Source organism: Mya arenaria, chromosome 17, assembly GCF_026914265.1.
Source record: "Mya arenaria isolate MELC-2E11 chromosome 17, ASM2691426v1".
Taxonomy (NCBI): Eukaryota; Metazoa; Mollusca; class Bivalvia; order Myida; family Myidae; genus Mya; species Mya arenaria.
In genome coordinates this window covers 27953387-28097565 of record NC_069138.1, presented here as the reverse complement: position 1 = coordinate 28097565, position 144179 = coordinate 27953387, and the positions used below count along the sequence as shown (strand labels likewise).

General features: G+C 34.7%; 6 protein-coding genes across 10 annotated transcripts; 2 read left to right on the top strand and 4 right to left on the bottom strand.

Moving 5' to 3' along the window:
- The first annotated feature begins 13629 nt into the window (after positions 1 to 13629).
- Positions 13630 to 67106, top strand: LOC128223140 (hemicentin-2-like). 2 transcript variants are annotated; one of them, XM_052932422.1, is made up of 17 exons: positions 13630 to 13740; positions 27270 to 27321; positions 32957 to 33250; positions 49859 to 50152; positions 53982 to 54269; positions 54514 to 54804; positions 57124 to 57414; positions 58696 to 58977; positions 60360 to 60647; positions 60992 to 61312; positions 62002 to 62391; positions 63566 to 63679; positions 64168 to 64183; positions 64396 to 64484; positions 65071 to 65086; positions 65534 to 65616; positions 65942 to 67106. In XM_052932422.1, the coding sequence occupies exons 1-17, from the start codon at positions 13717 to 13719 to the stop codon at positions 65971 to 65973; spliced, it is 3165 nt and encodes a 1054-aa protein (XP_052788382.1). In that variant the 5' UTR covers positions 13630 to 13716; the 3' UTR covers positions 65974 to 67106. The 2 variants fall into 2 exon arrangements, with proteins under 2 accessions (XP_052788382.1, XP_052788383.1); XM_052932423.1 differs by lacking the exon at positions 32957 to 33250.
- An 8303-nt stretch (positions 67107 to 75409) lies between these two features.
- On the bottom strand, positions 75410 to 84974 carry LOC128223339 (uncharacterized). Its single transcript, XM_052932617.1, has 9 exons — positions 84899 to 84974; positions 84651 to 84692; positions 84145 to 84239; positions 83456 to 83527; positions 82875 to 82983; positions 82540 to 82640; positions 76170 to 76244; positions 75776 to 75914; positions 75410 to 75471 (listed from the first exon to the last, which is right to left on the bottom strand). The coding sequence occupies exons 1-9, from the start codon at positions 84912 to 84914 to the stop codon at positions 75410 to 75412; spliced, it is 711 nt and encodes a 236-aa protein (XP_052788577.1). The 5' UTR covers positions 84915 to 84974.
- Positions 84975 to 87503: 2529 nt separating this feature from the next.
- Positions 87504 to 93579, bottom strand: LOC128224923 (uncharacterized). Its single transcript, XM_052935026.1, has 9 exons — positions 93500 to 93579; positions 91955 to 91996; positions 90837 to 90931; positions 90051 to 90122; positions 89453 to 89561; positions 89160 to 89266; positions 88239 to 88313; positions 87927 to 88065; positions 87504 to 87626 (listed from the first exon to the last, which is right to left on the bottom strand). The coding sequence occupies exons 1-9, from the start codon at positions 93513 to 93515 to the stop codon at positions 87565 to 87567; spliced, it is 717 nt and encodes a 238-aa protein (XP_052790986.1). The 5' UTR covers positions 93516 to 93579; the 3' UTR covers positions 87504 to 87564.
- Positions 93580 to 95305: 1726 nt separating this feature from the next.
- LOC128224907 (zeta-crystallin-like) lies at positions 95306 to 102594 on the bottom strand. 3 transcript variants are annotated; one of them, XM_052934997.1, is made up of 9 exons: positions 102473 to 102594; positions 101482 to 101589; positions 101129 to 101281; positions 100695 to 100864; positions 99536 to 99593; positions 99121 to 99270; positions 98274 to 98375; positions 97597 to 97692; positions 95306 to 96678 (listed from the first exon to the last, which is right to left on the bottom strand). In XM_052934997.1, the coding sequence occupies exons 2-9, from the start codon at positions 101587 to 101589 to the stop codon at positions 96517 to 96519; spliced, it is 999 nt and encodes a 332-aa protein (XP_052790957.1). In that variant the 5' UTR covers positions 102473 to 102594; the 3' UTR covers positions 95306 to 96516. The 3 variants fall into 3 exon arrangements, with proteins under 3 accessions (XP_052790957.1, XP_052790958.1, XP_052790959.1); XM_052934998.1 differs by lacking the exon at positions 100695 to 100864 and adding an exon at positions 100058 to 100221; XM_052934999.1 differs by having other exon boundaries at positions 96540 to 96678; positions 97566 to 97692.
- A 1028-nt stretch (positions 102595 to 103622) lies between these two features.
- On the bottom strand, positions 103623 to 106917 carry LOC128224657 (uncharacterized). Its single transcript, XM_052934591.1, has 4 exons — positions 106425 to 106917; positions 105830 to 105956; positions 105116 to 105469; positions 103623 to 104485 (listed from the first exon to the last, which is right to left on the bottom strand). Exons 1-4 carry the CDS (start codon positions 106689 to 106691, stop codon positions 103776 to 103778), a joined length of 1458 nt encoding a protein of 485 aa, XP_052790551.1. The 5' UTR covers positions 106692 to 106917; the 3' UTR covers positions 103623 to 103775.
- Positions 106918 to 108612: 1695 nt separating this feature from the next.
- Positions 108613 to 127365, top strand: LOC128224485 (beta-lactamase domain-containing protein 2-like). 2 transcript variants are annotated; one of them, XM_052934330.1, is made up of 8 exons: positions 108613 to 108781; positions 112159 to 112350; positions 114324 to 114423; positions 114733 to 114838; positions 116145 to 116267; positions 117244 to 117416; positions 118432 to 118680; positions 126008 to 127365. In XM_052934330.1, exons 1-8 carry the CDS (start codon positions 108639 to 108641, stop codon positions 126200 to 126202), a joined length of 1281 nt encoding a protein of 426 aa, XP_052790290.1. In that variant the 5' UTR covers positions 108613 to 108638; the 3' UTR covers positions 126203 to 127365. The 2 variants fall into 2 exon arrangements, with proteins under 2 accessions (XP_052790290.1, XP_052790289.1); XM_052934329.1 differs by having other exon boundaries at positions 117244 to 117434.
- The last annotated feature ends 16814 nt before the right edge of the window (positions 127366 to 144179 follow it).

The window sequence follows — 144179 nt, the reverse complement described above, 5'->3', positions numbered from 1 at the left end:
TGTACCAATAACTGGAACAGCGAAGTACCGCCCCTTTTGGAACCGTTTCACACAAATGCAATGTTATCATTACGCAGAAAAAAGTTATTTTACTTTTTCTTGTTTTCCCGAACCAAATGTATTTTTAGGCCAAACCTATAATGTGCCTCTAATACAATTAATTGCACTGAAGTCTACATTACCATAATTAAACTTCCATCTACGACTTTCAACTTTTCATTTTTTCCCAGGAAATTGCAGACCCAGATTCAACAGTTATACTAAAGGCTCCATCGGCATTTTTGCACTCACATGATATTACCATTACAGTGGAGGTCACGAGCAACAACCCAACCGGGTAAATTCTATCTTGCTTGGTTTAAATATATTTCAAGTACTCTGTCATTATACTTTTTCGAGCTTGATTTTTAAAACAAAGTTATTTCCTGAGATTTCAACAACGGTCAATCTCGCTAGAGTCTGCTCCCTTGGCAAAACACATATGAAGTACAAGTATCAACTTGAAAGGCAAATACATTTGTGTTAAATGTATGTGTTCTCTCCGCTAGAGTTCATTATAATTTTGATGTATGAGCACCGCATAGATGCCGTGTACAAATTATTTCATTTAGAAAAATGTATGCCAAAGAAATTGTAAGGATGTCGTAATATGTACAACGACTTTGAATATAAGACTTTAATCACGTTTTTGTCCGAATAATATAGATGTAAAGTTATTAAATATATATATATATATATATATATATATATATATATTGCTATAACAGTCATTGATTATATTTGTTTTGAAAAATTGTCTGCAAATATAGGTCCTTGACATGTTTATGTTTTCGAGTTATTGTGCTTGTAAGACTATAGAAGAATGATGTAACAATCAAACTCCGGGCCTCGATTTTATTTTCGCAGGTCCCTGGCAGTTCAAGCCAACGGGGTTTGGCTGTACTTGCATTCATTATCATTGCTACCTTTCAGATTCAACATAGAACAAATATGCTTGGCTAATAGCACGTCTTTGACCAATTTAACGTTTGGAGCCGTGAATAGCGATAAAACGTTTTCAGTATCCGACGGCAATGGTGCAAAACAAACAATATCTATTTCCAGAAACACAACTATGAATGTAAGTGTTAAAATTGAGGCAATTAATACCTATGAATGATACTAAGTGGAAAACGATTGACACAGTTCATATTGTATGTAATATAATGATAAAGTAGGTCACACTATATCAAATATGATTAATATATGTCATACTGTGTAGGTCACACTAGTGTGGAATACGATTGAAATTTGTCACACCGTGTGGGATATGATTGATATAGGTCACACCAGTGTGGAATATGATTGACATGGATCACACTTTGTGGAATATGATTGACATATGTCGCACTGTTTGGAATATGATTGACATATGTCGCACTGTTTGGAATATGATTGACATATGTCGCACTGTTTGGAATATGATTGACATAAATCACATTATGTGGGATACGATTGATATAGGTCACAATATTTGGAATATTATTGACATATGTCACATGATATTGGATATGATTGACATCGGTCACACTGTGTGGAATATGATTGACATAGGTCACACTGCGTGGAATATGATTGACATAGGTCACACTTCGTTGTATAAATTTGACATAGGTCAATTCGAACTTTGTGGAATATAAGTGACCTAGTTCACACTGTGTGGGATATGATTGATAAGGTCACACTTTGAGGAATATAATTGACATAGGTCACACTATGTGGAATATGATGGACATAGGTCACACTTTGTTGTATGATAGACCTAGGTCACACTATGTGGTATGATAGACATAAGTCACACTTTGTGGTATGATAGACATAGGTCACACTATGTGGTATGATAGACATAGGTCACACTATTCGGAATACGATTAACAAATGTCACTGTTGATGGAATATGCTCGGCATAGGTCACATTACGTGAAATATGATTCAAAAAGGTTACACAATAACACATATGATTGACATAGGCCACACTAAGTGGAATATGCTTGAAATAGGTCACACTATGTGGAATATATTTGACATATGTTATATGACGTGAAATATGATCGACATACGTCACATCATACGGAATTGGATTGGCACCTGTGTGTACCACTCAATACTTACACTTTGCCGACTGTTTAGTTAACATTTTACTAGAAGTATTAATATGATTTTTTATGACTTTTAGATGAGCTTAAATTATATGATTTGCATTTTTAAAACTAACATTTTAATTACGCAACTACAAAGATATTGTGCTAAATATTAAAATTATTTGCTAATATGAAAAATTCTAGTTCAGGTATGTCATTGTTAATCCGTGAAAGCAATAAAATTCCGCGATTATTAGCAAGGTTTCGACTGGGCCGTGACTGCTTACTGGTACCTTCCTATCGGACTTGTTGTCACACCAGCAGATGCGCTTGATTTGTGACAGTGACATAATTGATTATCGTGCAGGCTGCATGGGCACCGTTTACGTCATTTTAAGGAAATATTTACAACAAAAAAATCATTGTCGCCATAAATTCGCCAAATTTGAAAAGTTGTCGCCATTGGCGACAATGGCGATTGCCAGCGGGAACACTGAATTAAAGCAAAATAGATTACTTCGCTTTAAAAAAGTCACGTGATATGAACTTTTCGTAATGATGTTGTGCATGCTAAATTTAGATTACTTTGTACGGTTTTATTGCATGTTTGTTATTGCGATAATTGCATATTTTTTTATAAAAATGGGAATTAACAAATGTCAAAAAGGTTAAGACAAGTCATTTGGAAATACATACTGGTACGTGCGTGCGCGTGTGTGTGTGTGTTTGTCATGACTAATCTCTTTGTGGCGCATTTGTTGACAAATATAGTATCTTTAGTATTTCATGTATCGACTGCAGCCAATGTTTTCAAATGTTATTTTCATGTTTGTATATTTTTAGATCAATGTTATTTGGAAGATTCTTACTCCGCTTTTAAATTTATCATTGGCTTTTCAGGTGTTCGTAAATGGAAGCAAAGTGGCCGACGACCTAGAGAGTGTATGTGGACCAGACTTTGTGGTACTTTCAGTCCAGAAAAACGATTTGGGAGTTCTTGTTCATAGTTTCAGTTTTGAAATTTTTGAGAAAAAGTAATATAATTGATATTATAAGATATACGAACGCTTACACGGAAACTGTTATGTCAACGTCACGATTTTGGCTACGTTTTTGCACGATAAAAAGGTGGCGATACAGGATCCTGTGAATCCTTATTATCTTGAATATTTTCGATAAACAGCTATGTCACATTTTTCATTCTGGAAATGGCTCTTAAACTTTGAACTGGCTCTTGGGCATTTTCGATCCAATCTTAACTAAACTAAATACCGAAGTTTATAGACGTAATGTAATATATAGTGCAAGATTGACTTAAAACTATGTCTTGAGCATTTCTCCTCCAATCTTTACCAAACTAAGTAGCAATGTTTATAGACGTAATATATAGTTCATGTTTGAAAGCTTTCATCGCTGCAACATTTTCTTTGGATAAGTAGTCTTGAATTTTCAAATATGACCGTCTCGACAAATATTTCATATTTTTTACCAAACATAAAAAATGTTAAATCCTAATCCATTTCAACATGTTCGCGCTACAAGCACGCTACAGTCGAACACCAGGGACCGGTGTAAATTTTGGCTCGAACTCGCTTGGCTCGAATTCCTTGTTCGCTCGACCTAAATGTAAAAGACCGAATTATTTTTAATGAAAGAAAGCCTTCCCGCTTGGCTCGATTTTTTCAAGATTCGAAGTAATTTCATCGTGACCTGCGAGCAAACGGGTTTCGACTGTACCGGAGTCCAATTTATGATTTTAGAGTTTAAACTGAAGTACACATGCATAGTTTGTGATCTAAAAAACTATGCAGGAGAGATGTTTATTAACAAAATGCATAAAATAAATATTGATAGCACATATTAAATTTTTCATGTAATTGTTTTTCAAGCTAGTTACCACATTCGGATCCCTCAGCATATTAATTATTTCATTTTTTCTTGGTTGTTCAACATAAAATCACCCTGATACCAATTTAGGTCAATTTTGTTGTTGTCGTTGTTGTTGTTATTATTATTATTATTGTCGTAGATTGTGAGTATTGTTTATTCTATTGTATCTATGGCTTCATAAATAAAGCCTTCTGATCAGCTGAAAAGATATAGTATGATTGTATTATAGATTGTTTCCATACTTAAAGCTGAAAAATCAGATCGCATAATATTGTATTTAAGTTTAAAAATTAATGTTTTATGCATTTTTCTTAAACCGTTAGTAACGGTTTGGGCTATAAAACATTAATTTTCGAACGGAAATATGCAAATCTGCGATCTGATCTTTTGTCAGCAATCTTTTATCACTGGTTTGCAGATATTTACGCAAACATTTTCTCATTCCAAGACAAAAAAAAGTTGTAAAAACGGAAAATCTGTGAGAGTTCAGCTTTAAGCAAAATTTATTCTAATGGGTATTGTAATTGTTTCATTCGTACAATCCAATGTAAGACTTGATCCTTTACAAAAATATAAAGAATGAATAATCCAATATTAAGTAATTTGACGAAAACTCAAACTGGCTGTTATCACTCATGCTTGTATCGTGTTTATTTGCATAGACTCATTTCAAGCTGCGCTCTCACTGATTGACCGTTTTAACAACTTTTTTTACTTGGAATGAGCCAAATTTTGCGTAAATGTCTGGAAATCGGTGATATAAGACAACTGATAAAAGCTCAATTTGTAGTCAAAATATTCACGCTCGAAAAGTGATATTGTATGGCTAAAAGCGTTACAATCGCCTTAAGAATAATGAAAAGTTCGGCACTTTCTAAACAATGGAGATCTGTTCTATTGTGGGTTATCAATTATGACTGAATTGAATACATTGATGCCCAAATTTGCTGATTCTTAACTAAAAAATGAAAAAGTCGTCAACTCGGTCAATCTGTGAGAGTGCAGCTTTAAGGGTCAAAGTCATCACATTGTTGCATTATGTAATTGAACCTTTTTAGTTTACATTACTAGCAAACATCTATGTTTTGTTTTAAAGAATTAGATGAAATTGTAAAACCGTCTGGTACGGACAAACTTAGAAATATGCGGTTTTGATCCCCCGAGAACTTATTTTATTGAGAATGTTGTTGTTGTGCTTGTTGTGGTTGGTGTTGTTGATACAGAAATATTGTGTTTCACATTGTTTTGATATGTATGACATGATTGTTTTCTTATTCTAATGATTAATTGACCGATTGTTCAGAACTTTGTTAAAGTTAACAACGTTGTAAACGTCATCAGGTTAACAGGTTTATTTTGTAACTTTCAAAGGCGAAATATTGTATGATGAGTTCATATATTTCATTTAACAGCTTAAAGAGTTGTCTCACTTTTCGTAAGACTTTCAGCTGATCACGTGTGTGTCCGTTAGTCTCTCAAAGTATGTTTCGTAAGCTTTCAACAATGAGCTAAGTGACACATTTTTCAAAAACATGTATAACAAACATAAACCTTTTACTACTTACTAAATAATTCATTTGTGGAAAATACTTATAACGGATAACAAGATTGTAACCGTGTATGCAATAACTGAAAACGCACTGATATTAAATGACTGGTGGGTCCTTAAACATTTAAGGTGATCAACTTTTGTCTCATAATGTAGAAATACCGTGTTTGCTGCACTTTTCTTTCATAAAAACACGGTATCCGTCATAAGAACCATTGTTTTCGATGGATGAACATTTTTATTGATTGTGATACATCTTAGTAAAAATTATGAATGCTTCTTTAACAGCATTCTGAACAACTGACCCATTGTTATTATTGCATTAATACAATTCAATGTTCGAATTGACCCTTCACGAGCCGATGAAGATTGAATAATCCATTACAGTCGAACCCCGTTGGCTCGAACTCGTTTGGCTTGAATTCCTCGCTGGCTCGAACTCGTTTGGTTTGAACTACTCGTTGGCTCGAACTGGATGTAACTGACATTTTTTTTAAACTGAAAGTAAGCATTTCCGTTTGGCTCGATTTTTCCTAGGCTCGAGGTAATTTTGTCGGACCATGGGAGTTCGAGCCAACGGGGTTCGACGGTATTAAGTACATTGAGGAAAACCAAAACACTGGTTTCATTCACTCACGTTTTAATCATGTTTATTCGTACGTATTCGTTTCAGTGCCCTAATCATCACTTGGTTGCAATTTGTCATTTAGCCATTTCAATGCATTCGGAACACCTCGGCCCTTTTCCATCGAAAACAACTGATGTATGCCAGTACATCGGAAGAAGTTGTAAAATTTCAAATAATATTATTACTTAAATGTAGTGAGGTGACATGTATTTTGTATTACTTTTTTAATTTATTGCCTGTGAAGTGCATTATTGCATAAATAATTTAGATTCCCAAGAGTAATGTCGTTAAGCTTATCTGCAAAACTCCTATTACAATGTGTTCAATATGCAGCGAAGTTAAATGGAACGTTTTCTGACATTGTAAACCATCCATATACATCCGCGGTATTTTTCGATGGAAAATGGCCGAGGCGTACCGAATGATTTAAATGTTGTTGAACATAGCAAAAATTGTGTGTATTCTTTAAATAAATAGAAATGTTAACATAGTCCGGTACGGACACACTGGGTATGCTGCAGTATTGATCACTTGCATCTTACTATAAGGAGAATATAATTAGAATTAACCTAAATGGCTTATATCACGTCAATCCAGCTATAGGACTGGTAGTAAGTGCTGCTCAGGCGAGTGTCGGGGTGAGCGATAGTAACATCTTTATGAACAACATCTAAAATAAAGTTAACACTCACTTTTGTTTTCATGTTCTACCCAAGCTATAACACAGTCAATAAACATTTGTTTTGGCGTTGGCCTTCTCGTATCTTTAGTGTCTTTTGTTACTTCCTAACCAGTGTGTGAAGTTGTCATAACAGCAGGATAGCCTCACAGCCGAACATGTTCCGGGCAGAGCAATTTGTTTTCTGACCGGACAAGTATTTATTCACGGGCGGTTGTTTCCTTGAATAACCGGTTGTTTTCTTACATTAAATGGATTAGTTACCGGGTGTCTAGCTGTTTATGGTACTCACTGAAATGAAAAGACTCGCACAGTTGGTGCCGAGATGAGTACGAAATCTGAATTCCGGCAATTTCTGGTACTCACTGGAATAAAAACAACTCGCAAAGCTGGTGCCGAGATAAGTACGAACCCTAAATTCCGGCAGTTTATGGTACTCACAGAAATAATTTCAAATAAAAAAGAACCCGCAAAACTGGTGCCGAGACGAGTACGAAACTCGAATTCCGGCACTTTCTGGTACTTATTATGGTGAATTAGGCGGAGAACAAGCTAGCAGTTGTAATTCAGGACACGTATATCAACCTAGGAAGACTCGCTAAGTACTTTTCCTAATTGGTCCTGAAATGTATGAAAATGACTGTAGTCTAAGTCTGGTACTCACTAGGATCAGGTCGGCGGAGAACAACATACCAGGTGCCATAGAGGACTCGTACATGGGTATCTGGAAGAAATAGGCTACCCGTTTGATTCACTTTAAAGCTGCACTCTCACAGATTAACCGTTTTTATAACTTTTTAATTTTTTGTCTTGGAAAGTGCAAATTTTGGCGTAAACATCTGCAAACCAATGTTATAAAATTGCTTACAAAAATCAGATCGTAGATTTTCACATTTCCGTTCGAAAATTGGTTTAAGAAAAATGCATAAAACATTTTTTTTTACTTAAATACAAAAATCTGCTATCTAACTTTTTGTCAGCAGTCTTTATTAACTAGGTCAAAACGTTCAATCTGTGAGAGTGCAGCTTTAAACTTGGCCGATAATTGTACAAAACCCGAATACTGTCCACATCTGGTATTCAATACTGTTAAACAGTGAAATAGTCCGAGTGTAAGTGATCACGTACATCTCCCACCATATAAAACCACCACTTTAAGCAATATTGTGTACTCGATTTATACACAGCAAAGTTGGGCATATTATACGAGACCCGAATTCATGCTGTGTCCGGTACATAGTATTTAGATTTATGTATCAGCTCACAAGTACCATAGATGATACGCCAGTCTCTCTTCCCTTTCCTTCTAATAACAGTTACACATATTCGGCATTGTTAGATTTTTATCTTGAAATATTTCCTGGAGAGTTAGTTTTAAATGATAAAGATATTCGAACTCGAAGCCATTTGGGAGTGCCCATCAACACAATTAAATAATACAATGTAACGCACCATAGTAAATACAGCTATTTGAATCTTCATAAATGCAATATGTGCTTTAGAATAGTAAAATATAACTGTAAATCAATTATTCCTTTGACTTCTTGCATGAAATATCGTTGTGTACTCGGATAAAAGAAACATTACTTGATCAAGGGAAAAAATAGAATCATGATCGATGCCTTGTGAAATAGATAAATAATAAATATGCGATCTCCTTGTTAACAAAAGAAAACAAACCATAATAAACCCTTTACCATCGTCACCCAATTTGCTAAGGATTGGAAAAGAAATGCTCAAGTTTGCGCAAACAATTAAATATCATAAATTTGATCAAAATTTGAAATTAAAGGGCCGTAACTCTAGAGTGAAGTCTGATTAGGCTGTTGATCATCCTGTTTTGAGATATTTTGCCCTTCAGCATGTTGATCTCTTGTAGAACATAATGTATAACAAATGACAAAGTGAACAAAGGTATATGTTTTAAATAAAGGGCCATAATTCCAGAATTAATAATGTGATCTGACTATTGATGAATATCAGTCGTGATAATTTGTCCATAAACATTGTAGCTTTAGAAACGATTAGATTATAAATGTTTTTGGTAAGAGAGCGGAAACATATGAAACACTTTTGGAAAATAAAGGACCATTACCTTGGAATATGAAGTTCGAGCTCGCTGTTGATCAAACTCGGTCGAGATATTATGCAAGTGAATATTGTGATAAGATTCGATAAAAAATTGGTTGCAAATGAAAAAGAGCGGAGGATTACGCAAATGACTATGAAGACGCCGCCGCTGGACAACATGATTTCTACATGTTTGTCATGATACGCAGGTGAAATAAATAACGGCGTGATACCCGACAAAACACTACACTAGGTATAAAAGTACATACAATGTTTTCTGCTCGTCATACTGCAGAATGTAAACGACAGCTGATCCATGATCGCACTACAGTATGTCAACGACAGCTGATCCATGATCGCACTACAGTATGTCAACGACAGCTGATCCATGATCGCACTACAGTATGTCAACGACAGCTGATCCATTATCGCACTACAGTATGTCAACGACAGCTGATCCATTATCGCACTACAGTATGTCAACGACAGCTGATCCATGATCGCACTACAGTATGTCAACGACAGCTGATCCATGATCGCACTACAGTAGATCAACGACAGCTGATCCATGATCGCACTACAGTATGTCAACGACAGCTGATCCATGATCGCACTACAGTATGTCAACGACAGCTGATCCATGATCGCACTACAGTTTGTCAACGACAGCTGATCCATGATCGCACTTCAGTAGGTCAACGACAGCTGATCCATGATGCACTACAGTAGATCAACGGCAGATGATCCATGATCGCACTACAGTATGTCAACGACAGCTGATCCATGATCGCACTACAGTAGATCAACGACAGCTGATCCATGATCGCACTACAGTAGATCAACGACAGCTGATCCATGATCGCACTACAGTAGATCAACGACAGCTGATCTATGATCGCACTACAGTATGTCAACGACAGCTGATCCATGATCGCACTACAGTATGGCAAAGAGAATTGAGCCAACATTGCACTACATAATTCCAAAAACGAGAAATGAGCCGAAATCGTACGAGCAATGACCTATGATCGCATTGCAGTATATCTGTGAGAGTGAGCCGATATTGTACTACCTAAATCAACGTGGAGTAAGCCATAATAGTTTCACAGCATGACAACGAGAAGTTAACCTTGGTGGTACTACATTATATATATTGTTAGCTTTCGATTTTATTGTACAGTCGAACCCCGTTGGCTCTAACTTCTAGGGACCGGCGAAAATACCTCGAGCTTCGGAAGATTCGGGCCAAGCGGTAAGGCTTACTTTCAGTCTAAATAAATCGGTCCTTTACATCATGTTCGAGTCATCGAGGAAATCGAGCCAAACGAGTTCGAGCCAACAGGGTTTGACTGTATTGTAAATATAAACCATGTTTTAAAATAATTTTGATACAATTTAGGATATAACATTATTATAAAGCAAATCATAGTGGTTTGTTATAAATTTCGGATGTTTGGTTTCGTGTATTTATATCATTATCTCTAGAATGCATGAGCTTACCACATATAAATTCAAGGTGATCTTGCATGGCAAGAAAACGTCAGGATATTGGTCTCACTATACGCAGTGTGTGTATATCACGTGATAAATTGCGTCATAAATGCTATGTCGGAAGGTAATATTTTGCTTTGAATGAAGACTTCAAACAAAGATAACTTCACTATTTCTTCACCATTTTAAATGACACAAAGCGCACTCTTCGCCGCATAGGAGCCCCGCCTTCGGTCTTTTTCCAGATTTTGATTGAGAGTTTAGTTTCTTTAAACACTTTAACAAACCTTTTCACAATACAGCCGTCTGACGGAGCACTGTCAAAACATTATTTTGGAAACAGGTTTGTCAAAATGTTTGATCAAACTAATCACCTGATCAAACGTCGGTAATAAAACGAAGGCGGAGCTCTTTAAGCGGCATAAACTGCCCTTTGTTTTATTTAAAATGGTGTAGTTAAAGAAAAGTTATCTTTGAATTTAGTCTTCATTTTAAGCAAAATGTTACCTTCCCACGTAGCATATATGACGTAATTTATCACGTGGTATACACACACTGATACGGTCACGACTTAGACGCCCTAACTAGGATGTTTTGTTGAAACATGAACCTTTGAGAACGAGTACAATTTAAATAATACTTTTAAAAATCAAAAAACATCACACTACATCGCTATAATTTAATAGCCTATTTCATAGAATCATAAGCTGGAACATGGAAAAATTAATTTCCTCATCCTCTTCATATACGACAAATTTCCAAGATAATAGAGGAAAGCCCACTTCACTTCTCTTATCAAAAAATTAGTTTTGTCATGGGTTACAAATATCGGCGCTATGTTATTTCAATATAAGTGTATTTTATAGTTTAAAAGCAAAATAGTGCTTAAATTAAATTGTGTAGCGATTTTAAAATGTTAGTCTTTTGATTGAAAACATGGGATATTTCAAAACATTATTTCATAAGAAAACTCAATTAAAGACATAGACTGAAATTATATTTTGTACATTACCAAAGCCTCATTAGACTTATAGTAAATAGTATATTATTTCAAGCTCCCTCCCGTGTCCCTCACATATAAGTATTGCATTAAGAAAACTGTTAAGTCTTCTTATGGTTGGTAAGAAACACAGAAGGACTGATATACATATCATATTTATTTTATTTATTTATAATCCTTTTAATTCATATACATGCGGAAAACTAACTGATATACACATCTTATTTATTTTATTTCTTTATATCCATTTTTGTTCATATACATGCGGTAAACTAAATGCTGCAAGGCTATGTACAGCCTCATTAGACTTATAGTAAATAGTTAAAAGTTAAATATTCCTTAGAACTATGAGTTTATACAGAAACCGTTGTCTAAAACCTTTTGAACCGACCCCTACAAAAGTAGTCTGTTCACTAAATTAAAATTCATTTCCTTATCCATATACGTTTTTGAATAATTTACCCGTTTCTGGCATTGCAAAGCATAGAGGAAAGGAATTTCACATGAAACAACCCATGAAAACATTAAAATCAATGACATACATTTTAGCTCAGGTATTGTTCTATATACATGTATGAGACCGCAAAACGTTGTTAAACCACCAAAGCATGACCAGTGTCTAGTCTAAAATAATAGACGTGTTATACGGGATTCTTCCAATCCCTAACGTCTAAACGGGAATGTGCAAAAAACGGGGGTGTTTTAAAAATATTGAAATTGTTTTAAGTGAAGTATTTTATGGTTGAAATTGATCATAAAGAGTTATATTCATATTTTACCATGTAAGTGAAATGTTATTTTGCACAGAACAAGCATTTAATGCATTAAAACAAGTTGTTTACCTTTCCAATAAAACGAAAGTTGACTGACACAGACAACAATTATGCGAAGGGGTACAACTCGATACGATCGTAATAACTCGGCCTCCTCCGACAAAGCTTCGAGATAGACCTCGTTATATAATCGTAACAACTCGGCCAATGGTCGAAATGTTCCGAGCGATTTAAAACTGTGCCCTAAAGCCTTGCAGGTGCCCTTCATGTATATATCGTTATGTTTTGACAGAATGAAAAGAAGAAAAGCCGTCAAACTCATTATTATAAGTTGGATATTTAATTTTTGTGTACAAAACTAATATAAAATAACATTATCTGGTAATATTTCTTGTTTTTATGTTATTTTATAGACGCTATATGCTTTAACCCGGAATCCTGATCGGAACAACTACCCACTTTTGATACTAAACAATTTGTACGTGAAGGATTTGCCATATCAAAAATCTAAAAAAATCTGTCAACGTACAATTATTTGGACTAGACCAGTGTCTTTTTCCGCCATGCTTGTGTATTGACACTCTTAAATAAGCTAGATAATTATGGTATTGTCAAATTAGATATATAATATATTCAGTAAAACGGCAAGTTAAAAGTAGATCCAAGTATTGTTGTAAATAGACAGCTCACAGTTTTTTATATGGGGTCACCTTGTGACCAGTCCTGGACCAACGGCGTTGTGTCATTTATTTTGGAGGCGTGATATATGTCTTTATCTCACCTCATACATGAAAGACCTTATTTTTCCATATTGGGTCACCAAAATATCGTACCGAAATAGCGTCTATTTTTCCGATTCCGATGAATATTCCGACGAATAAATGAAGCATTTAAACATGTAAACAGGTTGTCGACGTCATATATACGTTACGGATATGGTTTCCTTTACCCCATATATCCTATATCGAGTCACCTAAGAAGCCCGTATCTTATAATGTCCAACATGTAGAAAAAAACGCACACTTAGAATAACGATAGCCATAGCATCATGGAGATCAAAGTGCTATATAGAAATAGTATATAATTATCTTCAGGCAAAGGGAGTCAATATATATACTTGGAGGTATATATACTAGGCGTGCCAGTAATCATATGTAAAATAATGTCTGGGGGTCATTTTTTCTTTATAAAATATGACCCCTCCCAAGGTCATTATTCATTGGGGGGTCATTCTTTTTTATTATATCGGATTGGTTTTCCGAACGTCTGTAATATATCCCTAGTAATAATATAGTTATAGCAATGTAATTTTTTCTAACTGTGGTTTTGATTTCTGTCCGGTATGAAGGTTTTGAAATGGGAAACTGACGGCAAACACAAAATCAATATGGTACGGCCTTAGTAGTACACTCGATACGAACGATACTTAAAAGTTAGAAAATTGTACGCCGTTTACAAACACTGTTCATTGCTTTCTTGATGCTTAAGTACATCGCTATGATTAATTAGAAAAGCTATGCGGGATGATATTTCTATGAAGGTACTTTTTTGACTTATTGATCTGATTATTGTCATAGCATGTTAAAATATAGAAGATTCAGAATATCTGACAAATGTAAATGAACTTAATAATCATTATTTACACACAGATTTACGAATGTTTTATAATGTTACATTTGTATGATTTGGTGTTTAAAGCTGCACTCTCACAGATTGACCATTTTAACAACATTTTTTTTTATTTTTTGTCTTTGAAAGTGCAAATGTTTGCGTAAATATTTGCAAACCAATGATAAAAGATTGCTGACAAAAGATCAGACCGCAGATTTCATGTTTCCGCTCCTAAATTGATGTTTTGTGCATTTTTCTTAAACCGTTAGTAACGGTTTAAGCCATAAAACATTCGGAATGAAAATATGAAAAGCTGCGATCTTATCTTTTGCCAACAGTATTTAGTCACTGGTTTGCAGATAGTTACGCAACAATTTGCTAATTCCAAGACAAAAAATAAAAGAGTTGGAAAAACGGTAAATCTGTGAGAGTGCAGCGTTAAGAAAAATTCTTATTTTTGTAAAAAATCTGTGTGACTATATGCATTTAAATACTTATGAAACTTTAACATCTCATATTCTGACATTCCCATGTTGAATAACAATAAATCAATACTTTTTTCAAAGTTTTTATTATCCAGACATGGTAATGTACAGAAATTATGCCGAGTTTGTTTGGGGTTTTTTGCGCAAAGTTTCCGTTTTGACAATTTTATGATAACAAGATAAAACAAATATTCGTGAAAATTCGACCTGTTATAATAATGGTTTAAGATGACTTTTATGTACGGCTGTACTTTTTGATTGTTTTGTTTCATATTTATGTTTACTGAAAGTGAAATTGCGATTACATTTTTATCCCCCGGTGAATTGATTAACTGAAATTTTCATGTCAAAATGATATAAAAACAAATCCATAAAGTACACAAAAATGCACGACGTTAGACTGAATTTGAAGCCAATTTGAAGCCAATTTTATAAACAACTGTTTATATTTAGAGCATATTTCTTAGTTTCTGTACAAGAGGCGCACGCCTTAAAAAGCTCCCCTGAGGCCTATGAGGTCTATGAGATATGAACTATTACGTATTCTTACACGATAATGTACTTATTAAGGTTTGTAATTATGTAATGATACACAACAATAGAGGTAAGATTGAATGATATTTCATTAACGAAACAGTTATTGAATAAACAGATAAAACTCTTTGTATAAATATTCAATATTTTAAGGATAAAATTATATTATAATGTCAACAAGCTGAAATTAAGCTAGGATTTGTTTTTATACATGATCATTTACTTGCAAGTCTTTGTACCCCTGTCATTGAGATTGGGCACTACAAAATTCATTATTCTGGTTGAACATCTTTGTCAGTTACTTAATTGCATTATCTGAGGAGTAAGATATATTGCGAAAAAAGAGTTGTTTGTTTCTTAAAAACTAACCTACCTGCTAAAGGCCGTCGACCTTTTTTTCCATTTCCGTGCTAATAATAATAATAATAATAATAATAATAATAATAATAATATCTTTATTTTAAGAAGGTGACATATTAAGATCATGTACAAAACTACAGAATCTTATTTTCGATATGGCCCTCTGAAACAGAATGAAAATATGGCAAATAATCATAAGACAAACATGAAGACGATGCTAACAACGATGACGATGATGATGATGATTATAAGTATGCTGTTGATGCTGACGATAATGATGCATATGATGACATGATGATGATGTTGAATCAATATTAGACAGATACTCTCAGTTAAATATAATTATGAATAAAACATCACAATTTGTATAATCACAAGTTTCCTATGAGGTACTGTTTGACCTTTATTTTATACGTATTAAAGTTTTTTGATTCTCGTATTTCCAAAGGTATATTATTCCAAACAATTCTGCTGTAATATGTAAACGATGCTTTCATATAATTAGTACGAGGTCTAGTTTGTAAAACAATATCTTTTTGTGCCATTGATCTTAGCATGTATACATTATTGTCTGAAACTGTTACTAATTCTGACATATATGATGGAGCCATGCTATTCAACGTCTTGTAAACTAATACTGCTGCGTGGTATTTACATCTATCCGAGAAGTTTAGCCATTTTAGTTCTTTAAATAGATTTGTTGATGAATCTCGTTTAGATTTACCAAGTATGATTTTTGCAATTCGTTTTTGTAAGTTATTTATTTTATTCACATATGAATTGGTTCCCTTGCCCCAGACCAAGCAGCCGTAATCAAAATTTGGCAGAATATATGCATTGTAAAACATTCGTTTTGTATCAGGTGTGAGGAAATATATTATATTTTTTAGAAGTGCAATTTTCTTATTCAGATTTTTACAAACATACTCGATTTGCACATGCCAGTTTAGTGTATTATCTATATACAACCCTAATAACTTTTGCACAACAACATTAACTATTTGAACATCATTAATACAAAGTTCAAGATTCCCAGTGTTTTTTAATTTATTTGCAGACCCTATTAACATGCATTTAGTCTTGGAAGGATGCAATGACATATTATTTAGTTTACACCACTTATTAACATAATTTAAATGATGTTGTAATTTATTTTGAATATCCGTCAACTGATATCCAGATTCATAAAGTGTTGAGTCATCTGCATATAGATCTATATTTAATGTTGGATGCATAACTGCAATATCATTTATGTATAAAATAAAAAGCAAGGGTACCAGTATGGAACCCTGGGGTACCCCAGATGTAACAGTGAGTTTTTGCGATTTAATTTTGCCAATCTTTACAGTTTGGTTTCTATTTTCAAGATATGATTTAAACAAATTCAATGCTATTTCAGAAAAATGATACAGTTTCAATTTATAAAGAAGAATTTCATGATCAACTAAATCGAAAGCTTTTCTCAAATCCAAAAATATCGCACCAACTAGTTTACCACTGTCAACATCTTTAAGCCAAGTATCTATAAGTCTTATTAGAGCAGTGTTACATGAATGGTGTTTTCTAAATCCAGATTGTGTTTTTTGTATGACATCGGTTTTCTCAAAGTACAACTGTACCTGTGTCGCTATATGCCTTTCAAAGATTTTTGATATAGTTGGGAGTATTGAATTGTTGAAATGGGGCGGTAATTATTGGGGTCCTCTTTGTTGCCCGACTTGAAAATTGGTATTACTCGTGCTTCTTTCAGTTTATCAGGGAAAACTCCATGCGCTATACTACTGTTGATAATTGATGCTATACAAGGTGTAATAGTATCACCACATTGCTTCAAAATTTTGGGGCCTACTCCATCTATGCCTGTGGCCTTTCCAACATTTAATTTATCAATAATAGTATGGACTTCATAAGGGGTAATATGTTTAATCTCAAACCTATTTGTACCTAGTTTTGTATCTAGAATATGTTTTAAGTTTCTAAAATTTGTATTCAAAAACTTTGTTTTATTTATAATGTTTGAAATGCTTACAAAATGACTGTTTAATTCGTTTACAATATTTGACGGATCTTCAACCGGAAATTCATTAAATGTCATTTTATGAGGTAATGCTGTCACAGTTGATTGATTCAAATGTGAAATATCTTTTAGATTTTTCCATAAATATGTCGGATTTTTATTGTCTTTTATTGCATTGTTGAAAAAATTCTTTTTACTTTTCTTTATCATAGAAGTTACTTTATTTCTAAGTATTTTATACTGGTCTATGTTGCCAGTTTTTCGGCATTTATCCCTGTGATTTATTATAGATATAATTTCCTCAGTAAACCAATCAGGCTGATTCTCGCGTTTCACACGTTTATCTTTGACTGGTGCATGTTTAGATAAAATGCCATTTAGAATTTCATAAAATCTTTTCAGTGCATCATTGGAATTTGACAATGAGTCTATTTCATCCAGTCCTGAAAACATCAATTCTGCCTGAAAAGCTTCTTTTTCAAATTTCTTAAAAGATCTATATTGTATAACTGTATGGCTATTAGGGGCCAATTTTGGTAATTTGTCTGTAATAGAATGTGTGAAACAAACGGGAAAGTGGTCACTTAGTGATAAGTGAGACACACACCATTCAGTTACATGATTACTCATATTCGTATATAAATGATCTATTATAGTAGAGTTATTTTTTGAAATTCTTGTTGGTGATTTGATTAATTGTTCCAAGCCATACTTCGTGGTAAGATCTGCCCATTTAGTGTTGTTATATTTGCCACTTTCCGGCTAAAATCTCCAATTAAATGAAACCCAATATTAGAACTATCAGCTATTTCTAACTGCTTATCATATAAGTCAATCCATTTTTGTTGGGAGTTCGGAGGTCGATAAATGAAATTGATTAAGAACGATTTGCAATATAGACCATTAATTTCAAGCCAAATCGATTCAATGTCATTTACCTCGAGATCTAGACGTCTACGGTACTGTATATTATTGTTCACGTAAACAAGAATACCCCCTCCCTTTTTATGTTCTCGGTCTTTCCTTTCAAACGTGTAATTCTTAACTTGCAGCATATTGTCATTGATATCTGCGTGTAAAAAAGTTTCACATAAACCTAATATATTTGGCGAATACGATTGACAAAGGGGGTATTTAATTTCCTCAAGTTTCGGAAGCAAATGACATACGTTTAAGTGTGCACACCGAACACCCTTCTTATCAAACATGAACACAGTGTCACCTTGAGAAGAGGCTGCTGGAGTATATGTGTTTCCATTTGTTTCCATATTTGTATTAATACACTGCGAATTATGACTACCGCCCAACACACTCGTGCAATTTAGTTGACAGCATTTTTGGCTTATTATGGTGCTTACGTTGTTATCGGTATCGGTAATAATTTTGTCAGATTTAATATCGGTTCTTAGCGAGTTGACGTGACCGTATAACGCAACATTATTTTCGATACAATTTGTGCTAGATCTATTCTCATTTTGCCAGACGTCGTATGTTAACTCAGAATGTATACTTTCGATGTTTTTACACGTTTCAATTTGGTCAACACACATAACTTGCCTAAAAAACTGCATGAACATATGATACAAATAATAATTGTATTCGTAAGCGAAATATGGGATTAACACAGAGTGGCCTTTCAATAAAATGGAAAAGATATGGCATTCAAATACCAGAAAAGATTTCAGCGGACTTTTTTTACTAAAATAACAATTTATTAAATTAAATTACATGGGCTAATATCTAATTATGATTGCTCAAATTTAAATAACATCTGTCGAACACATACAACTACTTGTGTTTTTCTTTCGGCAAGTATTTTGTTTAGGTGTAACGACTTTATTTTTTTCAATTAACATTCTTTTACAGTGATAGGTGTAATATCAAAATAACATGATACATATCATACCTCCTCTATGCAATACTTTTAAAGGATTTTTCCTATCATGCTAGATGAATTATAAGTTATTTTACAAACTACACATCGATGTACAAAGCTGTTATTCCCTTGTATATTTTGCTACTTACAATTTAACTGCTTCAATGTGATTACCCTTTAAGCTATACTTATGAAACAACTAACCATTTTACAGTGATATATACCAGCTAGTGGAACCGTGCGCGTGTGGACTGGCCCTACAGCCGGGAAAACATTTTGGTGTTATCACTGTTCTCGATGCTCTAATCCAATGTTCCTAATTGTATTTGTATGCATGCTCCAATATGTGTTCAAAGTAACATATATACTTTTATTTCCAGGTCACAAGCTCATTGTTATTTTTATATGATATGTTATGTATGTCTGTTATTCATGTTGGAAAATAGCTCATTGAGCTAATGTTTCTTGTTAACACATACCCAACTTTAAATAAAGACTCTTGTATCTTGTATCTTGTAACATCAAAAATGCATAGTCGATACAGACTGATCAAAACGATCGTTTTAAAGGCTTAGCTAATTTGCTGTGGAGATACATGCGTTTAGTCGACATCGCACGTTCAGAATCGGATGCTATGATATTTGGACATGGCTAGTCACATTTAAAAAAAAATGCGTCGATATTAAATTGCCATGTCATTAATACTTATTTTTTATCATGCTTTTCGTAGAAATATGGAGTTTTATAAGTGAAACAACAACAGTGATAAAAGTTCACTGCTAACAAGGAAGTGGAATAACAACAGTGATAAAAGTTCACTGCTAACAAGGAAGTGAAATAACAACAGTGATAAAAGAATGCTAACAAGGAAGTGAAATAACAACAGTGATAAAAGTTCACTCCTAACAAGGAAGTGAAATAACAAATTGAAGAACTACTTTAAAAATTGATTGTAATTACTTTCCTTTGAAATAACCAATTATATCCAAACAATAGTTTGATTATAATAGAAAGATCGGAGATATGTATGTTTTAATTAAATAATTGTGGAAATGAACATAATATCTTACCGTAAGGCCACACCAAATTAATAATTTGTTCATCGGATTTCCCGCACCTATTTCTTCAGAAAAATAGTTTTATTTTTTTATCACTTGCGCCCGCACCATTTTTTAAAAAAAATGTTATTTTTTACGAGCGCTAATTTGTTTAGTAGAATGTAGCCTTTTCCCTTATAACCGCGTTTTTCGAGCGTGACAATTATCAAAGCACCGGCTAGTCTCAATCATGCAGCCGCTCTTATTAGAGTCAAGGAACGATATCGGCCCGGACACAATCGTCTCTAGAGATGATCGAGACTAAATTGGCAGCATGAAAACATTTATTTCACTTCCTGATTCTTGAAAAGTACGTCAACAAATGACAATTCTACCACTATTTAAAGTTTGATTAAATTTTGGACAAATGTGTTTGTTTTAATTTGGCTCCCGCTTAAAGTAAACGTATATATACTGGGCAAGAAGTGCTGAATTTTATCGTGAATGACAGTGATTATCCAAAGTTCGAATTTGGTTCGGACATGTTTGACAGGAATTTGGATGACCGTTACAGTGAAAAGACAGTTTCCAATCGGTCATCTATACCTTCTACACCTGTCCAGGTAAAAACTTCTGGTGTGTATTTTAACTTCTTTGTTGTTTTACTGTTGATATAGCAAATATGATGTATTTTTTTGTATTATTTGTTTCCTTCAAAAATATTCATTTAATGATTTATGCATGTTTGTTTTTATTTTGCTACAGATCAGAGTATAGTGTTTATTTAATTCATATGCAATGCATGTACAGTAATAGTAAAATAAAGTTTGGGCAAGAAATGAGCACCACCTTTCTTGTGTTATCATCAAACTGTTTCTGTAATGCATACTACTTTATACTACAATGAACATTTATGTATAATATTGCTTGTTAAAATTTCAGATTCCTCCGACGCAGCGGATCATGAAATTCCTGTCCCCATGAGGCAACGAGGGCGTGCTTGTGGTGGAGGCCTTGGTCGCCGATGAGTCTATTTTCGTGGTCAGTAGGATGACGCTAAAATTTAACCTGACTGACATTCATATTTGCTTCACGCAATCCCATGAGTTTTACCATTCACACAAAAACATCAAACAAGCCGGATTGCGTATATTTTGTAAATATTGGTCAAAAAGGATTAAAAAAAAATGGTGTCGGACTGTGTGATTGGAAAAAGGTATTAATCACACTTTGTGTTGCGAATAAATGTTTGTAGATTTTTTAGATGTTCATGTGTATATTAAAACTATATATGGAAATCATTCAAATGTTAAATATTTATGCTTATTGGTTTTTGTCTATGAAACAATATTGCATATTCTTGTATTTTCTTGAAGTATTTTTTTGCTTTATATGTAAATTGACACAATCAGTATTTGCAGTACAAAAGACGTAAAAGTGTCTTTTGTATATATATTTATGTTTTCTATTACTTGTCTTTATTTGAACAAGATATCTAAAAAATTAAGGATAATCTGCAAATTTAAAAAAGATAGGCGTTAAATTCTGAGAAAGCTTAAAATCAATCTGGCGCTGGCTGGAATTTTCTGTGACATAGTTTTAAGAAATACATTTGCTTGATCTCAAATAGCATTTGTTTGATCTCAAAACTTATATTTGTATGGAATTATCTTTTAGTGTTATCACTCTTTCACTGGATGTTATCCTTGTACTGTTTACAAAATCATCTTTTAGTTAATAAGTGAATAAAATTTGAACAAAAGTGAGTTAAATGACTATATATATTTGTTCGCTCTTCGCTCGCTCATCTTTTTTTGCTAAATGCAAAACAAATATTTTTTTTATTATTTTGCTCGCTCGCCCCATTATTTTTTGGAAAAAATCCGATGAACACGTTATCTATTTGGTGTGGCCTTAAGAATAAAGTGAAATGGTTATTCATTTTTAGCTCACCTTAGCCGTAGGCTGAGGGTGAGCTATTAGTATCGGTGAATATCCGTCCTCCGTCATCTGTCGTCTGTCGTCCATCGTCCGTCCACATTAAGTTTGTTAACAATCTAGTGGTCACATTTTGCCTCAATTGTCACGAAACTTGGCGCGGATGTTTGTCCCAGTAATTACTCGGACGAGTTCGAATATGGGTCATTTGGGGTCAAAAACTAGGTCACAGAGCCTAAATATAGAAAAACCTTGTAAACAGTCTAGAGGTCCAAATATCCAGGAAATTTGTCAGAAAGGTTGTTTCGATGATTTCTAGAACAAGTTCGAATATGGGTCATTTTGGATCAAAAACTAGGTCACAGAGCCCAAATATAGAAAAACCTTCTTAAAACTATAAAGGTAACATTTTCTGCCCAAATATCCTGGAAATTTGTCAGAAAGGTAGTTTCAATGATTTCTAGCTCAAGTTCTAATATTGGTCATCTGGGGTACAAAACTCGGTCACAGAGCCCAAATATGGAAACACGTTGTTAACACTCCAGAGATAACATATTCAGCCCAAATATCCTGGAAATTTGTCAGAAATGTTGTTACGTTGATTTCTAGATCAAGTTCGAATATGAATCATCTGGGGTCAAAAACTAGGTTACAGAGCCCAATATAGAAAAACGTTTTGAAAACTCCAGAGGTACCATTTGCAGCATGGAAATTGTCAGAAAGGTTGTTTCGATGATTTCTAGCTCAAGTTCGAATGTGGACATCTGGGATCAAACACTAGGCTAGAGTGCCCAAATATGTAAAAACCTTGTTAACACTCAAGAGGTAACATTTTCAGTCAAAATATCCAGGAAATTTGTCAGAAAGGTTGTTTCGTTGATTTCTAACTCAAGTTCGAATATGGGTCATCTGGGATTAAACACTAGGTCACAGAGCCCAAATATAGAAAAACCTTGAATACATTCTAGAGGTAACATTTTCAGCCCAAATATCCTTGAAATTTGTAAGAAAGGTAGTTTCGATGATTTCTAGATCATATTCTAATATGGGTCATCTGGGGACAAAAACTAGGTCACAGAGCCAAAATATGGAAAAACCTAGGTCACAAAGCCCAAATATAGAAAAACTTTGATGACACCCTAGAGGTAAAATTGTCAGAAATGTTGTTTCTTTGATATCTAGCTCAAGTACGAATATGATTCATCTGGGGTCAAATATTAGGTCACAGAGCCTAAATATAGAAAAAAAAACTTGTTAACACTCTAAAGGTAACATTTTCAGCCCAAATATCCTGGAAATTTGTCAGAAAGGTAGTTCCGATGATTTCTAGCTCAAGTTGGAATATGAGTCATCTTTGGTCAAACACTAGGTTACAGAGCTCAAATATGGAAAAACCTTGTTAAAACTCAAATCCTGAACCTTGTGTCAAATTTATCCCTGCCCAACAGTTTAGCCGGTTTACAGGTGAGCGATCTAGGGCCATCATGGCCCTCTTTTTTACACGTGATCTAGAAGCTGACTGCTCGAATGTTTCCTTTCGTACAAAGTCACTACGACCGAAAACAGAAGCTCGAACATAAATTCGATGTTATATATTTATTATCAGTCTGACTTTGTATTACGATCTTCCTCTAAATACACAAAATTCCTACACCAACTTACTTATTAACGAACAAGAGAGAAGAAAAAGTTCGAATACACAAATAAAAATACCACAGTGGGTAAAAAGTCAACAACAAAGCTTTGTCCCCACCAATCAGCAGGAAGAACACACGTCTTAGCGAGACAGACTGATCTCTGACGCGAGATTGATTGAATACTTTGAAAAACTCGAACACTTGGAAAACCGTTTTAAATCCACTATTCATCCACACCTTTTATGCTTTTGAATTGTCAAATTTTTCTTTCAGTAAATGGCGAAAAATGTAATTAAGAAATACTATAATTACGCTTATTTAGTAAGTTCTGTACATTAACTTATACGATTATATGGAACTTTAAATCGTAAATAAAAGTTTATTACTCACTCAAATCGTGAGTAAAACAATTATTTCCTAATCAAAATAGTCAAATATACCAGACATCGTAAACTACATAGAATTAATCTGTAGATTAATAAAAAACAACAAAAAGTAGGAGTATAGGCTTGTTATTGGCAGCAAATATCGAACATTTCAATTTCAACGTAGGTGTATAGTAGATTATTCTGGATGGTAGTCAACGCCTCCGTCCCAGGTAGTTGTCATAATCCAGGAAACTTTCAAGGAAACGTTCATTCGAAAGACGTCACGTAACTCGGTAACACTGAGATGAGACAGGAACACCAAAGGCTTCTAACTGAAACGAAACTTTACACTAGTATAAGAATTCTTGTAATGTAAGACCAGAAATATCATTTTCCTACTTCAACAGAATTTAAGATCAACTTTCTGTGAGGAAAAACAACTCTAAACTATTTTTGATAATAATTGACCTAAAAAACAAAACATATAAGGGGCGGGGGGGGGAGGGGCTACGACATTCTAAAAAACCCGTCTCTTGCTGCCAAAGACAAATCCTCGAATGGCGCAAACACGCCGACGACACCTTATATACTACCCCTGCACGAGGACCCCGTACCTTCCCGCCAATATTAATACGCCAATCGACAACTAACTCACAAGCAGACGACAATTCGCCAATTTTGAAACGGAAATAATTATATTTAATAAATGTTTATACAAAGCGTTATGTGCTTTTTTTTTATCACTCGTGACCATAGCACTATATATCAACTCCTGGCTTCGCCAGACAATTTTCCAATGTCTGTTATCAGAGAAAAAGTAAGCTAAGTGATACCATCATGGTGGCCATTTTCAACACGGCCGCCAACTGCATTTTAATGTCAGCATATCAAAGGCATAGTGTGGTTAAAATTTATATTGGAAATGTAAAAGGAAAATATCCAGATCATAGATGTATGTTCTGCATTTCCTATCATCCAAAATAGCCAATATTATGAAAGTGGTCGCCAAAATATGGCACTTATTTAAAATGACGTTTTAGACTGAAGGCAACTGCTCCCTCCCTACAGGAGAGGGGTTTTTTTGCAATATGATTTTCTGAAAATACATTTCAATACATACCCCTACTCTTTCCTGCCAATTTCACGGTTGGGGTTGGACAGAATAACTTGCTGTTATGCATATTTTTTTAGTATCTGGTATCATGTGCATATATCAATCTTGAAATAGATCTATGTTTCCAGCTATGAACAGAATATCAAATAATGTAATATATTTTGACCTACTACGTGTTTATTTCATTTATAGTGTTAATCTTTTTCCATTGGTTGGTGAATTATTCTAATTATAAACATTAACAAATTGTCTATTAATATTCTTTCAATAATAATAATAAAAGCCAGTTTCCCGTATGCCTTTTTGCTTATAAACGTCCATAAAGATACTGTCTCGCTGACTGTTAAAATGCAGTTACTCCAACAATTGCTAATAATGATGTACATGTGTAGGCATTCTGTCTGTGCTGTTTTCAAACGTGTTTTGTATCTCGTTTAGTGTCTGTTCTTCCTTGACATTGTGCCTGTAACAGCGCAATCGCCATGATTTTGCTACTAGGCTTGTCCCTGTAATTTGGATTGTATTATTTCCTATATCCCGGAACAACCTGTTTTCGACCGCCTAAGGATTATTTACATTTCAATCATAAATAAGTGATAATAAAAGATAATGGTTTGTGTGTATCATTTAAAGCAATCATTCATCTTTGAAAAAAAATATGTTTCAATCGTCTGTTGTTTACATTTTGAATCCAAAATGGCGTCTGTCTCATGTTGTATTTGACCTAGATACAACCTGTTTTCGACCATGAACTTTAACTATACTTCACAACAAAAGTGTTTGCACAATATTTTTCATTTAATTTGTATAACTTGTTTTAACTGTTGGAGTATTTTTTTAAGTTATTAAATGTTTATATATTTGCCATACAGTCACTTTATAGTTGATAATATAATATTAGCAATATACCATATTTTGATGCACTTTTAATGTTGTGCACTATACTTAGAAAACGATAGGGTATAGGTTTTTGACTTTGGTAGATATGTAAAATCTGGCAAACAAAAACAACATGCTTTTAAAGAAGTATTTTACATGTGAAATCATTCTAAATGAAGGGTTTAATTTGGCATTAATTAAAAATGCCTAATTGGTGTTGTTTCAAGTAAAACTGAAGTTTTTTTAACACTAGCATTCCTATTCTTTTTCAAATGAAGTTTTCTGACAGTCTACTGTTATTTTCAAAAATTGGAGCTTATTTTTACCGGAAGTGACGCAAAAAAGAAGTGTTTTACCTATTTTCAGGGGTTGGTCGAAAATAGGTTGTGGTCGAAAATGTGTTGTTCTGGATGTGCTAATTGTAGTTGATAGAAAACTGATCTGGCTGGTATAGACATTATTTGTAGTTATAAGTCATAATTGTACTTGCAGTACGACACCGGAGTTTATGTGTATTTGCTGTGGGTGTGCTTCAATCAGGAATGAAGTAACAATACTATTGATATTTCCTGCATTGAAATTATTAAACAGTTCATGAAAACTGGCTATAGATGGACATGGCCATTATCGCAAATTGATAATGGGACGCTTGATGGGCTAAGTTGAAACCATATCTGGAGACATTGGACAATTAATGACCCTTGGAAATGAACAGCTGGTCATTGTTTCCCCTTGTCCAAAGTATAGTCAGAAGCGGGTAACTTTGATTCGATGTACTCATAACAGCTATTCTAGTGAATTATTTAGCACTTGATAGGCTAAGGAATTACAATAGTTTCATAATCGTGTTATATGCGTCAAACTGACATGAAAGCTGTATTGTTATGGGGGTTTTGCAGACAAAGTTCGGCTTTAAAATTTGTGACTCAAAGTGTTTGATACAAACAGCTAAGTTCAAGACAAAACATATGCATTGAAGAAAAAAAAGACTTCCATAAAGATACCAAGGCAAAGACTCATAAAATGTTCAATGAGACACGAAACTTATATGCTTAATGTAATAAACATTTTTTCACAGAAGTCGTTTCATTATATCACTAAAAAGTGTCTTGCATGAAATCTGTGAAATGGTCCCATTACAACAATATATGTTCTCTCTCGGTATATAATCTAAGCCCCGCTTTAATTTAAAGTATTTCAATTATCATTTTAGGTCGTCGGATGGAACGTCCTTCACTTACTGCTGACGATTGCCGGTACGCAAGGTAATATCATATGTTTTGACTGTATTCTTCTTTACATTTATTTATGTATGGTACAACTATATGAACGACAATCATAAATGAACCACACTCATTAATGAACCACACTCATTTATAAACCACACTCATTTATGAACCACACTCATTTATGAACCACATTCATTTAACTTATATTCTTTAAGAAAATGTAAAGATCACTGAGGGCCTTCATGCATTATAGTGACTGACTTGAAGGTACATAAACATAATTGTTTTATTCGGTTTAACTTTCATTAAATTCTTTCTCAATCTCTTACAAAAACTAGAGTTACTATTATGATAAGTCAGACCCACATGTGAAGATAGTATAATGTTTATTGTTTGTACGCATCTCGCGTCGATGCCAACGCTGAAAGTAAAATCTAATTTTCGTCCGTGCTGTATTTCAATTATGTCTTGTGATTTTCATATAATTTACCTAAAAGTATTTATTACATGAATATAATTTACAAACAGCTACACATATAGATATGATAAAATGACAAGAAATGGAAAAAAGGTTCTCAAAAGAAACATTTCTATTTGGTTTCGGTGTAGGTCTTTAAATATATATTCCTGATTTATAAATGTATTCCGTATCACCCCAGGTTTCCGTTATTTAAAACATTAAATGATTAAAATAATATCGCGTAATAACGCGATGTTCGTATATTCTCTGAAGGGAGTGCATATAGTTGCCGCTTTGTCCGTCCCTCCGTCCGTCTGTTGTCCTTCCGTCCTTTCGTCCGTCCGTCGCACCCTTGTTCGGAGAGTAACTTCAAAACTACTGATGCGATTGAAAATGTGGCAGATAGATTTATGACAATGAGAGGAAGTGCTGTGCACAGGAACCATAATCCTTGTGCATAATATGAGTCATAAGCAAAAGGAAGCGCACGGCGGCTGACATTCCGTCCCTAAACGAGATAGTGGCTAAAGTGGCGCCGGTCGTCACCGAATCGGTAGTTATGTCGCTTCTTGAGAAGGGCGTCATCAAGCCTCCGGGAACGACAACTACACACTTCCCAGTGCCCATGGATCCCGACAATCTACATCCGATACATCCGGTACATCCATCCGAACTTCAGCCGGTTTCACTGCTACTGCTTGCAATCCAGACAATACGTCATTTGATTCAACAAGCTCCATTCCCGCTCCAAATGCCCTCTCAACTTCATCGGATGCACAAGGTATTTCTATAAATGCGATTGTGCATTCCAAGTTGAAGGCCAATATCTGGGGCAAGCAGTTCATGTTTTTCGGGGAACTAATTTTCTCAAAGGTAACGAATCTGGCCACCTTTCGATGCGCCAGCGATGGAACCATCTCCTTCCATAAAGCCGAACAAGAGGAGATACATGTACAATCTATTGGTGGGCAAAAGGCCATCACCATTTTTGTGGGTGTTTATACTGAGAAGAACACTGGTTAAACAGCTTCCTCGATGAAGTACGCTTCTACCATACAAGACCTGGCCAAACAGGTTGGCCCTTATGCTGTTTTACAATATGATGTAAGCTTTAGGAAAGCTCGTGAAGACAACCGTCTTCGCCATTCATGGGACCTTCCAAAAGCGGAACTTTACAATAAGGCATTAGCTGCAGGTCTTTGTAATCGTTTCCGCTCCCCATCATCCAAAGGCACCTTTCATGACCGAGGGGGCAGACAATGTTACCAGTTCAACAATGCCACTTGCAGTAGCTTACGAAACCGGAACGCACAAAACTGGTAGGTCTGGGGACCACGTCCTTAACGCATGTGTGTTAACAAAGAAAAAACAGAAGCCGCCAGTTCACAACCAGTACCAATTTCAAAGCCATCTGGCTTCAAACAAACCGACCAAAACCAACATTCCACAAATAAAGATATCGTTACCTCCTTCTTACCACCATTCGCTTCAACCGTCTACGATATTGGCTGAAAGGCTATGCTGCACAACTATCAGATATTCTTAAAACAGGCTTTTCGAAATGCTTCATCATCCCGTTCATTGGAGTACTCAAAAAGCAGCCTGTGAGTAATTTACTATCAGCTTCGAAAACAAATGCCATGTCAGACAAACACTCCAGGAAGAATTAGAGGCTGGTAGAATTGCTGGCCAATTTACATCTAAACCTATAGCACATTTATATGTTTCTTTTACCGTAGTAGAGCCTTAACATCTGGACGATATAGATTCATTCACCACCTTTCCTTTCCAGACGGAGCTTCGGTCAAAAATGGTATTCCTAGGGACAAATTTGCCGTCTACTACAATTCCTTTGATAATGCGGAAGCTCTAGTGAAACACTTTGGACAGGGCTGTTACATGACTTAAACTGACACAGAAAATAATATTTAGACTCGTACCTATCCATCCGTCTTCTCGATACTGCTTGGTATTTTATTTGAAGGGAGTTTTTATGTTGACAAAACTCTTTCAATGGGCCTTAGTCTCTCATGTTACATCTTCGAACGTTTTCGTCAGCTTTTGAATGGATAGCCACGAAAACACTTGGTACTTCCGGTTGAACTCACATTTAAGATGACTTCCTCTTTGTTTCCAAACCTTCATACAACCACTGCTTTTTCCAACTGAATTCATTCTTTTAACTTGCGTCAGATATGGGAGTTCCAATAAAGTTGGAAAAACCTTATTTACCTGATACGACAATGCCATTCGTTGGAATCGCACTCAAATATATTGCTATGGTTAAAAGACAATGGAAAAGGTAAAAACTAGCCGTATTTGTCTCTCTCACATGAAACGCAAGAAGAAAGCTACAGTACGGGAATTTCAAAGTCTAATAGGTCTTTTGAATTTCGCGTTTGAGCTAGTAGTACCCGGTAGAGCATTTTTAAACTTAAGTGACATTCATAATTTAAGTATCTCTTAAGTCATATGAAACAAAATCTAGAATCTCCAAAATACATTTCATTGACTTTATTGAAAACACATGTTTATATGTAAAACACCAATGATACATTTTTTTCGATTTGACTATTTGAAAATCGATTTAAGTTAGGGGAATGACTTAAAGCTGCGCTCTCACAGATTGAACGTTTTGACAACTTTTTTTTATTTTTTGTCTGGGAACGAGCCAATTTTTGCGAAAATCCATAAGAACCAGTTATTTTAGAGCGCTGACAAAAAATAGATGGCAGATTTTTATATTTAAGTTCAAAAATGATGTTTTATGCATTTTTCTTAAAACGGTTTAAGCCATAAAACATTAATTTTCGAACGGAAATATGAAAATCTACGATCTGAGTTTTTGTCAGCAATCTTATATCACTGGTTTGCAGATATTTACGCAAAAAGTGCTGTTTCCAAGACAAAAAAATAAAAAAAGTTGTAAAAATAGTAAATCTGTGAGAGTGCAACTTTAAGATGCTTTATGAATACGGCCCCAGGTACACTTTAGAGCTGTCAGGTCAACGACCCTGTACTGGAACCGATCTCTTTAACAACTTGATTATTTGATTGCCGTTGCAGACGTGTTGGTCAACAATGCATTGGCAACTTCTTCTACAAAAACATACAACAGAGCGTTGGCTACCTACAAGAACTTACTATCAAAACACACTCCAGATCTGCCTCAAACATATCCTTCACCTCACGAAGTTAGCTGCATCTACGACCTTAACGTATTTGTCAGCAATTGCAATATGGAATATTGCATTGTTAGGAAACCTAAATGGAATTCAAAGAACAAAAAGAAGGATTTAAAAGTGATGGAATGAAACCATACAAAAAGGGAATTTGCAAATCGACGTCCACATCCTGAATACAAAATTGACCTTGATTTGAATTGTTGATTTCGTTTACCAAGTGAGACAAGTCGTACAAACACATACTTGTCTGGTTGTATGTGTTTGTTGGGGTTCCAGAGGAAAAAATGACGCAAAATTCCCAGAAACGCATAAAATGGAATAGTGTTTTTTTTTATATTTCAACAAGGAAATCGATATATTTTTTTATTGAAATCGGCCTTTATGTGGTATATTCCTTCGCTATCAAAATATAAAATTTCCATCATAACACACTTTATTCTTCCCATTTTTACCAGGAATGAGCGTATTTGTGCTCATTTCTGTAAGCATTCAATTCAGAATGACACAAACACATTTAGTGGGTTTTATTCAGGAAATGCCGGGTACTGCTTCTCACTACGCTTAAATTAGGCCTTATTGATTGCCCCCTTTGGCACCCCAATTTGGCGCAACAATTTTAATAATAAACAATCGAACGACATTGACTCCTAGTTTGTGTAACTACATGTATTATTTCCGTCAACAGCTTTTCTAATGACAAAATCTTTAAACACCTGTCAAAACTCCCCGGACACTGTTCTCCACCAAGTTTTCAATAATAACGCTCAACATTGTCACGTCTTCATTGCAATCTACCTTAAATAAGTGTCTGTATTTCAGAACAAATTACTAAGGGAAATGTCTAGCCGAAGGATCATAAATGCACAAGAAGTCGAGATAATTCATTTGGCCTTGAGTTTTACGACCATTTCGACCAATCAACTAAGGCGTTACAGAGTTTGGGTTCTACGACCCATCAACTTAGGCGTTACAGAGTTTGAGTTCCGTATTCAAATATTTTTGTTAATTAGAATAAACTCTGTGAGAATGAACGCGAACTGGGGTTAGTTAAAGATTTACCCACAAATCCTGTGGAGAAACAAGTGTTACTGAACAGGAAATACCAAAAATGTCCAATCTTTGCAATGCTAATATACATTTTTTAACAAAGTTTTAGGCCTTCATTACCTGTAATTGTTAACTTTGTACTTTTGATTTCTACATAAATTGATTGCCTGAATAATGCCAATTACACATATGTTACATTTAAAATTCTTATCAACATACTTCACAATATCCAATTTGTTTACGGGTCTTGGAAGTTTAACATGGGTCTTTTACCAACTAAATAACTGTAAACAAGTTTAAGTTTAGTAACTTCTAAAGTCTTCTTCAAACTTTGTTGAATATCTATTTCTCAAACAAATAACTTTTGTTCTGTATATTTGACTGACACAAAGGTAGTAACAATAAAATATTTTTGGTATGATGAGTTGAGACTGTCAGACAATGTGTGTATACCACGTGAAAAAATACGTCATATATGCTACTTCGGAGACAACATTTTGCTTAAAATGAAAACTTAAACAAAAGATAACTCTTCGTGTATTACACCATTTTAAATGAAACAAAGAGCAGTATATGCCGCTTAAAGGGCCCGCCTTCGTTTTATTTCCGGAGTTTGATAATGTGATTAGTTTTTTCAAACACTTCGACAAACCAGTTTTCAAAATAATGTTTTTGTAAAAAGGTTTGTCTAAGTGTTTGAAGAAACTAAACTCTCAATCAAACTCTAGTAAAAGACGGAATGCGTGCCTCTGTAAGCGGCATAGACTGCGCTACGTTTCATTTAAAATGGTGAAGAAAAAGTGAAGTTATCTTTGTTTAAAGTCTTCAATAGAAGCAAAATATTGCCTTCCGACGTAGCATTTATGACGCAATTTATCACATGGTCTAAACAAACTGACTAAGCTTAACACAAATCTAGGACTTGATATTGATTGCATAGATATGTGTCGATACTCTGAAACGTTCTATTCGAATTCAGGTGCGTTGATGATGACGTCCGACAAACCGTATGCACAACTTCAAGGTGAAATAACGTTAACCTGCAACACGAGTGAGAATGATGTTTTGATTGTGTTTAATAAAAACAACAACTATGTGGGACAATGCAACCAAATTTATTGTATTACATCGAATTCAAACAAGTTTGTTGTGAACATAAATACAGCGCCTGTTGGATACAACATATTCACCTTAACGGTGAAAAGATTTGAGGTGAACGACGAAGGCTATTATTCTTGCCTTCACTCGCAGAAAATACGAATCACATACGCAGGTAACTTTATATGTATTTCTATGCCCCGTTAAGCAATTCTATAAGTAACCAACTTCTTAATAAATGGTATTTTATTGATAAAGTAGCTTAAGATAAAGAAGATTCTATCACATGAAAATATCATTCTTTGACAAATAAAACAGTAGAGGATGTGTTGCATGCACAGTTGTTTAACTGAACATTTTGAATAATGTTAATATTGTTATTGAAAATTGTAAGTTTTAATATGTGCGTGAAGTTAGCACCGCAGCATCGCAACACCGCAGCACCGCCCAAAATCGCAGTTCAGTGACCTATGCCATGACCAAGAGCAACTCCTATGCTACACTATAATATCACTTATAAATATGCTTTGGTAAGATTCCGGTGATTCAGTGCTAGCACCGTGGCTGCGGTGATATCACTACGGTGCTGCGGTGTTGCGATGCTGCGCTGCCAACTTCACGCACAAAGTTTTAATTATGTCGATATTCAAATATAATCATGTTTAAAATAACCGATTCAGGCATCAATTTGAATATTTACACTATGAACATATCTATCAGATAATGAAAATACACGTTAACGAAAGTTAAACGAACGTTAACGAAAGTACATTCAAACTCATTATGGTATGCAATGCGTTCTAAAATGGTTTAATTAAACTTAAAAAAGATTAAACAAAAGAACAATGTGACGGGACATTTTCTTCGAAAGTAGAAGTGAACACATTAACGGTAAGAAACAGTGTCTTTGTATGTATCATATACAATTGATCAATGAAAAACATAACTTCAATATGTAAGTTCATGTACACTCGAGTTCAAGTTAATGCATACTTTGATAAGATTTACATTTTGCGTTTTATCTTTATTAAGAATTGTTGGGATAAGAGTGAGGTTTGTGCACATAAACTGGTTAAAACCCCCAATAAATTTACATTTTACTGACCGTTCCAAGGCGGTACCTAACAATTCTTTATAAACATACCAATTATTTATATATATATATAGTATTTATGCACTGTGCTGTTAGTAGATTTTTGTGCTGTTCTATGTTTCTTGTTTGTGATTTTGTGTTCTATGTCTTTGGCGTTTGCCCATTGCCACTAAACCGGGTTTATGTTTTTGCTACTGTGCATGTTTCTGTAGCTTTTCGCATATATATTCATTGCGAGTGTGCTCTGGTGTATTGCTATGTTATGCTTAAAAGACGTCCGGGTAACAAACAATTTAAAGGTGTATCCAATTAAACAACAATGTCTTAATAATGAGTTTTAATTTACTTTTCTTTGTATAATATGGAAACGCATACAGGCCTCCAAACTGATCGCATATTGTGCTGACAGTCGAGGTTTGTATATCTATAAATCGCGCTAGTTGTGTCAATGCGTAGTTGGCACAAAATTATAGGGACAAGCAATATAATAATGAATTATTGCATAATACTATTTCAAAATAACCTTATAGGTTTTCCGTTCGGCGTTGTCAAACAATGATGCAACAATTGGGCGCAAGCGATCTTCTCCCGTACGGTTACATCATACTAAGTTCAGAAGCTCGTGTTTAGGGTTTTAAACGATTTGTAATTTACATATTGCTCTATTAAAACCCATTTGTTTGTCTTCTTTGGGTACACACAACGTTTGTTGTCATATTAGTGTCGCTGATATAAAGACATAAAATGGTGTTTTAATAAAACCTTGGGTTACATTAATTGGTGCGCTTACATGTTAAAGTGTTAACGATTGCTTCATTAAAATGTGTTAACTTCAAAGAGGTAGTTGATATGATAATGTCTTACGAACGAGTCTTTACACTATCATTGGTTGACGCAGCCGTACTTTAGTCCGTTACAGTAAGTAAAATCAAGTCAATTCAATACTTTTATCAGCTCAAATGTATGTACAACATGAAAACATTGAGGTGCATAATGAAGACAATGCAATATATAGGCTCAAATCAGTTATAAGTTTATAACATAAATATATATTGGTGATAGCGTTTTACCTTCATTGGTAGATAAGTTGGTGAGACTAATCTAGCTGTATAGGTTTCAATCCTCTCGACCCAGAGATTGTGGTTTCGATCCTCACTAAGGATGCTTTCTCATGGCCCCTCAAAATGGATGTTAGTTCGGTTTCTACCCAGGAAACGATCTCCAGAGTGGTTCTATCACCTTTTGTCACAATACAGCTAAACGAAATTTGTTTAAAATAGGAAAATCAAACATTCTCTCTATTAGCCGTGTTGAACTTATATAAATTGTGTTGTACGCTTCCGTAATTAGGAACCTTATATATTGTGTTATACGCTTCCGTAATTAGGAACCTTATATAGTGTCTTGTACGCTTCCGTAAAGCAACCTTATATAGTGTGCTATACGCTTCCGTAATTAGGAACCTTATATATTGTGTTGTACACTTCCGTAATTAGGAATCTTATATATTGTGTTGTACGCTTCCGTAATTAGGAACCTTATATATTGTGTTGTACGCTTCCGTAAAGCAAACTAATATATTGTGTTGTACGCTTCCGTAATTAGGAACCTTATATATTGTGTTGTACGCTTCCGTAAAGCAAACAAATATATTGTGTTGTACGCTTCCGTAATTAGGAATCTTATATATTGTGTTGTACACTTCCGTAATTAGGAACCTTATATATTGTGTTATACGCTTCCGTAATTAGGAACCTTATATATTGTGTTGTACGCTTCCGTAATTAGGAACTTTATATATTGTGTTATACGCTTCCCTAAAGCAACCTACTGTATTATGTTGTACGCTTCTGTAAAGCAAACTAATATATTGTGTTATACGCTTCCGTAATTAGGAACCTTATATATTGTGTTGTACGCTTCCGTAATTAGGAACCTTATATATTGTGTTGTACGCTTCCCTAAAGCAACCTACTGTATTATGTTGTACGCTTCTGTAAAGCAAACTAATATATTGTGTTATACGTTTCCGTAATTAGGAATCTTATATATTGTGTTGTACACTTCCGTAATTAGGAACCTTACATATTGTGTTATAAGCTTCCCTAAAGCAACCTACTGTATTATGTTGTACGTTTCTGTAAAGCAAACTAATATATTGTGTTATACGCTTCCGTAATTAGGAATCTTATATATTGTGTTGTACACTTCCGTAATTAGGAACCTTATATATAGTGTTGTACGCTTCCGTAAAGCAAACTAATATATTGTGTTGAACGTTTCCGTAATTAGGAACCTTATATATTGTGTTGTACGCTTCCCTAAAGCAACCTACTGTATTATGTTGTACGTTTCTGTAAAGCAAACTAATATATTGTGTTATACGCTTCCGTAATTAGGAATCTTATATATTGTGTTGTACACTTCCGTAATTAGGAACCTTATATATAGTGTTGTACGCTTCCGTAAAGCAAACTAATATATTGTGTTGAACGTTTCCGTAATTAGGAACCTTATATATTGTGTTGTACGCTTCCCTAAAGCAACCTACTGTATTATGTTGTACGTTTCTGTAAAGCAAACTAATATATTGTGTTATACGCTTCCGTAATTAGGAATCTTATATATTGTGTTGTACACTTCCGTAATTAGGAACCTTATATATAGTGTTGTACGCTTCCGTAAAGCAAACTAATATATTGTGTTGAACGTTTCCGTAATTAGGAACCTTATATATTGTGTTGTACGCTTCCCTAAAGCAACCTACTGTATTATGTTGTACGCTTCTGTAAAGCAAACTAATATATTGTGTTATACGCTTCCGTAATTAGGAATCTTATATATTGTGTTGTACACTTCCGTAATTAGGAACCTTATATATAGTGTTGTACGCTTCCGTAAAGCAAACTAATATATTGTGTTGAACGTTTCCTTAATTAGGAACCATATTTATTGTGTTGTACGCTTCTGTAAAGCAAACAAATATATTGTGTTGTACGCTTCAGTAATAAGGAACCTTATATATTGTGTTGTACGCTTCCGTAAAGCAAACTAATATATTGTGATGAACGCTTCCGTAGTTAGGAACTTTATTTATTGTGTTGTACGGTCCCGTAAAGAAAACTAATATATTGTGTTATACGCTTCCGTAAAGCAAACTCATATATTGTGTTTTACGCTTCCGTAATTAGGAACCTTATATATTGTGTTATACGCTTCTGTAAAGCAAACTAATATATTGTGTTGTACGCTTCCGTAATTAGGAACCTTATATATTGTGTTGTACGCTTCCGTAAAGCAAACTAATATATTGTGATGAACGCTTCCGTAATTAGGAACCTTATATATTGTGTTGTACGCTCCCGTAAAGCAAACTAATATATTGTGTTATACGCTTTCGTAAAGCAAACTAATATATTGTGTTATACGATTCCGAAAAGCAAACTAATATATTGTGTTATACGCTTCCGTAAAGCAAACTAATATATTGGGTTATACGCTTCCGTAAAGCAAACTAATATATTGTGTTTTTACGCTTCCGTAATTAGGAACCTTATATATTGTGTTATACGCTTCCGTAAAGCAAACTTATATATTGTGTTTTACGCTTCCGTAAAGCAACCTTATATATTGTATTTTACGATTCCGTAAAGCAAACTAATATATTGTGTTATACGCTTCCGTAAAGCAAACTAATATATTGTGTTATACGATTCCGTAAAGCAAACTAATATATTGTGTTATACGATTCCGTACGCTTCCGTAATTAGGAACCTTATATATTGTGTTGTACGCTTCCGTAATTAGGAACCTTATATATTGTGTTGTACGCTTCCCTAAAGCAACCTACTGTATTATGTTGTACGCTTCTGTAAAGCAAACTAATATATTGTGTTATACGCTTCCGTAATTAGGAATCTTATATATTGTGTTGTACACTTCCGTAATTAGGAACCTTATATATTGTGTTATACGCTTCCCTAAAGCAACCTACTGTATTATGTTGTACGCTTCTGTAAAGCAAACTAATATATTGTGTTATACGCTTCCGTAATTAGGAATCTTATATATTGTGTTGTACACTTCCGTAATTAGGAACCTTATATATTGTGTTGTACGCTACCGTAAAGCAAACTAATATATTGTGCTGAACGTTTCCGTAATTAGGGACCTTATATATTGTGTTGTACGCTTCTATAAAGCAAACAAATATAATGTGTTGTACGCTTCAGTAATAAGGAACCTTATATATTGTGTTGTACGCTTCCGTAAAGCAAACTAATATATTGTGATGAACGCTTCCGTAATTAGGAACTTTATTTATTGTGTTGTACGCTCCCGTAAAGAAAACTAATATATTGTGTTATACGCTTCCGTAAAGCAAACTAATATATTGTGTTTTACGCTTCCATAATTAGGAACCTTATATATTGTGTTATACGCTTCTGTAAAGCAAACTAATATATTGTGTTGTACGCTTCCGTAATTAGGAACCTTATATATTGTGTTGTACGCTTCCGTAAAGCAAACTAATATATTGTGATGAACGCTTCCGTAATTAGGAACCTTATATATTGTGTTGTACGCTCCCGTAAAGCAAACTAATATATTGTGTTATACGCTTTCGTAAAGCAAACTAATATATTGTGTTATACGCTTCCGTAAAGCAAACTAATATATTGTGTTATACGCTTCCGTAAAGCAAACTAATATATTGGGTTATACGCTTCCGTAAAGCAAACTAATATATTGTGTTTTTACACTTCCGTAATTAGGAACCTTATATATTGTGTTATACGCTTCCGTAAAGCAAACTTATATATTGTGTTTTACGCTTCCGTAAAGCAACCTTATATATTGTGTTTTACGATTCCGTAAAGCAAACTAATATATTGTGTTATACGCTTCCGTAAGGCAAACTAATATATTGTGTTATACGATTCCGTAAAGCAAACTAATATATTGTGTTATTCGATTCCGTAAATCAAACTAATATATTGTGTTATACGATTCCGTAAAGCAAACATATATATTGTGTTATACGTTTCCGTAAAGCAAACTAATATATTTTGTTATACGCTTTTGTAAAGCAAACTAATATATTGTGTTATACGCTTTCGTAAAGCAAACTAATATATTGTGTTATACGCTTTCGTAAAGCAAACTAATATATTGTGTTATACGCTTTCGTAAAGCAAACTAATATGTTGTGTCATACGCTTTCGTAAAGCAAACTAATATATTGTGTTATACGCTTTCGTAAAGCAAACTTATATATTGTGTTATACGATTTCGTAAAGCAAACTAATATATTGTGTTATACGCTTCCGTAATTAGGAACCTTATATATTGTGTTATACGCTTCCCTAAAGCAAACTAATATATTGTGTTATACGCTTCCGTAATTAGGAACCTTATATATTGTGTTATACGCTCCGTAATTAGGAACCTTATGTATTGTTTTTTACGCTTCCGAAATTAGGAACCTTATATATTGTGTTATACGCTTCCCTAAAGCAACCTACTGTATTATGTTGTACACTTCTGTAAAGCAAACTAATATATAGTGTTTTACGCTTCTGTAATTACGGACCTTATATATTGTAATGCACGCTTCCGTAAAGCAACCTACTATATTATGTTGTACGCTTCTGTAAAGCAAACTAATATATTTTGTTATACGCTTCCGTAATTAGGAACCTTATATATTGTGTTATACGCTTCCGTAATTAGGAACCTTATATATTGTGGTGTACGCTTCCGTAATTAGGAACCTTTTATATTGTGTTATACGCTTCCATAAATCAACCTAATATATTGTGTTTTACGCTTCCGTAAAGCAAACTAATATATTGTGTTGAACGCTTCCGTAATTAGGAACCTGATATATTGCGTTATACGCTTCCATAAATCAACCTAATATATTGTGTTTTACGCTTCCGTAAAGCAACCTTATATATTGTGTTATACGCTTCCCTAAAGCAACCTACTGTATTATGTTGTGTGCTTCTGTAAAGCAAAATAATATATTGTGATTTACGCTTCCGTAATTAGGGACCTTATATATTGTAATGTACGCTTCCTTAAAGCAACCTACTGTATTATGTTGTACGCTTCTGTAAAGCAAGCTAATATATTGTGTTATACGCTTCCGTAATTAGGAACCTTATATATTGTGTTATACTCTTCCGTAATTAGGAACCTTATATATTGTGGTGTACGCTTCCGTAATTAGGAACCTTTTATATTGTGTTATACGCTTCCCTAAAGCAAACTAATATATTGTGTTATACGCTTCCGTAATTAGGAACCTTATATATTGTGTTGAACGCTTCCGTAATTAGGAACCTTATATATTGTGTTATACGCTTCCCTAAAGCAAACTAATATATTGTGTTTATACGCTTCCGTAATAAGGGACCATATATATTGTGTTGTACGCTTCCGTAATTAGGAACCTTATATATTGTGTTATACGCTTCCCTAAAGCAAACTAATATATTGTGTTACGTACGCTTCTGTAATTAGGAACCTTATATATTGTGTTATACGCTTCCCTAAAGCAAACTAATATATTGTGTTATACGATTACGTAATTACGAACCTTATATATTGTGTTATACGCTTTCCTAAAGCAAACTAATATATTGTGTTATACGCTTCCGTAATTAGGAACCGTATATATTGTGTTATACGCTTCCTTAATTAGTAACCTTATATATTGAGTTATACGCTTCCCTAATGCAAACTAATATATTGTGTTATACACTTCCATAATTAGGAACCTTATATATTGTGTTATACGCTTTCCTAAAGCAAACTAATATATTGTGTTATACGCTTCCGTAATTAGGAACCTTGTATATTGCGTTGAACGCTTCCGTAATTAGGAACCTTATATATTGTGTTACGTACGCTTCCGTAATTAGGAACCTTATATATTGTGTTATACGCTCCGTAATTAGGAAACTTATATATTGTTTTGTACGCTTCCGTAATTAGAAACCTTATATATTGTGTTATACGCTTTCGTAAAGCAAACTAATATATTGTGTTGTACGCTTCCGTAATTAGGAACCTTATATATTGTGTTGTACGCTTCCGTAAAGCAAACAAATATATTGTGTTGTACGCTTCCGTAATTAGGAATCTTATATATTGTGTTGTACACTTCCGTAATTAGGAACCTTATATATTGTGTTATACGCTTCCGTAATTAGGAACCTTATATATTGTGTTGTACGCTTCCGTAATTAGGAACTTTATATATTGTGTTATACGCTTCCCTAAAGCAACCTACTGTATTATGTTGTACGCTTCTGTAAAGCAAACTAATATATTGTGTTATACGCTTCCGTAATTAGGAACCTTATATATTGTGTTGTACGCTTCCGTAATTAGGAACCTTATATATTGTGTTGTACGCTTCCCTAAAGCAACCTACTGTATTATGTTGTACGCTCTGTAAAGCAAACTAATATATTGTGTTATACGCTTCCGTAATTAGGAATCTTATATATTGTGTTGTACACCTCCGTAATTAGTAACCTTATATATTGTGTTATAAGCTTCCCTAAAGCAACCTACTGTATTATGTTGTACGTTTCTGTAAAGCAAACTAATATATTGTGTTATACGCTTCCGTAATTAGGAATCTTATATATTGTGTTGTACACTTCCGTAATTAGGAACCTTATATATAGTGTTGTACGCTTCCGTAAAGCAAACTAATATATTGTGTTGAACGTTTCCGTAATTAGGAACCTTATATATTGTGTTGTACGCTTCCCTAAAGCAACCTACTGTATTATGTTGTACGTTTCTGTAAAGCAAACTAATATATTGTGTTATACGCTTCCGTAATTAGGAATCTTATATATTGTGTAGTACACTTCCGTAATTAGGAACCTTATATATAGTGTTGTACGCTTCCGTAAAGCAAACTAATATATTGTGTTGAACGTTTCCGTAATTAGGAACCTTATATATTGTGTTGTACGCTTCCCTAAAGCAACCTACTGTATTATGTTGTACGCTTCTGTAAAGCAAACTAATAAATTGTGTTATACGCTTCCGTAATTAGGAATCTTATATATTGTGTTGTACACTTCCGTAATTAGGAACCTTATATATTGTGTTGTACGCTTCTGTAAAGCAAACAAATATATTGTGTTGTACGCTTCAGTAATAAGGAACCTTATATATTGTGTTGTACGCTTCCGTAAAGCAAACTTATATATTGTGATGAACGCTTCCGTAATTAGGAACTTTATTTATTGTGTTGTACGCTCCCGTAAAGAAAACTAATATATTGTGTTATACACTTCCGTAATTAGGAACCTTATATATAGTGTTGTACGCTTCCGTAAAGCAAACTAATATATTGTGTTGAACGTTTCCGTAATTAGGAACCTTATATATTGTGTTGTACGCTTCCCTAAAGCAACCTACTGTATTATGTTGTACGCTTCTGTAAAGCAAACTAATATATTGTGTTATACGCTTCCGTAATTAGGAATCTTCTATATTGTGTTGTACACTTCCGTAATTAGGAACCTTATATATTGTGTTATACGCTTCCGTAATTAGGAACCTTATATATTGTGTTGTACGCTTCCGTAAAGCAAACAAATATATTGTGTTGTACGCTTCCGTAATTAGGAATCTTATATATTGTGTTGTACACTTCCGTAATTAGGAACCTTATATATTGTGTTATACGCTTCCGTAATTAGGAACCTTATATATTGTGTTGTACGCTTCCGTAATTAGGAACTTTATATATTGTGTTATACGCTTCCCTAAAGCAACCTACTGTATTATGTTGTACGCTTCTGTAAAGCAAACTAATATATTGTGTTATACGCTTCCGTAATTAGGAACCTTATATATTGTGTTGTACGCTTCCGTAATTAGGAACCTTATATATTGTGTTGTACGCTTCCCTAAAGCAACCTACTGTATTATGTTGTACGCTTCTGTAAAGCAAACTAATATATTGTGTTATACGCTTCCGTAATTAGGAATCTTATATATTGTGTTGTACACCTCCGTAATTAGGAACCTTATATATTGTGCTATAAGCTTCCCTAAAGCAACCTACTGTATTATGTTGTACGTTTCTGTAAAGCAAACTAATATATTGTGTTATACGTTTCCGTAATTAGGAATCTTATATATTGTGTTGTACACTTCCGTAATTAGGAACCTTATATATAGTGTTGTACGCTTCCGTAAAGCAAACTAATATATTGTGTTGAACGTTTCCGTAATTAGGAACCTTATATATTGTGTTGTACGCTTCCCTAAAGCAACCTACTGTATTATGTTGTACGTTTCTGTAAAGCAAACTAATATATTGTGTTATACGCTTCCGTAATTAGGAATCTTATATATTGTGTAGTACACTTCCGTAATTAGGAACCTTATATATAGTGTTGTACGCTTCCGTAAAGCAAACTAATATATTGTGTTGAACGTTTCCTTAATTAGGAACCTTATATATTGTGTTGTACGCTTCCCTAAAGCAACCTACTGTATTATGTTGTACGCTTCTGTAAAGCAAACTAATAAATTGTGTTATACGCTTCCGTAATTAGGAATCTTATATATTGTGTTGTACACTTCCGTAATTAGGAACCTTATATATTGTGTTGTACGCTTCTGTAAAGCAAACAAATATATTGTGTTGTACGCTTCAGTAATAAGGAACCTTATATATTGTGTTGTACGCTTCCGTAAAGCAAACTTATATATTGTGATGAACGCTTCCGTAATTAGGAACTTTATTTATTGTGTTGTACGCTCCCGTAAAGAAAACTAATATATTGTGTTATACACTTCCGTAATTAGGAACCTTATAAATAGTGTTGTACGCTTCCGTAAAGCAAACTAATATATTGTGTTGAACGTTTCCGTAATTAGGAACCTTATATATTGTGTTGTACGCTTCCCTAAAGCAACCTACTGTATTATGTTGTACGCTTCTGTAAAGCAAACTAATATATTGTGTTATACGCTTCCGTAATTAGGAATCTTCTATATTGTGTTGTACACTTCCGTAATTAGGAACCTTATTTATTGTGTTGTATGCTTCTGTAAAGCAAACAAATATATTGTGTTGTACGCTTCAGTAATAAGGAACCTTATATATTGTGTTGTACGCTTCCGTAAAGCAAACTAATATATTGTGATGAACGCTTCCGTAATTAGGAACTTTATTTATTGTGTTGTACGCTCCCGTAAAGAAAACTAATATATTGTGTTATACGCTTCCGTAAAGCAAACTAATATATTGTGTTTTACGCTTCCGTAATTAGGAACCTTATATATTGTGTTATACGCTTCTGTAAAGCAAACTAATATATTGTGTTGTACGCTTCCGTAATTAGGAACCTTATATATTGTGTTGTACGCTTCCGTAAAGCAAACTAATATATTGTGATGAACGCTTCCGTAATTAGGAACCTTATATATTGTGTTGTACGCTCCCGTAAAGCAAACTAATATATTGTGTTATACGCTTTCGTAAAGCAAACTAATATATTGTGTTATACGATTCCGTAAAGCAAACTAATATATTGTGTTATACGCTTCCGTAAAGCAAACTAATATATTGGGTTATACGCTTCCGTAAAGCAAACTAATATATTGTGTTTTTTACGCTTCCGTAATTAGGAACCTTATATATTGTGTTATACGCTTCCGTAAAGCAAACTTATATATTGTGTTTTACGCTTCCGTAAAGCAACCTTATATATTGTATTTTACGATTCCGTAAAGCAAACTAATATATTGTGTTTTACGCTTCCGTAAAGCAAACTAATATATTGTGTTATACGATTCCGTAAAGCAAACTAATATATTGTGTTATACGATTCCGTACGCTTCCGTAATTAGGAACCTTACATATTGTGTTGTACGCTTCCCTAAAGCAACCTACTGTATTATGTTGTACGCTTCTGTAAAGCAAACTAATATATTGTGTTATACGCTTCCGTAATTAGGAATCTTATATATTGTGTTGTACACTTCCGTAATTAGGAACCTTATATATTGTGTTGTACGCTACCGTAAAGCAAACTAATATATTGTGCTGAACGTTTCCGTAATTAGGGACCTTATATATTGTGTTGTACGCTTCTATAAAGCAAACAAATATAATGTGTTGTACGCTTCAGTAATAAGGAACCTTATATATTGTGTTGTACGCTTCCGTAAAGCAAACTAATATATTGTGATGAACGCTTCCGTAATTAGGAACTTTATTTATTGTGTTGTACGCTCCCGTAAAGAAATCTAATATATTGTGTTATTCGCTTCCGTAAAGCAAACTAATATATTGTGTTTTACGTTTCCATAATTAGGAACCTTATATATTGTGTTATACGCTTCTGTAAAGCAAACTAATATATTGTGTTGTACGCTTCCGTAATTAGGAACCTTATATATTGTGTTGTACGCTTCCGTAAAGCAAACTAATATATTGTGATGAACGCTTCCGTAATTAGGAACCTTATATATTGTGTTGTACGCTCCCGTAAAGCAAACTAATATATTGTGTTATACGCTTTCGTAAAGCAAACTAATATATTGTGTTATACGCTTCCGTAAAGCAAACTAATATATTGTGTTATACGCTTCCGTAAAGCAAACTAATATATTGTGTTATACGCTTCCGTAAAGCAAACTAATATATTGTGTTTTTACGCTTCCGTAATTAGGAACCTTATATATTGTGTTATACGCTTCCGTAAAGCAAACTTATATATTGTGTTTTACGCTTCCGTAAAGCAACCTTATATATTGTGTTTTACGATTCCGTAAAGCAAACTCATATATTGTGTTATACGCTTCCGTAAAGCAAACTAATATATTGTGTTATACGATTCCGTAAAGCAAACTAATATATTGTGTTATTCGATTCCGTAAAGCAAACTAATATATTGTGTTATACGATTCCGTAAAGCAAACTAATATATTGTGTTATACGTTTCCGTAAAGCAAACTAATATATTTTGTTATACACTTTTGTAAAGCAAACTAATATATTGTGTTATACGCTTTCGTAAAGCAAACTAATATATTGTGTTATACGCTTTCGTAAAGCAAACTAATATATTGTGTTATACGCTTTCGTAAAGCAAACTAATATGTTGTGTCATACGCTTTCGTAAAGCAAACTAATATATTGTGTTATACGCTTTCGTAAAGCAAACTTATATATTGTGTTATACGATTTCGTAATTAGGAACCTTATATATTGTGTTATACGCTTTCCTAAAGCAAACAAATATATTGTGTTATACGCTTCCGTAATTAGGAACCGTATATATTGTGTTATACGCTTCCTTAATTAGTAACCTTATATATTGAGTTATACGCTTCCCTAATGCAAACTAATATATTGTGTTATACGCTTCCATAATTAGGAACCTTATATATTGTGTTATACGCTTTCCTAAAGCAAACTAATATATTGTTTTATACGCTTCCGTAATTAGGAACCTTGTATATTGCGTTGAACGCTTCCGTAATTAGGAACCTTATATATTGTGTTACGTACGCTTCCGTAATTAGGAACCTTATATATTGTGTTATACGCTCCGTAATTAGGAAACTTATATATTGTTTTGTACGCTTCCGTAATTAGAAACCTTATATATTGTGTTATACGCTTCCCTAAAGCAACCTACTGTATTATGTTGTACGCTTCTGTAAAGCAAACTAATATATTGTGTTTTACGCTTCCGTAATTAGGGACCTTATTGATGTGATGTACGCTTCCGTAAAGCAACCTACTGTATTATGTTGTACGCTTCTGTAAAGCAAACTAATATATTGTGTTTTACACTTCCGTAATAAGGAACCTTATATATTGTTTTGTACGCTTCCGTAAAGCAAACTAATATATTGTGTTGTACGCTTCCGTAATTAGGAACCTTATATATTGTGGTGTACGCTTCCGTAATTAGGAACCTTATATATTGTGTTGAACGCATCCGTAAAGCAAACTAATATATTGTTTTGTACGCTTCCGTAATTAGGAACCTTATATATTGTGTTATACGCTTCCATAAATCAACCTTATATATTGTGTTGTGCACTTCCGTAAAGCAAACTAATATATTGTGTTTTATGCTTCCGTAAAGCAAACTAATATATTGTGTTGAACGCTTCCGTAATTAGGAACCTGATATATTGTGTTATACGCTTCCATAAATCAACCTAATATATTGTGTTTACGCTTCCGTAAAGCAACCTTATATATTGTGTTGTACTCTTCCGTAATTAGGAACCTTATATATTGTGTTGTACGCTTCCGTAATTAGGAACCTTATATATTGTGTTATACGCTTCCGTAAATCAACCTAATGTATTGTGTTGTACGCTTCCGTAAAGCAACCTTTTATGTAATGTTGTACGCTTCCGTAATTAGGAACCTTATATATTGTGTTATACGCTTCCGTAAATCAAAATAATGTATTGTGTTGTACGCTTCCGTAAAGCAACCTTTTATGTAATGTTGTACATTTCCGTAATTAGGAACCTTATATATTGTGTTATACGCTTCAGTAATAAGAAACCTTATATATTATGTTGTACGTTTCCGTAATTAGGAACCTTATATATTGTGTTATACGCTTCCGTAAATCAACCTAATGTATTGTGTTTTACGCTTCCGTAAAGCAACCTTTTATGTAATGTTGTACGCTTCCATAATTAGGAACCTGATATATTGTGTTATACGCTTCGGTAAATCAACCTAATGTTTTATGTTTTACGCTTCCGAAAAGCAACCTGTTACGTAATGTTGTACGCTTCCGTAATTAGGAACCTTATATATTGTGTTGTACGCTTCCGTAAAGCAACCTAATGTATTGTGTTTTACGCTTCCGTAAAGCAACGTTTTATGTAATGTTATACGCTTCCATAATTATGAACCTGATATATTGTGTTATACGCTTCCGTAAATCAACCTAATGTATGATGTTTTACGCTTCCGAAAAGCAACATGTTATGTAATGTTGTACGCTTCCGTAATTAGGAACCTTATATATTGTGTTGTACGCTTCCGTAAAGCAACCTTTTATGTAATGTTGTTCGCTTCCGTAATAAGGAACCTTATATATTGTGTTGTACGCTTCCGTAATTAGGAACGTTATATATTGTGTTGTACGCTTCCGTAATTAGGAACCTTATATATTGTGTTATACGCTTCCGTAAATCAACCTAATGTATTGTGTTTTACGCTTCCGTAACGCAACCTTTTATGTAATGTTGTACGCTTCCGTAAAGCAAACTAATATATTGTGTTGTACGCCTCCGTAAAGCAAACTAATATATTGTGTTGTTCGCTTCCGTAAAGCAACCTAATATATTGTGTTGTACGCCTCCGTAAAGCAAACTAATATATTGTGTTGTTCGCTTCCGTAAAGCAACCTAATATATTGTGTTGTACGCTTCCGTAAAGCAAACTAATATATTGTGTTGTACGCTTCCGTAAAGCAAACTAATATATTGTGTTGTTCGCTTCCGTAAAGTAAACTAATATATTGTGTTGTACGCTTCCGTAAAGCAAACTAATATATTGTGTTGTACGCTTCCGTAAAGCAAACTAATATATTGTGTTGTACGCTTCCGTAAAGCAACCTAATATATTGTGTTGTACGCTTCCGTAAAGCAATCTAATATATTGTGTTGTACGCTTCCGTAAAGCAACCTACTGTATTATGCTGTACGCTTCCGTAAAGCAAACTAATATATTGTGTTGTACGCTTCCGTAAAGCAAACTAATATATTGTTTTGTACGCTTCCGTAAAGCAACCTACTGGATTATGCTGTACGCTTCCGTAAAGCAACCTAATATATTGTGTTTTATGCTTCCGTAAAGCATCCTAATATATAATGTAGGAATACTGTTTCTTAATTTTATCACCAAGAATTAACCAGAAATGAATTTACAGTTTTAAACAAGACGTGTTAACAACTCAAAAACTACTAGTTGCCACTGTTGCCACTGTTGCACTGTTGCACTCCACCCTCAACAAATCCTCATTCTCCATTTCTTGAGGAGTGTTTAATAGTTGTGTTAAACTTTCACTGTTATATTTGATATACAGTCGAAACCCGTTGGCTCTCACGGACCGGTGAAAATACCTAGAGCCAAGGAAAATTCTGTATATGCTTAAAATACCGACTGTGTTCGAAAAAGTAAATGGGGAGACACATCAAAGAGTGACCTAGTTGTATTGATAGAACATCAGTAAGAATTGTGTAAGGTATATTTTATGCACAAGTCAATTGTAACCCCCCCCCCCCCTCCCAAGGTCCAAGGGAAAACCGGGGATAGCGGGGGAAACGGGCCGTGATTTTACCTTCCAGGTTGCAGTGCCGAGTGACTGCGGTGGTTTTGTTTTTGCGCCGAATTTATCGGTGAATGGGCCTAACGTGGGATGCCCCTGGGGTGCGGGGGCTTTTGGCAGGGATTTACCAGCAGTAAGTCCCCACAGTGCAAGACTTTTACCAGGGGTTGGCTGGACGGAAAGTCAAAGTCCCCGCTATTCCCCGGACCTGGGTGGGCCGTGGTTACAATTGACTGGTGCATTAGCACTTTTGAAAAGTGAGGCTTAGACAGGCATGAATACATAATCCATTTAGATGTTAGTCTAATGGTGTTGTTTTCTTTAGTTGATATCATATCAGTGACGCTTACTCCAAAGACGGACCCTATATCGGTGATTGAAAATGTCCCACAACGTTTCCGCTGTGTGACATCATTGTGTCGTCCGGCTGCATCAATACTGTGGTTTCTTGGCTCCACTCCGCTTACTGCTGGAACTGAGTCCAACACCTCAAATGATGTCACTACCAGTACACTTGAATACATCCCGCAGAAAAACCATCAGAACATGCAAATCTTCTGTCGTGGAGAAAATGGTGGTCAACTACGCACATCTGACCAACCCAGGCTAAACGTTCTTTGTAAGTTCATATTTACATTACCCATTGATTTACGTCGAAATATTGGATATTTTTTATTCGTATGAGCTTGCTCAGAAATGATCACTTGCGTTTCTTGCATTTTTCCTATATGCAATTCTTTTTGTACTGAATTTGGATGACTTTTTTAACTATTCCATTTAAATTAAACAAGGGTTTTATGTCGCTTAAAGAGTCCGGCCTTCGTTTTATTACCGGATTTTGATTAGGTGATCAGTTTCATCAAACACTTTGACAACCCTGTTTCCAAAATTATGTCTTGACAGTGCTCCGTCAGACGGTCGTATTGTGAAAAGGTTTGTCGAAGTGTTTTAAGAAATATAAACTCTCAGTCAAACTCTAGTAAACCCGAAGGCGGGCTCCTTAAGCGACGTAGACTGCGCTATGTTTTATTAAAAATGGATAAGAAAAAGGTAAGTTATCTTCAATCGAAGCAAAATGTTCCCCGTCGACGTAGCATTTATGACGCAATTTATCACGTGGTATACACACACTGTTCGTAAGAGTTATTTCTTCAAGTATATCGGCTGATCAAAAGCGGCATCCATTGTGCTTTCTTTCTCCAAAGTTACTACTGTTTGGGCATATTAACTTGATGCAATATTATACAAAACTTTTCTTATTCCTGTCAAGTACAGCTATTTAAAGTTGCATGAACCCAATTACTTGCTGAATGTAAAGTCATAGTTCATACAATATATCAATATAGGGAGGATTAAAGTGACACTCTTATTCAAAATCAATACATACACATGTATAATAAACATAAATTTTGAGTGATAAACCTTAAAGTACTGACTAAATAATGCATTTAAGGAAAATATATAATACTAATAACTAGATTGTAACCGTGTTTTCATAGCTGAAAAAGCAAATATATTAAATGATTAGTGAATGCTAAAAGATTAACTGCGATCTACTATTGTCTCATAAGGTAGAAATACTGTTTTCTGCACATTTCGTTTAAATTATACTCGGAATCCTTTATAAGAACTATTGTTTTCGACATTAATTCATCCTTTCTGGTACAGTATATCTAAACAATTGTATATACTGTGGTTAATCTTATTTGGGATTAATAGTACATTTTGGAATTTAAAAGCGTTTGAAACTAACTGGTCGTAAAACACCTACGCCTGGACATAAACTATTCCAAAAAAATGTGCGTTGAGGCATCGTATTCAAAGAACAAACTGCCGTAGGTTTTGTCAAGCGTGCTACATCGTGGTTATACCATTTTGAAATTTTCTCACGTTATTCTGTTTTAAATAATAAATCCTGCTGAAGAATGTTGAATACAATTGAAAGTTAAAAACTTTGCTACAATAAATGTATGTGATTTTTATATAAATTGTAATGATCAATTCTTGGGTTTGTATACAAAGTACACCTTTTTGATATCGCAGTTTGAGTTTAAAAATGTATAGCAACTTTGTCTGTATTTCGATTTTAACATATCGGTGACCTTTAATAAGAAAAACGAAAACCTGGTTTACCATCATTTTCGAAAGAATATCTTACCTCATCTTATAAACAGGCATACTAAAACATTTAAGATCTAGAGTTTTTGTTACATCTTAGCAGCAAAATAAAACAAGAATATCAATGGAAGCAATTGATGCTCCCCATACGCTTATTTTCTATGAAAAGGCAGAAATGGTAATACAAGTCAAGTCCAGTCAAGAATTTATTTTGTAAATAAAGACCTCCGGCCCAAAATACATTTCAAAATAGTAAACATCATACGTAATGCTTAAAGTTATGTCAAAGTACATTTATACATCAGATGAAAGTACAAAAAGTATAGTTATTCTTATTCCTTGATAAAATTCATTAAATAAAATATGTACACTGTTAATTTTCTTATTGTGTTAAAGTCATTTGTGGGTAATAGGGCATACAAAATATTCAGATCATCACCAGGTTCATACCAATTTAACAAATATTGATTCCTTATATGTGTATATTTTTACAACGAAAAAAGGCATGATATTCACATTCAATTTTAGATATATTATAGTTCCGTAGACAGAACTTACATAAACGATCATGCAGTGCAATGCTTAAGTGCCTTCCAAGTTCAATATGCAAATCATGATTAGAACATCTAAAATTAGCATATGCAATTTTATGTTTTAGAGGCATCTCTATCAACAAATATCGTTCGATGTTAAGTAAAATCGTAAAGTGGCTGTAGTGGTAACATCGGATGGCATTACTCACATTATCGTGCCATGTTTGTGTAAAACAGTCAATTATCCTGTCTCTAAACATTTTAACAAATAAATTACCATCACCAATATCTTGTGATATCCAAGCATATCCAAAGCCATAAGTAAAAAGAAGACTTTTGTAGCTCAACAGATGCTTCCCGCATCATCTAGGAACTTAAACATTATGTAACATTGCCTTGTAAACCCTCCAGACGGCATAGATTATAAATGACACCAATACCTTATACATTTTGTAAAATATGTTATACATAATTGTAATCTTCCACAGTCCCCTAAAACCATACAAGTATTAGTAGTTTTTCTTACATGTAAAAATTGTCTACAACATTTATTTTGAATCATGTGCTGGTAGAAGGTAAAAAGTTGTAGCATTATAATACACAAGTTGGAAAAATTCATAACATGGAAAGATATGGGCAGGTTTGAGAATTAAATTTTCATTTTTCAAGTAAAATTAAAGAAATTAAATAAACAAGCAACAACTGAAATGCACAAATATCAAAGATATGGCCCGGACAAACTCCGACTTTCAAAACCCATCAGATAAGTGGAGTTTCAGGGGATATAACTAAAATAACGCAGAATAATAGTAATTGGATAATGCACCTCCCTTCTTGCATCTACATTTCAAGTTTTATTTCAATCAATTTAGTATTTTTCAAGATATGCCCATTACAAGGGACAAGTACCCATTTTAAAAAAATATCAGGTAAAGGGAAGATAACTAAAATATGCAGGGTAGGATTATAGTTCTTGTGAACTGCACTTTCTCCCATTGCCATCTATCTATACTTGAAGTTTCATTTCAATGCCTCTAGTATTTTCAAAGATGTGGCGCGGGCAAACATCAATCACGAAAAATGGTTACGGGAAGATAACTTAATTAATATGCATGATAGGATTATGGTTCTTGTGCACTGCACTTTTTCTCATTGCCATCTATCTATATACCAAGTTTTAGTTTAATCCCATCAGTAGGTTTGAAGTCATAGCCCGGACAAAAACTAATTAAGAAAAAAAATGGTTAAGATAAGATAACTTAAAACATATGCATAACAGGATTATGGTTATTAAGCATTGCACTTCCTTTTATTGTCATCTATCTATATATCAAGTGTTATTTCAACCCCATTAATAGTTTTGAAGTTATGGTTCGGACAAGCACCAAATATGAACAAAATATTAAGGTTAATGCATGATAGGATTATTGTTTTTATTCACGGCACTTCCTCTTATTGCTATCCATCTATATACCAAGTTCAATTTCATTCCTATCGGTTATTTTCCGGACAAGGGTGTGACGAATGGTAGGACGGGCGGACGGACGGACGGACTGCAGGGCAGAGCGGCAATTATATGCTATATTTATTGTTTGTATTCTTGCCCATGACGATTATAGAAGAAGTAAAAAAAAATAGAAACAAAAAATACAATGTATATTGACATACTTGTATTGGATACGGTGGTTCGTTTTCTATAATCGTTAAAGTTTAGCAATGTAATAGCATATGCATCGCTCTTATCAAATTAACTCCAGTAAGACTGTTGTTAAACCTTATTTATCAAAAACTTTACAGATGCGCCAAGTGAACCAGTTTGTAAACTAGGTGGATTAGCTTTGTCCTCTGCTGTAGCAGTAAGGGAATTCGGGGAGTTTCGCCTAGACTGCAGCAGCGACGGAAATCCGTCACCGAGTTATTCCTGGACGCACCCTGGGGATGGACCATCTACCCCTCTCGTCATGAGCAGCATTCATAGAACACACGATGGAATATTTAGGATAATAGCAAGCAGCCACTTAATTCCATCAAATCAACAGGCAGTTAATCTCACAAAGAAAACCAATGTCAACGTCGATGTTCAATGTACGGGTTTTCTCTTTTCTGGCGTATTTATGTATTTATTTACTATGACTCTTTTTACCATAAATAAATGTAGAGAACATGTTTTGGACATCTTATATCTGTACAAATTAGTTAATTATCAGTATAAACACGATTTTATATTTTTTTTGGAATAAACAACATTTACAGCCACATTATTAAACTGAAAACAAAATACCAGGAAAGTTTGGTTAGTATTGTAAGTTGGGTATAATGTTTATCTTAGATCCACCGGATCCACCGAGCTGCAAGGTTCGTAGGACTACCATATTATCAAACATCGTATCCGCAATAAGGGGACATACTATTACAATCAGCTGTTCCTGTGATAGCAACCCACCATCTAGATACTCGTGGTCTGTTACCGGAGTTTCCGCTTCAACTTCTGGACAAAGGCTTCACCTGCTCGTGCAGAACGCGACTACGATAACGTTTACCATGGAAAACAGCATGATGTTTACAAACGGGAGTACTGAACAGGGGAGACGTAATTCGTCATTCGACGTCAATGTTCTTTGTAAGTAGCTTTACATAATTCATAAAATAAAAGCACATCTTTAAATGGGTACACTTTTCAGCCGAACTAAATCTTTAAGATAAAATATCGGACTGAAAAAATTACTACCTTGCTTTATTAAACAAAAGAACTAGACACCAGATGGTACATTTGCAAGCAAACAAACTTACATAAAATTGTTATTGCTGTGTGTACAACGCATTGAATTTTACTTACTGATGTATCACATCGCTAACGACACATGCATCTTTCGCAGTTTTAGGATATTTTTCCAATTCGAAATTTACCGGGGTTGTCTACCACGTAAATCACAGTCAATTTAAAAATGGCGTCGGTATATGTATCTGTACTAATTACGTGACATTCACATGCTAAATATACACATTTTAAACTTGGAAACCATTATGCGCTAATCTTAAACGGGTTAACTCAGCTGAGACAGCGACACATTTTCTTTTAATCATGTAAAATAGTTTATTATATGCCTATCAATTTACTTTTACATATCCAACACTTAAAATGCCGCACGCTGTATTGAAAAATCCGTATCACTGTCGTTTTCTGATTCCGTATCATGCTAGTACGGTATGTAGTCTAGGAACTACTTTCGCGTCGCTTAAATAGCGTGGGAAATATACCTGGTAAAACCTGTCAAATCTTTGATACATAGCATAGCCTTATTTTACTGACGCCACCAGTAGAATGTTAATATTCAGGAACATGATATTCAAAGAAACATGAGGATAAGCTTGAAGCAGAGAACACTTCAGATCTATCTAGACAACTAGTTGTTTGCCAATTCGAAGATCATAAATTGTAACATTATCATATACATGAGCAGCTCGCCAATACAAAAAATACATATATATCTGTATGATTGATTTAACTACTTTGACTACTTTATTGTCATGTTTATCCTTTCGTTGAGACATATACACATGTATATTTGCTATAAGAATAAAGTGCTAAACTTTCGAAACAAATTTAATTAATTTCACTCCTATTTCAGCTGATACTTGGAAGTTATCAACTATAAACTCATACATACATTCTTCCAATATTTCCTTTGAAAGGCTCATGTATTTCTTTAGTAGCATTAAGAAATTACAGAAGCATAATATTGCTAAGTAAATATTTATTAAATGCGTATAATTATTTCTATAATATGTGAGAAATAATAACTCCACCATTAAGTTAAATGTGCTTTCAACACAAACGTTTGGCATTTTATTCCAAATATCTGAGAATTAAATTTTCATTTTTCAAGTAAATTTTAAGAAATTAAATAAACAAGTAAGAATTGAAATTCACAAATATCTAAGATATGGCCCGGACAAACTCCGATTTTCAAAAAACCATCATATAAGTGGAGTTTCAGGGGATATAACTAAAATAACGCACGGCAGAATGATAGTAATTGGATAATGCATCTCCTCTTCTGGCATCTACATTTCAAGTTTTATTTCAATCAATTTAGTATTTTTCAAGATATGCCCATTACAAGGGACAAGTACCCATTTTAAAAAATATCAGGTAAAGGGAAGATAACTAAAATATGCAGGGTAGGATTATTGTTATTGTGAACTGCACTTTCTCCCATTGCCATCTATCTATACTTGAAGTTTCATTTCAATGCCTCTAGTATTTTCAAAGATGTGGCGCGGGCAAACATCAATCACGAAAAATGGTTACGGAAAGATAACTTAATTAATATGCATGATAGGATTATGGTTCTTGTGCACTGCACTTTTTCTCATTGCCATCTATCTATATACCAAGTTTTAGTTTAATCCCATCAGTAGGTTTGAAGTCATAGCCCGGACAAAAACTAATTAAGAAAAAATAATGGTTAAAATAAGATAACTTAAAACATATGCACAACAGGATTATGGTTATTAAGCACTGCACTTCCTTTTATTGTCATATATCTATATATCAAGTGTTATTTCAACCCCATTAATAGTTTTGAAGTTATGGCTCGGACAAGCACCAAATATGAATAAAATATTAAGGTTAATGCATGATAGGATTATTGTTTTTATTCACGGCACTTCATCTTATTGCTATCCATCTATATACCAAGTTTAATTTCATTCCTATCGGTTATTTTCCGGACAAGGGTGTGACGAATGGTAGGACGGGCGGACGGACGGACGGACTGCAGGGCAGAGCGGCAATTATATGCTATATTTATTGTTTGTATTCTTGCCCATGACGATTATAGAAGAAGAAATGAAAATAGAAACAAAAAATACAATGTATATTGACATACTTGTCAATTTGGTTAGTATTGTAAGTTGAGTATACTGTTTATTTTAGATCCACCGGATCCACCGAGCTGCAAGTTTGGTAGGACTGCCATATCATCAAACATCGTATCTGCAATAAGGGGACATACTATTTCAATTAACTGTTCCTGTGATAGCAACCCGCCATCCAGATACTCGTGGTCTGTTACCGGAGTTTCCACTCCAACTTCTGGACAAAGTCTTCACCTGCTCGTGCAGAACGCGACTACGATAACGTTTACCATGGAAAACAGCATGATGTATACAAACGGAAGTACTGAACAGGGGAGACGTCATTCGTCATTCGACGTCAATGTTCTTTGTAAGTAGCTTTTACATAATTCATAAAATAAAAGCACATCTTTAAATGGGTACACTTTTCAGCCAAACTAAATCTTTAAGATAAAATATCGGACTGAAAAAAATACTACCTTGCTTTATTAAACAAAAGAACTAGACACCAGATGGTACATTTGCAAGCAAACAAACTAACATAAAATTGTTATTGCTGTGTACAACGCATTGAATCTTACTTACTGATGTACCACACATCGCTAACGACACATGCATTTTTCGCAGTATAAGGATATTTTTCCAATTCGAAATTTACCGGGGTTGTCTTCCACGTAAATCACAGTCAATTTAAAAATGGCGTCGGTATATGTATCTGTACTAATTACGTGACATTAACATGCTAAATATACACATTTTAAACTTGGAAACCATTATGCGCTAATCTTAAACGGGTTAACTCAGCTGAGACAGCGACACATTTTCTTTTAATCATGTAAAATAGTTTATTATATGCCTATCAATTTACTTTTACATATCCAACACTTAAAATGCCGTACGCTGTATTGAAAAATCCGTGTCACTGTCGTTTTCTGATTCCGTATCATGCTAGTACGGTATGTAGTCTAGGAACTACTTTCGCGTCGCTTAAATAGCGTGGGAAATATACCTGGTAAAACCTGTCAAATCTTTGATACATAGCACAGCCTTATTTTACTGACGCCACCAGTAGAATGTTAATATTCAGGAACAAGATATTCAAAGAAACATGAGGATAAGCTTGAAGCAGAGAACACTTCAGATCTATCTAGACAACTAGTTGTTTGCCAATTCGAAGATCATAAATATATATCATAATATATATATGTATTAAACCTGCTTGATGATACACGTGCCAATCCTTATTTCCTTTTATTCTACAGTTTAATTAATTAGGAATGAAATAACTCATTACTCAAGCCGTTTAAATCATGTGGTACTATGAACACCTTGAAGATAATTTTTGAAGTTATTTATTTATTTTTTTAAATCAATACCAAATCTCCTTTAAAAATAAAACATGGCTTGGGCACTTTTTTAAATGGCGTAACGCTCGCATTGAATTTGGCAAACATTCTTTTACTGTATGTTTCAAACGATTATGCAAAAAATATCAGACACATGACTTGAAATTGCTATTTGAAAACATATTTCAGAATTGGAATGAACGCGAATATATTTAATTTAATTTTATTTGTTTCCGTTACGACGTAGTATCATGTGAGTCAATTACGTGTTAGTAATGACTAGCTAATTTCATATACTATTTTAGTTCCTCCCGTGGTTAAGCCTCTGACAAACGTCATGGTACTTGAACGAGGCAGTGTTTCTGTGGCTTGTCATGTCACTGCCGGGGTTCCGAACAAGACAGAGTTTAAATGGGTGAGAATGTCTGATATGACCCCTATCTCCATGGAGCAGACACTTAACATCGCCAATATTGATCGAAAACAGGCTGGTAACTACACGTGTATAGCTTCAAACCTCATGCGACCTACAGGATGTGACGCAACCGTTGGAAACAGTAGCAACACAATCAACATTGATGTACAATGTTAGTAGTAATTATATTGAATCAATATATTCGCCCTTTTTTTAAATCACAAACTCGGGATTGGTTTGTAAGGTAAACTTTCAGGTCCATATTCAAAACAGTTTGATTTCAAAATTGATTTGTTCTAATAAATATAAATATCTTGGCATGAAGTCAAAATAGACGAGTGAACAGAAAATCCCTTTAATTTAAAATTAACAAGATATTTAGGTTACACTTATGCATTGTATTTTTCTGAGCTTCTCGGATGGCGTGCATATTGTTACTGTTTTAGTTTTAGTCATATGTCTGTTTGTCCGGGGAAATTATAGGTGTGGAGGCATTTAACGAATGAAAATAATTTGGGGGGCATTTATCAGCAATATCTAAAGAAATTATACAAATTTTGAAGAAAACTTTGTCGTCAGTATATTGCCATTAATAAATATTTGATGATATAACCAGCTTTAACTGTTTGTGCTTTTCGATGAAAAAAGGAAGTCTTCAGCAAAATATTGACTAATCATTAGGGTATTCCCTTAGGATTTGAATTAAATACAACTGACCATAGTAACTGGCATTTCACTTTAATTTATCAGTAAAACATGAATCTTTTGTATCGTCAATGTCCTTTCGACGTACATATTCCAAAGGAGTACATGCATGCATTCCCCTTAACTGAATTAAAGCATGTACGTACCGTAAGTACCATTATCACATCTTTCCAAGAGTCTTTAAAGTGACACTTTATTCAAAATCAATACATATATATATATACATGTATAACAAACATCAGTTTTGACTGATAAATCTTCAACTTCTTACTAAATAATGCATATATGGAAAATATAAATTACTTTTAACAATATTATAACAGTGCATTTAATCGCTGAAAATGCAAAAATATTAAATGATTGGTGAATGCTAAAATATTTACTGCAATATACTATGGTCTCATAAGGTGGCTATACCATGCTTTCTGCACATTCTTTTAAATCAAACTCCGTCGGTATCCTTCATGAGAACCATTTTTTCCGACATTTATCCATCCTTATTGGAATATAAAAACAATATTATTAATTGTGGTTAATCTTATTTGGGAGTAAAAGTGCATCTTTAAGCATTAAGCAGGCAGTCGTTCCATCGGTCAAAATAAACAAACAATACACTCATCATGGGCTCTTCGGGAGTGACGTGATTGCTAAGCTCATCTGGTTTATTTCTCGTAGAATGAATACGCATAACGTCACATTACCAAGGGAGTACAACGGGACGGCTATACAGTATTGCTGCCTAAGTAAAAGCCAGGAGTGAAACAGCATGCATGTACACATTAACTATGAATAAACAGCAATTCTAATCTACAATGTATATGAGTTGTATGGATCTTTATTGCGTTTCAGATGAGGCAGAAGTGACGGATTTTACATTATCGAATTTTAATCACTGGCAAAACCTTGAAGTGGATGAAAACACACAAGTCACTTTTTATTGCAAAGCTCAGGGTAATCCCTTATCAAATATATCGATGTTTAAAGAACACCAAGATATAAGGACTACCAGCAACACAAGTGATTTGGAATTCACGATCAGCAAAAGTGTTTGTGAGGACGAAGGCACCTACCAGTGTACAGCACAAAATACACACAATACTCAAGCTGATATCAGGTCCTTGACGCTATTTGTAAGATGTGAGTACTATGATCTTTGAAACTGCATAGAACATTCAACAGTCTTAGCAAACTTACTTCTTATATTATTTATTGCAAAGACCCATATTATAGAACACCAATAATGTGCTAAAACGGTTAAAAAGAGCCTTACTTTCGTGCTGTTTTCCCTATGGGAAAACAATAATTATATTTCGTGGGTCGGAGTATACCAATCCGATAACAGTTATATAAAGAGAGAGTGGTTTACGCAGATTCCCAAAATATCCAAATCAATGATTATCATACATATATTTGCACGACGCAAAGGGTAGATACAATTCCAAAACTGGTTTTAAGGAAACGAAATATATACTTTTTCTCAGGTGCGCCTCGTGCATCGACATTGGCCCCAAGACACCAGAACATTACAAGCGCTATCGGAGAGCCGGCAGTATTAACTCTAAGGCTAGTAGCTTTTCCACGACCACGAGTGGCGGACTTTACTTGGGAAAACGATGTTTCAGCTCATGATACGTGGGTAATCGTTCGTAATGACGCAAACATCGACATACTTATTTCTGAAGACGGACTTCAAACTCAATTATCCTTTAGTTCCGTAAAGCAAGACGATTTCGGGTATTACCGCGTCCATGTCAACAACGAACTTGGAAATTACACTGAAACGTTTAGACTGCAGGCGCAAGGTTATTTGCGAACACTTTTTACTTTTAAAAGTTGTCATTTTATATTTAACTCTTCCCCATAAATATATTCTTTTTATTTCGATAATCGTTTGATTACGTACGCTTTCAACATTTTAACTAGTTCAATATTTCATTTAAAGCTGCATTTTCACAATTTTACCGTTATGACAACTCTTTTTATTTTTTGTCTTGGAATGAGTCAATTTCTTCGTAAATATCAGAAAATCAGTGCTATGAGACTGCTGACAAAAGATCAGATACCAGTTGTTCATATTTACGTTCAAAAATAAATTATTTAAGGCTTAAACTGTTACTAATGCTTTAAGAATCTAGGCTCGTCCCAAGACAAAAATTGATAAAAGTTGTCCAAACGTTCAACCTGTTAGAGTTCAGCTTTAAGAAGATTTAACTGAAAGACAAACCGTAAATAATAATGAGTACCAAAACAACATGCTGAAAACGAATGCAAAACTCAACGCTAAAAATCTACAGCTCTAAGACCAGGCCCAACTATCACGAAAATACTCAAGTCAAATCTCAATCTGAGTCTCAACTCATTTTTATCAAATATCTTATAATATATATATTACATAACACGCAATATTTATTATTACTGTCTGTTAGAAATGCTTGTGATAGAATAAAAAGAACAGGAATTTGTTTTACGATGTTTTCGTACCATTTAACAGTTATGACTGAGTTTACCATCTCCGGTAATGGCACGGGGACTGACGGGGCATCGGTGCGTCAGGGTGAAAACTTAAAGCTGATTTGCTCCTCGTCAAGAAACGATATTGGTTTTGTAGACTGGTACAAAACTCGACGCGGTTATAGTGACAACTCAACGCCACCTTCAGTGTCAATTAAAATGGATTCAGGAGGAACATGTCGCTTTAACCAGATTTACCCAGTTCCTGCCAACATGCACTGTGGCTGTGTAAGCATATCCCAGTACATGTGTACTCTCATCAGTGTGGAGGCGGACATGAGAGGAGAGATGTGGTGGTGTAGATTTGCATACGGTACTGAATTGTCGTCTACGTTTTCTTCAACTAATAAGCTGACTATTGATGTGACAGGTGAGTATTAATATATTAAAACGTATATATATATATATATATATATATATATATATATATATATATATATATATATATATATATATATATATATATATATATATATATATATATATATATATATCTTTAACTTAATTGTCCAACAAAAAGATCAACTGCATGCGGCGTTAAGTCAAATATAGCATAATGTATTTGTATTTATACATGATACTACTATGTAAAGTACAACAATAAAAACAATAGCAAAATACCATGAAACAAAAAACACTTTAAGTAGCACAGTGGCTACGAACCACACACACGCACGCACACACGCACACACGCACACACGCACGCACACGCACGCACACACACCTTAGATGACACACAAACACACACACACACACTCTTAGACCATGGCATTTTATGTCACAAAAATAGGGACATGTTAGGAGTAAGAGGCATCGTTAGGTACGAAAATACACATTCCAAGAATGCTTTTCATGTTGAAGAATTACGCTTCCAACGAAAAACGCTCTTCTCCAACAATAAATGAACGATATGTTCATAACATTGAAGCATATACCTGGTAGGTTCCTATTTTCAAATTTCTAGAAATTAACTAGATGGTAATACATGTTGTAACCTTTGCATTTAGTACAAATGGCCCGATTTACTGCGAATGGGCAGTTCTGATAACGAAACAAAAATACTAATAATATAACATAAAAGGCTTTTTCAAATTAATGTTATATTAAATTTTCAACATTTAGGATCATATGATATGTTTGGTCATATTAAAAGATAAAATATTATACATGCAATATTGGTAAGCTATGCCCTCTATATAAATGTTCCAAACTGAATTATATATACTATTATTCAATTATTCAAATACATTCAAGGTCGTCTATACACCAAAGTTCCTTATTCTCAAAAGTATTATATAACTGCACATATGTTTAATAGTCTTGGTGGGCCTTGCATTGAGATTTCGAGGTATACATTAGTTAATATTGAAATCGCAAGACTTACAACAACTTGCCCTCTATCGCTATTTCATAATCTGTTCATTCTTTCTTAATTGCATATAATGTTTAAATAGTATACATACGTTGTATTACTCACTTTAGTGAAAATATACTTCATGGCGTGAAATTATTTGTTTTAATCTCGGATTCACAAAATCTTTAAGGCGAACAGGCAGAATCTCAGGGTGCAGTAATTGGTGGATCCATCGGTGGTGGAATTACTGCAGTTTTACTTATCATTGGAGTGGTTTTCATTGTGAAAAGGTTCAGAACATCAGGTAAACGATAATGATAAATGCTTAACTGTTGAGTGATTATGGCTGTCATGTGTATATAGGTAAATTTATGTCAAATGTATGTTAACAAAACATTTTCCAAACATGATCAGATTTTGTTTTAACTTTATTTATTTTACACCAATTGTAGAGAATGTTATATATACTTATGCTCAGTTACTCTCGGTGGCACGATGTTGCGCGAGAGTCTGGTCTTGTGTTGTGGGGGAAACCGAAGAACGCGGAGGAAACCCACTTGTACGGCTTGGTGACCACCATCCAAACGCGCATGCGCCCAGACCGGGAATCGAAACCGTGTCGCCTTAGTGAAAATTGAGTGCGTTAACCACCTCGCTAACCGAACAACCGATGATAAGATTTGATAAGGTATCTAAAAATGCACATTCATGTATAGTTTGAATTTTCAACTATATGTTTACAATGATATCCATGTATGACGGTTTTAATTGCTTATATTACATGATTTTCAGGACAAGGAAATAATAGGTAAGTTAGCAGCATGAAATTGATGCCTTGATTGAATTTTGATTGGTAAATAGTCAGTATTAAATAAATACTTACCAATGATTAAGAAGTAAAAATGCAGGTGTATCCATATCAAGTATACAGCGCAAAGAGGGAGCTACTTTCTTTCTTTATAAAACAAATAACCTTCAAAAGTGGTAAAACTATGTAAATGTATCTTTGTCATTTTAAAGATCTGGAACAGACGTAACCGGATGTAATGCAGCACAGACGTACGATGAGTTGTCAATGAGGACAGAAACATCGGTTTATGATGCGCTTAGTTAGTATTACAATTCATTTGATAATGTAATATTATTTCAAGATTTAATGAATGCATTCCATACGATAGATTCTGTCTTGAACGGGATTTGTACTAGTACCACATCGCTCGTAACGTAGCGCCAGAAGCATCTTACAAATATTTTATGTCTGACCGTTATAATATTGTTGTATTTCATTATTGTTAATGTGTATTTAACTATTAGTCACATTTGTGTTAATAAAACATACTCCATTCACTTTTTGTATTGACATGGTATTTTAAAATGCCATATATATATATATATATATGTTTAAATGGTTCATTTATGCATCGGAATATTTATCGGAATAGGAAAATAGACGTCATTTTGGTACGATATCAATTTGGTGACTCAATATGGAAAAATATGAGGTCTATATTCCGATTCCGATAAATATTCCGATGCATAAATGAACCATTTAAACATGTACACAGGTTGTCGACGTAATAGAAACGTTACAGGGTTAGTCACCTACTTACACCGTAACTTATAATATCGAACTTGCAATATACACTGATATACACGATGGCGATTTTAATTGCTTATTCTGGAATTAATTTTCAGGAAATGGAGACAATGGGTAAGATAAAAGCATGAAAAATGCATGGCAAATATCAGAGTAATAACGTCCACCTATCAGCTATTATAATACATATATATCTGTGATGAGTATGCAACCTAATGTGTATGCTGTTTAGAAACTAAGGTGTTCATCATTCAACGCAAATGAGTGAAAAACTATAAATAACTATTCATAACTTTCACACCAAGCGCTTTATAAATGTAATATCGTGCATGAGTAGCATTCAGTTACAGAACAACATCGTGCATGTTTCAGCTTATGCAGTGAAGAACAGCTCAAAGATACTCCATCTATAAATGAATTGTATGTGTCCCGGGTACCTTGATAATTGTTTGTGTCTTTGTTAATGCTAGTACACACTTTATTTTATTTTGTTAACCCGAAGCATGCACACACATCCATCGTATTGTCGGTGGGTACAATGTAGTTAAAGTTATTTTTCAGACCCGAGAATTCTCCGGTGTACTCGCAGTTGGATGAGTCAAAATCATCACAGTCGGACGTGTACTACAAAAATGTCCAGAAAGGTATAAACTTTGTATATATTAAGACAGTAGGGGATGAATTCAAGTAGATTTTAATGATCTGTCGCTTGTGTAAAACGATCAAGATATGCTAAAATATCAAACCTATATAAGGATTATGATAATATTAAAACAAGTTTACTACGGATATAATGAAGACAAACTATTAATCTCACAATTCTCTGTATCTACTCAAACGTAACTTAAACTAAATTTTATCGGGGGGGTGGGGTCAAATCCTGATTTCAATGTATACCAAAAACGTGTGACAATTGGTTGAGTAGCAGTTTTACCTCGTTGTTTTTTATTCCTTTCCCTGTGTTTGCAGAGAATCCCGTTTACAGCAATACTATGCTGTAGAACCCGGGGACCAACAGTGCTTTAAATGGATAATTGGATAATTGAAAGTCTCAGATAGTTAGACGATGTGATGATTTGCCTTTTTACAATATCATTTTCATTTGGCCTGGCTTATGTTAGAGTGGTTGCCTGTAGGTAAGGATCGACCCAATCATATGAGCGACCATGTCTTTACTGTGTCTGATATTGTCAAAAAATATATTACTACTCAAAATAACAGGATAAATCAAGTTCCCTCTCCTGGCAATACTTTCCCAAAGACTATTTCTAGCAAGCTTTAGTGAAAAAAATAAACAATAACATTTTTACCAAGTACACATTGCTATACCTTGCTGTAATTCCCATGTTCAATTGTATGCCAACTAGCGGAACCCTGTGCATGTAGACTGGCGTATAATATACAGCCGGGACTATTTGATGATTTCAATGTAAACAGTGCTCTAATCCATCTTAATTTTTGTAATTGCATGAATATAAACGGCTTTATAAATACTTTTCCCATGTGTTACCTATTTTGTTTTGTATGTTTATTTTTCATTTGTTTTTGTTATCATGTACCCGACTTTAAATAAAGATTGTTGTATCTTGTGTTGGCGGATTCCCCCGTGTTCCCCAGTATTCAGTGTTTGTAGAGATCAAAAGCCAGCGTTATAATCATAAAAAATAACTGTTATGTTTACTGATACATCGTAATAGTACTCTAAATAACAGGATAATTTGAGTTCCTCCTCTTAGCAATACATTCCAAAGACTTTTTCTAGCAAGCTTTAATTAAAAAATAAAAAAAAATCATTTTTACCAACTCCACATTGCTATACCCCGCTGTTATTCCCATGTTCAGTTGTAGGTCAACTAGCGGAACCGTGTGCATGTAGACTGGCCGTACAGCCGGGACTATTTGATGTTATCAATGTAAATAGTGCTTTATTCCATCTTACTTTTTGTAATTGCATGAATATAAACGGCTTTGTAAATACTGTTTCACATGTGTTTCCTATTAAGATCTATATGCTTTTATTTCCAGGTCACCAGCTCACTTTGTTTTGTATTTATATGTTATATGCTTGTTTATTTTTTATGTCTGTAAATAACTCATTTAGCTTGTTTTTTTGTTATCATATACCCGACTTTAAATAAAGACTCTTGTATATTGTATCTTGTATTGGCAAAATCCCCAGTATTCAGTGCTTGTAGAGGTCAAAACCCAGCGTTATAATCAAAAATACAACTGTTGTATTGTACCGGCTGTATGTTCAATCGGTATCGTAGAGCCTTTATGGATCGCTCTTATATAAATTTTCCTCAGGCTACCTTGCCTTATGATTAAAACAAATGATTCGAAAAATGATTGGTGAGTTAAAACATAATCAACCAAATAATCAGGGTTCAAAGATTATGCATCGGTTTATATAAAGTTCAGTCACTTGATGAATGGCTTTCTCTTACGGGAGCTTGTTTATTGGCGATGCAAAATACCTTAACCTTTGTCAGCGCGCAGATCGCAATGCTCTGTGGCCAACGCAGATGTCAGGTATAAGGCTTACTAGAGTTTCTAGCCACCAGCTCCGTTCACCAGACTAGATCGCAATGCTCTATGTATCTGGCTACTTGAACTGGAACGCTAGATAACCCTATAGCTGTCAAGTTCCTGGTGCCTTTTTATCCCACAGATCGCAATGCCCTGTGTTCAATTATAAACAGCCAGAAGGTCAAGACTCTAATTATTTGCTTTCAAAAGACTATTTCCGGTTTACTGTTTGAAGTTACCTCGACGGCGGTCAAACACAGAATGAATCTTTTAGCTGAGCGACGCGCTTATATACTCACCGGGCGGACGAGTTCATTATTAAGATGGGTAAAACGGGTATATTCCACTTTGCGAAAACATGAAGGGAGACAGCTTTAAATTTACTAATACTCTTTATAAAAACAACTCCCGATTAATAAATAACGTTTAACATAATTCATTTAATTATTACTGTCGCTAATAAAACATTTGTATGGAATAAATAAGTCTAAAATATAAAACTAATCTTTGAAAAACACCGCGTGGCATTTAACTTTGTTAACGCCAATGGCCAATTTATAACAAAGGGCGGTAATCGTGCAAATATGCGGTTACGCTACACTGTTATGTATACTAATCCATCGTAAATGCTTGAATGAGAAAAATCAAATAATATCATTGTCGGTTTTAGGTGCGCTTTAATTGTGTTTATGTACATGTATAGTGTTCAACATGTACTGTGCAATAATCAATATTTACATCCGTACTTGATTTTCTGAACGATAAAAATTGATTTCATTTGGCATGAACCGGTCGACCTTTCGTGACCTTTGTAGGCGGGTTTTGCAACAATGCAACGCTCTGATTGGGCGTAGTGATCTTACCACGATCTACTTTATTGCTAAATATAGCATGGCACATGTTCTGTTGAATGCCGGCTTGTTTACATGTTTCTTTTGATGTTTTACGAAGAATTTAAATGAAAGACATTATTTTCTAGAAATATAATTTTGAAAATGTTTTTTTTTTGTGTTTTTTTTTTTTGCATTTGATAACCAAACAACACGCATTGAACAAATAATAAAGACAAATTAAAATTGACACGGTGTTTACTACGGTTCGTCTGTAACAACTGTCAAAACAACTATGGCTGGTGATAATAAGTTCGGCGATTTCTTTCGAGGACAAATGTATTTGTTCGAACAAACGTCTAAATATTGACAATTCGATAGGACTAGCACATCACAACACTTCAATATCTTTGCGAATGTTAAAGAAAACAACAAAAAGTGAAATTATGATGCTATAATTACCTTGAACTGGACGTTTTCCATGAAATCACCATTAGCATTTTTTATGCCCACTCACATGGGTCATGCATATGAAAAGCATGAGTTAAAATGTATCGAAAGTTCTCTTGATTAAAATGAACATATTACAACAAAAATTATTATTACCTCCACATATTTTACAGAAACTACCAAATGATTAAAATAAATCTTTGATTATTTGTTTTTTCCTGCAAATTACTTATGGACTATTTATTATGCGGAGGATAAAAAGAACGTCCAGCTAAAACACCAAGGGCGACAAGTGATCTTACCATTTACATTTGCTCTTCACGTTTTGTTCCCCTTTGTTGTAATTAAAGGCTTATTCTCAATTACTATTAGGTCGAAAAAAATAACAAATAAGACGGGAAAATGTAAATATAAGTATTAATCCTTATTTTGTGTGCGTTCATGCAGTTTGAACACTCGGCCGCGATTTTGCATACATTTGTATTTTGCAAAAACCGCTAGCGAGGTTTATGCATATGCGAAATCGCAGCCGAGCGTTACTACTGCATGAACGCACAAAAATAATAATCAATTCTTAATTATCAGTTTGGTAATTGATTACAGGCCTGTCAAAAATTCAAAGTTAAACAGACGACGGGCCGATTGTTCAGAACCTAGTTAAAGTTAACAACGCGATTAACGACATCGTTGTTAAAGTTTCAACCTAAACTATTTCATGATGTGTTCATATATTCGAATAAAACATGTTCATCTAAAACAGTCATCCCAAACGTTGTTAAGAACACTGCATATCACAGGTGTATCCATTAAACTTCCAGAGCAGTAACGATTTGAAAGTTAACAACGATGTCGTTAATCACGTTGTTAAGTTTAACATATGTAACCGCCTTGAAAATTCTCTATTTTCATGTATTTCCAATTTTGGTAGTTGTTAACCTTTGGTTTGGCAAGAGTTATAAATTGGCTCCCTTTGACCATAAGTTTTATAATTTTTGTTTAAATGAAATCAGGCCTGAAATCATTTTCCGCATTTTCGTGGTTTTAATACTTTAATTGGTCATGTGACATTGTGCAGTTTTACATAAGTTTTGGAGAAAGCCGACATCATTCTTTGTCCGTTCATGAAATCCATGTATTATTTTAATGTGTGGATGATGAGGTTAGTTTTGTATCTATTTATCTTTTGCATTTGAAGTGTGTAGCAAATGAGCATTGATGTGTTTGTTTACGTTTTGGTAATAGTTTGTGTACATGACTGTGTACATGTGTATTTCAACATGACGGCATATTTCTAGTTCTCTAGTTATGTTTTGCATGAAGTATATAATAAGAGTCACAATCTCTATCTATTTCACTATTATTAATGTTGCAGTAGAAGTTTACCCACACGTACAGAGTGATAGAGACAGAAGGGGCTAGTGAAAGCCAACCTGATCCACAATTGGTAGGTTCTGTGTAAAATTGTGAAGTGGTTGTCTTGCTTTATATGTGTTTTATATGTCCTTATATGTCTATTCTTGTCATGTGATTGTATTGTTATTTGTTATCCGTGTTTGTTAGGATCGGCCACTAGATACATGTAATACTAATTGTGACGTAATTATTTATGTATTTCAGGGCTTGTTTATACTGGCGTTTGGAATAAACATGTTATAAGAACCCTATCGTTATCCCTCAATGTAACCACCTGTTACACATAGTTCTGAACAATCGAGTCAACATGTATTTTTTATTTTCCATCACCCTCTATAAAGAATACTAAGGTAGTGTTTTATATAGAAAGGGTGACCATGGGAGGCAAAGGAAATACACGTTCGGGCCGAGCATGATCTTTCTGACCTTTATTTGTTCATTGGTCGAATGCTGTGGCCTCTACAGTGAAAAAATCAAATATATATTACTATTGATCATTTCAGGTTTTTTTTTTTTTAATTCTAAAATTTCATTTGTATTCAGGCATTGACAGAGCGTACTATTTTTGACCGTTTCACCGTATAGCGATTTGTAGTAAGGATCTGATATGCCTACTTTGAATGTTGGCCCTGAAGGGCCACCGTTCAAAAACTGTTGACGATAGGCAATAACCTTTATAGTCTACTATGAACATGCCGTGCTCCATGGGATAAAACCAGTAGGCACAAATGTTAAAAAACAATACGTATAAAGTATGTTGAAAATTTTGCTCTTTCTTTATGAATCACACTTAAATTCACAAATCTACCGTCGAGACGTTAAAATAAAATGCAATTTCAATTATATCTTACACCGATATGATTTATTATTATGTCTTCATCAGCATTTGATGATATAAGTAGAAAACTGTTTGAACACCTGAGCACTGAAACTTCCTTCACTGAAAAACTGGTAAAATGTTCGAGCGCTCAAACAAAATGCCTTTACTGAAGAAGTGTTAGAGCGGCCAAACAAATTGCTTTCACTGAAAAATGTTCGAGCGCTCAAACAAAATTATTTATATGAAAGTGTTAGGGCGCCTGAACAAACTGCTTTTACAGGTATTAAATAAATGTTTGAGCGCTCAAACAAAATGTTTTATATGAACGTGTAAGGGCGCCCAAACAAACTGCTTTTACGGGTATTAAAAAAATGTTTGAGCGCTCAAACAAAATGCTTTATATGAAAGTGTTAGGGCGCCCAAACAAACTGCTTTTACGGGTATTAAAAAAATGTTTGAGCGCTCAAACAAAATGCTTTATATGAAAGTGTTAGGGCGCCCAAACAAACTGCTTTTACGGGTATTAAAAAATGTTTGAGCGCTCAAATAAAATGCATTGAGTGAAAAGTGCTAGGGCGCCCAAACAAAACATGTTTCACAAGCAAATATTTGACCACTCAAACAAACTTCCAACACTGACTAATATAATCGCTTGAACCAATCATTCGCTGTACCTTCACATCATTTTGTTTGAGCGCTCAAACAATTTTCCCACTACATTTCTCTGTGTGAAGATTCTGTATGTTCGAGCGCTCAAACAAGTTTGATTTAACAATGACCTAAGAAATTGAAATTGGAAATGGGTCTTGGAAAATGTTTGAGCGCTCAAACAAACTGCCACCCCTTATAAATCGCTTGTACCAACCACTCGCATCCAAACCGGCCATCTTCACCGTGTTTGGGCGCTCAAACAATTCAACCTGTTCAGTCCCATGATATGAGTCTCTCTGGATCAGGTTTTTCAATGTTCGAGCGCTCAAACAAGTAAAATTTCCAAATTGCTAAGAAAATGAAATTTGAAGCTGATTCTTAATGTGATTCATTAAAACTGAAGTGTTGAATTTAAGGCCTACAAAAGGTACTAGAAAGACAAATCCCATTTGATTATATATTCGCTTACATACTGATCACAGTACGAGTTTATGCCGCTTACAATATACATGTACAGTCGAACCACATTGGCTCCAACACGTTTGGCTCGATTTCCTCGTTGGTTCCAACTGGATGTTTAGGACCCATTTGTTTATACTGAACGTAAGACTTCCCGCTTGGCTCGAATTTTCCGAGCCTCGAGGTATTTTTGTCGATCCCTAAGAGTTCGAGCCAACGGGGTTCGACTGTAAATGTATATTGTAAGCGACATAAATATTCTTAGTGAGCGTTAAACATCATATAGTGACTAAGCCATGTTTTCGTCTGCTCTGCATCTTGAGCAGTTCCAATTTGATATTGCATTTTACAAATGTTAACCATAGAAAAAACAATGTACCGCATACACATACATCGGTCGGGTTGCTTAAAATAACAATAGCTTAAAGTAACAAAATGTAAACATCACAATAGAACAAGGTCATAATAGCTAAATGGGGCACAATGTTAAGGCCGTAAAGGTCAAGGTCAAACTATGTCATATATTCGTAATGACATGTGGTACTCGTGTTTCTCAAAGTCTCAATAGGTAAAGTCCACATTTGGCAAAAAATCCTTAAAAATGACATGTACAGTTTCAAAATAGTTCAAGTTTGGTCTATTATTTTTAAGTGTCAAATGCAGACCGGGATTAAGGTTTATCACTCAAAATGGATGTTTTTATACATATGTATGTATTGATTTTGAATATCAGTGTCACTTTAACAGACTAGCGAGCTCTTGTCGTTATTTATCAGCGTAATTTAGGTGCTCATTAAAACAGGATCAAGAAATTATTTCCAATTTACTCATTTGAATGATCTGGTCCAGAAGACTGATGACGAACGAAAGTTTTGATTCTCGCAGGAAGAAATTGCTTTAACAACGTATCAAAGATTGTTATATTAGAGCACTTGGTGAGCAGGGATGAGCATTATGAATTATTGAAAGTCATTCATCAGCTGCTTGTTGTCCGAATTCGCTAATTTCCAAGATATAGTACCATATTAATAGCTGCCTAAACCCGAAATATCGCTTTTTATCGCGGTTTGAGAAATGAATAATATAACCTGATTTGTTCTGCCCGAGGTTGAAAAAAAGTTTGCCTATTTTTAACGGAGCCGCATTGGAGGCATGGCACGTGTATATTATTTTCTATATATATCAAACGGTGTAAATTAATAATATGCTTAAAACCATATTCTCAATATAAATTGATCCACTCCCTGAATGAGGTTCTGAGAACAACCACAATTTGAACACCCTGGCTATTTTCCATTATAACATCGGATGTATGCCGGCTCGGTTCTGTATTCGAAGCAGTTTGTAAAAAAATAATATCTTTTAATTGTAATTGCAGTGTTTTAACGTGTAATTTGTATTACTCAGTTCAAAATGATTCCCAGTGTATGATTGCATCAATAGGTTTAACTGCTTAATTGAAGTTACTGCGTGATCTACTAGCAGCGTAGTTAAATATAAAGTATTCTAATATTGTTAACCGTCCATTTACATCCGACATTCTTTTTGATGGCAAATGGCCGAAGTGCTCCAATTTAGGACGCCGCATGTCATGTAATCCTCAAACGCCCTTTTTGTCGCAGTAGCGCAGGCGCGTAGCCAAGCATAATCCCACACTCCCTAAAGTACTTCGATTTTGAAAAATAAAACATTTACACGGCCTAGACATGATGGTAAATTCTAAGCCTGTGGAGGTACAGGCCAAATATGAAAAAATACACAAAAAGTGTTCTCGGAAAGTGTAATCTAGAACTACAATCCGTTAAACCCGAAAAATGATCTTATCCGTTATAAGACGAGGGAGAGTACTGGCGTATCTTCAAGATGTAAAATAAAGTACTGGTTGCTTCCCATCTTTACCACAACTGATACGTCATGTAAACCGAAAGTTTTATAGCGGGATTTACAAATTTAAAATGGCGGCTTTTCACAATATCTGGGATTGCTTATCACGATCGTTTTCTAGAAGACGGAACTTGCGCTCGTTCTTTAGTTGCATATGACAACGAGTTTAAATGCAATATGCTTTCGAAAACTTGGGATGACACTCCCAATTTAATGTTTTCAATAAGGTAAGATACGAAGACCTACATTACACTTGTGGATTAAAAATATGTTTATTCCCGACTCATAACAGCTTTTTTAACATTGACATTTGTGTTTTCATAATTTTATGCAAGGACAAATATTCACAAATAAAAACGTACACAGAGCCTGCGTATCATGAAGCAATGACTATAAAGTTAATAATAATAATAATTAATATTAGTGACGGTTCCGAAGTGCATTGGTAAACATCGTAAACGTCAAAACTGTAGATTGCGAGTTCGTGACCGTCAGAAACCAAACTTTTTTCATATTCAAACACATGTTTTAAATAAAAAATGTGCATTCTTGAATGATGAACTTGCTCCATGTAGGTCGAAGGAATTCAATTTCCTATGGTCCCGAGTTGAGTATACGTAAATAAGAACTGTCCATTCTGCTTATTTTTATAATATATGATTTATTTTCAGGTATGCCCAATGAAGGCTTCGCAAACTTGAACGGAAACACTAAAGTGTCGTACGCCTGATTACGCTATTCATTTGCCTCTGATGGTGTTAAGTGCGCCAAACGCCACCTGTTTAACGGACCTGACACCCCCGTTAAGACATTGGTCAGGAATTTACTCCGAGATTGGAGTAACATTTCCAAAATCGTTCTCAGCCATACGAGGTCAGAGTCTCAACTCGCCAGTTGTGATGAACATTGTACATACCATCACATTTATCAATCTTGTATGTTCAATATGTGGTTTAATGTTTATTAGAATTACTTAAAATGTGAATGTATGACAAATATGTTACTTATTGCTCTTCATTCTTACTCGTTTTGAATAACGAATAATTCTTAATTTATACATAATCTTTAAGTGGTCATAGTGTGCTTGGTAATGTAGTTTGGTCATTTTTTAGAAATAGCGATAAGTGAGAAAAACTCTTGTCCTTTGGTAAAATAAAATATTGTAGATCGATACTGTTAGAGTTAAAAATGTCTAAAATTCACATCAAAATAATGTTTACATATGACGTATAAACCACTTGCTATGTACATCGTGTTCAAGAAATGCCATACATCTAAGCAAAACAATTTGAGTGGAATACTTGGGCTAAAGTATGCCTTATTTAACACTCTTACATAATTTGTAAAGTGTTAATCAAACAGAATCTGAAAGGAGATATTTTATTTATTTATTTCCAAAAGTTATATTTCTTTCAACGTCGTCATATTAAAGGCATCGTTCTCGATCAGGTTGACAATTCGACCTGAAATGTGAAAAAATAGAATGCATTTCAAAAACGATATGGATATCTACAGTTTATTTTCAAGCTAAAATACATATACTAAACACAACGTAACAGATAAGATGTACAGTAATAATGATACCAAAAAACAAAATGGTATACAAAACGAATAGATATACAGTCAAACTGATGGGAAAATACGTCCGCTTCATTCAAAAAAGTGGAACCGTTGAAATTTAAAAAAGTACAAAATCCTATATTGAGCGTTTAAATAAAATACTTTGAGACCATTCTTAAAATCTGCGACAACATTTTTAACACTTACGTTTAATGGATGGGCATGAATATTCATTGCACAGTTCGTCGTTACAACATATCGCACATATGTTGGTATTCCTCTTGCCTAGTAGCACGTCAGTTGCGTGGTACGCATCCTTTACACCATTAACAAGACTCTGGCACGTCTGTATGAACAGATTTCAATATTAATATTTCAATATTAAATCATAAATAGCTTTCAATAAGGTGATTGATAGAAGGGGCGTAGTTTGGCTTAAAGTGATGAGTATGTTATTTTCTATTTATGTTCGGGAGAACGTCCTGGATTCTTCTCATGTACAGCGCGAATATCCCTAGATTTATTTTAGCTAGTTATTGCTGGCAAGAATTTTGCGACAATGTTTAATTACTTTCTGCGAACAAAAAAGCCTTGTGCCTACCCTGAGATCTAAGCAGCTAGTATAGTGCTCAATGGCCGAGTCACTATTTACAGCTGTCGTCCGCGCGAAACAGGCCTGGGTTGAGAATATAGATGCACATTTAGGTCAGTCAACGATAGTGTTGTTAAGAGATGATAAATCAACTCTGTACATGACTTTTAGCATACAGTTCTTGACAAATCAACATTTTATTTTTATGAATATGCGTTGATGGTCAAAATTCAACATATAGCAAATAAATATGACCATTCGTTCACACTTTACATATCCATTGACGCATTGACATTACCTGGAATACAGTTCTGCAAAGAAATATTGTTTTTTGGGGGTTTTTTTATTCTTTAGTTTAAACATATTTATTATGCAGAAAAACAACAATACAGCATTTGTTACAAACATATAAAATAAAGGATTGGAACGGTAGAATTAACTAATAAAGTTCCTTTCCTTGAATGGTTATTTGCAATAGTATTAAATACAGGTTTTGCTAAATAAAGGATTAATATGATAGCTCTCAGAGTAGTAAGATGATTTAGATAGAACGGTGGTAAAATTTCAAATTTAAAGGAATTTAATATCAGATATTGAAAAAAAAATGCAAAAGAAGATAATGATAAGCTATGTTGAGATAGGAGAAGGAAAGAAGGAAGGCAGAGTAAAAGTCATAGGATGGATTTAAACTGGAGTCGATTAATCAAATCTTTTTGCTAAGTGAATATATTGGTGGACTGCATCAAACAGTTTGAAATTCTGTTCTTCAGTCAGAGTGTCAGCACCATACAATAGTGAACGAAGAGTTACTTCAGTCAGTGCTTCCACTGAGTCGATCAGAGAAAGTCTATGATCGGAGTAGAGTGGACATAAAAGAAGAAAACGATATGTTGTTTCTTGGCCTCCGCAAATACAGAGTGGAGAAGATACGATGTTTTTCGAATAAAGGTGATGGTTTAATGAGCTGCATTCCGTTCGTAAACGAGTATGTAGGACTTGAAGCTTACAATCCCCATAATAGAATAACTTGCTAGATTTAAAAGTAACTGACTTGAGATACTCTTTGAAACCAGACACGGTATCTAAAGAAGATGCCTCAGCTGGAAAACTATTCCAGGAAGAGATGGCCGAAGGAAGGAAAGAGTTCATATACAATGATGTGCGAGTTCTAGGAATGGAGATTTTAGATGAATTTCTGAGAGATCTTGTTGATACTTGCCCTACTGTTGGGGGGACCAAGTTTGAAAGATAATCAGGAGTGAACCCATTTTTCATTTTAAAGAAAAGGAGAAGTTTGTGCTTTTCGCACCTAGTTTGTAAACTTTCCCAGCCAGTTTCAACTTCGAGAAGACGTAAGGAAACCAAACGTGTACAACCAGTTACAATTCTGGCACACTCGGTCTGGATTTTATCTAATTCATTATTTTCATGTTGGGTGCAATTACTCCAAATAACGTCTGCATATTCAAGGATTGGTCTGACAAAAGATAAATAAATAACTTCTAAAGATCGCCTGTCTAATTGAATTCATGCCAACTACAATCTTCAGATATATGTATTTCGAGATGTTTATGGGATTCAACAGAGGGTATCACTGTATCAAACATTTGCAAAGGAGGATGAAGGGGCTTTAACCTTTTTTTGGTTAGCACCATAGATTCGGATTTAGATGGATTAAATTTCACAAGCCACTTGTCAGCCCAATGAGACAACTTGTTGATATCGGACTGTAGTTGCTCAGCTGCAACTTGGGGTGTTTCGACTATGACAAATAGACTAGTATCATCAGCAAATAAATTGATGTTAGAATTGACATCATTTACAATATCATTAATGTATATAAGAAACAAAAGGGGGCCTAAAATAGAGCCTTGGGGTACAACAGCCTTAATCTCAGAAAATGATAAAGAGGCTCCTGGAATAACCACTCTTTGTCGACGATATTCCAAGTAATTTGAAAACCAAGAAAGAAGTGAACCACATATGCCTGCATGTTCGAGTTTGTACAAAAGGCCACGGTGCAAAACCTTGTCAAAGGCTTTACTTATATCAAAGAAAACAACTCTTATTTCAAAACCTTCGTCAAGGGCATGGCAGAACTTATTATAGATATATGTTAGTTGATTAACGGTAGAGTCACCGGGCATGAAACCATTCTCTATTCTTTGTTGTTTGAATTTTATTGATACTTGTTAACAACCAGAATGAAGATGCATTTTTGTGTTTAGTCAACAGATAATGATTACAATGCACCTCTCGTATACTTACTATATCACATATTTCAATCTTAACGTATACTTTTCAACTTCATATAGTTTCGTCATCTATAAAATACTGGCAACTTAAAAGGTATTATGTATTTATAAATGTCCCCTCCACATATAGACACAGTTTTGGTATGGCAATGTTTTTTCTCAATCATTTTCATTTTCTTCATATGTTTGTTCCGTCACACACACACACTGTCATCGATCATCATTTAACTGTTGGTGCGATGTTGTTGGTTAATCAGACGCCCCTCCAATTTCAGCTGGCGACAAATTGTGATTTTACGACTAACTTTCTAGATGCTAATCTCAAATAGTATTTCTTATTTTACTCGCCAACTTGTAGCATCCCTTGCTTCATTAATGTACTTTGTTCTTGTTTTCTTGTACATCGTCACACTACTTATCAGCAGATCGGGCGATATTGAGCTTAGTCCTGGTCCTTCGACAAAGTCTGATAGCTTGAACTCCTCATTCGATGCATATGCAGCAGTAACCAATAGTGGTCTGAGCATCATGAATCTGAACATACAAAGTCTGAAACCAAAACTTGACATTCTAACAGTAGAAGCCTAACCGTACGATATTCTTGTCCTTACTGAAACATGGCTGTCATATAATATATCAGACGATGATGTCGAACTCCCAAACTTTAAAAAACAACATTTCTTTATGACAAAACAAGGTCGTCTTTGTGGTGGTGTCGCAATATATGTCCGAGATACTTTGTAAGCAATTCAACGAAATGATCTTGAAGTTAATGGTGGCGAAGCGGTTTGGGTTGAAATATGTATGCCAGCGCATATTACTTGTGGGCGGATCTAACGGCCGCCTAACTCAAACAACACACAGTGGCTTAACATGGAACCACTCGACCAAGCATTCAACCAGCATGTTTGTAGCAGATGATTTTCATCAACATCACCATCAGCTTGAATTCGTCAAATAAAATGTGTAGATAGACTCCCTAAATTCTGAACAGCTCATTAACTCACCAACTCACTTCACCGAGCACTCTAGTTCACTTATTGACCTCATGTTCATAAACACTCCAATCATGTTCTTTTAAGTATCGTCGCAGATCCTTTTGTTCCAAATCTTGTCCGGTTTCACTGTCCAACTGTTGCTGTCTTAAAATTCACAAAACCTAAGCAGACTCACTTTCAGCGCCAAATATGGTTAAATGACAAAGGTGAGTATGTAAAATATAACGATAAACTCAGATCCACCATCTGGTCGTTCATTGAAAAACAATCAAAATCTAGATGCTACTGCAGACACAGTCGCTAGCTCAATCTTAAAATCAGCCACTGAGAGTATTCCAAATAAAATCGTAATTATCCGAAAAGCTAAACTTTCAAATAATGCACTGGTATAGGAACAATTCAGACACTATCACAACGAAACAACACATATAATTCGAAAAACTGAAAAGGAATACGAACATTAAATAATAAACAAAATTAACTCTGATAACATAACAACTAAAGTATGGTTCAAACTAGCTTAACAATTAACTCAAAAACAAACAGCATCACCAATTTCAACTTTATAGATGAAACAATTAAGGCAGAGTCCGATGAAGAAAAGGCAGACCTTTTAAACTCATACATGGCCTTATTCATAAGCTGTCATCCATCGGTTTAAGTGGTTCATTTTTTCATTGATTTTCCTCTTATCTTTCTGACCGCATACCACGGGTAGTCTTATCCAACTCTGCTTCAGGAATCCTCACCATCAAGGCCAGTGTTCCTCAAGGATCTATCCTTGGTCCTTTGCTCTTCCTTATTTTCAATCATGGCGTTGTCAATGACATTAAGGCCAACATCCGCTTATTCGCAGATGACACCAGTCTTTACATTAGTGTCGAAGAGCCCGTATTTTCTGCAGCCGACCTTAACCATGACCTATCTCAAATATAATCTTGGTCGAAGAAATGGCTATTACTTTTAATCAAGACAGAATCTGTTCTCTTATCTTTTCTTATTAACGTCAACAACAAATTCAGCCCCAAGTTTATCTCGACAATGTTCCCATATCTCAAATCAGCACTCATAAACATCTTGGGGTAACCTTCACTTCAGGGGGCAAATGGCAATCTCACATATCTTCAAACGTCATCAAGGCATGGCAAAGAATTGGTACTCTTAGGACGTTAAAGTTTGTAATTTCCCGTGCAGCCTTGGATAAAATGTATGCTACTTTTATTAGACCTTTACTCGAGTATGCCAATGTTGTCTCGGACAATTGTAGTAATTAATTAAAAAAGGATATCAAGGCTGTCCAACACGAGGTGGCTAGAATTGAAATAGGTGCTACCAAACTTTGTAGTATTGGGCGGCTTATGGCTGACGTTAACTGGAATACACTGGCGGAAAGTAGACGCAAACCTCGCCTCATTCTGTTCTTTAAAATCAAAAATGGTCTTAATCCAGGGTATCTTACAAATCCTGTTCCTCAGCCGAGAGCTATGCCCTACGAAATCGCTCATATGTTCCAGTCATCCATTTTACACTCAAGCCTATGCTACTTCATTTCTACCCCTGACTATTTGCCAGTGGAACTCACTTCCTGAAGATATCAGACATACACCTACTCTCAACGAGTTTAAATCACAACTTAACCCGGAACCAAAGAAATCACAACTCCTGTATAATGTAGGAAACAGACAACATCAAGTTAATATTGCTCGTCTGCGATGAGGTTGTTGCTCATTAAATTATGACATTCACAGAAGAAATATTATTCCTTCTTTCCTTTGTGCTTGTGGTGCCGTTGAAATTGTGTCACATTATCTCACTCAGTGTCCTAGCTATCAATTAATGCGTGACCGTTTTATTCATGATTCAACTTGTGCTGCTACTGTAGAAAATCTTCTTTTCGGCAATGATCGCCTTAGCCTTGATGCCAATTCAAGCTTGTTTTTTAAAGTACAGAGATTCATTGCAGCATCAAAGCGTTTTGATACCTAACATTCAACCCCATTGGTGTATCGATCGCTTTTCATCGGAACAGTGTATGTGACAGAATATTTTGCGGATTTTTTTAATTATTTATTTTTTTATTATTATTATTATTATTATTCCAAAACATTTAAGTTACATGTAGAAAATAGTTTGAACAGTTATTAGAATAATATCTTTCGTCATACTGTACACATCAAACACTGACTCTATGCAATTCGTAACTGAGAACTGCAAATAAAAAGGAATTAGTAAAAGCAATCACATTTCTTGTTTTCCAATCCATTTCATCATACTATTGCTGTACTGTTATTTTTGTATATATGAACTGAATAAAATATGTTTAAACTAAAGAAATATGAACATACATAGACTTTGGAAATCATGAATCCACATTACAAATTAACCTAAATTACTGTTGAAAATTAAACACTTATATTAATACTAATCGGTATATCAACGAAAACAACCGTTGTCACATTAACATGGTAAACATAATCACAAAAATACTTTTCTTTTTTATCAAAGTTTGAAATTTTTGTGTTGAAAGTTACTAATGGATTGTTAAAAATACGTGTTTAACATGAACATAAGTTATTAAATATAGTATATTATATTATGTTAATATGTTTAAGAAAAACAAAATAATCATGTTTAATTTAGTTTGAATATATCATTGTGTATGATTTTATGTGTACATGTACAGTTGAAATGTTTGAAATGATCTGAGTTGTTCTTGAAGTTAGATATGAAGTGTGTTCATGGAATCATGATGACTCGTTGACAAAGTTACATTATCATCAATACACATTTAATGTGTGATATTTGGGGCTCGTTATAAAGCTGTTTTATACCGAGCGCTCCACAACCAAATCATATGCATCCGTCAGTTTCCTAGATCGACGTGTTTGTCCCCATATCTAGATGTTTGCTCTTTCGCGAAATTCTGGTCATTGCAATGAAAATCTGCGTGTTAAAACCACGTTGAATTTCTGTGGGTGGGAATGAACGTTTTCCGCTTCTTTTTTACTTTTTTTTTCTTTTTTATTTAGGTAGTTGTCTTATGGAAATAAAAGCTGCGCAGCGTTATCGGAGTTCGTTGTATATGAGCAACTCGCCCCGGATTTAACCGAGTAAGTTTTACTCTACCTCATTATAGTCGCAAATCCGAAACTGTTGGCAGTCTTCCGGGTACTGTGTGGCTCCCGGCCGACCTTCGTGACCATCACATGACATACGCATGGTGGTGTCTGTATTAACAATCCAAACATTGGATTTGATTTTGGGGTTTTATGATAAAATAAACATCATTTAAAAGCATCATAGATGTCGTTAACGTTATGATCATAGGAGTGGATTTTGGGTAAGTGCGAGATTAACTTTATATTGTATTTAGTAAATCAACTTTTAGAGCTATAACTGATACCCATTCAATTGATACTCAAATCAAATAACAAACAAGTTAATAGAACATAAAAACAAACTTTTTTTCAGATCGCATAATCCGTCATTACAGTAATCTCCCCCGGAACAACAACTGCTACACATCACTATGTCCCCGTTAAGGACTGGCTTGTTCGCGTGACCACATGCCTAAAGTATCACATATGAAAAAGGTGAGGTATTTAATGACTCTAAAGCGATGGGTGTTCATCAACATGAAATAGACACAGAAGGACAGACCTAGATGTGCTTATAAAAGCAAAAAATATGTCTAGCATGTGCTCATTGTAAGCCTTTTACAAGGAGCCTAACGAGTGAAGAAGTCTATTACACTTACTTCCACCCGACTGGTTGTTTTAAGTCGAAATATATGTGGTTGTTTTTTGCATCTGTTATATGGTGATCAATTAAAGTGAAACTTACAACTACCATATGAACATTTAACAGGGATATGAAAAATTGTCCACTTTGACTCCTGATATTTAAAGCTAACGTTTGGGAAATGTACTCTATAAAATGCCGTTGAAAAGAATTTCAAATACGTAGAGATAACAATAAAACAATAGACGGTTACAAACCTTACTGTGTATGGTATTTAAATACTTTCTTAGAAGCACCTTACCGTGTTTGACCTACAGCCTGCGTTATAAACCAGACGCTGGTCAGGGGTTACTACCAAATCAGTGAAGCAACTCTGAGAGTCAGCCATGAAATAAAAGGGAGGTGATGAGTGAAGCATGTCTGAAAACAGTCATAAAACGGTCGGGATATGAAACTGAAGCATTCCTGAAACAGTTGGAAAATATAAGTGAAGTATGTAGGAAACAGTTGGAAAATATAAGTGAAGTATGTATGAAACAAGTGGAAAATATAAGTGAATTATGTACAAAACAGATGGAAAATATAAGTGAAGAATGTCTGAAAATGTCATGAAACGATGGTAACTGAAACATGTCTGTAACAGTTGGTAGATGACAAGTGAAAAAGTAAAGCATGTCAAGAACAGTCCATGGATGATCATGTAAAGCATATCTGAAAAAATCGGGATATGATATGTAAATCATTCTTGAAACAGTCGAAAGATGACTACGCCAAATCTGACTGTATTCGCTATCCTCAGTTTGCCCACGAAGATCCATTGTAAATTAGATTGAAGCAAACTTATCTTATCTAAGGATTAAATATGTTCAGCATTTGATTATTCCATGATAGTCGTTGTTTATCTTTTCTTGGTTTCCATTGACCATGACTATTACTCGGATGTTCTAGGTCTTATCAACAAAGGTAAATATATATTTCAGTCCCCTGTACCTCTTGGTCAGAACATTCCGCATACGTTGTACAGTCTTCGAGGGCATTTGCGCGGTTACAAATCCGGCATCTCAGGTACCACTGGGCCTCGCTTTCTGTAATGTGCATTATTACGAATCTGTAATGTGCATTATTACGAAATAAAGCTCCTTCTTTCATAGCTTTAAGGACTTTAAAAGGGATTGTGTCTTTTTCTGGCCAACCGTTTTTATTCTTAATATTTCTTAACCAATGCCGAACGAACATACGATTATTTGTATTATGTTACCGTTAGTGTTTCCTTCGTGTGTGCCGTCTAGCATAGTTTCACTTCGTTTTGACATAAATCTTCGGCGGACTGGGAACTTGTTCATGAAACGTCTTAAGTCATGTCTTAACTGAAGTCGATTTCTTAAAATTTGCATAGCAATATTCATAAGCGATGTAAATGTTTTTTAACAATAAAGTATGTTTTTCAATAAGGTCAATGAAGAAATTATATTTCAAATGCGACACATACACAGTACCTTTGATGCACAAGAGAATGTGAAGCATAAACAGCAGGACGCCTGAAAATGACACATTAAATGGTATGTTTTACTTACAACAAACGCCAAACTTATATATGCATACACATTTTATGTTGACTCACAGAGTCTGGACACTTTGTGATAATGCATATAATTGAAATGTAAAGAATTCAGAATTAAAAGCTTGTATTAAAATATATTAATATACCGATATCATATCTTATTGGAATGATAAGTATACTCACTAAAATACTCATTCATTCTTCTTTTCCAGTATGTTTATACGACAAAAGAAACACAAACGTGTAAGAGCTGTGTGAAAGGCCTTATCTGTTTCTACTGTTCATTAGATAACACAACTGTTAGTGTAGCAAATGGGCATGAATATCTCGCTTATTTAGGGGGTCAACTGATCTAAATCAGATAACAGTGACTAATATATATCGAAATGTTCTGGCTTTGTGCCGGTGAAGAACATTGTCTTTAATTCCATTATAAGAGTCGAAATTAAGGCTCATTTTTATGTCTGGGGTGAACTGGTCTTTCAGCTGTATTACTGTGTCGTCTGTCAGCCTCCTTTCTCCTCCAAACAACAAGTTAAAGGGACAGTAATCAGTTAATTTGGCTTCCGGTGTGGAGCGGTATGTCATGAGAACTTCCGCAATGTAATCGGGCCAGTCATTTAACTTACTTTAACTATGAGCATTGCCTGAATGTAGTGTATGTGAGTTCTTAGATTCAACGTATCTGTTGATTTGTGGATGATAGAGAGGCGTGAAGATACACTTGATATCAGACAAGGCGTTCACAGGTTCGGGCATGTAATTCTGTCACCGAAGTGTTCCTAGTATAACAAACAGTATATATTTTTTCTTCGTATAGGGAAGTCCACTCAGAACGTCCGTGTTGCAGTGAATTTAAATATCGTCTACCGACTAATGAAAAGGGAGCTGTTTGCTGTTGAAAGTTCCCTGACCGCTGGTAGCGTTCGCAGGATCGAACATACTCCCTGCCATCAGTATTTACATTGACAAGAAGTATTTTCTGTGAAAGGGCCTTAAAAGTTCACTCAAAGCCTTGTCATTCACCTGTTACCAGTTAATCAAGATAGGACCCTAGTAGGTCTAAGAGACGTTTTCTTGGTATTAATAATTCGCTCATGATGTGGTTGATTATTTTTGCGTTTTATGTGGAAATTATTAAGCATTCGGTGTTCAATTACATAATTTTACCATTCGGTTTCTATTGCTTTTGCTGTTATTTCATCACCACTTACTTACCCACCACTTACTGGTAAGTAAGTTTTATCATTTTTCTCGCAATATAAATACGCCTACCCGGAGGTCACACATGTAAGCCTCTCTCAGTTTTTTAACCTATGTTTCTAGAGGCATTAACAAAAAAGTTATTGAATGTATAAGCTGGACGATTGCTTGTTTACAAAGTGAATATAGAAAATTGCGTGACTTGAAACTGTGTTTAATAAGGCGTACTTATATTGCGATAAAAGCGATAAAACTTACTTACCAGGTGAATATATCCTCCCAACACACCAAAATCTCTTCGAACACCGCCATTTTATTCCGCATCACACATTTCCCGCACTTAAAATTCGGAAAACACAAAACACGTTGGAACCCCTGAGTAAAGAAGAGATGCACAGCAGGGGATTATCATGACAAACATTTCTTAAACTAGGCATTTAACCCTTTACTTAAACCCGTACATGTATACTAGATTTTTCTGGTACAACTTAAATCGAACTCGTCGACTAATAGATTCGGGCTAACTTTTAGTCAAACATGTATACTAGGTCTTTCGGGTAAGCATGTAGTAAAACCATTTCAATGTTTATAGGGAAACTTGTAGTTTAACCCGTAAGTAATTTGGGTAATCTAGGTAAGATGTATATGTCTCTCTCAGACAATGGTGCTTTCGAGATAGAGCGAAATGTATTGGATCTCAAGCAAAGTTATCCGGACACAAGTTATACCAGACATCTGAAACTGCACTGTACTGTATGTCATATTAAACGCTTGCCTGCTGTAAAACACAAGTCGAAAGACATATTTATCACTTATCACGTTGCAATATAGATCGATGGGAGAGTCAGATGATTATGTCAGGTTTGAACTCGCTTTTTGAAAATGTCCAAAATATCCTTAATGAAAAATGAGATGTAAATAAACTCTTGAACAAATGCCAACGTGCTTTCTAATCAGCTAGCTGTATATTATGATTGCACTATTGACATACCATCATATATACCAAACTTTGTTCAATATATGGCGAAATGTATACACTGTCAAAATGTCACGTGATTTTGGTCAATGTTGTGAATATTTCGGCCATTTTTTAGCCGAACACGAGCTTTTTACATATCGTTATTTCCCAAAAATGATCAATACTGCTAAACCAACCGCATTATGACCACGATAAGATTACGCTTAAAGTAAGAATTATCGTTTTTCCAAGCGAGTAAAATAAGGAGCAAAAAACAACATAGTTGTGGCACATTTACATTTTAAAAAGTGGATAGTCTTTACGAAAGCATGTGCCCATGTACATCTTATATCTACTTATTCGGTCATCCTGCATGTGTATTTGTTGCAGGGCAAAACTTTTGTAAATCTCATCATGTCTGTTTACATATGACGTGTACTAAGTGTCGGTAAACTTTAAAAGTTAAAATCATGTCTGAGTCAGATATATGAGGAAAGCTTGTAGTTCAACCCGTAGGTCATTCAGGGATCACTGTGTATGTATATGTTCAAGAATGCCGTGTATCTAAGCAGCACGATTTGAGTGGAAATAGTTGAGCTAAAGTATGCCTTTTTTAGTACACTCACATAAATTGCAAAGTTTAATTTAAACACACATTCAAAGACGATATTTTATTTCTTTCCAAAAGTTATATTTCTTGCAACGTTGTCATATTAAAGGCATCGTTTTCGATCAGATTGACGATACGACCTGAAATGTGAAAAAAGAAACCATTTAAAAAGGAAATGGATATCTACAGTTTATTCTAAAATCTCTTTCAGAAAGCGAAAATGCATTTATCAAACACAACGTAACACGTTTTTATTCAATACCACAAGACAAAAAGTTTACACTAAACGAATAGATATCCAGCCAAACCCGTCGGAAGTCGGCTTAATTTGACACGGCCATAGGTTGAACCGTTGGAATTCCAAAGAGTAACATTTCCTATATTGAGCGTTCAACTTAAAAATCATAATTGTTATCTGCGACAACATCTTTAACGCTTACGTTTTATGGCGGCGCATGAATATTCATTGCAGAGTTCGTCGTTACAACAGATCGCACAGATGTTCGTATTCCTCTTCCCTAGAAGCGCGTCTCCTTGGTGGTAGGCATCCTTTATTCCATTCACAAGACTCTGGCACGTCTGCATGAACAGTTTATAATACTAAATCACAAGACGAATTTTGATGAAGACATCAAAGACGCGGTTGAAAAGTTTTAAGTGTGAATATATATATACAAGGACCATGCTATTTTCTAAGTATTTTGCGACAACTGTTAAATACTTTCTATGTACAAAAACAACCTTGTACCAACCCTGAGATCTAAGCAGCTAGTATAGTGCTCAACTGCTGAGTTGCCCGCTACAGACGTCGTCCGTGCAAAGCACGCCTGAATAAGGTAAACACATTTAGATGGTGTTTATAAGATACGATAATCCTGTACATGGTTTGTAGCATAAAGTTATTGACAAACTATGTTATAATGAAAAAATAACAGGTAACGAATTAAAGGTGGTCGCTCATGATGTTTTTTTTTTTTAACCAAGTTATGACTATCCGGTTATGAATCTGATAACCCTTATTTCATCATCATTATTATTATCTATGATATGGGAATCGCAGAAAAAAAATAATGCAGTATAATTAGTAGATTGGTATAATAAAGGCATAGAATTTATACAGCACTTATTCGATTATCGTTCGAAGGACTTTTACAAATTCGAAGATATTAAATATTTATACAATATAAAAAATAACGATTACCTAAAATATTATCAACTAATAGCCTGTTTACCACAGTCAAACAAAAGCGTAATTAAGACACGAGAAGTAAGACATGTTAATATTTATAACCAAAGGCAATGTGTTACCCAAAAAGAATGTACCGCGTATTTGTCATGCAAAATCACCTACCAGATACACTTGTATACTGTTTTAGCAATTCATATATGTGCTCATTAAATTATTACTCTTAATATCAATGTAGAAACTCTTGATGTAGCACGAACGTCTTGCAATACAGCAAAAAAATAAATTCGGTTATTGCATTGCAAATTTTCGTGTTATAACCACAGTGGATTTTTTTTTGAGCTGGACTTGATCTTTCCCGCTCTTTTACAGGATGTGGATAACAGGATAGCCCCTTTTTTAACCAGGTCCTAATTTTAAATAGTGGCTGTGTAGCGCTATCGTTAAGCGTTGTACCTAAGTTTTAACAAAACAATATTTACTTTACCTCATTATAGTCGCAAACCCGGAACCGCTGGCAGTCTTCCGGGTACGGTTTGGCTGCCGGACGACCTTCGTGCCCATCACATGACATACACATCCGAATGTTGGTGTCTGTAAAAGACAAATCAGATGTTTGGACTTGAATCCTGTTAATAATACTGTATAAGCATTTGTAAATATCATAGTATTGAAGTTAACGTCTTGACCAGATGCAAATATCTCACTATCTACCAATTAAAACCCGCTAATGACCTTTAACTCAAACAAAGATTAATTTATAAAGACGCAAGTACGAACTTTTTTTCAGGCCACACAGTCCGTCATTGCAGTAGTCTCCCCTGGTACAACAACGGCTACACGCCACCATTTCTCCGGTAAGGGCTCGCTTGTTCTCGTGACCACATACCTAAAAATATCACATATGATATAATACACATAGATATTATTCCGAAATTATAGATGATCATTGACACAAAATATAAACAGGACTGAAAATCATATAACTACCTAGTTGTGATTAAAATGGCAATAAAAATATCATGCTGATCGGACGCTATTTACGGGAGCCTATGAACAAAGTAGTCTATGACACTTCGACTTATTTCCATTGGACTAATTGTTTCCAACTGGAATATGTATTTTCATCTGTTATTTGGTGATCAAATTGAAGCTTGTAACAACTTATAAAAAGTAAACTCAAACAATATGTAAGGACCTCGTAAGTATTACCCAATATGACTCCTGACTTTCAAAGCAAACTCTTAGTTAATATAGATATTACACATTACTATAAAATCATGCCGTTGAAAAAAAAATCTATAAGATAATTAATAATAAAAAATAAAAAGTTACTCACATAGCTGCGAATTAAAATACTTTGTTTTAAGCGTCCTACCTTTTTGGACCTACAGCCTGCATCATACACCAGGCGCTGGTCTTGGGTAACAACCAAATCGGTGTAGCAAGTCTGAAACAGTCATGAAACAGTTAGGGGATGGTAAGTGTAAAATGTCTGAAACAGTCGAGTGATAAATTGTGAAGCATGTCAGAAATACTCTGCAAAAAAAGTGAAGCATGTCTGAAACAGTCGGGAGATTTTAAGCAAAGCATGTCCAAAACAGTCGGGGATGGTAAGTGTAGCATGTCTGAAACAGTCGGGAGATGGTAAGTGTAGCATGTCTGAAACAGTCGGGGATGGTAAGTGTAGCATGTCTGAAACAGGCGTGAGATGGTAAGTGTAGCATGTCTGAAACAGACGGGGATGGTAAGTGTAGCATGTCTGAAACAGTGGTGAGATGGTAAGTGTAGCATGTCCAAAACAGTCGGGGATGGTAAGTGTAGCATGTCTGAAACAGTCGTGAGATGGTAAGTGTCGCATGTCTGAAACAGTCGGGAGATGATAACGCCCAATCTGACTTAAGTACTCGATCTCTCTTGCTTGATTACAAAGTATTTCGGATACAATTTAATCACATAGAAGCAAACCTTATGGCTTGTCTAATGATTTAAAAAGAATGTGTATATGTTAACAATAATGATCTTTATATATTTATCGGCATTTAATTATGACATGATATTAGTTTGTTTTTTTTTCTTTTTGGTTTCATTTGACGATTATCGTTTCTCGAAACTCCCCAACTTCTTATCAATAATCATGAAAGTATATCTCGGTTCCCGGTACCTCTTGTTCGGAGCATTCCGTAAAGGTCGTGCAGTCTTCCAGGGAATTTGCGCGGCTACAAAGTCGGCATCTCAGGTACCACTGGGCCTCGCTGTCTGTGATGTACATAATAAAGAATAACCTAAGGCACTTGATTTCCTTTCTTTATTGACAGATGCCGAATGTAAGCTTATTGTATTTATATGTTACCGTTAAGGCGCACAATTTAGGTTGAACAATACAATAGTTGTGTTTGTTTTTATTTTAATGCATTATCATGTTTAACTCATGAAACTTTAACGATCAAAGCAAAAAAAGCAAATGATTTGTGTAAAGATTAAACAAATATTAGCGATGTTTTGGCACTTTTTACTAAGGGATTCGTGGACACGTAGATAGCTGTTAATTCATAAACCAATTTATGAAAGCTACGAAAATGATATGCTTGTTTTTGTTTTTATCGGGATCGAGTTCTTGTTTTGGTTTGCCATTAAGCATTCTTTCACTTTGTTTTGACATTAACTTTTGGCGGTCTGATCTTAGAAACGTGGATCGCTTTCGGTAAGATTTGTGTTCGTGTATTATATGTGAACGAACTCATAATGCATGGGATCTAACAGCTGATAATTGTCAAGCCTGAAAAATAGTCTAGTATCTGTTTGCCTATGCGGAATTCAGGCCGAATTCAGTAAAAGGGGCTTAAACCCCGTTACAAAATTGTTTCCAGCCATTTATATTCCTTCCAACGAACCTCTTACTGTTCGATGAAAATGTTCAAGCAAAACATATCGTTTATGCATGTAGTCTGAAGTAAAAATCTGTCAATCCTTATTTCAAGATTAATCATGAACTGTATGACCCCTGTATGACTCGTGACTCTTGTGGCTTTTTTACCCTATAATGAACTCTGCATTTGTCCATTTGTCAAAGCTCAAATATAAATTAACATACAGTCAATCCTCTCTATGTTGGTCATTGGGACCTCGGAAAATACGTCGAGCGTTCGATATAACCAAAATACAAGAAGTGTATAACTAAACCCAACACATCCGAAAACAGTTCGACATAACCAGAACATCGAAATAACATCGAGTTCGACATAGCGAGTTTCGATTGTAATTTCAAAGTTTTAACATTACCTTTGACGCACAGTAGAATGTGAAGCGTAAACAGTAGAACGCCTGAAATTAAAATGATATGTTGGGTTGATTGTTCAGAACTTTGTTAGTTAACAATGCTGTAACCGGAATTACGGTCAATTTTAAAAGTTAAACTATTTGATCATGTACTCATGTATTTAAATAAAACAATCACAGCTGGAAGAGTAGTCTCAAATATTGTTAGTGATACTGTAGCTCACAGGTATGTCTATGGAAATTCCAGAGCAGTAAAGCTTTAAAGGTTAACAAAAATGACTTAAACAACGTTCTTAACTTTAAATAATAATAATAATAATAATAATAATAATAATAATAATAATAATAATAATGATAATAATAATAATAATAATAATAATAATAATAATGATAATGATAATAATAATAATAATAATAATAATAATAATAATAAATAATAATAATGATAATAATAATAATAATAATAATAATAATAATAATAATAATGATAATAATAATAATAATAATAATAATAATAATAATAATAATAATAATGATAATGATAATAATAATAATAATAATAATAATAATAATAATAAATAATAATAATGATAATAATAATAATAATAATAATAATAATAATAATGATAATAATAATAATAATAATAATAATAATAATAATAACTTTATTTAACGAAGGTTACATACTAAGTATACAACCATTACAGACATACTACTTATTTCCAGCATGGCCTTCACACAAAAAGTATTACAAAAACACATATATACTAACTTACATATTAAGCAACATACAAAACATACAATCACACTATCACTATCATACTTTTCTCATGTAATTCAACATAATTATACATGTTTTCAACATTTCATCGACAAACACAACTCAGTTTAATATGATGATTATAAATTAAAATAATTTCATCCTGTAAATAATGTAGATATATTCAGTAAAACCACATTCAATCAATATATTTTAAACATTTACATATTTGGTAGTATCCATTACAAGTTGTTGCAAGAAGTTCTGAACAATCGACCAAAACAATATGGCCTAAAAAAAAATACATTTGGTTCGGGTTACCCGACCCTACCTACGGAATAGGCGCCGACCCTAACGTTTTTATAGTCAGTTTGAAAAAAAAAATGAAAAAAAAAAAAAAAATCTTTTTTTTTTGCTTTTCAATATGTAGTTTAAAATCTTAAGTGCTTATACAGAAGATAACTTTAACACCATTCTCCAATGATGAAAATGACATTCTTATATAAAGCCTAATAAAAAAAAATAATAAAAATAAAAAGCCTACCTACCCTACCTATTTTTGAAAAGAATGTAACCCTAACCAAACAATTTTTTTTTAGGCCTATGCTATAACAACAATTACGACAAACGCCAGAAATATATAATATGCATGTACACATTTAATGACGACTCAATTGACGCTTTGTGCTAACGCATACTTGAAATGTAAAGAATTAAGAATTTAAGTTTGTATTAAAACGTATTAATATACCGATATCATATTTTATTTAAATTATAAGAATACTCACTAAAATATCCTTTCATTCTGCTTTTCCTTTATATACATTCAAGTGAAAGAAAAACACCAACATGTATGAACTGTGTCAAAAGCCTTATCTGTTTCTACTTGCCATTAGGTAATACTAGAGAGTCCCCTGATAACTGATTCAGTCAGTAAGTACTGTTACAAATAAGTCATAAAGATCATTATATATGGCAACTAGGATGTCATTAAACATCACTATTCCGTTTCTAAATCTCGAAGGATAGTTCACAGCATTTCTATACTTTGTCTTGTTTTATTCTTTATTTTCTTATGATACTTTCTTAATTAGACTATATGAAAACATAGTTTTTTTAAGCTGTAAGCCGCAGGGCCTGCATACTTTTATAACCGTAAATCGATATCTACCAATGAGAGATCGCAATAACATTTAAACATTTGAAGAATTAATGCGCGCACGGGCGTACCAACCCCAGTGTTGTTAGAACTGCGTTGGCGAACGACCTTATTTACATTACCAATCTGCTCTAATTGGCTTGCTACGGAGCTGCGGTCTGCATATAAAGAAGCTTGCTACGGAGCTGCGTTCTGCATATAAAGTAGCTTGCTACGGAGCTGCGTTCTGCATATAAAGTAGCTTGCTACGGAGGTGCGTTCTGCATATAAAGTAGCTTGCTACGGAGCTGCGTTCTGCGTATAAAGTAGCTTGCGACGGAGCTGCGTTCTGCATATAAAGTCTTGCTACGGAGCTGCGTTCTGCATATAAAGTCTTGCTACTGAGCTGCGTTCTGCACATAAAGTCTTGCTACGGAGCTGCGTTCTGCAAATAAAGTAGCTTGCTACGGAGGTGCGTTCTGCACATAAAGTCTTGCTACGGAGCTGCGTTCTGCAAATAAGGTAGCTTGCTACGGAGCTGCGTTCTGCACATAAAGTCTTGCTACGGAACTGCGTTCTGCACATAAAGTAGCCTGCTACTGAGCTGCGTTCTGCACATAAAGTCTTGCTACGGAGCTGCGTTCTGCACATAAAGAAGCTTGCTACGGAGCTACGTTCTGCACATAAAGTCTTGCTACGGAGCTGCGTTTTGCAAATAAAGTAGCTTGCTACGGAGCTGCGTTCTGCATATAAAGTATTGCTACGGAGCGAAGCTGCGTTCTGCACATAAAGTAGCCTGCTACTGAGCTGCGTTCTTCACATAAATTAGCTTGCTACGGAGCTGCGTTCTGATTAATAGAAAACACAATTATTGTAAAATCGACGGTTACAAAAGCGCAATATAAAACGCAAAATAAACACGTACTAAATCAAAATCGTATAATTAGTTTCTTTTTATAATTGTAATTCATTTATTTGTATATTTTCTATGTTTAAAAATAGCCTTAAATCGGCCTGCTACAATTTGTGAATATAGTCATGTAATGCCGAATGGAACGTGAAAGTGTGTGAAGATTTCTCAGTTTGTCCCTATTATTTCAGCACCCAGTCTTGAGCATATTGCATATACATATTCATAAACCACTGATAAAAATATGTTCGTTTCGTCCACTAGTGACATAACTTCACTAGAAGTTGTACAAGAGTTACCATTCCTTCATATTGCACAACTACACATTGCTATTTATCAATGTTCAAATTAAATTCCTTCCAGTAGTTTCCAAGTGACGATTTGTATGAAACTTTCAAGTATAACGAGGGGAGATCACTCTGTAACAAAGTGACCAATGGTCATAATTCCTGCAATGGGTACAACTCGCATTGTCATCAATCAATGGGTCTTTTTAGAATCCACGTGTGCAAAATGGCATAAATATGATGAATGACAATAAAGGAATAGCAGCTGCTGTTTATTAACTTCATCATCACAGACACAGTTTTAAAACAATAATGTATAACTAGCACCAAAACATCAACTATCCTAATATAAAAATCAATGAGGGTATTTCCTTCATTAACAAGGTCAAGAAGGGCCATTCTTAGCTTAGTACTATCTACATCAGTTTGAAGTTAAAGGCATAGTCAGTGGGCTGATTGCTCAGAACATTGTTAAATATAACGAATTGATTAACGACATCACTGTTAACTTAAAAAAGGTGGACTATTTTATGATATGATCATATCTTTCAATAAAAAAGTAAAACTTAAACAGTTGCTTCAAATCCTTTAAGAAATACTGCAGATCATAAAGTGTTTTCAAGAATGTTCAAGCGCATAAATGATTTAAAAGTTAACAATGATGATGTTAACAACCATTAACAAAGTTCTAAACAATCTGCCAATTAAATTTTAATGCATACATCACATTCACACCATTTGTACAAATCGACAAACTGAAATAGTATCTTTCAAGCATTAAATCTACGAACAGTAGGCTTTGTTGGCTCAAACTCCATTTGCTTGATTTCCTCGTTGCTTCGAATTAGATGTAAAGGACCTATTTTTCAAACTGAATGTAAGCATTCCCACTTGGCTCAAATTTGGCGAGGCTCAAGGTGTTATCGCCAGTTCCTGGGAATTCAAGTTTTTGTGGTTAGAGTGTACTTGCAATAGGCAGCAATCATTCCAGACTATAACCTCTATTGCAATATAGTTCAACTTAAGAAAATTAACGCAAGTAATACTAGTGGTATCTTGTGCATGGCTAAGTATTTACGCGATTACAAAGATAACGTCAACGCGGACTGTATAAATCATGCCAAGTTCATCAGTCTTGTTCACTTCACACCCTCCTAAAAAGTGTATCAAAGAAATACGTTTCCCGAGAGTGTCGGCATTGTCAATTCCTTACATTCATGAGGTAACCTCATTTACAAAATTAAATTAAGATAAAGACACCACAAATACCGTACCGCATTTCAAAGAAGGACACTATATGTCCACATTAACATGTCACATTTGAAGACTATTCCAAACATATCCAATTACATATTGTGGTAGTATGTTCTGATTACATTAAAGGTAAGATACATATGACTAGTTGCATTTTAACAACTTAAGATTATAATTAAATGTTTATCACGACTTGTTGTACTGTAAATTTCCTGCTTATGTAACTATGACACGTTTCCCGAGGGAGCCAGTGTTGTTGATGACGTCAATGTGTGCCTGCGGGGCCTCCTCGAAGCTGTATTCCTTACACACATGGGGCCGTAACCAGCCCTCTTCCAGGCCCTTCTTTATACCGGCGTGCATCTCTGACCATTCATCCTGGGAGGAAAAACTTAATTTATTAAAATATTTATTGAAATGAACTTGTCCAAGATAAAACTCCTGTTCACATTCCATCCAAATTTGGTAATGATTGGACAAAGGTTTCTAAAGTAATTTGGTCCGGCAATACCAGTTTTGGGTAATTTCTTTAGTTAAAGGGCAATAACTCTTTTGTGACTACAGCAACTTGGCTAGTTATCAAACTCATCCGAGGTATAATGACCATTAACATTCTTACCCAGTTTGGTAATGATTGGAGGAATACAGGAATGATTGTGTAAGGAATACAGCTTCTCAAGTTATTTTATCCGGTTAGACCAATAATTTCTATGATTAAAGAGCGATAACTCTCAAATGACTGAAGCTATACAGCTAGTCATCGAACTAGTCCGAGATATTATGCCCATATTCATTTTGACCACAAGTGGTGGTGATTATACACTTTGAAGAATTAAAGGGGGCACTTTGGGCTCAATCAAGATAAAATCTTGAATTAATAGTGGTACGCGTGTCTCAACTCATAACATGATTCCTAGGCTGAGTTGACTTTAAATACACATATAATGTAAGAGTCCACAATTGTATGTATTAAATGCTTTATATAAGGCCTTCCTCAGACATCCTTCATTGTTTATGGTCCCCGGCAGTCAGCCTGAGGAGAATATGAGTTTTTCAAAATGTTAACTGGCCATAAAAAGTCTTACAAAGACACTATGATTAGGAGACTGAAATTGGACAGTATTATTGGTGTACAATATACAGGTTAAAGTATTGCCTTTACCCTAACTTACAAAGACACTGAGATCATTGGATTAAAGGACTATAATTTGACAGTGTTATTGGTAAACATGTAATACAGTTGTAATAACTCTTCTTATTACTACCTTTACGCCAGTTTGAGAAACGCCTTCTTACCTGCGATGCATTCATGAGGATCATTCCAGTGTAGGTTGATTCCTTCTGCATTGTCAATCGGGGGTTAATTTCTATGTTACCACGGCTACCAACAGCCTGTACAATGTATAATACAATGACTGAAGTTGTAATCAAAATTATTTGTACACTACTGGTTTTAAATGGGTTTCCACAGATATAAAATGTACCAATGGTATTTGACAAGATACTACTTATAACTTATAACGCAAACATTAGGTTCAATTCATATATGCTCATGTTCATGAATACAATGTGTTATATCATACTAGTAACTTATGTAATTTTTCTTTAAATTTAATTGTTTTGTAAAAAATACCGCCATTCATCAGCATAGGGCAATAAAAAGTATTTATATCTCTAGAATATGCAGTTGTTGTTTTTTCTCACCAATTTCTGACCAGAATTTGGCCCCATCCCAGAGCTTAAACATACACTGTTTCCCAAATGTGAAAATAAAATTCCCAATGGAAGATTGTGTATTCTTAAAGAAAAAAACTTAATTACATTATTTTATCTCCTGTCTATTTTTGTTCCTCTTCTTGGCAAAATTGAAATTCCCAATTTTGATAAAAAAGACACAATTTTCTCAATCAGAAAGGCGCCAGTCTCATTCCAAAATCATGGTTGAGAAACACTAGTATGGCGAAACAACGTACCACTATAATACCATTCTTGTTGATGATTGTCATGTCTGTTTGCAGGTTGACATTGGCCAACATCTCGATAATGATATCTGGCCCTACCCCTCCTGTTTCCTCCTGTGGTAACGTGCAATATAACTGGGTTAATGACATTATTTAACGAGATGAGGTGAAACATTATAAATCTGTATTAACCTCATTCTGTTTATTGATATTTTTTTACATTTTTCTTTGCACCACTTATTATAAAATATCAAAATAGTACTTTATTATTATTTTGTTTTAAACTAGAGCTGTCACAGAAGTGACGAATACCCCTAAATTGTGCCTGGACACCGGAATGACAAACTATTTCTTTTAAAAGAGGCAACAACTCCCAGGGTAATTGTACACTGCATTTCCACTTTTTTTCATGCTTAACCATAGTACGTTGTTTAATTAAAATCAATTGAGTTATTCAGAAGTTATGTAGCTTACAAAACAAAGTAACAAAGAGCAGTAACTCAGTCATTAGCTGAAATAGAGTTATGGTTCTTGTACACCTCACTTCCTCCCATTGTCCTTAACCATTGTAGGAAGTTTAATTAAATTCCATCAAGTGGATTTAGGTTATGGTACGCACAAGGAAAAGTAACTAATGGCAATAACTCCATAATCAGCTTAAATAGAGTTATGGTTCTTGTATACTGCACTTTCTCTCATTGTGCTTTAACCATTGTCTGAAGTTTAGTTAAAGGGAGAGAGAGAGAGAGAGAGTGGGAGAGAGAGTGGGAGAGAGACTGAAAGAATGTTTATGATATATATATCAGAAAGGCGCCAGTCCTATTCCCAATATAATATATAAACAAAACTAAGTGAATACCAGTATCTTTTCTGTATAATCAGGTTCCTTATGGTTGAACACTGCAGCTGCCCCTTGACTAGAAACCATGTCCATGCCCTCTTGTGTACCTGCTGTACCCAACACTTTCAGCCCCTTAGCCACAGCTATCTGTACGCAAGCAAGGCCCACCTACAATTAACCAGGTCAATCACAATCCATAGCCTTTAATTAAGAAATAATTGAAATTATAAAAATCCTATAACCACAATGTTCATATCAGTCAAATGATTATATAGAGAATTATTGACATCCTTAATAAAAAATAAAGTATAATATGTTATCAGAGGAATGTTATAATTCTTGATTAATTTAACATTTCAATAATCTTAGGAATAGTCACATTGAATGCATGTCAATAAAATAATATTTTGTATAGACATGAATACACTCTTACAGCTCCACTGGCCCCGTGCACAAGAACCGTGTTGCCAGCCTTTAACTTTTCACGTGCCCTGAAAAAAGTAAAGTTAATGCAGTTTTAAATGTTTTATTATTATTATTATTATTATTATTATTATTATTATTATTATTATTATTATTAAAATTATTATTATTATTATTATTATCATTAAAATTATTATTATTATTATTATTATTATTATTGTTATCATTATTATTATTATTAATATTAATATTATTATTATTATTATTATTATTATTATTATTATTATTATTATTAATATTATGTGGAAATGGAGCTAATGTTAGTATGTGTCAATATGAGAACTTTTTTGTATGTTTGAAATGATTCATAAAATGCTCAATTCACAGAACTACACATTAACGCACCATTCACTTAATAGGTAAAATGGTTGCTGACTACAGAACTAATGAATGAAAGCATTCAACCATTACATGGAAAAAAAGCAGACAAGCAGTTAAAAAGTTAGTTGCATTACAAACGGGAATTGCGTACTTAATGCAGAGAGCCCTATATGCGGTGTAGCAGGGGATGCCAACTCCTGCACCCTGTGGGTAGGTCAAGGTCGCGGGTAGATGACCCATCAGGGCTTCCTCAGCTATGGTGAACTCTGCATAGCCGCCTGACGTGTTCTTTATCACATAGACTTTGTCCCCAGGCTGAAGAAAGGCAGGTACCGGTAAGTGAGTGTTAGTTTTGTTAATTTAAGTCAGGCTTTTTTGAGGTATGTTGGTAATGAACTTGACCAAATATGGAACTGCCAAATGTTATCAATTAAACTGTGTTTTGGGAACATTAACTCTAGGAGTAACCATATACCAACATGTCGAAATAGGGATTTCTGCATCATTTGAGAGGATTTTCTTTAGGGAATGGGATCAGAACATGAGACACATGGGATGCCTCGAATCAAGACTTCTGAACAAATGATTATTTTTCTAGTGCTATGAAGCTCTCAAGGGTGAAGCTCATTATTCAGCACATGTCTGGACATTCAAACTAAAAAAATAATTAAATTAATAGGAACAGTAACAGGTGAATCAATAATAAAAGCAAACAACTAAAACAACACTCGCTCCTCATGCACCCAGTTTCACTATAGATATACTGATATCATGCCTTTCATTCTTACACATAACACAGAGCCCTGAAAGCAGTGAAGTAAGGTATCCCGACCCCTGCCCCTTGCTGAAAGGTCAGACTCTCTCCCAGCGTACTTGTGTCTGTTTCCTCAGCTACACTGTACTCTGCATAGCCATCAGCCACATACATCTTCCGAGACACAAACACTCTCTCCCCTGGCTTAAGTGTAGGCAAAATGAGATAGTTTTGATGAATAAAGATAAGGATCTGAAATTCTATTGAATTCATCAATTGATCTCCTTAATAAAAGTTGAATATAAATGCAATAATGTAGGATGTTTTTTTTTATAATTTATACAGAAGCATCTTCGATTGCTCAATAAATATTTATAGATGTACATGTATACACACAGCAATATCCCTGAATACTGGTGAATATTGCTAACATTGTCTAAATTTCCCAAAGGAAGAAGCAAGATATACCTTGAACTTTGTGACTTTTGATCCTACATCTTTAACAATGCCTGCCACATCCGACCCTGGGATAAAAGGAAGGGGTGGTTTGATAGCGTATGTGCCACTGCGAATGTATGTGTCCACTGGATTAACTCCTGCAGCTTTCACCTCAACCAACACCTGAAAGTGTGTGAAGTACATTTACATGACTGAATATGGGGAAATATTCAACATTATGTAGAAATACATAGCAATTTTCTTTTTAAGCAATTGTTTTTAAATACATTGACAATGCTGGTTTATTTCTTATGCTATATTTTTCATACATTTTTCAAGATAAATGCGCACATGAGAAGATAAATGATAGCACAATTTAATACCTGTGTATCTGATGGCGCTGGTACAGGAACATTTGTATCCACTTTCAGCACTTCCGGTCCACCAAACTGAGCCACTCGAACTGCTCGCATCAATGCCCTGCCTGCCATCTACATGTAGTTTCAAAATTCAAAAAGCATTCAGGTATACTTTCTAAATATTTTCTCATTTGTTATGTATCTTTGTCTGTCAAGTACATGTATAAAAATACACAACATACTTGTATAACATCCATTAAGGCGGATAATGTGATAAAACTAAAATCATTTTATCAGTATACAAGAATGAAAGCAATAATAATTGTGTATTCTCTAGCGGATTTAGAGTGGAGTGCACCAGGTGCGCATCCCCTTTAGAATTGTCCATCTTTACTTTTTCATTTCAACATGGGAGAGAAAAAGTAATAAAATGCGCGAAAAATTCACCATTTCTGACCATAAATTGTTAAAATTTTATTACAGATGTAATGTCAAACCCCATGCACATGGTTATGCCATATGCTTTAGGTTCTGAGGAAGTGGCATACATTGTATGTCGAAAGGTTGCGCCCCTAAGTTACACCCCCTCCAATGTCAATTGCTGGGTCTGCCCCTGGTATAGTCTAAAGCAATAGACGTGTTATACGGGATTCTTCCAATCCCTAAAAAGTGAAGGATTTGCCATATCAAAAATCTTTAAAAAAATCCATCAACGTACAATTATTTGGACTACCCCTGGTATTGATCTTTTAATTTAGAGTACTGGTACATGTACATGTATGTATAAAAAAAACTGCTGAAAAATGATAATGAGTTGATAGAATGAAATCATTTCTAGCATCCTTCGCTTGTTAATTAAAGTCATTTATAACTTATAGTGTGTCCGAAATTATAGATATATCCGAAATAATATATAATATCATTAAACAAAGCAAACCATATTTAAAATGACATGTCATGTATCATGTAATGCAATAATACAAAGATGATACATGATTATTCAGTTGCTACAAACCTTCGAAATTGACAACAATTCGATCAAGAGAAAAAATAGTGTTCCAGTTTATCTCCTAGATTATACTGAAGGAGCAGACAACAGTTCTCACACCTGGGATCTCCTGCGCAGTGATTTCCCCTGTTACATTTTTTCTCCATATTGTTTTAATATTTCTTCTTATATTTTAGAATGTGCGTTCATTTTATTATGCCAACCGACTATACATAGGTGTCGACCTCAATGATAAATATAAGTCTCGTATTTTTAGGGCATAGTGCGCAGATAGAATGTAACCCTTGGTTATCAGGTACGTTTACCCTGGTTCTTCAACATTTGCAAGTGCTAAACACTGACACACGGGACTGTTTATCTCCCGAGGAACACAGCTTCATGTAGTTGATTAGTGGTGAGGCGGGATAGGGTCGAACCTGTGACCTTCGGTTGATAGTCCAGTGTTTAACAATTAGACCAAAGACCTAACACTTTATATGTTCGCACAATAATGATTTTATAGCACATCTACAATACGTTAAAAGGCAGACCGCTACAAAAAAAACGGCAACAAAACAGTTGAGCGGGCACTGGGTACAGAGTGTACGTAAGGCTTATCTTATTTTTTTAAGTGATGGGCATTAACGTATTGTGAATTTCAAGTCACAGTGTCGGCGCTGTGTAGTCACATCTATTTCATAACATTTTTCGTTTCTATACATGTAGTTGGGATTCAAATGTATTAAATGGCGTACTCTTATCCTCCGAATGCTGATGATGAACTGAAGAAAAATGCACATCGCGGGAAAACATGTTTTAACTTAATACATGTCGAAACTAAATTTATTCTCCAGTTAAGTACGTATACTTTCAATAACTCTCTAGGCTGTCTGGTTTGCATAGTTGTTTACTTTTAGCGCACCAAAATCACATGAATGATTCCAGAGTTCGATTCCTGGCCTAGACATAGGTGACTCGGTTTGTATTTCACTAAGCCTTGGATTTCTCTGGACAATCCGGTTTCAATTTACATGTTACAGTAATGATATTAGATAACATGGAAGCTAGTTTACTGCAAGTTAAAAACAAGCTAACATGGCACCGACTAAAAGTTAACTACGTATTGCGCAGAAGGGTTTTGCAAGGGATTGACAAAATTAATTTAATAAGCAGCTGATAACTGAGGCCTTTTGGCGACCATTTTAACTGCAAAAACACATTTTCGCTAAACGGGAGCTATTGATTTAATGTCGAAAAACTTAACAATCTTTGAAAAATAAATAAGTTACAATAAACTTATCTAGAACAGTACATGACTTATCGAAATCAGTCAAAACAAAGTGCACGTTTTCGATTTCTTTTTCCTGGACCCTTTCCAAATACGATATTTATGTATAAGTTGATAACGGTCAACAAGTAGGAATATCGAATCATCTTGCTTGACAGCAATACACTGAGGTTCAACCACATCATATTCTACCGACTGAAGACGACCTTCAAATTTTCCACCGCCGGCTATAACATCAATAGAACTTGTGAATTCTCTAGAAATTAACAAATATCCGTTATACAATGTCAAATGACCAGCACCAATAATAATGCTCTCCCAACATAGTTGGCCGTCCAGTCGAAAGCATTTCACCAAACCTGCCTCTGTATCGCTAACATAAGCTAGTCGAGTTAGGTGACAAACCGCTAAATGTCTAGGTTTTTTCAACAGCTTAAGTCCTCGGTCAAGCTTCGTCTTTCCCCCGACAATTCCAATGCTTGTCAGAAAAGCGATCTGAAAAGTATCTTTCTCCTTTTCAGCTAACAATATAGCGGCAGTCTTTTCAAACGTATACATTCCAAAACATGCATTTGTCAGGTAAATTATTTCGTTTCTCTTCCGCCGAATGAAATCGTAAGTTTTAACAGTTTTCTTATCAGGTATAGACATAAAGAGAATCCCTCCTGACACAGCTACATCAAACACATCTTCTTCTTTGATAATTGTTTCCAGTGTCATTGCAGCATTGTAGATTTGGACCTCTTGTAAACCTGAACAAATAAAACTTGTCAACGTCACAGATGTATAAGACCAGGCCCCAATATCACGAAAATACTTAAGTCAAATCTCAATCTCAATCTCATCTCATTTTACTACATAAAAGCATAGTATTTTTTTCAAAATCTTGAATGTTTTTTATACTTTTTGGAAACGAATATCCTCATAAAATGTGTTTTTGAAAGATTTTGACAATATTTCAAAGAAAACTTATTCTAGAACAAAAAATATACTTGAGTAATTGTTAAAAGGTAATGAATTGTACTCCAGCATATTTTGGCTGTAGAATATTTTTCCATTGGAATCTAGACCAAAGATTTCAATCAACATATTCAATGACAGAATGCGGTTTAGAAATGTGTAAAAACATATATATTTTTTCAATAACTTTTGATGTTATATGGTAAAATGAGTTGAGATTAAGTTTGAGATTTGACTTGAGTATTTTCGTGATATTTGGGCCTGTTTTTTACGCATTTTTCAAGAAAATTAATAAAAATGACTTGTCATTGACCCCATGGCCTTAATTGTGACTATAATTTCAATCCTTAGTACAACAAACACCATTCATCTAATTTAAACCAATATATGGTGTACGCAGTCATTGCAATTTGGTTTAATACCTGAATCGTTGACAATGAAATTATCCTGGTAAAATGTAATTGCAGTGATTCTGCTTCCATCGTGATGATGTTCCATTTTACTTCTGAGTTTGACTTCTCTACGAATTTCTTTTTGTATTCCTTTAGTGTTTCGTGCATTTTCCACAATATCAGCAACATCATGTTCTATCGTTGCTTCATCATCCGTTTCAAACGTGTTTCTTACATAGTCTTCTTGATCTTCAACGAAAACGTATACATTTCTTGTCCTTTTGAAGGGGTTGAGACCTCTATCTTGTAAATAGGATCTTGAATATGCAGATATTTCCCAATCTATATACCACTTGTCCTTGTCGTTCTCAGACTTCGACTTTTCTAAAATATAAGATAGATATTAAAAAAATTGGTGCGAAAGTCTGAAAATTCAAGCTACAAAATTGCTTGACAGTAAATGAGAACACATTTATGCAAAACAAGAGAATATTTCGACGAACAGTAGCGATAAAAAAGAAGCGATAAAATCCTTATTTAAGTCAATCAAACAACTAAAGACTATTCGCCGGTGTGTATGGCATACTCAAATAGCAAGTAAAATAAAGTAGAGTAAAGTTTGCTAAAGACATCATTTTTGGGAATGTTATTACGCATGGCAAAAAAAACCCACAACATTAAATGTTAATAGCACGCAGATGTTAATCGTATCCAATTTATTCTTAATTTCGAAAACAAACGTACGCGGCTCTTCAGTTTCCGGCTCCTCCTGATTTTCGTGGACATCGCCATGTGTTACATGCTGTGGAAACATGTAATTGACCGTTATTTCTTCCGACCATTTGTCACGTGGTATTGAGTAGTTGGGAACCTGGCATTGGATAACAAAATGAGCACTTTAAATAATCGAAATATTCTTTTTTATCGAAATTTTCAATTCAGATACAATATTTAATTATGCCATATTTGTTTTATTCTTCAGTGATCGACAAACATACATTAACTACACCAAACAGAATTATCGGAATGCTTCTTTCAAAAGGAAAGAAGATTTGGTACATTAGTAAGATTGTTGCTTCCTAATGTTCTCGAAACTATTTTTGTTTTTTTATAATGTTCGTATTATGTACTTCTTTTACATTCTTTAGAGTGAGACTTTAATTAGGAATTATCTGTATGATACTTACATTAAACACTTTTGCATTTATTGAAATCAAATTATTAAAAGTATATATTTTGCGAATTGAAATAAGCTATACTTAAGCCTTTGAAGCTTAAGAGGTTTCGAGAAATTGCGGCTAAGTGACAAAATATGGGCAGCTTACGAGAAGTAACAAACCTTGATGAAATATCCACACTGCACACAGTCAAAGCCCCTGTTTGGCTCCGGTATGAGGGGCTGTCTATCGATCGTATACTGAAGGCATGCCCTACAGAACACGTGACCACAAGGTAGGGACCGCGCATCAACGAACTCTTCGAGGCACACTGGACAATAATTGTCCGCGCTTGCTTCTATTGCATCTGGCGTGTCTTGTAGACGCCGGAAATCATCGGTCAGTTTTGTTACCTTTACATATTCGTATAATGTATTGCTATCTGACATATTCAGAATCCTCAACTCATCTCCACACGCAATCTAATAATTATAACACACAGTCGTTTTTTTTTACAAATTACGTTAAACACCCGAGTGTCAGGTGTTTTCTTTTAATCATTATTGTTTTAATTTCTAATTCCTCTTATTTGAATTTCACAATTTTGGTGAACTTTCCAATCATCAATGTTTCAACCATTGTTCCAATTAACAAAACGTTAGATTATACTGTCCTCCTAAACTGTACAAAGAGAGTTATTCAAGAAATTTAATACTTGTGTATTGTAGCGTTTTAAATGAAGATCGTCGGCCGTGACTTAAAACTTATTTTTCGTGTTTCATATTACATTAATTACGCAACTAATTGACCTACTTAATCTGTCGCATTAAAATACGTGTTTTTTATATTTTTGTTTAATTTGTGATCAAACTCGATCGAGTTATATCCAATGAACGGAATAGCTGGAACAAATGGTGTCAATGTAATTTGTAGCTCAACCATTTTTGCGTGGTTAGTTTGTGTGGCCCAACAGATTTGTTATATTTACTTGAATGGTTTGTGTGGCCCAACAGATTTGTTATATTTACTTGAATGGTTTGTGTGGCCCAACAGATTTGTTATTTTTACTTGAATGGTTTGTGTGGCCCAACAGATTTGTTATATTTACTTGAATGGTTTGTGTGGCCCAACATATTTGTTATTTTTACTTGAATGGTTTGTGTGGCCCAACAGATTTGTTATATTTACTTGAATGGTTTGTGTGGCCCAACATATTTGTTATTTTTACTTGAATGGTTTGTGTGGCCCAACAGATTTGTTATATTTACTTGAATGGTTTGTGTGGCCCAACAGATTTGTTATTTTTACTTGAATGGTTTGTGTGGCCCAACAGATTTGTTATTTTTACGTGGTTGGTTTGTGTAGCCCAACCAATTTGTTCGTTATGTGTGATGTGTGTTAATGCATGCATAATTTGAATGTCTTAATGTTAACACATGATCATGAGGCCAATAAAAATGATTAATCTAAACATCCAGTCAGTCAAGTACAAACACCCTTTTTACATCTTGATCCGCTCAGTGTAACTTTTCCATTGCACTTACTCCTTATTACTGCTTCCACAAACTATCACAAAGATGTATCTACTGATGGGATCTACAAATAGTAAAGAATATAATTAAACTCCTATAAAGTTTATGAATCAAGATGGGGGACAGTTAATTCTGCCATATTTAACATCGTTCGCGTTAATAAGAAACAAAGACAATTTTAAAATAGGCATTATTGTTTATGTTTTATCTAGTTTTTATTACTAGTATTTGTATTAGGGGTCCTACCCTTTATAGAATGTCTTTCTGAAAAGGTACACGCTAGCACAAATTACTTGCAATTACTGTGTTAAGGTAAAACGGCTGCATTACGAGTTAAGTACAGTGTAAACTATATTGTTAATTCCACTAGCGGAACCAGGGGTGGGGACGAGGTAGCACCCGTCACCCCCTCTCCCCTAAAATCGTCCATGTTTAAAGTCAAAAGGTTACGTTCCCTAAGTTACGCCCCTCTAACGTCAAATCAAGGACCCCTGAATTCGATTTATAATCTTAATGTAAGCTGGCCAATCCTCCCAGATATTTTTAATTATAAGCGAAAAACTAAATTACCATATGCACTTTTCATGTCAATCTAATGGAAAAAATATACGTTTTAGATTACAATATGACAAAATTTTGTAGGGAAGGGACGGGAAATAAGCATAAAAATTATTCCAACGTAAATACTTGATAGGGGAGGCAATCGCGTAGGTGATATGATGAAAAAAGGGTTATTATTTATGTTATACTATAACCTGAAACATAGGTAAAGTTACTTGCCTTAATTTGGTTACGAATAGAAAAGTTACTTCCCTTATTTCTAAAATAGCCATTTTCAAATGCGATGATTCTAGCGAAATTATAATGGAAAACATAAAATTAGCATGCATCATCGCGATCTTGGCAGTTTCATGTTATTTTGTTCCCAAATCCTTTGAGCACAAATTATTACCGATCGTAGAAGGAGATTTCCAACCAGAATTTAGGGATGTTGCCATGGCTTTCAGGTCAGTATCTGATTTCATAAATTTTAACAGTTTATTAAACTGTTAAATCGAATCATTAAATGTATTTCATCTTTAGCTTAACAAAAAATGTGTTATTCATATCTACTGACTTACCCTTATTGTTTGCATTAGGCCTAAAAAAAAATATGTCTGTTTCCTGTAACCCGACAGACAGTATTTTTTTTACTGCCGACCGTAATTTTTTTATACCCCAAAATTCGAAAAGTCAGATTTTTAGCGATCTCTGGCCTGTGGTGACAACGATAATTTAGTCGTGTCCGAAAACTTTTCCAGTTTGACAAGTTGAAACAATGGCAAAAAGCTAATTGGCTGTGACATTAAACTGCAGGGCTTTCAATAAAAATGACCCGAGCTCCCAGGTTTTGATGCACAGAAATCGTAAATGACCCGACATTGACGCATCATATATTTGTAGTATGCTTCAGTTTTGACCCGGGAGAATTTCGGTGTGTGGGTCGGTATCATCTAAAAGGAGCTTCAATGCGTGATCTGAATGTTTGTTTAACCCGCAAGAGCAATTAACACCCGAAGTGACAAGTGATTATCGATGTGGAATCTGATCGGTAACCATGTCAATTTGCAGCACTCAAACTCAATGACGTAATATTAACTCAGCCCATTATGCAAATTAGCGGATACCTTCCGCATTTTCGCTTAGTTGATGGTTTTGAAAAAGAACAATGCTAAGAAATATTTTGTTCATTTATTTTAAGTTGTTTTATTATATCACCGGTTAATTAAAAAAGTATTATTTTAAGTTTTTAATGAGTTAACAGAAAAATAAACATTTTTGTAGCACATGGTCTAAAAAGTGCGGGAAACAGGTGCACGCTAACTTCCTGTCAATTTTATTGAAAGTGAAAGGAGAACTGTGTAAATCGTTGTCAGTGTTACAGTTTAGTTCTATACCAAAACTGTATTGTATAACAGTTATGGTTATGCCCTTTATGAAAATACAATGTTGCAATATTGGCAATAGGAACGTTTAATGTTTTTGTTTACTTCCGGAAAAAAAAGATAAACGTTGAAGTGAAACTGAAAGTTAAAGTAAGAAAGATGTCATCGAAACTGAACAATCGCTGGTACATATTGGAATTTGACAAGGATGCATTGGGTTACATAAAGAACATGCATTAACTAAATAACACGTTCATCAGAGTCAAAACATATTTTTCCAAGATTTGACTCTGGGAATTTTTAATCACCTAAGTCAAGAAAAGAAAATAAGACAAGGTATTTGATTAAAAGTTATATTGATTATTTTTCATCATGCTTGAGATTTTTACAGAATGGACAGTGGATCTAATACAGCAGATCTTTATAAAACACTGGAAATTGTTGTTGTTTTTTAAGTTTTGGAAACTATTTAATGAAGGTACTGTACGTGTACTAGTTTTCCTGTTTTACTGTTTAAACTAGAAATGTGTCCATAGGACACGGATGCCCCCACTTCGATTTTTTGTCACAGAAAATAAGCCATAATGATTATTCAGGATAAATGATTAAAGCGATTTCCATGGCTTTCGAACTTGATCAAGATATTATGGTCACAAACATGTGTTAAAAGTTTGGTGAGGACTGGACAAACAGTTTTCAAGAATTAGATCGGAAACAATCTTCGGGACGTATTTTTCAAGTCTTTTTTTGCAAATAAAGGGCCGTAACTCCTAAATGACAAAAGCGATTTCCATGGCTATCGAACTTGATCAAGATATTATGGTCACAATCATGTATGTAAAGTTTGGTGAGGATTGGACACATACTTTTCAAGAATTAGATTGGAAACATATATTTTTGAAGTATTTTTGGCAAAAAAGGGCCGTAACTCCTAAATGACTAAGGCGATTTCCATGACTATCGAACTTGATCAAGATATTATGGTCACAAACATGTGTTTAAAGTTTGGTGAGGATTGGACAAACGGTTTTCAAGAATTAGATCGGAAACAATCTTCGGGACGTACGTATGTACGTACGGACAGACAGACGTACGGACAAGGGCAACCCTATATGCCGCCACTTTGTGGGGGCATAAAAAGAAAATGGTATTAATTTTTGATCAGTCAGTCTAAGCTTATTTATACTGATTCTAGTCTATTTAAACCTATTCTAGTACAATCTATCATTTTATAAAGTATTGATTTATATTATTACCCTTAAAGCGTAAAGCACAACTATATCAGGCCTTTGTGACCAGTGTTGACCAATCAGGGTCTACACTGTTCGCTGCCGAGTCAGTAGGTAAGGTTTAAGTGTCCACGCAGTGAACAGCGTAGACCATAGGTCTACACTGGTCCCAAAGACCTGTACAATTCTGAGAGCGCTCTAAGAGTTAAATGGTTTAGTCATTGATTCTAGTCATTTATCATTCGAAGTATTGATTTATATATGTTTTGTGGAGATTCATGCCAGTTCATGTTGTAACAGCAGTTTGATGCTAGTCAGATTTTATAGTCTAGTTATGATTCTTACCATGTCTAGCCAACTGTTTGTTTTATAATAGTTGCCATGTACATTTAATTGTAATACAACTTGATATTATTACACAGTCTATTTTAAAATAGTTTGTGCAATAATATCATGTTTTATTACTACAAAATGTAAGCATTTGAAAGTTTTGTTTAAAACATTTGCCAAAAATATATTGTCTAAATGTTATTTGATTCACTTTTTTACTGGGTTATATTTGCCAAGTGTAAAGATGAACTGCTTCCCTGGTGAACATACTGACAATGCTCAAAATTGCACATATTGTTGCCACCGCTGGGAGTCGAACCCAGGTCTTCAAAAGGATGCATTTTACAACTGAAATACATGTACAATGGCTGTCAAGCTTGCAGTTTTAGCTTATTTAAGGCAGAAAGTTTGACTCTATATCGTCACGTTAGTGCAATAACTCAATAACTGCATATAAATATAGAAGCAGATATTGAGTTCTTGCACTAAGGTGATGTTATATCCCACTGAATTCTTTTTAAAATAATTCACCTGAAATAAACATGATTATTTGATCATTCTGACATTTAAAAAAAAAAAAAAAAATCCCTACCTACCGACCCATCTTTTTTTCAGCATGTTACAGGAAACAGACATTTTTTTTTTTAGGCCTTAGACACTTATTTATGTATTGCCCAACTTTATATGAAATTACATCGTAGCATTTATGTGTAGTACGTACTGATTTTAGCACCAATGATGAGCGTTGACAGGGATATTTTTTTATATTTTAACATTTGTAATGTATGCCACTAGTACTGATTTGAATGATTTTAGTTGTGGAAAGAAATTATAGCATGTTCAACAATTTTGTTAGTATTAGTTCACATGTAAGTTAATTGTACTTGCAACTTTCTCCAGAGCTAATATGGAGGCTGGAAGAGAAAAGGGTGCTGCATTTGTTGTATACCACAAAGGGGAGCCAGTGTTTGATATGTGGGCAGGGTATGCAGACAGGCAAAGTCTAAGAAGGTGGAGAAACAACACAACAACTATGATGTTTGGTGCTGGCAGGGCGGTGACAACATTTCTAGTGGCTCAAATGGTGGACAGGTGATTTCCACATTCCTATTCTAAACCACAGGCATCTGAATCATAAAATAACTTCAATAGGTCTGTGATTAGTACTGTTTACACGGGGAAAATTGAAGATTTGAATTTGCTGTACTCTTTCCGACCAAAGAAAAACACGAGAATTGGACATTGAATTATGCTTGTTTGTCTAAAGACAATATAGTTATACCAACATATCACACACCATTTTAAAGGTAATTGACTCTTCTATCCATGTCACTTATTTAAAAATGGATTGTTTATATGTTGGTTGAGAAATTTGCATAAAACTGGACTCTACCGTGAAATCGGGTAAGTTTGAGTTACATACCTTGTTTCTTTTTTTGTATATAAAAGACACTAAATATCTTCAGATGTGTTGTTTATCTCATTGTATATACCCAAAATGGTTTTAAACAACATTTTTGTGACAAACAATGATTCAGATGCCTGTGTTCTAAACCACATTACAGAGCATTGATGGAGCATTGATGGATACTTTTTTTTAATATATTTAAATTTGCTATGTATGCCTGTCTTGAGTTTGCCAAGTACAAAGATAGACAAAAGGTAGTTAATGATTAACTGTGTTTACTTAAATATACAATACATTTAAATATATCTGGGTGGAACAACTGCTTTGCTGGGGGGTGGGGATCCAGGATTTGATGTTAAAGGGGGTGTAACTTAGGGGGGTAACCTTTTGACTTGTGCTCCTTCTTCAGAAGGAAAATTAGTTTGGTTTAGGGATGCAAACGAATGGCAAACTTGATATTAGAATATTTGGTAATTCTTTCGATCGAATATTCGATAACCAAAATACATCTTATAGATTATTGTAGTAAACTATTATTATTATTTGCTAAAGTAATAGCCAGGGCATTTAAACCCTACTTTGTCTTCGCCCAGTACGGGCGGCGGACTCTGATTTCCCTCAAATGACTCTGAAAATGCCAATTTGAAAAAGAGAAAACAAATACATTACAAACAAACAGAATTGAATAATTTAAATTCTGCTGCCTTCATATTTGTACACAATGTGAAATTACATGGATTCCTGATCAAATGGTGTTATGCTTCAATGAAGGGTCTTTCCGTAGGACGAGCAACCTCGTTCTGTAACAATAGCCAGTCTAATAGCCAGTTGTTGTAAAATTACTGGGACAGTTTATGGTACCTGACGATATGTCCCTAAATGTCATATGGCGCGTGTATATAGTGTATTGACATCACATTCACACCTGTGGCATTATGGGCCAATCATTGAAAAAACAAGACAAACAAACTTTATACACAACAGCAAATTTTAAACAGAACAAAAGAATTGTGGGCAAAAGGATTTTTACTCTTTTTATTCAACATTTTTTTTTCGAATATTGGAATACCGATTTTGACATTCGAATACATTCCCAAGAAAATTTTCATAATTTTAAGTCCAAAATGGTGCATTTTGGGCATATTTCTTTACTCTTTTTCTCCTACATTGAAAGAAAAAGTAAACTTGGACAGTTATTTTTTTTTGGGGGGGGGGGCTTGCATAGAGTGTGTCCCCCCTGGTTCTGCTAGTGCCTTGCCTCACCTGTTTGACCCACCCTGGACATTCCCTCAAAAAAAGTACTTAGAGATAATGAGAATATATGAAATTGATAAACTCAATTCAAATGATTTTCTACTTTAATATAAGATACTTGAAGATGTAAACCCCCATCACCCCTCTCCCTACCTACATACCGAATTCTCCATTTCTGATTGAATTCTGAATACCAAATAATATTAAACTGTTTTGTGAAACTGTGTAGCAAATATTGCTCAATTTTTCAAATGTATTCCAGCCCCTTGAGTCATAATTACTCCTTTAAAAGCCACTGAATAACTACATCCAAAAAGGAGGGGGGTGGGGGCAAGGCTTAGTCTTATTGTGACCATAGCCAGTTAATTTTGGTTATGAATTAAAATATGTGTATTATTTGCAGGGGCCTGTTGAATTACAGCAAGCCAGTCACTGACTATTGGCCAGAGTTTGGCTCCCATGGAAAACAGAACATTACTCTGGAAATGTTGCTTTCACATCAGGTAGTTCAGTTTTCTACTTGCAACCAGTAAAACTATTTTTAATATGTTTGTACAAAAACATCTTCATTTGTATGTCCTTTTCATGTAATATGACACTGTTTTGTCTCTCTTGATGTGATGTATTACTAAACTATCAATAGATAGTTGTCCTTTACAGTTGCAAGTAAATGAAAGAAAAGTCTTAATTTCCATAAATCATGTCAACAAGTGTCAACGAACCATTATAGAATTGTCTATTTATATTAAATAGTGTGAACAGTTAAATGTCTTTACAATCAGATGATGAATAAAATCATGTTATGATTTTAGACTGGTACACATTACTTTGAAGAACCAATATCATTGCGAGATCTTAACACACAACAGGCCAGAATCGATAAGGTCATCTGCGACTTAAAGCCTTTATGGAAAACAGGTATTTTATTTACTGAAATAGGCTTAAGGTCAATAAAGAATAATTGCTAGATTTTTATCCAGACCTTTTTTTATAATGATGGCATGGGGTGACATTTTATTTTCTTAGATAAGTGTTTTACCGTTGAATATGCGTTCATGCTCTTTCTGATTGCATAATAATCATATTCATGTGTTTCTCGACAAATCATGAACATGATTATAACACTTTTTTATATGTGAATGTTATATATCGACACTGTAAGTATAATTAAACGCTGTTCCCGGAAAATACCAGACTGATAAGCAAATATAGACCATTCATCAACATTTTTATTTGAGTCAATAAAGTTTAAAGCTGCACTCTTGCAGATTGAAGGTTTTGACAACAGTTTTATTTTTTGTCTAGGAAAGAGCCAATTTTTGCAAAAATCCACGGAAACCAGTGATATAAGACTGCTGACAAAAAATTAGATCGCAGATTTTTATATTTAAGTTAAAAAAATTATTGTTTTATGCATTTTTCTTAAACCGTTAGTAACAGTTTAAGCCATAAAACATTGATTTTCGAATGGAAATATGCAAATCTGCGATCTGATCTTTTGTCATCAATCTTTAATTATTGGTTTGCGGACATTTACACAAAAATTTGCTCTTTCCAAGACAAAAATAAAAAGGTTGTAAAAACGGTAAATCTGTGATAGTGCAGCTTTAAGAAGCAGCATGAAAAAAATAGGGGGTTGAGGGGGATGAAAATCTAGCCATTGATTTATAGTAAAAGTATTTTCGACCTGTACTTTTTGTTGGTTGTGATTTGACATCATTTATATCACAATGTTGACATAAACAAAATATTTTTAAAGTTTAATGTTATACTGTCTCAATAAAATGGACAGCTGCATTATAAGAATTGTCATTTCAAGCTGGCAGCTTTTTTACCCTTTTATAAGTTATTTGCTGAACAATAATGTGAACTGTTGATGCATGGTAACCCCACATTATTTTGGCTTTATATGAAAGGGTTAAATGTGTGGAGAAAGTATCATACCAATGGAAACAGTGCAATCTGGAAAGATTGAACAATCCATCATTTCACTTCCGATTTCAGTTTAATTAAGGAAATTAAAGTACAAACTGCCATATTTACTTTATCTTTCATGTTTTTTCAGTCAAATACTTTCTCATTACTTATCAGTAAGCGATACCCCTTCAAATGATACCAAAATTATATACGTGTAGGATCACCTGACAATATTTTAACATTCATGGCCAAAGGCATGATAAAAAATCTTATTCATCCAATACAATTAAGAAATTTTAATTTACAGGTTCCCATATTGTGTCCCATGACTTAGTCTCCGGGCTGATACTGGATAGACTAATAGAGAGGGTTGACCCAAAACATCGGGACATTTACACCATGGTACAGGAAGAAATTACTAAACCATTAGGTATTGTTAATTCACTTTGTCTCTGTCAAAAAATACATGATATCTCAGTGAGCATATAACATAAATTATGAAAATGGCACTTTTATCGTACTTAGTCGTACTTTATAAGGCAAATATTTAAATGTACATGTATTCATCTTTAAAGGGAATCTCTCATGTTTTTGTAAAATGCACATTTTTTTGTATGACAAAATCAAGTGTGCCAAATTATTAGAAGGGTTCAAAACTAAAAACCCTTCAGCAACTGTCGATATTTGCTCAAATATCGTCTTTGAAGACCACAATTTTCATTAGCGTTAATGATGTCTATGAGCAATTGTTGTTGCGTAATTGGTCCATTGATCAGTGATGTTATCAATGTATTGATAAAAAGGTCAAATTATCCATCACTTTTGTATAAGTCCTGATGGCCTTGTTAAGGTGTATGTTTTCTAATTTTTTTCTTGACTTTACCAGCATGCCTTTGCACCCCACTAAAACCAGAATACTTTTTTATACCATGATTGTATTTTTTCTGCAATTTTGGTATCGTAGAGAAATATTTAATAAAGTGTTGTTTTCAGATGCATTACTGGGAAAACTAATTTTTGGCTCAAAAACATGAGTGAGTCTGTTTAAATCCTACAAGCAGTTAAACCAGAAAACTAGATTCTGTCATTTTTTCTGTGGAAACAATTTGATACATTAAATTTTTTAAGAATTTCATACTTACGTTTCTGTTATTTAAGTTATTTTATGCTCTTGATTTTTATGTTTTTGTTGCCCTATTGGTTTTACTTTATGGGACTTTTTACCCTCTGTCTGTCGTTCCCTCTGTCAGACTGTTCTGAAAAAAGACTGTATCCACTACATTTCCAGAAGTAAGCAAACTTAGTACACATATTTGGTCAGCACATGTGCAGAGGGCATTTAAACTTGTAGGGGACTATTTCATTGCTAACAATTCTCAAGTGACTCCTTACATGCTTTCTTTCAGATGTGAAACTGAGCATGCATCTGAGTAGAGTGGATGTTTACAAGACTGCAAGAATCCATTCTCCATCTGTGACAAACTTTCTCTACCAAGCTGTTACCTCACCAAAATACCTTTGGTTGCACATCAACAGCTGGTTCAGAAAAGGCTCTTACATTGGAAAGATGTACAGTTCTGTAAGAGAAATGATGCTGGTATGAATTTGCTCCAGTCTGAGAGTAGGATTATTTATTATTGGTCCCAGTTTTTGAGATTGGTCCAAGCGTCAGTTCAACAATACAAAATCTATAAAAATATCACATTGTAATTGTGGCTGTTTTTTTCTCTCTTTAAGTTTCAATAGATTGAGTTTCTGTCAGATTGACACAAGGTCTAATCTATTTGGTACATGTTCATTGATATATACACAGGATCAGTTTATAAAACAGATGTTATTTTTTCTTACATTAACATTAAGCTAGTTTTACTAAGAAGATGATGAACTTTTATACTAAAGGCTACGGAGATGTAAACCATATATATATCTGTGAAAAAGCTTTTTGATCTTTTTAACCATCCACAGTATTCAATGATCCTGAACTAAGAGAGATAACTCTGTCAGCAGTTTCCGTGACAACTGTGGTAACTGCTCTTTTCAACAATCCACTGTATTCAATGACCCTGAACTAAGAGAGAAAACTCTGTTATCTGTGTCTGTGACAACTGTTGTTTCTTTTCAGCCATTCAGTGTATTAGATGACCCTAAACTAAGAGAGATAACTCTGTCATCGGTATCTATGACAACTGTTCTTTTCAGCCATTCAGTGTATTAGATGACCCTAAACTAAGAGAGATAACTCTGTCATCGGTATCTATGACAACTGTTGTTTTTTCAGCCATCCACTGCATTCATTAACCCTGAACTAAAGGAGATAACTCTGTCATCAGTGTCTGTGACAACTGTTGTTTTTTCAGCCATCCACTGCATTCATTAACCCTGAACTAAGGGAGATAACTCTGTCATCAGTGTCTGTGACAACTGTTGTTTTTTCAGCCATCCACTGTATTCATTAACCCTGAACTAAGGGAGATAACTCTGTCATCAGTGTCTGTGAAAACTGTTGTTTTTTCAGCCATCCACTGTATTCAATGACCCTGAACTAAGGGAGATAACTCTGTCATCAGTGTCTGTGACAACTGTTGTTTTTTCAGCCATCCACTGTATTCAATGACCCTGAACTAAGGGAGATAACTCTGTCATCAGTGTCTGTGACGGGAACTGCACGGGGAATGGCAAAGCTATTCAGCATATTATCCAACCAAGGCCAGTACAAGGGTGACCAAGTGTTAAAACAGGAGACGTTGACCCAGCTGTTGACCCGAACAGTGACTGGAGTTTGCCCGGAGACAGGATTTCATGTGTCATATACGCGAGGATTGCAATCATTTACCAATCCTTATGTGAGTATTACTTATAAATATATTTTAACAATCCATTTCTAGTGTACTGACAACCATGTGCACCAGAGAAAGAGAAGCCAGCACTAACGGCACACTTTATTTGCTAAGTAATTTCAAATAAGTGATGTGGACACTTGAATACCTAAAGTAAAGAATTATTTTCAAAAGTTCACAAACTATCCTTATTAACCCTGGTATGATGTCGTCATAATTAAATCCACACCAAATATTGAAGACTATATTAGCACTACTTAAATGCAACAACACTTTCAGAATAATTCCAGCAAACAGCTTGATTCTAGATTTTAGAAATGTTCTTACACTGTTGAAACTTTTATTAATACGTGTTTACTATTGAAATAAACTTGAATTTAATCAAAGAGCCCGGAACAGAGAAGATTGCCATCATATACATAAAGGAAATCCAGTACATTCTATGAAAAGTCTTAAGATTTGTTCCTCAAATTCTTGAATATTCGTGTATTATCTAATACTTATATACATGAAATGCATTCTGGGAATAGGCCATTCTGCACAAATCGTAAAAAAAAATCATATCACAATCAAATAAAATGTTATGGAGGAAGCATGGTTTATTTTAATGATCGTAGGTCACCATTCAGATGAACCTAGATTAAAAAAAAAAAATAGCAACACTAGCTCATAGACTTGTCAGACTTTGTAGGAGACATATTAACTGTAAGTTGTACTGATGATGTTCACAACTAGACAAAGCTCTATATAATAGTTTCAAGTTTCAATTTTTATTCGTCAAGGCATATACCATGCATGTGACATAACAAAACAATGAAACACATATTAATTAACATCAAATAAACAGTGAACAAACATGTCAAATACAAGAAAAAAAAAGAAGAATTTTTTCTAAACAACATCAGTGAAGATATGAAGTAATAAGGCACAATGGAATGGTATTGTAATTATCAATAGCTCTTTGGTTAATCGGGGTATGGAGAGTGAGTCATCTGAATTTCAGAAAGATGATTTTACAGAACAATGCCAACTTAATTAATTTAGGTTTATTGTTACAGTTCATAAGTTCATCTAATTTAAAAGAGTTGGGGTGACGAATGTAATAAGGAACAATAAATTTTTTACGTATGATTGAAAAATGATTACATTCAAGTAAGTAGTGAAATTCATCACCAATAACATTCTTAGTACATAACTGACATAATCTTTGATTTCTCTCAATGTTCAAATGCCTGCCTTTTTCAATTGGCAAAGAATGGTTTGTGGTCCTAAACTTACAAAGTATTTTACAAAGGTTACTAGGTAACAAGTCAAGATAATCTTCAAAACAATGATTACTTTTAAACATTCTATATACAAGACATTTGGAAGAGCTATCAACAGTACTAGTCCAGTTTGATAAGAATTGGTCATACAGTCTACTTTTAACAATTGACTTAAAATTAACAGAACTAATGACTGTTTGACTTCTAAAATAATCAGACAAACCAAGTTCATTTAAGGTATTGTTAACGAAAGATAACCATGGAGAAACAATAACATTACTATTATGTAGTTTTAGAACCGTATTATATAGTAACTTAGATATTTTACAATCTTTTTCGTTCACTATCTTACTCCAATAACATAAAACTCTCGATATATACAACTGATTGCATTAGGAACATTTCGGCCATTTTCCATCGCAAATAACCTCGCATGGATATTGGATGGTAAATCGCTAGGTAATTTCAATTTAGCAGAGAAACATAATGACTTTCCCCTTTGGAGTCTTAATTTCTTATGCAATAACACAGGCAATCATTTTAAACACATTTCTACAAAATACAGGCAAAACACTACAATTATACGACCTACTTCTACTGATGTACCGGCATACATCCGAGGTTGTCTTCGATGGAAAATGGCCGATGTGTTCCGAATGGGTTTTACATTAGTTTTGTTGTTTGTGGTTTCATTTCAGACACACACACACGCACACGCACACACACACACCTGCATCTCGTTATTGAATAAGCAAGATCTTTGAATATGTTCACAAGCTTCGGATATATCATAGGTTTGTTTAAACACTGACTGTGTAAGAGATATGAATCTACTGTTTCATCAGCATTAGAACCTTGTTTTTCAAAAAGATTGTAAGGCTTTAGGTCGTAAATGTTCATGATTAACCGTATTTTGGGCGTAAACTGCGTTTCAAATAAAATATTGTAAGGACATTTATCCTATAAACTTACACGTAATTTACAGGGGTCCCCGAGCTCTCTGAACCAGCGTAAGGTTTGCAATTAGGATATCTTGCTCAGGACCCGGGTCATTATAAACTACTTTCTTCAATTAATTTAGTCCTGAATACTATCATCGTTGCAATACTCCACGATTTCCTTAGTTAGTATATAAATAAAACGTCTGTCCGGGATATTAAGAAACTCTACTGAGGAAACACTTTGTTAAAAACAATGATAAGTTATTTCCCCTAAGCATCGCAGTTGAGATGCAGTTTCATAACTGTTGACCTTGAATTGCTGAGTATCATTAAGTTATATGTCTATATTTGAACTTGAATTATGCAATTCAAGATTAAGATGACCTTAAATTACTGTCTTGGCTACTTTGATATCTAAAATTAATTTTGTTGACCCATTTAAGGAACATATTTGTGAGTTTTTGATTTGTGGTGAGCCCATATTATTTTAGCATTATTTAAATGGTTATGTGTGTGAAGAAAATGGCAATTTAAAATGTTTTGCAAACTATTATAACAAAATAAAAAAATGGCTACCATTTTGGTCAGTTTACGTCCAGTTTCATTTGAAATAAAGAATAAATATAAAAAACACAGTAATAACGCGGTGTTTGGTTTTACAAGCAGATACCAAGATTATTTAGAGTCACCATGCATCAAAATTCTACAAGGATAAGGATTTTTTTTGTGGGTCGGAAAAACTTTTTTTCAGATACACTATTAAATTTCGTAATTTAACTTTATCAAGAAGACTGTACAGTATCATTTCATGAGAAGTTTTGATACTGTAGAATACTGTTTATCCCCCGCCGAACCGAAGGCTTTGGAAGGTTGTTTTTTTGCGTTGTCCGTCCGTACGCCCATCCTTCCCTTCGCTCTCCCATCCTTCCGTTCGCCCGTCCGTTTTTTTCTCACTCCGGAACCATATCTTCGTAAGGATTGGTCAGATAATGTTCAAACTTAGCCTGAATGTTCCCCTCTGCAGCCCTGTATCATGTTTCACCAGAAAAAAAATCACAAACACGTGATTTCCATGCCACCTTCTTCAGTGCGTTATCTGGCTGGGGATATGAATTCAACGAATTTGCTTGTTTATATTCAAATATAATGTCAACTACGGACAACATTCTAGTTGTAAATAATTTATTTTGAGTGGTTTTAAGTTTAATCATGAGTTATAATGCAATACATCATATATCGGTATGTTGAAATTGATAACATCAATTTAATCTTATCAGAATTGTATACCAGGTCTATAAATGTAGGTAATTTCAACCTGGGTGTTAACAAAAAATCCCCAGTGAAGTTTATTTTCTGCGTAAACCTAATGTTGCCTTTCTTGGTATTGCAGGCTTCAATTTTTATGGGGGGGGGTTTTACCGTTTTTGACATTCAAATGCTGTCATATCCTGGTGGTATATTCAGTCACTGTTTGAACCAACTATTTTAGTAATTGGATCGGGGACTTTATGCATATGGGAATTCCAATTTAGACCTGATATGAACAAAAATGCTTAAAAAAGTGATGAAAAGATATGTTATAAAGTTTGTTTCTTTAAAAGGGCCCAAAATTTCTCTAGACTATGATATCGAAATTGCAGGAAGAATTTCATGCAAAGCATTAAAAATTATTTTGGTTTTCGTGGGGTGCGAACCAAGGCCGGTAAAGTCATGAAAAAATAGAAGCGACGCCTTAACCACTGGACCACAACTTGGCACAAGGAAATATGTATACGTGATGGATATTTGGACCTTTAAACAATGCATTGATAACATCACCTGATAATGTCAATCAAACATCCACGAAACAGCGAATCGCTTAACGCGTTAGTAACGCAATTGAAATTGTGGTCTTCAGAGACGATATTTGAGCAAAATCAACATTTGCTGAAGGGTTCCAGCTGTCAGTATCTTAACTTTAACGCCCCTAACAATTTGCCACACTTTATTTTGTAATAATAAATGCATTTTACATACCACGAGCGAGTCCCTTTAAGAATAAACCAGTACTTGAAATATTTTTTGTATAAACATTAAATTTTATTTTCATATCTGTGAAATAAGATTATGTTTTAGCATTTGGGAAAAGGGGGGATTTTGATCTCAATGTTGTCCAACAAAATCACTTGTGAATTAATGCACTGTGTTTTCGTGATATGTGAACATGTGAACTCATTGCTAGTGCGTTCGTTGCTGAGTACATAAATGTCATCCTAGTTCATCAAGAAAATACCAGAATATTGTCCAGGCAAATGGTTCGGGGGTTTTTCCATCATCACGACCTTTCCGAAAGTTTCTGTCTACGATGCACCTTGCTCAATCCTTTTCCCATCGTTGTGCATTAAAATGAACATCGACTGAAACAAATTCAATGCACGCGATAAGGCCATGCCAAATTGTATGTATACGCGACAAAAAAAATGCACTTATTAAGCTAATGATATCCAAAACCGAGTTTGGAATGATTGTACTAACCATGAAAATAGTTTCCCTAACAGATGTATGAACCAGCAGGAAAACAGCTTTGTTTAAAAGGTAGCACACATGAAAAAAAACAGCTTTGTTTTAAAGTTGTGCATTACTGTATACCTTTTCCGAGCGCCTATTGTAGTATATAATCGACTGGTATGTACGAGCGGGCGCCTGTTATATATATATATATATATATATATATATATATATATATATATATATATATATATATATATATATATATATATATATATATATATATATTTGAGCGTCTGTTGTATAGGAGAGAGCGTCAATAGTATATGAGCGCCTGTTATATATGATAGAGCGCCAGTAGCATATGAGAGAGCGCCAATAGTTTATGAGCGCCTGTTGTGTATGAGCAAGCGCCAGTAGCAGAGAGAGCGCCAATAGTTAATGAGCGCTTGTTGTGTATGAGCAAGCGCCTGTTGTGTATGAGCGAGCGCCAAAAGTATATGAGCGCCTGTTGTTTATGAGCGAGCGCCTGTTGTATATGAGAGAGCGCCAATAGTGTATGAGCGCCTGCTGTTAATGTGTGAGCGCCTGTTGTGTATGAGCAAGCGCCTGTTATATATGAGAGAGCGCCAATAGTATATGAGCGTCTGCTGTGTATGAGCGAGCGGCTGTTGTATATGAGGGAGCGCCAATAGTATATGAGCGTCTGCTGTGTATAAGCAAGCGCCTGTTGTATATGAGGGAGCGCCAATAGTATATGAGCACCTGCTGTGTATGAGCGAGCGCCTGCTGTGTATGAACGAGTGCCTGTTGTATATGAGAGAGCCTTTAGTATATGAACGCCTCCTGTGTATGAGCGAGCGCCTGGTGTGTATGAGAGAGCGCCAATAGTATATGAGCGCTTGCTGTATACGAGCGAGTGCCTGTTGTATATGAGCGAGTGCCTGTTGTATATGAGTGAGCGCTTGCTGTGTATGAGCGAGTGCCTGTTGTATTAGAGAGAGCGCCAATAGTATATGAGCGCTTGCTGTGTACGAGCGAGCGCCTGTTGTATATGAGAGAGCGCCAATAGTATATGAGCGCTTGCTGTGTATGAGCGAGCGCCTGTTGTATATGAACGAGCGCCAATAGTTTATGAGCGTCTGCTGTGTATGAGCGAGCGCCTGTTGTATATGAGAGAGCGTCAATAGAATATGAGCGCCTGCTGTGTATGAGCAAGCGCCTGTTGTATATGACAGAGCGCCATTAGTATATGAGGGCTTGCTGTGTATGAGCGAGCGCCTGTTGTGTTAAGCTCCTTATGCGTATGAGCGAGTGGATGTTGTATATGTGCACTTGTTGTGAATGAGCGAGCGCCTGTAGGATATGAACAAGTCTATGCTGTATTTGAGCGCCTGCTGTGTCCGCAAGAGCGCTTGGTCTATGAGCCAGCGCCTGTTGTATAATATCCTGATATGTATGCGCGAGCATATGTTGTAAATTAGCGCCTGCTGTGTATGCACGAGCACTTGCTGTGTATGAGTGAGCAAGTGGTTTAAATTTACGTCTGCTGTGTATGTGCGAGCGCCTGTTGTATATGAGCGCCTGCTGTGTATATAAGCGCCTGCTGTGTATATAAGCGCCTGCGGATCGTGGCGGATCCGTGGTCTTGAGGTAACACACTTGACTATCAATCCAGGGGTCGCAGGTTCGATCCCCCGTCGCATCACTAAAAAAAACTAATCGTCTTCCGGGAGGGACGTTAAATGGGGGTCCCGTGTGACAGTGCTATACACTGGTGCACGTTAAAGAACCAGGGTAGCTCTAACCAGGGTTACATTCTGTCTGTGCACATTGCTCCAAAAACCTAAAATGACTAACAATCTTAACGGAGCACTCGCCGAATGGGCAAGGCCCGAGTGCGAGTATAAATAAGCTTACATATATAAGCGCCTGCTGTGTTTGGGCGAGTGCCTGCCGTAACAGTGCACGAACACATGTTGTATACTAGCGTCTGTTGTGTATGAGCGAGCGCCTGTTGTGTTGGGGCGCCTGTTTATGTATGAAAGAGTTCCTTTGAATATGAGCGAACGCAAAGCGTCAGTTGTATATGAACGAGCGCCTGATAAAATAGGGATAATGCGTTGGGTTGTTGTTGTTGTTGTTTTGCTTTTTTTCTTGCTTGTCTTTTTGGGCCTAATGGGTAGGTTTTTAAGCTAGAACCTGACGTTGAATCAATTTGGTATGGCCATACAAATAAAATCCAATTATAATTTATGATATGGAGATACCAACTTTGAGTTTAAGTTCACAGTGAACTATAGTGTAGTGTAGGCCTTTATGATAAAGTTTTGAAGTGGGTCTCCAATAAATATAGTCCACCTATCCACTTATCCTATTGTTTCATTTTCTTAAGAAAGGGGAATCAATTAAACATGTACGTTTATTGAAAGTTTTCCATAGACCACTTTCATTGACATCCAAGTATGTTTCATTAAAGAAGATGAACCACGTTCATACTGGAAACCACATTTAACAAGAATGTTTGCTTTAAAATAAAAATATTGTCATTTTTTTAATGTCATTGTTCAGTTTAAAACAGTAGTATGTTCTCTACAATATCTTAAATCATTATAATGGTATCTCTTTTTCAATCCTCAGGGCGAAACGGTTTATGGTCAGTCTGGCTACGGTGGTCAAGTGGTCATTGCTGACCCCTCCAACCAGTTGTCCATGGCCTATGCGAGTAGCTACCTCAGTATATACGAGTTTGGTGAAGATCCAAGGTTCACGGATTTACAGAGCAAATTGTATACAAATCTACAGAGATACATAGAAAGACAGTTGAAAGGGTAGATTTGAAAATGTTAGTATTTCTTAGGATTTTTATGTATATTGATACGTATATTATAAGTTATGCTTTAGTTTACTTAAATAATTGGTTTGCTGCATGAGTAAGGCTTCGATTTGCAACATTTGTCACGAAAAGTGCAATTGTTCTTTCATAATTGCATGTGAATCTCAATAATTATCAAGCATTCATTTTCGAGTGTATTACATACAGGTCTTCCCATTTGTAATGTACATGTATAACACTGTTTTGTGTTTACAAAAATGAGTAAATGTGATGTATTTTGCTGTTATTTTAACAAGTATCTTTTATTGTTTATACATTCCACTTACATTTTGAATTTTGTAATGTTATTAAAATGTAAGCGCATATTTTCTCAAAGAAAAATATTTAGGTATTGTCGTCGGTATGTTGCCGACTTAAACTCTGCCACAACATATACAGCAAGGTCCATAACTATCAGAATTGTTTAGTTATGGCCCTTTTTACTAGAAGACAACAACAGACATTGTCGCTTGTTCCTAAGCGCTCTTGTTTTGTTGTTCAAACGGTCATTGTATTTTTGTAAACTGTATATGCTTTTTTAATGCATTTGATTTTGGAAATGCATGCAATACTGACGAAAATAACACTCGTATTTAAAATCAATACATACACAATCATGTATAACAAACACTTTTTGATTGAAAAATCTTTACTTCTTTACCCAATAATGAATTTATGGAAAATTTTAATTACTGATAACAAGATTGTAATCGTGTGTTTAATAGCTACGAACGCACACATATTAAATGACTGGTGGGTCCTTAAAGATTTACAATGATCAACTTTTGTCTAATAAGGTAGAAATACCGTATTTTCTGCACCTTTCTTTCAAATTAAACACGGTATCCTTTATAAGAACCATTGTTTTCGATATTTACTGATCCTTTTCGGTAAATTAAAAAAAATATATAAGTTATAGTACTGCTTATTTGGTTATAAGAGTGCATCTTTAAATTGAATAATGTTTAAAGGCAACGGCTTACGGTAATGAATGTTTTGTATGCATTGAACTGTCGTTGGTGTTTTTACACTTGAAGTTCTCTGATGTGTCATACTATATACGTCTGTGATCTTATCTGATTACGCTTGAGTGTTGTACTGTGCATTTAATTAAATCATTATATGTCATTTAACTGCCACAAGTGACTTGACATTATATAACATGCTGCAGATATGCATTTAGAAGACTTTATCTTACATTCAGCAATGAAACTGTCTGTAAGCCTTAGCATGTAAAACAAGATATATCTTTAGAAAGACACTTATCGCAGCATAATTTTAGCTCACCTTGTACCAAGGGTGAACTATTGTGGAAGGTGGGGTTTCCGTCGTCCGCCGTCTGCAATTGGGTTGTTTACATGGAAGAGGTCACAATTTTATATACATGTTTATGATTTGTCAAAATGATTGTTTTGATGAAATCATGGACACGTTCGAATATGAGATACCTCGTGTCAAAGGTAGGTCACCAGGTCAATCTTAGAAAAAAATGTTTAGCAATAGATACTGAAGTTAATATCCGATCTTTGTGAAATTTAATATAATTATTGTCTTGGTGAAATATTGAGGCAATTGAATATTGGTTATCTCTGGTGAAAACTAGGATACTAGGTTAAGTCTTAGAAAAGTTGCAATATAATATACTCGTACCATCCGATCTTTCTTAAACTTAAATATAATGAATACTTTGGTGATATTTGGAACACTATTGAATATAGGTCATTTGAGATCAACTTTAGGATGCTTGGTCAAATCTGAGGTGAACTTTGTTCACACAATAGAGTCTGCTTTAAACATCCGATTATGCCAAACTTTATCTCAATAAAGCTTCAATCAAGTGCAAATAGGTCACAAGGTCATATCTTAGAACAACATTGCTTCGCAAAATATGTCTACTGTTAAAAACGAGGCACGAATATGGGGTCAAACACTAGGTTTTTAGGTCAATTCTGAGAGAGAAAAGTGTTTATGCAATAGATGGTTTTGTTTATGCAATAGATGGTTTTGTTTTATTTTAACACCGCACATACTGGTCAGAATGGTTGTGCTGAAGAAATAATGGCTTATTTCGAATATGGGTCATACGTATCAAAAAGTATGTCACAAGGTCAAATGCTAGAAGAAAAAACTTTATTTATGCCTTGGAATCTGCACTTAATTCAGTCAAATGGCGGTGTACTCGGGTGAGCGATATAGGGCCTTCATGGCCTTCTTGTTCATTTTCTTGTACGCTATGTCAGTGGAAAGAATAAGCTAGCAACGTATCTTTATTCAATTTCTGTAGACGCTTCTCAAAATGGTGGGTGAGTTTTAACCAGCTATATGCATAAATGCATCTGCAACAAAATTCATCATACGATATTCATGATACACATAGTAGCGTAACCTTAGTGTGATTATCCCCCGCCGAACCGAAGGTCTCGGGAGGGGGATATTGTTTTAGCGTTCCCCTTGATCAAATATCGACCATTTGTAAAAGTGGGTCACATGGGGTCAAAAACTAGGTCACAAGGTCAAATCTTTGGACCATACTAGAGACATTATACATGGTCAAATATTCATGAAACTTAATCAGAATGTTTTCCTTGATGAACTCTTGGTCGAAAATGAAACTGGGTCACATATGATAAAAAGAGGTCACTATGTCAAATCTTAGAAAAATCTTGTCCGAGACCTTATCATGGTAATGATTGGTCAAGTTATGTTCAAAATTGGTCATGATGTACCCCTTGATAAAATATGGACCACTTAAAAATGTGGGTCACATGGGGTCAAAATATTGTCCGGAACCATGTCTATTAAATCGTTCTGACCCTTTTCCTTAAATATGTTTCACTTGCTGGTACAGTAAAATATTATTGTGATTAACATCTTAACAGTCATTGCATTTGTCCCCGATACTTGTTTATCGTCTATATTGTCTTTCAACGATGTCAATCATCAGGAAAAAACTGGTTTTTGTGTGCTGGTTGTCTCGTAACCGTGACAGGATTTATATCGATGAAGATATTTCCATGTATGCCTAGTCTGCCTGTGTTGTTTCTCGTTTAGTGTCCGTTAACAGGGTCGCCGTTCCCCCTTTGACTTTAAACTTTCGGTTAGGTCACACTTTGGGGTGCATTATGGCTACTCGATAAATGCAGCAATTATAGGGCGCGGGCAGACCTTTATAAACACAACAACAACGTCCAGTTTTGAGCTACGGGGCTTGACCCTGTAGTTTCCAGTTTTATTTGATCGTATAATGTATCTTATAATAATTACAATTAAGTCATATGTTTAATACGCGAGTCTTTGTTAGTTAATGATTTCGTTCGATTTACACGTGTTGATGATGTCACGTAGCAGGTGCGTGTTCAGGATTTGACGTAAGTATGGCGTGACTTAAGGGCGTAACCTCTTGACATGCTCCCGTCCCTCAGAACCGAAATATATTTGTTTAAAATGTTGGCAGAGAGGTTTATGGGTACTCCCCCTTAGTAGTAATTTTTAACATTTTTGGCGTATTCCATTACTTTTATTTCTTTATTGTAATAAAATGTAAACTTGACGATGGGGGGGGGGGTCGCTAGTGCGTGATGATGACGTCATGTACAAATAAAGCAGTCGCAAGACATAACTCGTCTTGATAGCTTACCATACGTTCGTGCATTTGGAATGCGTACAAGTACTTGTGTGATAACCTCTTGGCCCAATGGGTGTACCGGATTTACTGATAAAAACGAGTAAAAAATCGTTGATGCATATTTAAGGGGGTTGAAGGACAATACTGTTAAACTGGGGCGGTGTTCATAGAACTTCCTTAGTCATTTATGGAGAAATGTTAATTTCGTAATATTTTCTTAGCCAAAATTAAAAGAAAGTGTATTTAATATAAAAGTATGGGTTTTTTTATGAAATCACTGAAAAAAATTATTTCAGATATTACTTTTTTATCATATGATAAGTGTGATACTTTACTTCGGTAAACGACTTGAGTCAGGAAATGACTTTAGATGTTTTATGAATACCGGCCCTGTCCTTTAAAGCTGCACTCTCACAGATTTACTATTTTAATACTTTTTTTATTTTTTGTCTTGGAAAGAGCAAATTTTGGCGTAAATATCTGCAAACCAATGATATAAGATTTCTGACAAAAAATCAGATCGTAGATTTTCATATTTCCGTTCGAAAATTAATGTTTTATGGCTTAAACTGTTACTTACGGTTTAAGGAAAAATGCATAAAACATCAATATTTAAACATAAATATAAAAACCTGCGATCTAAGTTTTTGTCAGCAGTCCAATATAACTGGTTTCCATTGATTTTCGGAAAAATTGGCTCGTTCCAAGACAAAATGTAAAAAAGTTGTCAAAACGTTCAATCTGTGAGAGTGCAGCTTTAAATAAACTTGCAATGTCTTTAACTTTTAACAAAACGTTGAGAAATTGATGATATTTCGCTTTTTTGCTTTATTTGAAACATTCATCCAATGGTTAACCAATATATAGCCTTAAACAAGCATAAAATGCATGCCTTTTATTGAGTAAAAAAACATTTACTGCTCGTACATTGCACGGCGTGGTGGTTTGAATTTATCGAAAATGCAGATCTCTATATACCAGTTGGCAAATCGTTTTATGTAAGTTTTTGCTGCGTTTTGATTGGCTCGGTTTGTTAAATGATGTATGTCTTAGCAATAAAGTTAATTCGAACCTTTAAATTATGATATCATACATAATTACATCCTTTTGACTACTTGAAATTTCACTTCATCTTATTTTCCTATATATTGACTTATTTGTACGAAAACCAGCCAAATCAAACATGCGTAATTTTCCTTACTTTTGCCAATGTGCTAAGGCCGAAATATTTAATATTTGTTCGCATTTTCCCTCTATTTTGCATCCAATCGTAACGATACTCAAAATGTGTTTGTTAAGGCCAAAAAGTAGTTCCTTGCTACCACTAACATCTCAAAAAATGGGGTAGGTAGGAAGGCATAACATTCTTTTGAGAACCGATCTATATCACCGTATATCATTATTGTAGAATGTTATAAATATGAAATAGTCAAATTTTGACAGATTCACCTAAAAAATGTGCATTTTTGAAATTATGGAAAAAAATCCATACAATGGCAAAAATGTAAGGTCGGGAGAAAAAAAACAGAGTCGGTCGGGTTAGTGAAAACAGGATCGGTCGGGTTAGTTAAAACAGGGTCGGTCGGGTTAGTGCAAACAGGGTCGGTCGGGTAAGTGCAAACAGGGTCGGTCGAGTTAGTGAAAACAGGGTCGGTCGGGTTAAAGAAAATAGGGTCGGTTGGGTTAATGAAAACACACAGTTTTTTACCGCCTTATATCAATCTATACCGTGATAGCTCAAGTCTGATTATTGCTCAAGTCTGGTCAAATATTTGATCGTCCTTGTTGACACTGTTAATGCTTCATTTCTCCATTATCTTTATTAAAATTTAAGCAGAAACGTTTCTTTGAAATCTAAGTAAACTTCAATGATAGGCAAGAAGGGCCTGTCATAAAGCGCAGTGCTAATGTCGGTATTGATTGGACATGTTCGGAATGCTTGACTTATTAATATAACCTTATCCCGACTTTCATTCACATAGTTGAATAATTGCGAAATAACTTTATATTTTTATCAGTTTGGCCTCACAAATTGACTCTCGTTTAAAGCGACACTTTCTTTTCAGTTTAATTATCCTGTATATCTTCTCAATGTTAACTTACCATGAAATAATCGAATGTTGTTTAACCTCAAGTCGTGTTTGCAATTGATTTTCCAAACGAGTAACATTATTCACTTTGAAATGCAATGATAAATATACCTTTTTTAACATGTCAACATGACATGAATTGATGTTTTTGACTACTTAAATGAGAATATTTTCGTTCCGAATACTAGTAATCAAAACTTTACCAGGGGCCTTATTCATAAAGCATCTTAAGTCATTTCCTAACTTAAGACACTTTCCTAATTTAAGTATCTTATATGATAAACGAATTACATAATATTTTAAATGTGTTGTTTTATTTGACACATTGTAAAAACATACTTTAATGTTGAAACCACTTGCACTTTCTTTTAATTCGACAATGGAAATTTATGAATTCATCTCGAGTTAGAAAATGCTTCATGAAGTCTAGTATTGTTGTTTTTAAAGGTCCAGTTGTTTATGGAGTTTGATCTGCTTGTTGTTTGCAACATTATTCTACGCATGTAAAAATCACAATTTCCTGCGCACTTTAAGAATTACCACACTTTCATTATCTAGTGATATAAAATAAACGTCATCACTTTTGTATGAGAAGTGTATGACACTGATTTGTGTTTTCAACCATTTGTGATTTTTTGCAACATTTTTTTTGTATGAGTAGTGTATACATCTGGTTAACGTTTTCATCTATTTCTGAAGTTTTGCAATCATTTAATACATTATGCCTTTATCCGACTGAAGCAAAACACAAAAACAACAACAACAACAGACGGGCGTGTGCGGTCACTCTGCAGCGCTCTTGTTATGAAATTTCATTGGAAACTTCATATTAATAGGGTGTATTTGTTGTTGTAAAAGTTTTTAATAAACTTCAATTTACACTGACGAAGCTTGTTGCACAATTTATATGTATATATTGAGTAATAGTTCGTGCATGCAGTCAAAACTCGCTACGCCAAAGTCGTTAGGACCTCGGGAAATACTTCGAGATAACGGACATTCGATATAACCGAAAAATATAAAGTGTATAATTAAACCGAAAAAAAATCGACATAACCAGAACATCGAGAAAACAAAGTTGGACACAGCGGGCTTCGTCTGTACTTATCACATTGATTTGAAGACTGCTTTTGCTGTGTTGTGACGTCTTTGATAGGTTTCTGTTACATTATGCCTCCGTTAATTAAGTAACTACTAGGATTTTCCCTGTAGTTCAAAGTGTATTATTTATGTATGGTATACAATGCAAGGCTTTACCGTATTTATGAACATTTCGTTTTGCACAGTTTTATCGCTCGCTGTTATTCTGCTCTTTAATATTGAAGGGCCAGTATGTGTCAAACTATGTATGTACGTCTGTTATCTTATCTAAATGCGTTAGATTTGCAACGTGCATTGCAAAAGCCCATCATTATTTGTTATTGTGTTGTCACATTCGACATTGACATTATATGTGCATTTAGGGTTAAGTATGTGTAACTGACAGCTGGCTTATACAGAACATTATATGTAGTTGACATCACATTCCTTGCAGCTTAAACTTATTAAATGTTTATGGAACGAAAAGGAAAGCTACGTATCTTTATTTAATTCTGCAATAGCTTTTTTAAAATGGTCGGTCATTTCCTTCAACTTTTACTTTAAACTGTGTGCCAAGGACACACGAAATTATCATTCGGAGCTCCTCGGCCATTTTTATCGAAAACAACCTCGGATGTATGCCGGTACATCAGTTGAAGTAGTTCGTGATTTTTTGAATTATATAATTTATTAAATGTAGTCTTTTAGAGTTGTTTTTATTGATCTAAGTTTAAATTGATTGACAATGAAGTGGATTATTGCAAACATAATTAAGATTCCCAAGAGTTGAGTCGTAAAGTTTAACTGCTGAATAAAATTACTACGCGATCTACTTGCAGCGGACTTAAACGTACCACTTTTTGAGTATGTAAACCGTCCAAATACATCTGAGGTTGTTTTCGATAAAAATGGCCGAGGAGCTCCGAATGACGAACTTATACGCCTGCTCCCGAAATACACGCATGACACACACTGCAGTGTAACCTTTGAATTGTGCGATATGCTTGATACTCGTATATCAAAGTATTGCATGATCTGTAAAGAAGTTATTGAGACGTGAGCCTTCCTTCTGTGATATACTGGATTTCGTTTTGTTCGACCTTATTCATAATATATGTTAACAAAAACACGACTCGCGTGAGAAAGAAATATTATTGTGATCAACAACTAAAATGTCAGTGAATTCATCCCCGATTATTATATATCGTTCAATTTATCTTGTGAAAAGTAAAAGTGTTGTATTTGCGTGATGGTTGTCGGGTAACCTTGACAACATTTATTAATACGTATCTGTTTTTCTTGTTTGTCTCGTTTTGTGTTTTTAGTCATTCACCATATGCCAGTCGGAGCACCTCGGCCATTTTCCTTCGAAAACAACATTGGAGATGTTTATGGATATTTTTCGATGTCAGAACTACGCTGCATGTAGATGGCGTAGTAATTTCAATCTAACAGTTGAGCCTAAGGTCTTTACTATGAAAAATACTGATGATTTATGCAATAATACACTTCTGAATATTTATAATAATAATAATTATACGAACTTCTTTTTCCTTTTTTTACTTCCGAGGCTTGCCGTATGCCGGAGATGACCGAGGTGGGTCTTCGTTAAATTCCGGTGTTCTGAGCTTGGCCCGGTAATTTACATTGTTTTTGTTTTTATAAAAATATTCTTACAAGGATTACAATAAAGACAGAACATGCATATGCAAGTCTTTGTGTTATCTTATCATTTTGCCCGACGTCACGTGGTGATGAGGCTACACTGACAAGGTCGGCCACTAGCCTACTCGTTCTAAAGATAGTGACCAGACTGTCATCTCATCTAGTTCAATGTATTGAAATGCGTTCACGTTCGTGTATGATAAACTTTTGATCTGTAAACGTACCGGGTATTTTTAATAACCTCATTTCAAAAATGAGTAAATATTTATTTATGAATATCGACGATGTCTTTGAACATTTATTTTATTTAGTCTGTATAACAGTGGACATATTGTACCATGCCTTTAACTTTTAACTGCACATTTTGAAATCGATGGGACCTCTTAATTATTGCTTTTATGACAGCTATGATCAGGCTTAGGATTTAATGTCATTATTTTACTACCTTTGATAACGGATTTTCTGATATTGTTAGCTCATTTGCTGACTAAAAAGACCCTGTCTTACTTTACCTACTACAACTAGTCAAAACGTCCTCAGATATTGATAAATTGATAAACTTTACACTAGAAATAAACTTATATTCCACAGTACATATAGGTTTATCAGTTACTGTTATGAAACGAGGTAATTGTATTAAAATCATTTTTACATAACCTAGTCTTATGTTACATTACCTTTTTTAGGTAATGATAAGCACTTACAGTTTGGGCCACTCAAAATATTTTTGGATTTGATTTTGATTGCCTATAATAAGAATGGTAAAAAAGTAAAAATCACGCCTTTCGCGCGGACAGCCGTTCAACGCTTTCGTTGTGATCTGTTTTGAACAAAAAGCTTACATTGGAAAAATCTTTCCCGATTGTCCTATGTACGTGAAGTTAGCGGCCTAGCGGCGTGAAGTTAGCGGCCTAGCGGCGTGAAGTTAGCGGCCTAGCGGCGTGAAGTTAGCGGCCTAATATGGTATCTTATTTTAAAGCATGGATACATGAACTTTCTTCTTAAACAATGATATATTAACTGTTTTTATGCACAAAATATCAATTTGGAGCGATTTTCAATATTTTTTTCAAAAATGTCGATCAAACATTTATCTATTTAAAACCATGCAAACATGCTTGCTCTTCTAAAACAATGATATATTTGCTGTTTTTATGCACTAAATATCATTTTGAAGCGATTTTCTATTATTATTTTTTCAAAAAAGTCGATCAAGCGATTCAGCGGCCTAGCGGCGTGAAGTTAGCGGCCTAGTAGCCTAGCTGCCTAATATGGTATCTTATTCTAAAGCAAGAATACATGCCTTTTCTTCTTAAACAATGCTATATTAACTGTTTATATGTACAAAATATGTTCGATCAACTTGAAAAAAAAATGTTGAAAATCGCTTTAAAATGATATTTTGTGCATAAAAACAGTTAGTATATCATTGTTTAAGAAGAAAAGGCATGTATTCATGCTTTAAAATAAGACAACGTAATAGGCCGCTAGGCCGCTAACTTTACGCCGCTAGGCCGCTAACTTCACGCCGCTTGGCCGCTAGGCCGCTAGCTTCACGCCGCTATGCCGCTAACTTCACGCCGCTAGGCCGCTAACTTCACGCCGCTATGCCGCTAACTTCACGCCGCTAGGCCGCTAACTTCACGTACATATTGTCCTCTGTGTGCTACCCAACCAGATGATGACTCTTATACAGATCACTAATTGCAGATGTAATATTTGTCCGTATTTATAAACTCATTTCAGAAAACATAAGTGACCGTGTAATGTTGTTGACTGCCATACGATGACAACATGTTGCCTGTTTACAGGAGATCACCTTTGCTGGCAATATATACAGAACTGGGACAGAATATGTAGGTCAAGTTCGTTTATGTGTAAGTAATAAGGTATAATGTTAAAGAAATCTTTTGAACACTAAAGATGCAACCGGTTTGCTGCACAATTTTATTTGAAAATGAGTCGGATGGTATGTAATAATAACATCGACCACTTGGTACTTCCGGTCTGATTAAAAATAAACTGGGTTTAGAATACAACCTACATTTTCAGCCACTGATTAATGTTTGACACTGCAGATAGTAAATCATTAAGTTCTAGACTTGATCTCTAAGAATTTCAACTTTCGCGGGTGTTAAATGTCCACCTTCTGCCACTCATCCGATACATACTCCATGTGTCAGATTTTAGGTTGACAATGAAGTAATATATTTATGATAAAGAAAGAGTTCGTTCGCTACGTTCACTCTGTCGAATCTTTATCATGAAGAGCTTACTTCATGTCATCTAACTATTACATACAATTTCCACTAGTTGATATTTAACACCAAGCCTGGCGCAAATTATGTGCTCTAGAACACAGCGGCTTCAATAATTGGTCAACTACAAAGTATGTGTCATTTATTCCATGAAAAATAACTTTAACTTAGAATACAACCTACATTTACAGCCAATGAAATAACAGATAGGCACAAACACACGCGCGCGCGCGCTCGCGCACAATTATAAATATATTGATGCAATTGTGATAACATTGTGATATTATGTATGTTCTATGACTCCCGTTCAGCGTCTAATGGGCGATGATCTTGTGCCTTTAAACATAGTCATCGTAAATTGTTTCGCTACTAGGCTTGTCCCTGATTATTTTCAGTGTATTATTGATCTGAGATATATATATAACTATTATGTGACTCACCTTCGAGTCTGTTTCCTTGGTAGACGCCGGAACTGATATCTGGTATCCATTTTGAGAGGCCATTTTCTATTTAAAAGAATAGAAAAATAGTTTGCTTTACCTAATCAATATTCTTGTTCTCAAAGCGCGGATAAATGTTGCCATGCCGGTAAGAAAAGGAAGCTTGTGAACAATTCAACATTGATATTTCTTAAACCTATATTCTAATGTTACCAATTACTTTACTGCATAGTGTACAATATAACCAAGGCTATATGCAACTAGCGAATCAAGAGGTGCTACTTTTTATTTTTATATAGAAGGAAAACAAAGTAACAAAATTCGTCCATCATGCACCATTTCGGAACAAATTGTGCTAAATTTTTCAAGGACGATCCCCCCCCCCGCCAACACTTTAAACCGAAAAAAATCGGTTCTGAGGTAGGGGCGCAAGTCAAAAGGTTACGCCACTAAGTTACGCCCCCTATAACGTCAAATTCTGGATCCACCCCTGTCATGGAATGTATTGTAACGTGAATCAACACAAGTCTTAGAATTTTACTAAAGTGAGTGACGTAATCTAGATATGTTGTCCAACTTCAATGCACTTAAAATGAGAACATGTGCATGTATATTGATTTCAAATTGCCAGATATTAGTTTACGACAAGATTTGAACATATATATATATACGACTATTGCATCACCTAATTTCCTTTCGATAAAAATTATCTTTAAGTACGGCACAGCATTTGTTTTAAACGTACGGGCTTATATGCACACTTAAAGATGCACTCTAATATAATACTCCCAAATAAGAGTTACCACAAATAATACAAATGTTTTATTATACCAAAATGAGAAAATAGTAGATTACAGTAAATCTTTTAGCACTCATCAACCATTCAATATTTTTGCGTGTTCACGGTTACAATTGTGTTATCAGTAATTGATATTTTCCAAAAATGCATCATTTAGTAAGTAGTTAAAAGTTTATCAGTCAAACTTTATGTTTGTTATACAAGTGTATGTATTGATTTTGAATAAGAGTGTCACTTTAATATGAATAATGTTTGTAGGCAACGGTTTACGGTAATGATCATAAACATGTATGTTTTGTATGTACGAGTAGTTATCTGTTGTTGGGTTTTTTATCCTAGAAGGTCTCTGAACATCCTTGATGTATCATACCATGTACGTCTGTGATCTTATCTGAATTCGCTAAGAGCTTTATACCGTGCATTTCATTAAATCATTAGTTGTCATTTTATCGCCATAAGTGACTTGACATACACAACATAGCACAGATGCGCACTTAGAATACTTTTTTAGCTCGACTATTCGAAGAATAGATGGGCTATACTACTCGCCCCAGCGTCGGCGTCGGCGTCCGGTTAAAGTTTTAGGGCAAGTTGGGATTTTCACTTATAAGTCCAATACCCTACATTCAATTGACTTAATACTTCAGGCAGTTGTTCAGGGCCATCACATGATGAGGTTAGATAACTCCATTTTATTCTTTACACAGATTATGGCCCCTGATTGACTATGGAACTTAGGTTAAAGTTTTAGGGCAAGTTGGAATATTTATTAATAACTTCTATATCCTTTGCTCAATTGACTTAATACTTCACACAGTTGTTCAGGACCATCACACACTGAGGTTACATAACTCCATATTATCCTAAATACAAGTTATGGCCCCTGATTGACTTAGGTTAAAGTTTTAGGGCAGGTTAAAGTTTAAGGGCAATTTGGGAGTTTCACTTATAACTCCAATACCATTCATTCTATTGACTTAATACTTCACACAGATGTTCAGAGCCATCACATAATGAGGTTAGATAACTCCATATTATCTTTTATACAAATTATGGCCCCTGATTGACTATGGAACTTAGGTTAAAGTTTTAGGGCAGGTTGGGATATTGTTTAATAACTTCTATACCCTTCATTCAATTGACTTAATACCTCACACAATTTTTCAGGACCATCACCCAATGAGGTTACAAAACACCATATCCTTAATACAAGTTATGGCCACTGATTGACTAAGGTTAAAGTTTTAGGCCAGTAAAAGTTAAGGGCAAGTTGGGATTTTAATAAAAAAAACTTCTTTACCGTTAATTAAATGCACTTAATAAAATTAACAAAATTATTCTTATAAAGACCTTTTACAACAAGAAACATAACTCCGTTTTAAGCCTAAATACAAATTATGGCCCTTATTTTTTTGATTTTTTTTAAAAATTTCCTTTGAAAGGCATTTTTGTATATTCTTAACCACATTTTCATAATGGGAAATCAAGTCATTTGAATGACTTGTGTCATTGTTTGGGCGGGCTTGTCAGAGGGCAGCATCAAAGTCACCTTATGTATCGAATAATTTTAGGTAGGTTTGACATAAAGAGACCAAACTTGGTAATATTACATCGTTATTGTATTCTAAGTCAAAGCGGCGTAGTCGAGCGCGCTGTCTTACGACGGCTCTTGTTATATATACGATGATTGCATCATTCTGATTTTCTTTTTGATGTTAACTTTAAATAAATAAAAAATCCAGCCAATGTATTCAAATATGGCGCGGCCCCATTATAATGCATGTTTTCTCTCTAGAAAACCACACTCTTTGTTGAATACAATATTGATGACACATGTACTTTTCTTACGATTCACGGCTTGTTCGATAACAGTTTTTCAATTTAAAACTAAAACCTGAAATGCTGAACCTACACAATGTAAACTCTTCTCTTTATGAAAATTGTTTGATGTATATTTTTGTTGCGTTTTGATTGGCCCATTTTGTTTAATGGGGATGCATGTCATATTTACTAACTTAATTCGACATTTCAAATTATCAGTGCATACATAATTTTATTATTTTACACTTAAGTATCTTCATCGCTAAGGCCAAACTGGATTATTTTTTTCAAGATAGACAATGCTTAGTATGTGTGTCCTTTCGATATGACGTCAAGTAATATAAAATAGTTAAAAACTGATCCCGACCTCCATACTTGTTCGCGACGTTCACTCCGCCCATTCTTAATCATCAAAACGTTACTTCATGTCATCTAAATATTATGAAAACAAGCCCCTAGAACTATTCTTCAACTCGGACGTATTTCTTTAATAGTCTTCTACATAGAAAAATAACTGAATTATTGAGAAATACTGTGATATTTCAGATATTTTCAGTATTACTGTGTTACATTAATTCGTGTAATGGCATACAGAGTAATTGCAGATTAAACATCTCGTTCAAATGTTCGCAGTCCCACTTTACATTTACCCAAATCCGGGATATACCTAAATTAGTCTGTATGTGTTATTGATGTAAACTTACCTTCAATTAATTAAAAAATGCTGAACCTTGGGTTGCGCTTCTGATTGATGTTCATTGAGATTAATGAACCCGATATTTACTTTGAAATGCAATAAATGAGAGTGTTTTTTTTTCAATTATGAACTTTAGATCGTTCGATTTGCGGTTTGTATAGATGTTTGGTTGATTTGTTTTGTCAAATGAGTTTTAATGTCGTTATTAACAAGGCGTAATGAAATGTTTCTGGCAGACTTTGACATTTTTAACCATCAGTGTATATTTATAATTGCAATGGTAGTAACTTTGAAGAGTGTTCATGTTTGTATACCATGCTTGAAATTGTTAAACGAATTTTAAATCACTTACATGTATTAAGAACTGCTGCATAACATCATGATTTGCAGAGCATTATTAATTAAGCATACACTCATTTTCGAGGGGTGTCACGTGATGTCTTACTACCTCTTTTAATGAGTAGTTTATAATAATGTTTGTGTCCTTTTCATACAAATCTTCACCTTAAGGCAAGAACTCAATATTTGCTTCATTTTCTACATGCATTAAATGAGTTATTGCCCTTGTATGACGTCATATATTTAAATTCAAAATATTTGATCTACATTTTAAATTTTTGTTCTTTAAATAAGAATTTCTCTTCTGTTTTTGCTAGGAATAAATATGGAGGTATCGGTTGAGGTTTTGTAATACCCTTCGCCACGTTGTCATCAGTGGAGGTATTGTAATACCCTTCGCCACGTTGTCGACGGTGGAGGTATTGCAATACTCTTCGCCACGTTGTGGTCGGTGGCGGTATTGTAATACCCTACGCCACGTTGTCGTTGGTGGAGGTGTTGTAATAACCCTCGCCACGTTGTCGTCGGTGGAGTTTTTGTAATACCCGTCGCCACGTTGTCGTCTGTGGAGGTATTGTCATACCCTTCGCCACGTTGTGGTCGGTGGAGGTATTGTAATACCCTACGCCACGTTCTGGTCGGTGGAGGTATTGTCATACCCTTCGCCACGTTGTCGTTGGTGGAGGTGTTGTAATAACCCTCGCCACGTTGTCGACGGTGGAGGTATTGTCATACCCTTCGCCACGTTGTGGTCGGTGGAGGTATTGTAAATCCCTGCGCCACGTTGTGGTCGGTGGCGGTATTGTAATACCCTTCGCCACGTTGTCGTTGGTTAAGATATTGTAATACCCTTCGCCACGTTGTCGTTGTCATGCCCTTCGCCACGTTGTGGTCGGTGGAGGTATTGTCATACCCTTCGCCACGTTGTGGTCGGTGGAGGTATTGTAAATCCCTGCGCCACGTTGTGGTCGGTGGAGGTATTGTAATACCCTTCGCCACGTTGTCGTAGGTGGAGGTATTGTAATACCCTTCGCAACGTTGTCGTAGGTGGAGGTATTGTAATACCCTTCGCCACGTTGTCGTTGGTTCAGGTATTGTAATACCCTTCGCCACGTTGTCGTAGGTGGAGGTATTGTAATACCCTTCGCCACGTTGTCGTAGGTGGAGGTATTGTAATACCCTTCGCCACGTTCTTTCCAGCTATAGTGAACATAGTCAAGACAGTAACCTTATTTATCAAAGTGACATTGCACTGGACAAGGTTCACCTACATTGGTTAACATTGATACGTTCGATAAGCCTTTCAACTGTGAGTTGTACTAGATTTTCTACCAACAACTAAGCCATTTCAAATATGATTTACGCTATAACATGCATATGATAAGATAATTGATTGTGTCTGTGTAAGTGTGGGTATTTCCATAATATTTCAGATGACGTGCAGCGATTTACTTTAGATAACCAACTTCTAGCTGATTATCATTTTTATCCTGGAAGATATCAACTGGTTTGAGAAAGCCCAGATCACGTATTCATAAGTCATTCCCTAAATTTAATAAATTTCTTTAAGGCCTAGTTTAATCCTTCTATAAGTGCCCCCCCCCCCCCGAAAAAAATAAATGTGTATAGTATACAACCTCTGTGTATTGATCTTAATCTAATTGCCTAATTGTCTTATCAGATCTCTGATCTGAGTATCCTGCTGTGTAGTTTTGGAGGTTTATATTATAGAAATCGACCCTAAATGACCCTGGGCCGATAAACAAATACACAGGAAATTGGCCCCTACTGTGTCAACAGTACAATTAGCAGGAGATGCGGGGAATTGTCATGCCAAACATTCCTTAAACTAGGCTTTAAAGAACATCATCGCTCATATTCTATAATAACCAAATAATATCTGAAATACTTTATTTGCATTGCCTTTATTTCTATATTTTACACTTTTCTTATTCAAATGCTCTTGAATTACTTAATGCTTTTCTTTGGATATGGTTTTAAAAATCCCAGGAAATCGATTTAAGTTATGAAATAACTTGGGAAGTTCTTTTTTAATCTAGCTCCTGATATATTTCTTAAAAAGTTTACATCTTGGTAAACTCATTGACTAAAATGTTATTGTCACGATTATGGTATAGTAGTAGGTTGCCTTGTTTTAATTGTATCCTTTCTGTCAGTTTTGTTGCGGGTATGGTAACTATAAACATTTGATGTGTAGCGTAGTGGATTGGTTTTCGGACATTGTTTATGCACAATGTTCAGTCTATATAAGATATCAACTCGTTTGTGATAAAAGTTTGAACGTCTTGTAATGTGTGTACGCCCTCGTTACAAGACATTGATATTAAAATGCGAGTGTGTATTTGTTGGCCGAATTTTTGAACTTCAGAGTAAAATGTTTAAATAATTAGTGACTAAAACATGCGCTGCTATACAATTTTAAGTATACATTGTCGTCCAATTGTGCACGTTTGAAATTTCATTTTTAAACGTTAACACATTGAATTCTTTTTAATGTTAGCACATTTAAAAAAGAACTTTAACTTCTAACGACGCGTCAAAAAAATAAAACGCGACACGTCAAGAATTATAGGGCGAAACGTTGAATCTATAGGGTTTCAAGTTACGAAACCCTAGAAAGTCATGTTAACGAAATCACTAGAGGCACCTCCAAAAACTCTACAGCGACACATCACGAAACACTATGGCGACACGTTTAGAAACTCTACAGCGACACATCACGAAACACTATGGCGACACGTTTAGAAATTCTACAGCGACACATCACGAAACACTATGGCGACACGTTTAGAAACTCTACAACGACACATCACGAAACACTATGGCGACACGTTTAAAAACTCTACAGCGACACATCACGAAACACTATGGCGGCACATTACGAAACACTATAGCGACACATCACGAAACACTATGGCGACACGTTTAGAAACTCTATGGCGACACATCACGAAACACTATGGCGACACGTTTAGAAACTCTATGGCGACACATCACGAAACACTATGGCGACACGTTTAGAAACTCTACAGCGACACATCACTTAACACTATGGCGACACGTTTAGAAACTCTACAGCGACACATCACGGAACACTTTGGC

Excerpts from the sequence above, each read along its gene's own strand:
- LOC128223140 (XM_052932422.1), top strand. The coding sequence starts at position 13,717 with ATGCGGGATGATATTTCTATGAAG. Across the intron at positions 33,251-49,858 it reads AATACGAATCACATACGCAG|TTGATATCATATCAGTGACG; the intron begins GTAACTTTATAT and ends TGTTTTCTTTAG. Across the intron at positions 54,805-57,123 it reads ATTCGACGTCAATGTTCTTT|ATCCACCGGATCCACCGAGC; the intron begins GTAAGTAGCTTT and ends TGTTTATTTTAG.
- LOC128223339 (XM_052932617.1), bottom strand. Across the intron at positions 84,240-84,650 it reads CATTCTCTTGTGCATCAAAG|AAAGCGAGGCCCAGTGGTAC; the intron begins GTACTGTGTATG and ends TGCACATTACAG. Across the intron at positions 83,528-84,144 it reads CGGAATGTTCTGACCAAGAG|AGTTGCTTCACTGATTTGGT; the intron begins GTACAGGGGACT and ends GCTGACTCTCAG.
- LOC128224923 (XM_052935026.1), bottom strand. Across the intron at positions 88,066-88,238 it reads CTAGCTGCTTAGATCTCAGG|ACGTGCCAGAGTCTTGTGAA; the intron begins GTTGGTACAAGG and ends CTGTTCATGCAG. Across the intron at positions 87,627-87,926 it reads TTCATGCGCCGCCATAAAAC|GTCGTATCGTCAATCTGATC; the intron begins GTAAGCGTTAAA and ends TTCACATTTCAG.
- LOC128224907 (XM_052934997.1), bottom strand. The coding sequence starts at position 101,589 with ATGGCAGGCAGGGCATTGATGCGAGCAGTTCGAGTGGCTCAGTTTGGT. Across the intron at positions 99,271-99,535 it reads TGCACGGGGCCAGTGGAGCT|GTGGGCCTTGCTTGCGTACA; the intron begins GTAAGAGTGTAT and ends GGTTAATTGTAG. Across the intron at positions 96,679-97,596 it reads TCCTCATGAATGCATCGCAG|GATGAATGGTCAGAGATGCA; the intron begins GTAAGAAGGCGT and ends TTTTCCTCCCAG.
- LOC128224657 (XM_052934591.1), bottom strand. The coding sequence starts at position 106,691 with ATGTCAGATAGCAATACATTATACGAATATGTAAAGGTAACAAAACTG. Across the intron at positions 105,957-106,424 it reads AGTGTGGATATTTCATCAAG|GTTCCCAACTACTCAATACC; the intron begins GTTTGTTACTTC and ends ATCCAATGCCAG. Across the intron at positions 104,486-105,115 it reads TTTCATTGTCAACGATTCAG|GTTTACAAGAGGTCCAAATC; the intron begins GTATTAAACCAA and ends TTATTTGTTCAG.
- LOC128224485 (XM_052934329.1), top strand. The coding sequence starts at position 108,639 with ATGGAAAACATAAAATTAGCATGCATCATCGCGATCTTGGCAGTTTCA. Across the intron at positions 112,351-114,323 it reads GTGGCTCAAATGGTGGACAG|GGGCCTGTTGAATTACAGCA; the intron begins GTGATTTCCACA and ends TATTATTTGCAG. Across the intron at positions 114,839-116,144 it reads AAAGCCTTTATGGAAAACAG|GTTCCCATATTGTGTCCCAT; the intron begins GTATTTTATTTA and ends TTTAATTTACAG.